Source organism: Dipodomys spectabilis, unplaced genomic scaffold (assembly GCF_019054845.1).
Source record: "Dipodomys spectabilis isolate Male_0828 unplaced genomic scaffold, ASM1905484v1 ptg000499l, whole genome shotgun sequence".
In the NCBI taxonomy this organism is placed as follows: domain Eukaryota; kingdom Metazoa; phylum Chordata; class Mammalia; order Rodentia; family Heteromyidae; genus Dipodomys; species Dipodomys spectabilis.
In genome coordinates, this window is record NW_024871176.1 from 373634 (window position 1) to 515559 (window position 141926).

Consider the following 141926-nt stretch of genomic DNA (forward strand, 5'->3'; position numbering starts at 1 on the left):
AGCTCCTCTGGGTGTTAAGCGCCACCTTGCCAACCAGCCTCGCTGGACAACAGGGCCTGGCTCCCGACTCTCCCTGATTAATGCCAAGGCAACAGCAGCCAATAGGCCCGCTTGCCGCCGTCTCTGGCAAACAGCCTGGCATACAGCAGCCAAATATTTAGACATTTTTTTTCAGTTATTGGTGAAAATAGTACTTTGGTTTTTTTTAGGCAGCACAGAGAGGGAGGCACCGCCCTGTCCTTGGGTCTGCCCAGGCAGGGTGACATTAATGGTAACCCTGTGCCTGCCACAGGACCGTTTATCTGGTGCACAGCCTAATGCCAAAGTGTGCCACCAGGTGGCGCGCTCCTGGGGAAACATTGCATATCCCGGTCTTAGTCTCTGTGACTCTTGTCTGACCTGGGTCTAGTTTCCTCTGATTGCCAGAGCCATTCTCTAGGACAGCCAGGCAGAATGGGTGTGGGACGGAGGCCTGGCTGGGCTGATTGGGTTGAGAGCAAGCAGGCAGGAGGCCACATGGAGCCTGATATACTTTGGTATATCTATGCAGTCAGTCCATGCAGGGTTTGGGGCACCTGAGCAGCTCATTGTACGTAGCTGCTTTCAGGGAAGGGGAGATAGGAAAGAATCCAGAGGTAGGTAAAGCCTTCTTCCTTCCCATCAAGCTGGTCTCCACTCATAATGTGAATCAAAAAAATCTGCTGAGCCAGGCGCTGGTGGCTTACGCCTGTAATCCTAGCTACTCAGGAGACTGAGATCTGAGGATTGCAGTTCAAAGCCATGTGGGGCACAAAAGCCAGTGAGACTCTGATCTTCAATTAACCACCAGAAAATCAGCAGTGGCGCTGTGGCTCAAAGTGGTCGAGAGCGCGCCTTGAACTGGGGAGATCAAGGGCAGAGTACAGGCCCAGAGTTCAAGCACCATTGACAGACAAAAAAATAAAATAAAATAAATCTGCTAGTGTTATTCAAGCAGAGGAATGTATCTTAGTCGATGGAAGCAGGCTGAGTAGCCCCAAGGCTCTGAATAGAATGTTCTGGAATGCATAGAAGGTTCTAGAATGTGATTCCATGTCTGGTCTCTTCTTTTTTTTGGGGGGGGGGGTCTGGTCGTGGGGCCTGAACTCTGGGCCTGGGCACTGACCCTCAGCTCTTCAGCTCAAGGCTAGTGCTCTACCACTTGAGCCACAGTGCCACTTCCGGCTTTTTTCTTTTTGCTTATGTGGTGCTGAGGAATCAAACCCAGGGCCTTGAGCATGCAAGGCAAGTGCTCTACCACTGAGCCACCTTCCCAGCCCCTGGTCTCTTTTTATGTACACAGGATCTGGTCCTGCCTATTAGAACAAGCTCTGCTGTACAGATCTGATTTCCAGACAGCGCTGGCCATACACCTCAGGAAGACCACCAAGGACAGGTGTCCCTGCATAGGTGTTTCTGAGTGATGTCTCCACACAAGGAAGGATGTACTGAGTGCAGTAGACCAGGAGCCAGATACCAGCAGCCCCGATAGCCCTTTCAGTCCTTTGTCACATTGCATGCAGAGGAGTGCATGGGCCAGCCATTTTTGGGTGGGTGAGCACAGCTTCTATAGGAGTTTGCAAAGGGGGTGGTGGTTGGCAGGTGAGATGCCTGGAAATCCCACACAGCTTGTGTGTGTGTGTGTGTGTGTGTGTGTGTGTGTGACCAATAAAGTGATTTTTTTTGTGTGTGCTGGTCCTGCGGCTTGAACTCAGGGCTTGGGTGCTGTCGCTGAGCTTCAAGCTCAAAGCTAGCGCTCTATCACTTGAGCCACAGCTTCACTTCGGGCTTTTTGGTGGGTTCTCCTGCCCGGGCTGTTCTTTGAGTCGCAATCCTCAGATCGCAGCCTTCTGAATAGGGAGGATGACAGGCGGGGGCCACCAGCAGCTGGCGGCATCTGGGATTTTTTAGCTCTCCAGATGGTATTCGTGTGTCGCCGTGCTGGAGAGCCATTGGCTGACAGTCTCCTCCTCTGTCCTATCGCCTTGATTTCTACCTTCATCCCGGCCAGGCGCGGCGACAGCCGCTTTCTTCTCCATCCTTCGGTTGGCGGCGATTGTGGTCGCTCCCCCTCCCACCACGAGGGGGCGCCACAGGACAAACCCGCAATGGTTTTCTTCTCGCGTCCACCATCGCGTTGGAGGTATTTTTGGCTCTCGCGGTGCTCCGTCGTCCGGGCCTCCGTTGCCCGGGCAACGAACGAGGAAACGGCCCGCCGCGGGTGCAGCGCGGGCTGGGAGACTTTCGAGCGGGACGAGCGGAGTCCGGTCGCGGGCATGCGGCAGTCCGAGCTCGGCGACTCTTGGGACACTCCAGGCGCAGAGAATCGTGAGTTGAGCGACTGAGCTCGGCCGGGAGAGCCAGCGCCGCCCCCCCGGCCCCGCACCGCGTCCGGGGTGCGCCGGGCCCTGCCAGCGGCGGCCGGGGGCCCGGCCTCCCTCGGCCCGCCCCGCCCCGCCCCGCGCCCCGCGGATGGGAGGGCCTGGAGGCCGAAGGGTTTGCAGCCTGGCTCGGAGGGCGATCGGGTCGGAATCTCGAAGCTTTTAGCTTGCTGGTGGCAGTGATGTCTCCCGCGGGCGACCCTCCAGTCTGGAGACGCGGGTGTCACCTTTGGCAGAGGCGGTGGCTTGACGATCCGGGGACCGGAGCCGCGGCGGGTCCCGGGCAGAGGCCGCCCCCAGGCCGCGCTCCGCCCCCGGGGCTGTGGGAGCCCCGCCGGGCCCGCGCGCTGCTCCCCGCGCGCACCGCGCCGAGGCCGGGCTCGGGTCTCCGGCGGCCGTCCTTTAAGCTCCCACCTCTTCTTCATTTCCTCTTGATGCCGAGCTCTGGGATGTTGGACGATTCTATTCCCGGCTTCCAACTTGAACTTCCTCATCTGAGCAGTAATGGAGGTGCTTGGCAAGGATGGAAAAGGTCATGTCAAAGGCTGGGCACATCCTTGATGTCTCCTGTGGGTTGTTTTTGTTTCTTAAACTACATTTTTAGGGGCTGGGAAGGTGGCTCCGTGGTAGAGTGCTTGTCTTGCATGCATGAGGCCCTGGGTTCGATTCCTCAGCACCACATAAATAGAAAAAAACAGAAGTGGTGCTATGGCTCAAGTGGTAGAGCGCTAGCCTTGAGCTGAAGAGCTGAGGGACAGCGCCCAGGCCCAGAGTTCAGGCCCCATGACTATCTCTCTCTCTCTATTTGTATATATATACACACACACACATATATGCACATATATGTATGCATTTTTATAATATATATTTGTAACAGCTTTACAAATAAAGACAATGACTTCTTTTTTTTGGCCAGTTTTGGGGCTTGAACTCAGGGCCTGGGCACTTGTTCCTGAGCTCCTTTTGCTCAAGGCTAGCACTCTACCACTTGAGCCACAGCACTACCTCTGGCTTTTTCTGTGTATGTGGTACTGAGGAATCGAATCCAGGGCTTCATGCATCCCAGGCAAGCACTCCACCACTAAGTCACATTCCCAGCCCAGCAATTTTTTTTTTTAAGCCAAATCGGTTTAATGCAAAAGTTGAAGTATCATTGTTTTGAAAATTCATAATTATGGGGAGTTTTTCAGAGTAGAATCATTTATTTCACCTAGTGGCTCTTAGAATTGTTTGCTCTCGTGTGTTGTGTTTGTTGGTCTCAAAACATATGCCATTTGTACAAGGGCTCGTAATTCATTGATAAGAACTCGGTAACACACTCCTTGAATGATGGTGCCCTGAAGTGACTTTTTTTTTAACCAAAAATAAAAACAGGAAAGTGAAATAGTTAAAACACGATAAGCAATTAAGCATAGTGCATTTTTGAAAAGCTGGTGTAGAGCTGGCTGGGCAAATCTAAAAGAGACTAGAGCAAAAATAAAATTTCTTTGAAGGAGAGAGAATCCTATTTAGCAGTCAGGACACTTGATGAGCTGTTGGGCACAAGGATTTAGCCTCAGAAAGGAGCTAGCATGGCTAAAGCTTAGTTAGGCCTTCAAGAGGCTTAGCTTGCTTAAAAGCTTAAGAATTTAAAACTAAGTCTAGCTATGCAAGAAAAGTTGTAACTTTTTTTGTTTTTATTAATTTATTTTTTTCTGTCCCTGGAGCTTGAACTCAACACCTAGGCATAGTCCCTGAACTTTTGTGCTCAAGGTTAGTGCTCTACCACTTTGAGCCACAGCTCCATTTCCAGCTTTTTGGGTGGTTAATTGGAGATACGTGTCTCATGGACTTCCCTGCCCTGGCTGGCTTTGAACTGCTATCTTCAGATCTGAGCTTCTGAGCAATTAGGATTATATTTGCACACTGCCATGCCTTGCTTGTCTTTGTTACTTTACGCAGAGCATGGAAGTCCCCTGTGTGTATGGACCAGCACTTCCAAGACAATCCCTGTCTGGTCTGCTACTGGGCACAATTCAGGTTCATTTAAATTGATGATTTGAAGCTTTAGTGTCAGATCATTTGACAAAATGGTGCCTGGGCCACAGTCTGGGGTTCTTATTATTCTGTTGATCTGTACTGGAGCCCGGTCTTGATGCTTTATCGGGTGATTTCTTGGTGCAGCAAATAAGGGGCAGGGGCGGGCCACTCATTACAGAGAGGAGGGTTTCTGGTCTTTACCTACCTCTGCTGTCCCCCTCAGATGGCACTGCCCACGCTGCCTTCTTACTGGTGCAGTCGGAGGCTCCTGAATCAGCAGGTCGTGCGCCAGCGCCAGCGCGAGCAGGAGGCCCAGCTTCGGCAGCAGTGGGAACTGAACCACCGTTATTTCAAGATGTCTGACGTCTGCAGCTCCAAACAGGCAGAATGGAGTTCCAAGACCTCCTACCAGCGGAGGTAAGTGTGGTGACTGCCTGTTTGATGGAAGTGGGGGCCACTTAGTGGTCAGGGGATGTGGCCTAGGGTGTGTTGAAGTAGTACATTCTCCTAGAAAAAGATAAAATGACAGAAGAGCACTGGTGAGAGCTAGAATCCTCCTCGTAAGCTTCTACCTCAAAGAACCATGGTTCACGGTGGGCTTCCTCCCATTTATGTTTACGTATACAGAAACAAAAAAACCAACTGGTTCTTTTGGTGTTGGTACAGGGACTTGAACTCAAGCCCTAAGTGCTATCCTTTAGCTTTTTCACTCAAGGCTGGCATTCTCCCACTTGAATCACAGCTCTACTTTGGCTTTTTGCTGGTTAGAGATAAGACTCTCACAGACTTACATGTATGAGCTGTTCCTGGCGAAAAAATAGTTTTTATAGAAATACATGTACAGTCATGGAGGCCAGTACTATAATCTGGAAAGGTAGACAGACCTAGAAAGAAATCCTGGCACACGACTTGTGCACGCATAAGCCTCAGTGTCCTCATCAGTAAGGGCCAAACCCAGTCTACTTCATAGGACTTATGTGACAAGTAATACAAAACCTTCCTTGTATATCTGACCTGGCACAGAGTAATTGCCCAAACAACTAGCTACTACTACTGTCTGCACATGCATGTAAGCCTGTTGTTTTTGTTTGAGAAAACAAGGTGTTCTAATATGCATTGTGTGCTGTGACATCCTCTCTTCACTCTGGCTGGGGACTCCAGTCACATCCCTGTTGTGTCTGCCTCAGCCTTTTACCCACATGGAGGTGCATAGCTTGCATACCACTTGTGTCTGTAGTGTAAAGGATATTGTGGTGGGCTCCTTACCCAGCATGCACGCCTACCAGCGGGAAAAGATGAAGGAGGAGAAGAGGAAGAGTCTGGAGGCCCGACGTGACAAGCTCAGGCAGCTTATCCTGGAGGAGCAGGACCTGCTGGCCAGGGAGCTGGAGGAGCTGAGGCTGAGCATGAGCTTGCGGGAAAGAAGAATCCGGGAGCAGCACAGGAATCTAAAATCAGCTCGAGAGGAGCAAAGGAAACTGGTATGTGGCCTAGCACTCAGGAGACATCGCAGCCTTTCAGTGGTCACGCCTGTGGCTTCATCTCTGACTGCTCTGCTCGAGCAGAGTGTGTTTTGTGTGACTCAGCTATCTTCTCTTCAGTCTTGTGGCCCACAAAGGCCTGGGATGGGCATGTTTTGTCCTCCAAAGCAGTTGTGTGAAAAGTGAGCCTCAGTCTGCTTATTATTAGAAAGGACCCACCTGGGTCGTCAGTGTGGCCCCTTCCGTCACCACTGCAAGAGCCAGCTGTGTCAGCCATTGTGCTCAGATGCTCTGCTCCCAGAGCTGTGAAGCTGCGGGTGCACAACAAGCAGATGTGCACAGAGCAGGCAGCGATAACGCGCAACCGGAGCAGCTAAGGGCCCGAGCTGATGTCCCTTGAGCTTCATCCAAACTGTGAATGGCTTTGGAAAGCCATAGCAAGCTTCCTTTCCTGTGTTTTCTTGACAGATTGCAGAGCAACTTCTGTATGAACACTGGAAAAAGAACAACTCAAAACTAAGAGAGGTAAAAAAAAAAATCAAGAACCTGCCACTGATTTGCCTGAGTAGATGAAATCATGTTTGCAGATTTTTCATATGTGCCTTTGCTGTGCTAGACAAGAGGCTCCAGCCACCAGGCAGATCTGGTGGACATGGGCCTGAGCCGTTTATCAAATTCACAAGCATTCGTGAACATTGCTGCATGCCTACTGTGAGGGGGCACTCCCCTTGCTGGTAAGGAGCTCACTACCCAAGGGGAGCCACTGGGCCCCTTGTTCCTGTGCAGGGTGCAGGGCTTTGGACAGTGGTGTTGAGGAGGCATTCTATAGGAAAGGAAGAGTTTGGAAGGACTGGAGGTTTTAACTTGAGTGAGGTGACAGAAATCTAGATGGGGTGGCTTTTCCAGTCATCTCATGCCGCTGCGCACATGAGAACAGAGTAAGTCCTGGGCGCCCAGGACGGGCACCCTAAAAGATGAGGCTCAAGGCAGACATGCCAGATCTTGGATGACTCTGGTCTTTCTGGAGGCACCTGGACTGCCTTTCACAAAGGTACAGGGACCCTGGCAGGAGTCTGCTAGGAGGCTGCTGGAAGAAGTAATGCCAGTTGAGGGGATTGAGGGATAGGGAAGGCTTGAACTTGGGTAGCAGGAGACAGGAGGATGGATGTAAGAGGAGGCTGGCTTCTTGGCTTGGTGGCACCAACAGCAGAGACTGCTCTTACTAGAATCTTCATTTAGTTCAACTTAAGTGTTTGTACACATTGGTGCTGTTTATTCATAGTTATATTTAGAATGGTTGGTTACTCAGACATGGAGTATTGTGTGGTCAGTGCTCTCTCCCTGGCCATCTCTCAGCCTACGTGGCTCCTCTGAAGTTATTTATCCGGAGACATTTATTCAGATCATTCAAATTAGTTCACATTTGCTAGTGGGGAGAGGAATTTTTAAACTTTTTTTTTTGGCCAGTCCTGGGGCTTGAACCCAGGGCCTGGGCACTGTTCCTGAGCTTTTGCTCAAGTCTACCACTTGAGCTACAGCACTACTTCTGGCTTTTTCTGTTTATGTGGTACTGAGAAACTCAGGGCTGCATGCATGTTAGGCAGTAAGCCACATTCCCAGCCCATTTGAAACTTTTTAAACAATTTTCCAAACCAAAGCTTTTGGATAGGATTGTCATTGAGCTTGTGATTTAGAAGGTTCTCTGAGCCCATATCTGTTACCCTAACCGCAGATACGTTGCAGCTGCTGTAATGTCATTTGTCACCAAGAGCAACATTCTCGCAGCTGCTGCTCCAGAGGATGGTTCTGGAAGCCAACCTCAGGGGAAACTGGTGTCTAATCCAGCAGTTTCTCTGGATCAGGGGCCTGGCACTTTACACCAATCAGAGGCACCTTTGAAACTGCATCTCCAGTTCAGTGTCTGCTGACACATGCTGCTCATCCCAGGGCACTGTTACTTAGTTCCAGCACGCAAGCTTGACTTTAAATTTTTGTTGGCTCCCATTTAGACCGTAATTGTTGGAGCATCTCTGTATCTGTGGCCACTCTGGTAGGCGGCACGGAGGGTAGCATGCCTTCAGTGTGTCTCATGAACAGTATGTCTCAGTATGTCTTATAAACTGGTGAGGGAATCATTCTCCCTTCTCTTCCTGAGATTGAGTCGGACCTTCACAAGAAGCATGTGATAAGCTCTTGGGAAACGCAGAAAGAAGAGAAGAAACAGGTTGGTTTGTGACTCTGGAACTGGTTCCACATAACTTTAAGTTTGTCTTGTTTTGGGTACGATGGGAGTCCAGCCCCTTTCTCAGTTTACTTGCCATGTGTTAAGTTGCGTGCTTGTTCATACACATCTGAAGATCCCAGGCCACCATTCCTCAGATACAGTGAGGCCAGGTGAGCAGGACTGGTAGATGGAACGTTTTTTGATGTATTTTATTTATTTATTTTTGGTTGGTCATGGGGCTTGAACTCTGGGCTTGGGCGCTGTCCCTGCACTCTTCAGCTCAAGGCGAGTGCTCTACCGCTTGAGCCACAGGGCCACTTCCAGTTTTCTAGTGGTTTTTTATTGGAGATAAGAGTCTCACAGAGTTTCCTGCCCGGGCTGGCTTTGAACCGCGATCCTCAGATCTCAGCCTCCTGAGTAGCTAGGATTACAGGCATGAGCCACTGGTGCCCGGCTTGTTTTTTATTTTTTTTAATTGGTCTTGGGGCTTAAACTCAGGGCCTGGGTGCTGTCCCTGAGCTTTTTCTCTCAAGGCTAGCACTCTTACCACTTTGAGTCCAGTGCCATTTCCAGTTTTCTGGTGGTTAATTGATGAGTCTCTCAGACTTTACTGCCTGGGCTGGCTACAAACTGCAGTCCTCAGATCTCAGCCTCTTGAATAGCTAGGATTATAGGTGTGAGCCACTGGTTCCTTGTTGGGCATGTGTCTTTAAGGGCGTTTTTGGTCGATGGCCTCAGCACTCAGCCTTGCTGTGGTGGCGGCTCTGGGGCAAGTGTCCACACCGTTGCTTTGCCTCCAGGTTCATTTTGCAAGGTGCTTGCTGACTCGTGGCGGGGGGAGGAAACCTGGGATTTCTGAATCCCTCCCTTTGCTCCTTGCTTGGGTTGCAAAGATAGGGCAGAGCCCGTGAGGGCCCTGTGGCCTGCTCTGGCAGCAGGGAGTTGGGTCTCTGCTGGCTGCACTGAACTCCCAGGTTCACTTGGCCTCTTGTAGCAAGAAGCTGCAGAAGAGGAGGAAAACAAGCGGCATGAAAATGAATATGAAACAGCCCGAAGGGAAGCGCTGGAGCGGATGAAAGCGGAGGAGGAGAGGCGGCGGCGGGAGGATAAGCTGCAGGCTGAGGTGCTGCGCCAGCAGATGGAAGAGCTGAAGCTGAAGGAGATGGAAGTGAGTGCTCCCAGCAGGGGCCTCTGCACTGCTGTGCGCATGGGGGTGAAGCTCATCTGGAGATCAGAGCCGGCCTGGCATCTCTCTTCTCTCCGTGTTCTCTCCCATGGTTCTCCCATTGTGCACCTACATTCTAGAACATGAACATTCTAGAAGTGATTCCTGACCTCTTAGATGGCCTGTGAGACCTTTTAAGAGGCTTCTCAGAAGAATGTGGATTTTCAGGTGCATCAAGCAGCCAGGAGAGTGGGAGGGGGGGGCAGTGCACCACCCATGGGTCTCAGGACATAAACCACAAGAGTTCTGGGCCCAGTGGTGTCTGTTGGGAACTATGCTCAGTTTCCCTGAGATGGCTGGGTCTTCCTTCTCAGATGAAGGGAGTCCCTTCCTTTCCCCTGACCTGCAGGTGCCATTTACTAGACAGTGCTTACCACTGAGTCTGCATGCTAGAGGTAGAGCTTGGGCAAGGTCCTCATTCCAGGTGGCACCATGGCTGCTGCGTCAGCAGAGGGAGACGGAGCTAAGTTAAAGGAAGTGTGGACCAGTGAAGGAAGTGCACAGGGCTGGGAGAGCTCTCACAGAAGGGGTTCAGCTGGGGTTGTACAACTAGGCTACTTAAACTGGGCCAAGGGGCTCAGGCCCCAGGCAAAGTGGAAGGGGTCACGAGCAGCAGGGTGGCCAGGCTTGTGTGGTACCTGCCACAGTTGCGGGGAGTGGGGGAGGGCGGGACGGAAGGCCTGGTAGCCAGTCTCACTGGGTTGTGTGACCACAGGCCAGCAAACTGAAGAAGGAGCAAGAGAATCTGTTAAGGCAGCAGTGTGAGCTGGAGAGGCTGGAGGAGGAGAGAAGGCAGACAGCGTCCTTCCTGCGCAAGGCAGAGCTCGGGTGTGTGGGAGCCTCCAGGGGAGGACTTGGACCGGGTTCCTGAACTACAGGGGATGTAGCCTGGAGTGGGCCATCGTCTCACTTTATGCACCTTTTAGGCGCTTTTTGAAGCATCAGTATAATGCACAACTTAACAGACGTGCCCAGCAGATCCAAGAGGAACTGGTGAGTCTGAATCCCCCACTTTGGCAGCTCTGTCACCCTCCTTGAAAAAAGTTATTTTCATTGCTTAGACGTGGGTGCCTTCTCTTTTAAAAAAGAATGAAAACTGAATGCTGGGGAAATAGGCGATGTAGGTCCAAGTTGTAAGATGAAGTCTACAGATGTAAAGTACACGTGGGGTTACAGACAACAGTGCTGTTGTGTTTGCAATGCAGGGGCTGGAGCGGGGCTCTGTGCTGGAATACACTTAACGAGCATGGGGCGCTGGGCTCAATCCCCAGCCTCACATGCAAACTTCCTAAAACTAAGTAGTCTGTCTTTACCACAAATACAAGTGACTATGGCTAGGTATGATAGTACATGCCTGTAATCCCAGCACTTGGGAGGTAGATGCAGGAGGATCGTTGTTTGAAGTCAGCCTTGGCTGCATAGGGAGACTGTCTCAAAAAGAAAATGTGACTATGAAGTGTACAGTTAGCTTGACCGTAATAAAGCTGTACAGACACACTGTACGTAGCAGGTCATTCTCCATCTGTGGGTTGTGTCTGGTTTTCCGTTTATATTAAGGCTGAAATGAGCCATTTGCGCATATCTTTGTGTGGCTGCTAGATTGTGTGATAGGATGGGTCTGTGGTAGCAGGGCTCTCTCTTCTTCAGTCAGAAGCTCCCGGGCCTGTGCAGCCTCTGAGCCATACTTGCATGCTTCTCAGCCCAGCATCTATCTTTCTCCATCTTGAGAACACGGAGGAGCCCACATGTCTGTATGTGACTTGTTTGGGGGGTAAGGTGGGCAGGAACGGCACCACAGCTCTGACAGCCCACCCACTGGCCACCCCCCTGCCTGCAGGAGGCAGACAGGCGGATCCTGCAGGCACTACTGGAGAAGGAAGATGAGGCCCAGCGCGCGCAACTGGCCAAGCGGGAGCAGGCCTTGGCTGATGCGGCTTGGATGAAGCAGGTCATCGAGAAGCAGCTGCAGCTGGAGAGGGCAAGGGAGGAAGAGCTGCAGGTGCTGTTGAGGTGAGGTGGCTGCTGCCTGGGCAGGGCAGGGCATCCACCAAGAGGACACTGTTGACTGAGGTATCTGCTGGAATAACTTACCTGCTATTCTCTCATGTCTTTGCTCCTGGATTGGCTTGTGGGGGTGTTTACCTTAGGTTATTTGGAGTTTGTGGCAATGATCCATTTATCGACCATCTTAGAAGCCTATAAGAATACAAATTAGGGAAATGGTGAATGCTTCTTGGGTCTATAAAAATGAGTCTGGGGCCTAATTCTGTTTTGAGTTGGGAGTCTTGTTAAGTTGTCTAGGCTAGTCCCCAATTCCTGGGCTTAAGTGATCCTCCTGTCTCAGCCTCTCGAGTAGCTGGAACTGCAGGTCTGTGCCACTGGACCTAGCTTTGGGTATAAAAGGTAAACTGTCTGGCTGAAATAATTAAGCAATTGGCAAATGCGGTGTCTTGCAGTTCTCCCATTACTATATACTGACCACCAAGCTCCTCCTGGAGATTCTAGGTCACTTGCTTGCTCAAGGGTGGGCTAGCAGTCACCCCAGTTGGTGGGGACACACTCAGACACAGGCAGTGCCTCCCTAAGTCTCGATGGTTTCATTCAGTGTTAGATGGCTGTGCCGCAGGTTGGCACAAGTGCCTAAAAGGAGATGAGATACAAATAACTTCAAGATGCTTATAACAATGCTTTCTGTGAATGTTGTGCTTAATTGTAATCTTTGAAGTCTATGTGGTGAGTTTACTTGATGCTTGGCCCGATGTGTGCTGCTCAGACCATGTGTTCTGTGGCACCATCTCTGCCATTAGTGCTGGATGGAAAGTGTCATTGCTTTTTGTTTGCCAGGGAGGAAGCCAAGGAGATGTGGGAGAAGAGAGAGGCAGAGTGGGCTCGCGAGCGGATGGCGAGGGACAGACTGATGAGCGAGGTAACCCCAGCTGTGGGATGGATGCTGCTAGCCATTGGTCCTGGGTGGATGGCTGGACTGACATTCCGATCCTGTCACATGTTCTGGAAACCATCTGTGTTGGTTATTTTGTGGGGTTTAAAAGCATTGTAGAGCCGGGCACTGGTGGCTCACGCCTGTAATCCTAGCTACTTAGGAGGCTGAGATCCGAGGATTGTGGTTTGAAGCCAGTCCAGGCATGAAAGTCTGTGAGACTCTTATTGCCAATTAATCACAGAATAAGCTGAAAGTGGCACTGTTGCTCAAGGGCTAGAGTGTTAGACTGGAGCAAAAAAAGAGCCCGAGCTGGGCACCAGTGGCTCACACCTGTAATCCTAGCTACTCAGGAGGCTGAGAGCTGAGGATCACGGTTTAAAGCCAGCCCGGGCAGGAAAGTCTGTGAGACTCTAATTTCCAATAAACCACTAGAAAACCAGAAGTGGCGCTGTGGCTCAAACGGTAGAGCGCTCACCTTGAGCCGAAGAGCTCAAGGACAGCGCCAAGCTCAGAGTTCAAGCCCACGACAGACCAAAAAAAAAAAGCCCGGGGGCAGTGTCCAGGCCCAGAGGTCAAGTCCTAGGACCAGCAAAAACTAAAAGCATTATAGAAGTAATATAAACTCATTAGAAATTCAGGCGTATAGGATGTTCACATGAAAAAGTCGCCCAGAGTCCTGTCAACCACAGGCACTGCTCCTTCTTCTACTGGGTCTATGCGTGCCATCTTTCCTATGTAGCTTACACTGTGCTATTTGATCTCAAGCATCCTTGTATGGTACTGCAGGGAACATCTGGTATGGGAGGGTCCTCTAGCACAGGATAACAACCAGAAATGGACCAGTATGTGTGTAAAAGATACGGCCCAGCCCTGGGGGAACCTGCTGGAGAAAGTCTTGGTCATCCCTGCATTGAAAAGTGATTTTAAAGTGGTTTAGAAAGAGAAATTATTCTACATTTTGAAATTGGTGATTTCTTTCTTTTGTGAATACCAAATATTCCCCAGTGATTTTTGATTTTCTGATTTCCTTTTAAATTTCCCATGTGGCAAGCAGGCTGTTGGGTGTTGTCTGATGGCTTCCTGAGTCCTGCTGACTTCTAGACCAGTGATGGAATGTCACAGTGCTCTTGGGCCAGGACCCAGACAGCAGGTTTCTGAGGCACGGAGCAAACAAGCTAGACTTCCTCTGTGTGGCTTGTGGGTTTTCCTTGTCTGAAGCCACTGGTAGAATGAGTCTTACCTTGTTCCATAAGGCTTCTCTGTCCTAGGGGAGGGGTCGGTCTCATACAGCCACATCTGTGTGGGAGAGAGTGGCAGATGTGGCCCACATGGGCTGGACTAGCCCTATGTGCCTGTGCGCTAAGGCTGCAGCCTGTCCAGGCTTACACTAAAAGGAGGACCTTCCCTTTCCTGTTGTTGAGGACAGGTTCTAACAGGAAGGCAACAACAAATACGAGAGAAAATTGAACAGAACCGGCGTGCACAGGAAGAGTCCCTAAAACACAGGGAGCAGCTCATTCAGAGTCTAGAGGAGGCAAGGGAGTCGGCTCGGCGTGCTAAGGAGGAGAGTGAAGAACTAAAGTTGGCCAGGAAGCAGGAGCTGGAAGCCCAGGTAAAGCTGAGCTCAGAGGCAGAGATGGCTTCTGCAGGGAGACAAGGACCAGCGGGCAGCGGGCTTTTTTTTTTTGTAGAACAGGGTTCAAAGGCCCCCAGCTCATTCCAGTGCCTGCTCATGGCTGAGTGTGGTGTATCCCTTTTAGATCCACTCCAGATCCATGGCTTGTGCTAGTCTATTGTTGTCTTTTCCTGCCATCAGCCTCTGCCAGCAGCTGCTTTATATATTCATTTTAGAACCTGCTGTATAACAGAGAATGTTCTCCCAGGCACGGTCACATGCAGAACTGACAATGCCCACAGCCCCACTCCCATGGCCTTTTCCACTCTGCAGCTTCCCTTTCTGTTTGCTGGCACTTACCATTACTGTTCTTTATTGATCCTCCAGCCCAGCCAGGATCTAGTCGTCCTTGCTCAGAGACAGGATCTGCCCCTGTGCTTCCTGTCTCAGGTGACTTTGTTCTTGATACCCAGGTTGCAGAGCGCCAGCTGCAGGCCTGGGAAGCAGACCAGCAGGCGAAGGAAGAAGAGGAGGCGGCCAGGCAGGCAGAGCAGCTCTCCGATGCTTGGCTGCAGCAGGAGATGAAGACCATGACCCAGCAAGGCTACCGGCCCAAGGTAAGAGTCTGCAAGGTGCCAGGCACTGCAGTCCTGAGCTTGGCTCTGCTCTCCGTCAGTCCCAAGTTCTTCCTGCTTCTCTTTCCTTGGATGCAACCTGAAGCAGAGTTTGTTGCTGACCCTCAAGTAGTCTGACTGCTGAGCGGTGTGGTTGTCCACTGGTGCTGGGGACAAAGCACAATATAAGAGCAGTGGCCGCAGTGACATTGGGCCTAGGTCCTGATGGCTTACCTGCCTCTCATTGTTTCCCTTCTTTGCATCATTCTGTAATAGCTCTTAAGTATGAATGATCCCTCAGGAGGATACTGTGGGCAACACAGAGACAGAAAGAAAGGCTGTTACCCTGAAGCCCCTGGAGCTGACTGAAGGTCTCTGCTTGCCAGGGCCACCTGGGCTTCTGGTACTCTAAGGTGCACCCCCACGACCTGTGCCACCCAGCAGGAGGGTTGGCTGCTTCTAGTCAGATAGCTAGGGAATGGAGGGGAGCAAGGTTAGAGTATTCTGATTTCCTGGAGAATTTTAATGCCCTAACGTGCAGAGGGCATTCCTTAGGAGTGCAGGGAAACAGCATTTCCACCTCCTGCCTCCACAGCACGGAATTAATGAGTACAGCAGGATCTGCGTTCACAGAACACACAGGAGCATGTTTCTTTTTTCTTTTTTGCCAATCCTGGGGCTTGAACTCAGGGCCTGGGGACTGTCCCTAAACTGCTTTTTGCTTAAGGCTAGTACCACTAGGCCACATTTCCAGCCCAGGAGCATGTTTGTCAGGGCAGGTGCTTCATCCAAGGCTAAGGGTCAAGGCTTTCTTAGCTATATACGAAAGCTGTCGTTCATGCTGTGTTTTTAGCTCTTAAGTGTGGAGTTAATTCCCAGTGTTCCAAAGCCTGCTCATCTCATTAATCTTATGCTTGTTTTCTTTTCTCAGCCTTATGGACATCCCAAAGTGGCGTGGAACTGAGCTCATTGGTGCCATCAGCACAGGGAAGGGCACCAAGTCTGTCATGCGCAGCTGCCAGGCAGCTGTACAGTGCTTGGTTCAGGTCGGGCTTCAGAGCACTGTTGGGTAGTCCAGCCACACTTGCTCAGGTACATGAGGCCTGGCCAGACATTGTGGTGCTGGGGGTATGCCCCACCGAGATACTTCCTTGCTTTTCTCCTCCAAGACAGGTCTCAACAAGTTCACACAGCGCTGCCAAGTCTTAGGTTTATAATGTAAGATCCTAGAAGGATACTAAGAGCTACCTGCTGTTCTCCATGGCAAGATAGGTTTCTTCTAACCCGTAACTGTCAACCATCAATGAAGACTGAAGACAAAGTTTTCTCTTTTTAAAATTTCCATTTACATTTAATTATTGCCTTGAAAACAGAGATCTTGGTGCAGTGTATGTTGAGGTTTATTAACTTAGTGGTCCCAAAGGAAGAAAAGTAATATGAACTAATGACCCCTCCCCAACAGTGTGGTGGGCAGTCCCTGGATGCTTTGTTCAAAGGTGGCGAGAAGCAAGTCTGCCCTTCCTCAGGCAGTGTCTTGTCAGAATTTCTGTAGAAGGACTGCAGGGTGGGCGGGAGCTCAGTAGCAGAGTGCTTGCCTAGCAGATGCAAGGCTCAGTACCATAAGAAAAAATTTCCAGAGCATCGTGCTCAAGGGTCCTCACCTGACCAACTAGGCAGGGGCAAGATACTAGGGAGCTCTAGGGCCTACTGGGGGTTATATACGTAGAGGATCTGTCCAAGACAGAACCACAGACATCCCCATCTCTCCTCTGTTCCATCAGTGTGACACAGTTCTTAGTTTGTTGCTTCAAATAGCTACAGCTCCTTGCAGCCATTGTTTTTATGATCTGTATTTTCCCATACTCTTTCTCTGAGGTTTCAATTTTCATTATGTTGTGCTCAAGTCTAGCTCAGTAAATTACAGCTAATTATGGGCATTTTCCTGTGGTTACTAGAAACCAGGGTTTATTAAAAAGTCCTGTTTAAGGGCTGTATTACCTTTTTCCTATTGTGCTATAAAAACAAATTGTGTTGCAAACTGTGTCATGACTCATTCTTTCCTTTTCCTGTCTTGAAGTTCTTGTGCTGGGACCCCTGAGCACCACTCTTCTCATGTCATGTATATTTCTGCATTTTGGATGTTCATTAATTGTGCAATAAAGTTCTGATCTGGTGGTATCACGTGTACTCTTTGTTACTGTTGCTGCAGTGTGGGTTGCCATAGGTAGCTTTTTACTGCTTTGTCCACATCTATAGGTCTGGGTTGTTTCCATGACTGCCACATAGTGAGTTACATTCATCTGGATCAAATGATGCCCCTTCCACTCATTTCCCCATAAGAAACAGAATTTATTAGGAGTCATACCCTGAACTCCAGTACAGAAGCAGTGGGGACAGAAGCCTGGCAGAAATCTTCCTTATTAGCATTAAAATTATGTCACTTTGTATCTCTATTATATCTAAACATAGCCTCCATACCTCTTGTTTTTTCAGACCAGGTCTCACTGGACCTAGAACTTTCTATGTAGCCCAGGCTGGCCTCCAGCTCAAGATCCCTCTGTCTTAGCCTCTTAAATTCTAGGAATGCAAATACATATCACCACACCTGGCCCACATTTCTTCTTAAAAGTTAACCAGAATAATTTCTGAATATAGAGCGATCACTTTCTTACTGTTCTTATTGGAACTCACATACCTCTTGAATGTGGATTTTGTTTTGTAGTTAGACATATAGTCACTGTCCAATAACAGGGATGCTTTTCCAGCAATGTGTAATTGCAACATTCTGAAAACAGTTTACTTAAACATACTTAGATGTTATAGCTTATTTCATCCATATGCTATATGGTATATATCCTGGAATAAGTGGTCCTCCATTGACCAAGACATTACACAGTGCATAACTGTTATATTGGTTTTATTGTTTCTAAGTACATTTTTCTACTCAAATGGTTTCTAGATTTTCTTTTTCAGCAGATTCTCTAAAAGGTCAATTCACACAGCCAGCAACACCTCCTAAGAGGCTGGTGAGGCAGACATTAGTATCTTAGCTTCACAGGAGTGAAGGAGAAGGAAGACGCCTGAGTCTCCACTCCCACCTGTACCTCTGCCAGGTTGAAGAACCACAACCTCTTCACCCTCTTCTGGCTCCTGTTCTGTGCTCATGTTGGATGAATGGATGCTTGCTCATGTCTGAAGCACCTTGTGGTTGAGAGAACACCCCATGCTCTGAACTGCCCCAGCTCGACTTGGGCACTGGAGGCAGAGCCTCAGCTTCCTTATTTGCAAAGAGGGTAACTGGCTACAAGATGTATGGGCTGGCTGGAAGACAGGAACAGTAAAACAGCACAAGGCCTCATATGTGCACACAGCAAGACCAAATTAGATTGCAAAAGGTCATTGTCTTGAAGGTGTTCTGGGAGAGAGAAGGGCTTACAGGACTGTGACAAATGGAAAAGGCCTTAGCAAAGTGAGCAGTAATCACCTGGGCTTTGGAAAGAGAAGTGTTAGGGAGCTGAGAGGACCAGAGGGGAAGGGGAGGAGGAGTTCAAGGAAGGAAGGGCTAAGAGGGATTTTGGAGAGGAAGATGGCCTAAAGTCCTTGGGGAGATACTGCATTTTAGAAGGGAAATGGGGCCAAGTTTTGAGCAAGCTGAACCTGTGTTCAGGGACCTAGAAAGCAGGGACTAGTGTGGAGAAAAGTTGGGGGTTCACTGGGGACTGAAGCAGTGCTTCATACCCACCTCATCTCCAGGTAGCCCTGCCCTTGGGGACCTGCTTTCCTGTGTACATATACCTGTAAAGAAGATGGTGTGATCTATAGTTTGGCTCCAGAATGGTTCAGGCTTCCAGCCGAGGTCTGCTGGCAGAGGTAACCTTGGCATGTCGACCACAGGGACTGGCTTCTGGTTCTTGTGTGCTCAGCTCCCTTCTTAAGCAGTCAGCAAGCTGTCTCTATGGGAAGTGCCCTTTGTGAAGCCCACAGATGGACGCTGCTCTGGTGATTTGAGCCAATGGGCAAAAGAGCCGAGCATCCTTTCAGTCAGACCCTCATTGGGCACTGGTTGGGTCCAGCTGCCAGGGACTCAAGGGGGAGCTAGACTCAGCACAAGAACCCCAGGCTTTGGGGCACAGGTTGACAGGGCTGTGAAAGCTGTTTACACAGGAGCAGTTGCTCACCTGCCCCTGCAAGATTTGAGAGGGTCGTGGACTTTGAGGCCATTGTGATGCCACCTGCTATCATGGCAACCAGCTTCCTGACCTTCTGAGGCCACTTTATCAGAGAGCCTTTGTTATGTGACTTCCTGATAGTGACTGAGACAAACTACAGCAACAGCAACTGAGACTCACCTTCCCTGAGTCAGGATGTCACGTCTTCATATGTCTAATTCCTCACCTGTCAGATGGAAGTAAACAATTCTTCACAGGATCCTGTGTGCTTGGCACAGAGTAAATGATTATTTCATGTTTCAAAACCATGTTTAAAAGCAGAGTACAAAAGTACATGTGAGGTCCTTGACCTACAGCATTGGGTCCAGGAATAGTGTGGGGAAGTTAGAAATGGTGGTTCCAGGCCCATCGGAGCTGTGAAGTCAGCAGCCCTGCAAGGATCCTTGGAAGCCCTGCCCAGGAGGCTGCCTTGGAGTAAGCTGCTGGTTCTGGGCCCCAGACAAGCTGGACCACACAGGAAAGATGCTCTACTTTCTCCAGACTACTTGCTCAGAAAAGGCCCTGAGATTGTCGGGTCCTTAACCCCACCCTTTCCATCTGGAAGAAGAGAGCCAAAGCCATCAGTCTCCAGAAGAAGACTGCTGGTGCCTGTGGGTGGCCCTGACAAGCCCAGATCTACACATCCATCTGTATAACAAGACCTTCTCTAAAAGTGAAAATAGACTCAAGGGTCTTAACAGATGGAACTAATTCTATGACTTCCTTACTTGCTGGGAAAGGGGTAAGGGCACATATACTGGACTGGCTTGGGATAGAGATCCAAGGCAAAAGCCTGGCGCTGGTGACTCACGCCTCTAATCCTAGCTACTCAAGAGGCTGAGATCTGAAGATTGTGGTTCAAAGTCAGACCAGGCAGGAAAATCCATGAGCTCATCTCCAATTAACCACCAGAAAACTGGAAATGGTGCTGTGGCTCAAGTGGTATAGTGCTCACCTTGAGCTGAAGAGTTGAGGAACAGCACCCAGGCCCAGAGTTCAAGCCCCATGACCGACAAAAACAAACAAAAAAACCCAAGGCAAAGAACTAGTATCCCAATGCAGGACTTCCTGCAATCCTAGCACTCTGGAGATGGAGGCAAGAATTCAAGGCTGGGGGAAGGGGGAGAAGCACTGGGGGAGGGGGGGAGGGGGGGAGGGATTGTAAGGGGAAACAGAGGAAGCAACAATGCTTGAATGCTTGCTTATGTAATTGTAACACCTCTGTATGGTATTTTCACAATTAAAAAAAAAAAAGAATTCAAGACCAACCTGGACTAACACAAAGTGAGACTCTGTCCAAAAAATCCCCCTACATGTCAAGCATAAAGGAATAGAAAGCTGGGAGCTCCAAAGGAGAGGAAAGTTAGACACTATCTAATTAAAGATGGTGTGATACAGGCTGGAGATGTGGTTCAAGTGGTAGAACACCTGCTTACCAAGTACAAGGCCCTCAATTCAATCCCAGTACCTCCAGACAAAAAGGAAGAAAAAAGATGAGGTTATGTGAGAGTTCCTCCCACACTTCCACTCAGTACTGGAAACGTCTCTACCAGCTGGCAAGAGGCACATGACCACAATGACACTTACAGAGCCTGTTTATTGCATAACTAGGAGGCATAAATTCCAAAACGATTTTACAACACAGGGTACAATAGTTACAGGAATAGGATGTACAATAAAAATGAGAGATAAGTACAGAATAATGAGTGACACAGATAAACACGTTTGAATAAAAGGCATCTCATTTTTTCCTATGCAGCATTTTCTTTTGTAAGAACAAGGATTGCCTTCAACCAGGACAAGGAAGAAAAGGAAGACTGGTGTCAAGGATGAAAACATGCTAGTTCCGCTCTCAGTTCTGTGAGTGAAGCTGCTGACTTGTGCGTTTACAGTTCCAATTGCATAAATACTATACTTGATCTTTGGGCCCAATCCACTGTTCTTTGGCAAATTAGAACTATCTGTATTCCGAGATGGAAGATGATTTTGGGGAAAGGAGCGTGGGGCCCAGTGTCAGTTCATAAAGTGCACCTCTGTCCTATCAGCTTAGAGAGCAAGTCATGTGGCAGGAATGGAGAATCAAGAATAAAGTGTTTTAAAAAATCTGACAGGATGTAGAGCTGGCTTGTACAAGGCTATGGAATCCCTGTGCAAGGGTGGCCAAGACAAATGTTCAGACAAGTTCTGAGCCCAGCTTCAGAATATGCTACAGAACCATGCAGGGCCCAAAGGACTCTCACCCCTCTTGCCACTGCTTGTCACTCCACATGGGAACTTCGGCCTGGGGTTTGGACTTGTGAGTTAACCAAGAAAACTGTATTCTCATGCTGGAAAGTCTGTGATCCCTATGTGCTTTGATTTTTTTCTCAGGGCACAATGACATACTGTAGCAGGTTCTAGTGTTCAGGAAAGACTGCTTTACCTTTTCCCAGAAGCCTCTTCCTCCCCTAGAGGCTAGGATTGCCCCTGGGCTTTCCCCAGGAACCCCAACGAGCCTGATAGAAAGCAAAGCAGGTTCATGAAGCATGCAGAAAAGGTTATCAGATAGTGCTTGAGCTTAAGGTAGGACACCCTTGTAGAAAGCATCTTCTAGGAGTGATGTGGCACTTGGGGCTGTGAGGACAGGTAAGTGGACAAGACTTCAGGGGATATGGGACTTTCCCACACTACCTCCCGTGTAGCCAAACTGGCAGGAGTATCCATACACCACAACTCAATAAACTCGACACCACAGTTTGGTGCTACTTTCACAACAGCAGTTAAGCTATAGGAGTGTTTTACAAGTCAGTTTTGTGAAAAAAAAAAAAGGCTCATTTGCATACAGTGAGGTGACAAGTACTCCTCACTTTGACTTCTTCACAAAGACTAAAATCTATAGGTAAAGAGAGAGCTGACAGTAACTTCAGAGGAAGCCAGGCCCTGGTACTGACCAGCTTATGTAGGCCACAACAGAGGCTGTGAGGCCCACAGGCCATGGCTTACCTGTGCCTGTTCTATGGCCATATCCAGACTGGCTGCAAACATTTCTAACTAAAAAGATAACACCAAAAGTGTCCAGATTACTGCTGTCATTTGGGAAGAAAAAAACAACAACAACAGAACAACAAAAAACAAAGCACTGGCAACCCCAGAGACGTTTTTCTACCAATGAAAGGAGTGGGGGAGTTGCTGCACTGCTTTCTGTGCCTGTGCTATGTGTTTGGCTCACTTCATTTCTGCACATTATCTGGTCAACCAGGTCAGGGACTGAGTTATAGCTATACAAAGCTACTGCAATAAGCAGGGACAGGAATGTGCCTAACATTCAGAACAAGAAAGGGCCTTTGGCTAAATTAAATAAGTCTGCACACAGTCAACCTCTGCTCTTTCACAGTTTACCTACCCCTAACCATTTTTTTTTTTTATTTTCCTGCAGTGTTGGGGATGGAACCCACGGCTTTATGCATGCTACACACACACCATTAGGGCATTCCAGGAATTCTTGAAAGTTGATGTGTAATTCCTAAGTACCAGAAGGGTATGGGAAGGAATAGGGGGAAGAAGGAGATAAAGTTAGATAAAGATAAACTCAGATGACTGTCTCTTACCTTGGAAGAGGTCCTTACAGATGAGGAGACAAGCAAAAAGCAGCTCACATGAGGAAGCTGTAAGTGGTCAAAGGTGTTTGGATGAAAGGTACAATACAATGTCAGTTTATGGCAGTAGTATGTGAATGAATGGGTAATAGAGATCTGCTATGGATAGACTGACGGAATTGTCCGGTTTGGGGCAGACAGTGGGCAGAACCCTTGACAGTGGATAGATGGGTTGTGCTCCTGCCCTGAATACGGTCAAATGGGACATGATGTGACAAAAGCTTTACAGACTCTAGGGAAATTTCAGGAAAAGGGTAAAATATGAACAGATAGAAAAACCAAGATTTTTTAAAAAGTTAAATAATAGAACACTTAACATGATACAAAATGGAACAATTCCTTGTTTCCTCTCGAGAGGTGGTTATACTATTTTTAGAAAGTGGCAAAGTCCTTTCTCTACATACATGCTTGGAGATACCCCAAACTTAAAGAGATTTTGCAGTAGGTTGGAAAATTCACTTATTGCACGATGCTTGTTAGAGAAAAGATAATGTTGTTTTTTTTTAAATCCAACTTTGTCAAGAAAATGTTTAGTAAAAATCCCACTTATAGTTTTACACATACACTGGAAGTTTTAAGGGATGGGAAAGTTTAACAAACTCTGAGCGATGGAACTATTTCTGAATGTATATGCTCATGATCTCAACACTTGCTGACAATACAACTCCAGGAACTTAACTGGAAAACAGGCACAAAATAAGGCAAGTGGGTTAAATTAATAGTTGAAAATTTGTTAGAAAACATGCAAAAATAATACTGAGTTTTCTCTTAAAAAGTTTTCTTAAATTGTCATTAAATGCTTGTTCTTGTAAAAATCTGAAGAGTTCCATGTTGAAATTTGAAGTCGGACTTAAAAAAGCCTAGAAAATAGAAGGGACAGCACCCCGGTGTTCAGCTGTTGCTCTCTTTGGTGGTGATGGTGACCAGCTGTTTGGCCGCCTTGGCAATGTCGTATGCACACTGGATGACCTGCTGGGTGACCAGCTGCACGTCTGTGGGTGAGCCAGATTCCCCTGGGAGGGCCTTCTTGCACTCTGACTGGAGCCGGTAGGCACTGGATGTCAGTAAACGAAGGGAAGTCCTCACCGTGTCAGATTTGGGTTTCTAAACAGAAAAACACAGTCATTTACCATAGTCTGCAGGGTAGACATCTGGCAGCAAGGGAAGCCTACTCCTGAAAATAACTCAAGTTGTTCCCTACAAAGAGGCAATCTTGCAGTACACGTTTTTTTTCAGGGGGAAGGGGGCTTGAACTCAGGGCCTGGGTGCTGTCCTTGAGCTCTTCTGCTCAAGACCAGCGCTCTACCACTTTAAGCCACAGCGCCACTTCCAGTTTTCTGGTGGTTAGAGACTCATGGACTTTCCTAACCAGACTGGCTTTGAACCACCATCCTCAGATCTCAACCTCCAGAGTAGTTAGTATTACAGGCGTAAGCCACTAGTGCCTGGCTGCACTCTTTCAATAGAGATGTTTGAAAGACTGCTAGCTTGGTAGCCCACAGTATGAGAGATGAAGAAATAAGCTGACTCAAAGGCCAAAGTATACTCTGGTAACCACTACTGCATGCTATTTTGAGCAAGTTTTTAAAAACTAACTTTGTAGACGACATATTCCAAATTATTTTTTTTTACTCTATTCATGCTTTCTTTGCCTTTTGTATTTGACTGGTACATCCTTATTTTAATCAATATTCATGTAGAATAAAGCTCTAAATAGTACTATTTGCATATTAAAAACCTATGTACTATAGAAAGGGTAATATCAAAGACCATAAAAACATTTCTTGCAGTTTTCTTAAAGGCTCTAGAGTGAGCGAGTGAGTAGGAAGCAACTTACTTTGGGGAACAAGACTGCCATTTCTGTAACAGCGCCATGTATCCTCTCAGAGCAGGGAGTATAGCTGCAAAGTATCAGAGAGATCACTCAAAGACAGAACGATGTGGAGGCAGAGTTCTCAGGGGCTGCCACACATTCCTCTTATGTTCCTTTATTGTACAGGAATGTATGAAGTCCAGGATGCTGAGGCAGGGACCTGACTGCGTGGTGTCCCACACCTACAGAAGGTACACATTTCAAAGCAAGGTCCTCATCCTTTCATGGAAGTTCCTTCAACCTGATAAAACAGTCTCCAAAGATGAAATGTGGCAGTTTACAGCATTAGCCAGGTGAAGCCACAAAATGGTCCATAAAGGCATTCATACCTTAAATTGGTCATTTATTTCTCACATTTCATCTTCCTAATTTCTAGAAATAGAAAAAAAATAGCCAAGGACTTCAATGCCAAAGACCACAAACACGAAAAAAAGACTAAAGAAATTTTTCTCTTGTAAGTGGAGCCGACCTTCAATACCCATGTGCTATTTAACTAATGGCCACTTGTAAATTCCTTTCATTCAAAGATATCTAAGTTGCTAGGGATGAAAATCTTTACCTCCTGGAAAGGGAGAACATTGAGGTCTGCTTCACATATTTGTGACACTTATCTATGGTCCCCAAGAGCGCCATCAGCATATATTGACAAGCTCTAAAAAACTGACTGGCCTCATGCTTCCTTCCACACAAGCCTGGTCCTCCAGGGACCAGACCCCCTGTAACATCCCCACAGTCCTGTGAGGTCGGATCACTCTCATACTCACTTTTTTTCAAATAAGAAAACTGAAACTCAGAGAGGAGAAAATGCCCTAGACACACAGAAGTGAGAAAAGGGCTCAGCTCTAGCCTGGTGACAGTGCTGGAGCCTGGCTCCTCACAGCAGTGATACACAAGGCTCACATCTCCCTTTATAGCCAGCCTCTTTCTACTCATGCCTGGTGATCTGACTTGGGCTGAGAAAAGAACTGAGATTTTACTTTCATCTGCCAAGCAGCAGATGGGGCTAATTTTCTGCACCTTCAAGATCTAGGCTTTCGTACAACATGAAGTTGTAAATGACAGCATCTCGGATCTATAAGTAACCAGAGATTTTTAACACAACTTGAGCAAGTTATAGGATATAAATTCTCTAGATCATGGGCTGGGAAGGTGGCTCAGAGGTAGAGCACTTGCCTTGCATGCCTGAGGCCCTGGGTTTGATTCCTCAGCACCACATAAGCAAAGAGAAAAAAAGCCGGAAGTGGCGCTGTGGCTCAAGTGGTAGAGCGCTAGCCTTGAGCTGAAGAGCTGAGGGACAGCGCCCAGGCCCAGAGTTCAGGCCCCACGACCGGACCCCCCCCCCCCCCCAAAAAAAAATTTTCTAGATCAATCCTGGTTTTAAAACCATAATTTTGAACCGAGCACTATAACCTTAGGGGAAATATACATATATTTCAGAGTGGATACAATGTATGCTAAGCACCTTTTTAGTTTGAAACAGCAGCACAGCAATTCTGAAACTGTGGACAATCAAAAGAACACACTGTGAAGTGGGGAGTACTTGAGAAGGAGTCATTCATGGCCCGACCACTTTAACACCGTCCTATTTACACTGCAGAAAGCTGTGAACAGTGAGTGACACTGTGCCTGGGTGAGTAACTGTTTTCTCAGACCCAATGGGACGATGTTTTTGTCCAGATCCACTGTGGAAAGCTAGAATGCCATGCAGATCAGTTCACAACTTAGCAGAATTCTTGGAGAACAAAAGGATCCATCAGAGCAGGGGTCAGTCCTTCCTTATGGGAAGGCAGGGAGCCTTCCAAATCTTCATGTCCACACCATACCCAAGGGAACCAGATAGGAAGAGATAAGGCTCCTTTCATGACTCAGTCTGTCTCAGCAACCCATCCCTCGCTGAGGGCAACCCTTGAGAATTAGGGTTCTTTCTGTCCTCAATACACAGAGAATTGCTTATCTAGATCTACCATCTAGATGTATTTCTAGATGCACCTATTTTCTGAGCTTCATAAAATGAAAACAAAAATACCATGTAAAAAATCCAAACAAGGGGCTGGGAAGGTGGCTCAGTGGTAGAGTGCTTGCCTTGCATGCGTGAGGCTCTGGGTTCAATTCCCCGGCACCACACAAGCAGAAAAAGTGGCACTGTGGCTCAAGTTGTAGAGTGCTAGTCTTGAGCTGAAGAGCTGAGGGACAGTGCCCAGGCCCAAAGTTCAGGGCCCATACTGACAAAAAATCCAAACAAATAAAAGCAAGCTTACATATTTGTTAAGTTTTCATGTGCCTCAAAGCCAGCAAATTGAAAGTAATCCCCATTCAGAACTTGAGCAGCACCCCTTTTGAAGCAGAAATGCACTTTTCCCGGGCCAGGACTGTAGCCCCTCACCTGTCATGCTTGTTTTCCTGGGCTGCTCTTAGGAGCTCCTGTATGTTTTTGGTGATCTGTTCAGTTTTCCGGATGACATCTTCAGTGCTGGGGAGCATGGGGCTTATATGGGGTTCTGCCAAGTCTGGCACTGAGCAATCACCTGGCCATACCATGCTCCGTTGCCTTCCCTTCCGGCTTGACCTGTGAACGGTAAAGAGGTGTACCTCAGTTTTAAGGCGCTCATCTTTTCCATTGGCCATTTTTCCAATAGGCCATTTTTATTGTTTATCTTGTCTAGCAGCAAGCTCAAAAGGCCTTACTTCACCAACTAGCAGCTACAACTCACTTGCGTAGGACAAAGAGGGGAAAATGGAGAGCAAGTAGAGTAGGGAGGGTATGTTATTATATAATAATTCATCTGCAGTTGAGCCCATTTGGGGGGGGCATCAATGTACAATGTAAACTGATGTCAGCAATGCAGTATTCTGGGCAATGGTGGCTCACACCAGTAATCCTACTCAGGAGGCTGAGATTTGAAGACTGAGGTTCAAAGCCAGTGGAGGCAGGAAATTCCTTGGGACTCTTATCTCCAATTAACTAGCAAAAAGCAGAAGTGAAAGTGTAGCTCAGTGGTAGAGCACTAGCCTTGAACAAAAAAGCTCAGGAACAGCAACCATGCCCTGAGTTCAAGCCCCAGTACTGGCACAAAACAAACAATACAGTACTGTCTTTTGAGTACACTAGGTATCTAGAGACAGTTCTAGTATCCCAATAAAAGGACACAAAGGCCAGGCGCTCATGCCTGTAATCCTAGCTACGCAGGAGGCTGAGATCTGAGGACTGCGGTTTAAAGCCAGCCCCGGAAGGAATTCATGAAACTCTTATCTCCAATAACCACCAGAAAACTGGAAGTGGGGCTGTGGTTCAAGTGGTAGAGCTCTAGCCTTAAGCTGAAGAGCTGAGCGACAGTGCCCAGGCCCATAATTCAAGCCAACAACAACAATAACAACAACAAAAGGACACAAAGCCCCTGTGGCAATAATGAACAGTGAAAGGACCTAAACTATAAATATACATTTGAGTAGTCTGAAAATAGGGACCAAGGGTATGGGTGGCCAAGGCCTGGCAGGTGTCTGGCACTCCACAGCCTGTTCTCAAGCACACTTTCCCTGCTATACCCCATGTCATCTGGCTCCAGGTCATTGGGAGTGTTGTCATAGTCACTTTCAGGTGTGCTGTTCTGCTTCTCCAGCCTGGAAGCCTACAAGAAAGAGAAGGGACCCCCGTGAGTTTAGAACATGAGACACTTCAGAATTGTCCCAGAGCAGCATTCCCTGTGAGGTTACATGACCTTCATACCCAGAGTTCACTTGGAAACCCTTTTCACTCTTAGATCAGAGGTTAATCTATCAACAGATCCTCGGTACAAACTAATAAACTGACACAGGCATGCAAGGCTGTCTCCTTTAGTTCTGAAAGGAATATAGAGTTTATAACACAATGAGATGCAGTTAATAAGCAAACATACTAGTACTTAGCTGACCACAGACCTTCAGAGATCAAAGTTACCTGCAGATAATCTGGATTATCCCCAGGTAAGAAAGGAAGGACCACAAAAACTGGCTGGCCATGGAAGACACAAAGCCAGCGGAATAAGAGCCTATTCAAAGATTTCAATATTCAGTGCCCAAGGCTCAGGTGATTGCCACTATTTGTTTGTTTGTTTATTTATTTATGTCAGTCATGGGGCCTGAACTCTGGGCATGGGCACTGTCCCCCAGCTCTTCAGTTCAAGACTAGAGCTCTACCACTTGAGCCTCAGTGCCACTTTCAGCTTTTTCTGTGTACGTGGTGCTGAGGAATGGAACCTAGGGCCTCATGCATGCTAGGCAAGCACTCTACCACTGAGCCACCTTCCCAGACCTACTGCCACTATTTAAAACACAAAGAACATGTGTAGAGACAGTTTTGGGGAGGTATCAAGAAAACTGGCACTTGGGTTATAGTGTTTATAAGCCAGAATGGATGATCCCATTATACTTGAGTATAACTCACTTTTATCTGTGTCCAAAAATACCCCTTAACACAGTGTTCAAAACAACTGTACAGGTTCAAAAATGGGATATAGATTTAAAGGCAACATTTTAAAAATGTTTTGGACAAATGATAGCACTACTACCAATGAAGTGTGAAAGGGAACACATTTTGCTGAAGGGAACTGTTTTAGTTCTATAGTGTTTAGTGAAAACTCTTTTCCCTCAGCATTCATTTTAGCTATGTTTGAGTTTGTTTTCAACTAGAAAAGAAACTGGTATAAGCTGACTCAAAACTTAGAAGTGATTACCTTGCAAAGTACAAGTATGAGCTACTTTTCAGCTCTATACTTTAAATTTAATCCCAGTTAATCAAAATGTGCAGACATCATAGTAAAATAGAGCTAAGGCTCTATGAGAGAAGAGCTTTGTTCAAGCACTTGGAAAAACAAGGGGTCTCATCCAGAGGCCATGGGAGGAACTCAGTTTCAGAAAGTCTACAGATATAGAAGGTCTGACTTTTTGTTCTTAAGTGATAATGCATTCTGGCTTTCTCAAAGTCCTATGGGTACTGGCCAGCCCCAGCCCACATTCTACTTCCTCTTCCTATCATCTCTCTTTTCCTCCCAGGGCAGAGACTCATTCTTTCTGCTGAGGCTTTTCATGCATCCTGGAGATGTTCTACTTAATCCCCATCCACATTATAGAGGACACACTAAAATTTAATGTGAATTCTCTAACTGCTCAAATTTACCTGGCAAATGATTAAAAGTTTTGTCTTAAGAGACAGATGAGGAGTTTACAAAGCTAAATCCTGTAACCAGTTCTACTTCACTAGTTGCCTGATTTTGATCTGGCTTTATAGGTGAGTCAGGGGGCTGCTAGCTATTGAGGCTTGAATGAAAGAGCACAAGGTCACATGTCCATGGTCCATCAGTTCATGGTCCATGGTTCAGTACAGGGATGGTGAGACGAGGGTCTTCTGGACATAGTCTCAGACCCCTACCCCCAAACCCTCTTACCTTTCAAATTTATTTTAAAATTGCACTTAAATAAACTGTAAAAGTGACTCAGAGCTGTTCCAGCAGGAGGGAATCTAGAAAATAGAATTAACTGCCCTCAAATTCCACCTTTCTTTTTTTTTTTTTTTTGGTCTGTTTTTGGTGCCAATCCTGGGGATTGAACTCAGGGGCCTGGATGCTGTCCCTGAGCTTCTTTTGCTCACGGCAAGTGGCTCTACCACTTGAGCCACAGCTCTACTTCAGGCTTTTTGGTAGTTAGAGCTAAGAGTCTCATGGACTTTCCTGTCCAGGCTGGCTTCAAACCATGATCCTCAGATCTCAGCCTTCTGCGTAGCTAGTATTTCAGGTGTGTGCCAACAGCAGCTGTGTTTTTTTTGTTTTTTGGCCGTTGTGGGGTTTGAACTCTGGGCCTGGACGCTGTCCTTGAGCTCTTCAGCTCAAGGCTAGCACTCTACACTTGAGCCACAGAGCCACTTCCAGTTTTCTGAGTGGTTTATTGGAGAAAAGAATGTCACAGGCCGGGCGCTGGTGGCTCAAGCCTGTAATCCTAGCTACTCAGGAGGCTGAGATCTGAGGATCATGGTTCAAAGCCAGCCTGGGCAGGAGAGACCGTGAGACTCCAATCTCCAATAAACCACCAGAAAACCGGAAGTGGCGCTGTAGCTCAAGTGGTAGAGCGCTCGCCTTGAGCTGAAGAGCTGAGGGACAGTGCCCAGGCCCAGAGTTCAAGCCCCACGACCGACAAAAAAAAAAAAAAAAAGAATGTCACAGACTTTCCTGCCCAGGCTGGCTTTGAACTGCAATCCTCATATCTCAACCTCCTGAGGAGCTAGGATTATAAGCATGAGCCACTGGTGCCCTACTTTTTTGTTTTTAAGACCAGACTGAAGTCAGGACCTTGAGAGGCAAGTGCTCTTCCACTGAGTTAAATCTCCAACCCCATTGTTTGGAGTTTTTGAGACAAGGTGTTACTATATATAGTCTAGACTGGCCTTCAACTAGTAAATATTTAAGCCTCAGCCTCATGAAGTTCCCAATTTTTATAGTGGATATTTTTACTTTCCTTGATAGAGATTTGATAATTGCAGATGAAACACATTATTCACAATGATTAAAAGTACCAAATTTCATTTAAACATTTTAAAAGAGTAACAACTTGTGTACCAACTGAAAGTACTCAGGAAATACTCCTCAAGCACAGAAAACAACTGCCCAGGAAATTAGTTACTTACATGCGAAGTCTTTCATCGTTGTCAACAAATGCATTCAGGATTTCAGTGTAGCCAGCATTGAGTTTTATGAAAATTATTGTGAACATGCAGAGCCAGGAGCTACTTGTTAAAAGTACTGCTCTCTCAAAGCTGTTAATGGAAAAGTTACCTCATAGGCTGGTGCTGGTTCGGTTTATTTAATAAACTTGCAGTTTGTTTTGAATACAAGACATGCCATAAAAATCTGAACCTGTGATGAAGATGTCAGGAACAACACAACTGATCTGTTTAAATGACTGTTTTTGTTTATGTAAAGTCATCTCAGCAAACAGGCCTGGCAAGATTTTTCTCCCATATTGGGGTTTGAACTTTTTTGAAATTACCAAAAAATAAAAATAAATTTAAATACCACAAAATTTCAGTGGACAAAGGTTTGCTCAACTTTCATTAACAAAATTTCAAATGAGATACTTTGTTAGTATTATTCTGTCTTTTTGGGTTTTTTGGTGCCAATACCAGGGCTAGCATTCTATCACTTGAGCCATACCTCCAGTCTAGTTCTTTAGCTGTCTCCAATTCACACTTCTTTGCTCAAGCTGGCAGAGAACAGCTGGCTTTGAACAGTGATCCTCTGATCTTAGACTCCTGAAAACCTATGGTTAGAGGTGTAAGCCACTGGCACCTAGCTATAGTTCAGTTCCAAGGCTATGAGGACTACTACATCAAGATTTTTTGTTGTTGTTGTTGGTCATGGGGGCTTGAACTCTAGGCTTGGGTGCTATTCCTGCGCTCTTCAGCTCAAGGTGAGCGCTCTACCGCTTGAGCCATAGTACCACTTCTGTTTTCTGGTGGTTAATTGGAGATAAGAGTCTCACAGACTTTTCTGCCCCAGCTGGCTTTGAACTGTGATCCTCAGATCTCAGCCTCCTCAGTAGCTAGGGTTACAGGTGTGAGCCATCGGTGCCTGGCCAAGATTTTTTTTTTCAGTACTGGATTTTGATCTTGGGATCTTATGCCACTAGCATGGTTGTTGTGCTGGTTGTTTCTGAGACAGAGTAAGGCATGCACCTGCTCCCTGATCCACGTATTTTAGTTTCCTGGTCATAGCTGATAGCTGTAGATAACTATAATGTGCCATCATACCCAGTTCTCAGTTGAGAAAGGGTCTAGTGAAATTTTCTGCTTGGCCTGGCCTCAAATCTCAACCCTCCCAATCTCTGGCTCCCAAGTAGCCAGGATTACAGATGTAAGCTACCCCAGTACCTGGCTAAAAATTATTTTCAATAGACTACTTCAAAGTACAGTTAGATATCTCCAAAGGGTCTTGTTACATGCCATTGGCAATGGATCACTGCTAGGTGTGGAGGGAATGGCCAAAAGTACAGTGCAAATCCCACCTTGTCTGTAAAGGTGGCCCCAGCCACCTTCCCTCCTCTCTGCTTTAACTTCCCATCATTAAAAACACCTTATGCTGGCACCTGAATGCAAGTCTTCAAAGCTTGGTCTCTTTCTATAGCTTTCCCAGGTAAATACATGCAGACATGTTCTCTTTGTACATGAAAGCATTCTAAAAAACAAAACCCAACTACCTTTATGAAGAGGGACTGTGCCACTTAAATCCTTAGGACCCTTTACAGGACTTAGTAAAGGTAGGCAGGAGAAGCTGCTTAATAAGCTTGTGGTACTTCCTCCTCTCAAGACGCTTAGTGGGTCACATATCCAGCAGGCCCCAGCAGGCCAGGTCTACCCAATCAATCCAAGTCAAGTCTGATGCTCACAGCTGCCAGCACTCTTTCACTATGGTTAAGTGTGCCAATTCCGGTTCCGGTTCCGGAGTTTAGCAGCTAGCAGTTAAAAAAAAATTTTTTTTAAGTTTTTTTTTTTTTTTTTTTTGGTGCCGGTCGTGGGGCTTGATCTCAGCCTCCTCAGGAGCTAGGATTACAGGCATGAGCCACCAGCACCTGGCAAAAAGTATGTTTTTGTGTTAGCCCAAATACAACAATATTAATGTTAACTCTAGCTCTGAATAAATTGGACAGATATTTCCTATGACAAGTATGTAACCAGCAGCCAGCTAATTTTTTGATTAAGACATTATGCTCAGAATTAATGGTATGAGATGATTTACAACCTTTTGTTAAATATGTGAAAATCAGCAGTGTGAGGTTAGAAGTGATGCTGTCTCTCTACACGTATGCGTGCGTGTGTGCATGAGTGCGTGCCCGCTGTGCTGTGAGAAACCAGGAGGGAAGCTCTGCCTCATGCAGGACAGAGGGCAGTTAGCAAGGGACAGGGACAGGAGGGTCAGCACCCAAGCACAAAGCGCCCAGGAGCTCTGCCCCTCCTCCAGAGCAGACCATTCAGAGTGTACTTAACCCTTCGGGCGCTCTCATCCCTCGACCAGGAAAGTGTGGAGGGGAAGGAAGGCAGAGACGAAGAGGAGGTCACAAGTGCACTCCTCCCAATCTAGAAGGGGAAAGAGAAACAGGCTCGGGAAAATACAAAACCAACAAACCCCTGAATACCTACCCTGGCTGCAGGAAAAGAACCCAAGGAAACAACATACTACAACTCGGGAAGCCATGATGTTCAGACAACACAGGCTTTGAGGTGTTTAATCCCTTGGGGAAATTGTTCACAATTTAACAGGCTTACCTTTCCTCAAAGGAAACAGTATCACCTAGCACCTTCCTTACAATCACTGGTATTTTTTTTTTAATGGCTAGCATAAATTGCTATTTCTTTTTTCAACCAGAACCAATATGAAGCAAGAAACCATACAAGTGATTACTAACTGGCATATGCTATCATTGTAATCTTTAGAGGTGACAGAACTTTGAAATGACACCCTTATATTCTAAGTGCTTATGAAATAGAGTGTGGAGCTAAGGAAAGTGGCTTTTCCTAAGCTGCTTTCAGTTATACCAAAGAAAGGTCATTTTCACTTAGTTCAAAGGCTCTCACTACACTAAATGCATCAAAACAATTGCCTTCCAAGCTAAACCCCAACAATCTCAAGAGCTCAAACTATGCAATCCCAGTTACATACAACAGTACTATAATTCCACTACTCTTAAGTCTGACAAAATTAAGCTAGGCTTAATTTACTAGATCATATATATACTTTACTCTGCATTTACTCTGATAATTTTTGAAATGCATACAATAGCTGTTGACACTCAAGCTGTTGACACTCTGAAGAAAGCATTTAAAAAGTTTAAAATTTCTGTAACATTTTGCCAAAAATACATTTTTATAATAAATTCATCCTGAAGAAATATGATTTGAAAACATCAGAACATGACACTCATTGTAAAATAAGATGGTTGAGACTTTGCTTCAGAATGGTTTTTGGAGTTTCACACTTGAAAGGTGGATCCAGAGCCCTTATACCTCATCGTTATGAGATGACGAAGCCACACTTCCTCCAGGAAGAGCAGGCCAAGGATGTGGAGCCTAACCCAGCAGGTGTGGACAAGTTGTAAGGCCTGGAGCTTTCAGGATGTGCCTTAGCATGCCAAACCACAGGGACCATCTGCTCGTGAAGTATGTGAAAAGACACTCTGCATTCTAAAGGGAGCAGTTTGTAAAGAGGAAGACACTCTACTAGTGGCCTTTATTATTATTTTATTTTTTTGGTCAATTGTGGGGCTTGAACTCTGGGCCTGGGTGCTGTCCCTCAGCTCTTCAGCTCAAGGCTAGCACTCTACCACTTGAGCCACAGCGCCACTTCCGGCTTTTTCTGTTTATGTAGTGCTGAGGAATCGAACCCAGGGCCTCATGCATGCGAGAGGCAAGCACTCTACTACTGAGCCACCTTCCCAGCCCCTGGCCTTTATAATATAGCAAATACAAGAGCAACACTTAGAGCCCAGTTTGGCAAAGCAGAGGCACAAGCTTCTGCAAGTTCAGTAGAGGGAACAGAGTAGTGAGGTTGCACATAGTAAACATGGAAAAGCTAGTGGTATTACTTACGTGTGCAGGGAAGGGCTGGAGTCTTGTCCTGCTTTCCTCAGGATGGTTTGCTTCTCCTATTGGGAGATATGGTTTCTGACCTGATCCCGTCTCATACATGGACATGGGCCTACTGCCCCGGGCAGATGGACGTCGCTTTAAGGAGGAGTGGTTGGAAGTGTCTGGGTACTCAGAACCAGTCTGCACTTGATAGACATTGGTTGTGGCCTGTTTCCTGAGGCTCGAGTTCTCACTCTGGAGTGTTTGAAGCTGAAAGAAATGTTTGGCAGTGGGACTGTTTTTCCATAGCAAGCAGACAAAACAAACAGCAAGTAAACAAACACAACTACCAGCTTAAAACAGAACAATAACAGCTGGGTTGAAGGTAAAGAAGCAACTATAAACAAGAACTCTTTCTGGAATAAATAAAATGCACTCTACTCACTTTACCATACAGGCTAATTAGTTTCATTTCTGAATGTGGGAAGAGTTGTAGTTTGGGAATTTGAAAAACTAAATGTCTAACCACTTAACATTTTGTCATGGTGGGGCAGGGAAACATTTGCAGGCAAGCTGTATTCTAGATTGTTCTAAGGCTGTCTCAGGCAAGGGCCTGAGACCATTAAAACATCACTGAAGTGCTTTTCAAATGAACCCTAAGCAATTTGCAAATGCCAAGAGTGACAGCACACACCATGGAAGCAGCAGGAAGATAAGTAGGATTGCTCTGCAAAGCAAGAAAGACAATGAGTTCAGCTATGATAAATCAGATCACCTACTGCTTTCCAAAGAGCCAACAAGAAAAATTATGATCAGCAAGTTTTTATTACATAATACTCTTGGTATTCCAAACAATTCAGTGCTTTCTAAAAAATAAGAGGGAAAACTGAATCATGGTAAGTTTGCTATATTAATAGATCACAAAGAAAACTGGAAACCTATGGAACTGCGTTAGTATCTTCACATGAAGGAAATGTTCCACGTAGCACACTTGCTTCCCTCTGGTGATCCTTTTTTTTTTTGGCAGGGCTGGAGTATGTGGCCTGTCTCTCCTTAGGTTTTGTCACCCAAAAACCATGAATATGGTGGTGTCAGCTTTAGCAGTTTAATCTGCTTGATACCCCATCCCCATTTTAGTTAAGACACTGTCATTTGGAGGCCCTGAATGTTCTTTCCATTCCTCACATGAAGGCTGCTTCACAGTTAAGGGATCAGCAAGACTTTGTAGGGCTTGTTATCATCCAGCAATTTAAACACAAGTAGCTATGTCCATCTGCACAGGTCTGTCTCCACTGCTGCACCTTCATCTTCCATGCCATTGTGGTTTGAGTTCAGCTGTCTACTCTTAGAGAAAGAGATTGTAAACTCTGACCAATTCCCCTCCGGACCAAGGTTTAAATCCACAGGCAATCATATCTGCACCAGGAGATCCTCACTTCCCAATAGCAAACTCATGCAGTATTAACGGTCACTTTCAATTTTTATTTATAAAGCATGACCAGTGAAAAATGCACCAATACTGGCTGGTCCTCTTCATTAAATAGCATCCTTTCCAAGCAACTGTTGAATGTGAAAGATCAGAGATAAATCATGCCACGTTGTCAACTTCATTGAAAATTGTATGTAATTTTGAAATAATAACATCTTTGCTATGTACGCAAATTCCTTTTTTTTTGCCAGTCCTGGGGCTTGGACTCAAGGCCTGGGCCCTGTCCCTGAGCTTCTTTTGCTCAAGGTTAGCACTCTACCACTTGAGCTACTTCCAGCTTATTCTGAAGAGTTTATTGGAGATAAGAGTCTCAGATTTTCCTGCCTGGGCTGGCTTCAAACCGTGATCCTCAGATCTCAGCTTCTTGAGTAGCTAGGATTACAGTGAGCCACCAATGCCTGAAATGAATTCCATATCTTTACTAGTGCTAAAATTATGTGGAAGTGTAGTTTCCTGCCTCTTGTATAGAAAGAGTTCTTCCTCTGGCTTCTTGAAGGGTAAGCCATGAGAGAATGATTGACTGCTTCTACTTCACCAAGGCTTTCGAGGGTGCAATGTGTATCTGTAACCTCCTCTCATAAAGAGAAACATATGCAACACGATGACAGCTTGGGAGAAATCCCTGCATTCCAGGATACAGACAGGCAGGAGATGCATGTCAAAATGATGTGTTGGGAACCTGAAGCCTTAATGAAATGGTCAAGGTCCAAAGAATGAAAAGCCTAAGTGATCTGAGTCTCTCTGCAGAAGACTTAAGTGTACATGTGTTTAGAAAAAGCCTCTGTTCAGACCCAGGCACTAAAGTCAGAAACTACCCCAACATAGTGCATGATTCTGAAGCATAGTGGTTTATGATTTCTGCTTGGATTTTCTGGAATGAGCTATAGGATGGAACCGAGATTCTGGTTTTAGTTTTTAAAAAGCTTAGCACTCTGTATTTATAGAGGTGTCCTTGGATAAATTTTGATGATGCATATATGTAATGCATGATATATAACACATATATCATATTATATATGTATATACGCCTGTAATTTTTTTTGGTTGGTTGTGGGCTTGAACTCAGGAAATATGTGCTGTCTCTCAGCTTTTTTGCTCAAGGCTAGTGGTCTACCACTTTGAGCCACAGCTCCATTTCCAGTTTTTGAGTGGTTAATTGGAGAAAAGAGTCTCACAAGAACTTTTCTACCTGGGCTGGCTTCAAACTATGACCCTCAGATGTCAGCCTCATTACAGGCATTAGCCACCAGTGACTGGCAATGATGCTTATCTTAATAAGAACCAGACTAAACTCTGTTTGGAAGGAGTATGACAGAAAATAAGTTATGGATAATTCAATAGTTTTGGAAACCAAATGTATTTCGAAGAAATGAAGAGATAATTCATGAACAATGGTAAGTTATTTCACTCTGAAATATTTTTTTTTTTCCTTTTTGCCAGTCTTGGGGCTTTAACTCAGGGCCTGGGCACTGTCCCTGAACTTCTTTTTGCTCAAGGCTAGCACTCTACCACTTGAGCCAGAGTGCCACTTCCGGCTTTTTCCGTTTATGTGGTACTGAGGAATTGAACCCAGGGATTCATACATTCTAGACAAGCACTCTATCACTAAGCATATTCCCAGCCTGAAATATTCTTTATCGTGTTTTTGGTACTGAGGTCTGAATTCAAAGCTTCAAGCTTGCCTAGCAAGTGCTTTACCACTTGAGCCATACCCCTAGCCCATTTTGCTTTCACGATTTTTCAGATAAGGTAACCTAGAGCTGGTCTCAGACTACAATCTTGTTTCCTACCTACCAGGAATTTGACTTTTAACTGGGTTGGTGTTGAATTGTGATCCTCCTCACCTCTGTCTCCCAAGTAGCTGAGATTATGAGCATGAACAACCACAGTTAACCTATCACTCTGCTTTTTTTCCCTGGGTGCCAGTACTCAGAATTGAACTCAGGGTCTTGAGCTCTTGCTTGGATTTTTCACTCATAGCTGGAACTCCACCACTTAAACTGTACCTCTAGTCAGGTTTTCTTGTTTATTGTTTTGCTGGTTAATTGGAGATAAAGAGTCTTGCAGGAAATGGCACTGTGGTTCAATGTGATAGAGCACTAGCCTTGAGTGAAAAGGCTCAAGGAAAGTACCCAGGCCCTGAGTTCAAGCCCCACAACTGACCAAAAAAAAAAAAAAAAGAAAAGAAAAGTCTTGCAGACTTCTCTGCCAGGCTGGCTTTGAATCTCAATCCTCAGATCTCAGTTTTTCAAGCAGCTAAGATTACAGGTATGAGTTACCAATGACTGGGCACTCTTCAGAGATACAGGGTTATTATTGCTGGTGATTTCTATGAATACTGAAAGAAGCATTATAGAATAAAAAAGATAACCCTTGATAGATTAAAACATGTCAGCATGTTTCAGAAAAAAGTCAACTAAAAGTTTTTAGTCTGATTTACGAGACAAACTATAATCCATTAAGCAAAAATCTATTCCAGAAAAGGAGGGAAAGCTAGGCCCCAGTGGTTCATGCCTATAATCCTACCTGCTCAAGAGGTTGAGATCTGAGGATCATGGTTTGAAGCCAGCCACAGCAGCAGAGTACTAGAGATTCCATCTCCAATCAAGCAGTGGAAAAGCTGGACTGGAGGTGTGGCTCAAGTGGTAGAGTGCCAGTTGTAAACAAAAAAGCGAGAGAAAGAGCCAAGTGAGAGCATGTAGCCCTGAGCTCAAGCTCTAGTACCAGCACCAAAAAAAAAGGAAAGGAAAGGGCAGAGGAAATGCAAGTCTTGTATGTTACAACAAAGGGGCTGGTCACAGTGGCATACCAGTCTTAAATCAAATCCCAGGTGAAGGTCTACTTTCTTCTCTAGTGAGTACAGTTTAGTTCTTTGGATTTTCTAAGGAAGCAGAATTAAAATGAACCTCATGCCTAAGTCTTGAAAAAGTGTCAATGACAGCATAAAGACACGGGTTACAGACTGTTTCTGCTTAAGGGAAACATCTCTCTCTCTTCTCTCTCTCTCTGTCTCTCTCTCTCTCTCTCAATCTCTATCTGCAACTCTGGGAACTGAACTTAAGGCCTCATGCATACCAGGTAAATACTCTACCACTTTACTCACCTCACACCTCAAAAAAATCTCATTTCTGAAGGGAACTGAAATATGGGAGCAGTACCCACAAAGTCTTGGGTAATATTTGGCATTTTTCAGCTTCTCTTTCTCTGCCTTCTCAGGAAGAAGTAAACATACATGATCTCCCTTAAATGTATGCTTTGCTAATACTTGCCACACTCCTTTTAGAGACTAAGATAGTCATACAATTCTGATTCTCTCAAAGGGGAATGAATGACAAAATGCTCAATGTCTAGGACTATCTCTCGTTGGTATTTCTTCTTGCTAGTACAAATGGGATTCTCTTACTTACTGAGAATCTACCCTGTAGTAGGGCCTGCTCTAGGCTCTTGGAATACCACAGATAAGTGGTTAAGTCCTAGTGACAAGCAAGTGGGGATTAGGGATGGGCTGTCAGGGTAAGAGTGGGTAAGAGCTGAGTGACCATTAGCAAAAAAAGCACGCCTGCACGGCTGGGCTAGGGCTTACGTGCTAATGGGTACACACGCCTGCTGCCCAATCTTATGCATGATGTGATTATTCTTTACAATTAGCAACAGGAAGAATTACATCCTTGCCATGACATCCAGATCCTCAGGAAGCATACATGTACTTGGGTTATTGACTCTGGATGCATTTTTCTTTTTCTTTTTTTTAAGTGTTGGAGACTGACCCCAGGGCTTTGAGCTCATATGCTCTGTATCACTGAACTATATCCATGTAAATACTATATCTCTTTTCTTTATTTGTGGTTCTGGGGATAAAACCCAAGACCTTGAGAATGGAGGCAACCACTTTACCACTGAGCTACATCCCTACCCCTACTCTGGATACATTTGTAAACAAACCTATTTTATATCCAATATCCACACACAATCTGCTTCCAGAAAGACACTTTGGCCCCAAGATGTCTAAAGCTATAACAGTAACTATTTTTCTTCCCTCTGACCATTAACATAGTGCCTGGGATTGACTTCCTTATACTATGGGATCAAAGAATCAACCGTCCTGGCATTCATTAACATGTTACCTTTTTCTGCATAATTCTCAGCTCGTCACTCAAGTTGTTATTCACCTTCATTAGCTGTTGTATCTTGGCCTCAGAAGCCACTAGGGCGTTTTTGACCTCCATAAATTCCTGCACAGTGACTGGTCCATCTGATAAATCTGAATCTAGGCTCTAAAAATAAATTGGGGAAAATGTTCACAATCTGAGATGATAATGTTAAAGTCTAATAGCTAAAGAATTTCCATTTCTGGCTGTGCCAGCTGAATCACAAGTTAAACCAAATCAAGGCTTCTGAGAGTAATGTAAAACTGAAACATAAAAGTAGGGTCCCTATGTTTAAAGTCAATATACTCTGTTGGAGCAGGCAAGCAGGGCTACAAATCTACACTGCTAATGACTATCTGAGGAAGTCTGTCCTATCTTCACGCCTTTTCTTGCTTATTTTCTTTTCTTACTCACTCTTCCATTAATTCACTCATTCCAACATTATTGCACATTAGGCAGTTTCCAGGTGTGTGGGATGTATCAGAAAATAGGTTCCTGCTTCCATGGTGTTTTCATCCCAGCAGCATTAGGAGAAACATAAAAATAATTAAATATACAATGTGAGCAAAAAGTGATTAGAGCTTTGGAAACATACAGGGAAGGGGGCACAAGAGCTAAAGGAAGAGTATAGGTGGGAGTGCATGTTAGGGAGAGCTGGGGTGAGCCTTGATTAGAGGCTACAGAGGTGAAGGGATCAGTCAGATGGTGCCCAGAGGAGGAACATTCCAGCAGACTGCAGAGCTCAGCTAGAGGAAGTAGATGTGAAGACAGGAGGAGGGAGACTGATCAGTCAATGGAGGGAAACTGGCTTCCACTCTGGCAGTCTTGGCAGGGGTTATCTCCTCAATCTGCCAATGGCAGCACGATTCTCACAGTCATGTGAGGCACCTCTAAATCCATCTCCCACTTCATACCTCTACATCTCTCTACCTTCCAGTTCTTCCATTCTCAGAATCCATCAAGCACTTTGCAGGCTACTCCTAGGTATCCACAGCAGATGGGCCCTGGAAAACCCTGCTTCCTCCATGGTGCCTCAGGCTTTCCCACTGGGCTCCTCCAAGCCCAGACCCTGAGGTAGCTCATTCCAGCCCACTTGGACCATATAGGAACATCCTAACCAGGTCCCTCCTTTCACATCTGACCTTTGTCCTCTTGCCTCACCTAAAGCTCCTGGGCTCTCACAGCTTCTGACTAAAGCCATAGTTGTTCATTCTCATGTTACATTCTTCCTGTTATAGCTTTGTGTTCTCACCCCCTCTCCCTGTCTCCCCCCCCCCCCCCCCCACCGCTTTTTTTTGGCTATTCATAACCATCCTTCTATCCTTCTCCCAACAGCCTTGGCTTTTCTTTCTTTCTTCTCAGACTGCCCTGTCCAGTCGTCTTCACAAGCCCAAAGTCCATATAACCTTTCAGGCCTCTCTTATGACCCAGCCATCTACCAAGCTTCCTTAGGTGCTCCCAGGCACTAAGTTCTCTCCTCTCACTCCCCCAGCTTCTGCTTGTGCTTTGTACCTTCCACCATGGTCATCGTTCCTCTCCCAGGCAATGGCCTCATTTGGGAAAGCGTTACCCAAGAAGTTACTTAGCAAATATTTTTTGAGTGACTAGAACCTTTCAGTCATGTCTCACAATCTTAACAGAGGCATGACAGCAGTGGGCTGTGACTGCAACTGTCTCAGAGACAAAAGTCTCTATTTTCAAAACATTTTATCTCTTTTCACTGTTCTTTGGCCAGAACTAACAGTAAGCCCAACTTTACCCTCTTAGTAGCTGTTGCAGGGCTACCCCTTGAGAGACTGATAGGGTAACTCTACAGGGGAAAGAGTTCTGAGAGAAACATGTCTGCCCTTCTGTGTGAGATGTGTTCTCTCACCTTTTGTCTGTTTGCCTTGCTTGCTGTGCTCTCCAAATCGGTGTCTTCATCTGATGCCACACTGTCATAGTCCGGCTGGTCATTATCTTGACTCTCAATACTGTGCTGGTTATTGATTGTTTTCAGTATGAGCTCCACATTGTCTGTCAGTAGAATCAAGTAACTTACTTCAGGCTTAAAATATTTTTCCTTCCAAAAACCTACTGGCATGACTTTTTGGTTACATTTGATACCAATAGAGGGGTAGTAGAAATATAGAGAAATTTGCCTAGAGAAATATAAGCAAATGAAGATGATTCAGAAAGGAGCTGCTTATTAGATTGAGGCGGCAGGTTCCCAGGCTTGCATACGTAGAGCATAGATCCAGATCATGAAGATGTATCAGTACCATTTGATCCTTGTGACATACTTATAAGAAAATGTCAAAACAGAAAGCAAATTAGGACACTGGACCCTTGAAAGTAGGTGCTCAAAGAATAGGGACACTGACATTTAGTTCCTGAATACAAATGAGAATGAGAGAAGAGAAGGTAGAGGAGAAGACGGGGAAAGGCACGGAAAGGAGGAGTAATCCAATGGACATAGAAGTTCTGTTATTAACAGTATGTATTCCATATAGGGCAAGGATGGTTTTACAGGCTCTGACATGCTTGGAATAAAAAAGTTCATAAACTACCCAGGACTATCCAATTTCAGGCAGCTAAAGCTAACCACCAATTCCTAATACTGTTTTCCAGATGGCTTGATAACCGATATCTGAGTAATAAATCGTGGCTTTTTAAAAGGACTATTTGAATTTTTTAAAATATTTAAAACATTTGATGTGATTATAGAAGTAATAAAGTTTTAATATAAAGAATTTGGAAACTAACGAGCCAAGGAAGACAAAAATCATTGCTTCTTTAATGTTTAAACTAATTTTCTTTTTCTTTTTTGTCGGTCATGGGGCTTTCTGGGCCTGAGTGCTGTCCCTCAGCTCTTTAGCTCAAGGCGAGCTCTCTACCACTTGAGCTACAGAGCCACTTCCAGTTTTCTGGTGGTTTATTGGAGATAAGAGTCTCACAGACTTTCCTGCCTGGGCTGGCTTGAACCAAGAGCTCAATAGGATAACAGGCGTGAGCCACTGGTGCCCGGCTTAAACTAATTTTTTTGTTTTAACAGCCTTTTATTTTACAATTAGTATATGCTCATTACCAAAACTCTGGAAAATAAAAAAGAAAGTATATTCTTTAAAAAAAAACTCAGTATTATGAACTTCAAGGTTATTAAATATGTCAAGAAAACTCTGGATTGTGCTTTGATATTTTAGATTGTGCTTTGATATTTTCGATCATGGCTGTCCAATCAGTAGCATAGTGCTAGACACTTACATTGTTAGCATTTTTTTTATTATACAGTGCTACAATGAATGTCCAAATTTAAACTAATTTTTTAATGTTCTTTTTCTTTCAATTTTATTTCTTCTTTTTTTTCTGCCAGTCCTGGGGCTTGAACTCAGGACCTGGGCACTGTTCCTGAGCTTCTTTTGCTCAAGGTAGCACTCTACCACTTTGAACTACTGCGCCACTCCTAGTTTTCTGGTAGTGAATTGGAGATAAGAGTGTCATGGACTTCCCTGTCTGGGCTGGCTTTGAACCATGATCCTCAGATCTCAACCCCCTGAGTAACTAGGATTACAGATGTGAGCCACTGGTGCCAGCCAATTTTTGTCATTCTTAATAGTGATTTTCTAAAGGGATGCTGTGAGCCATAGGTATGTACCCAGCTGGGTACATACCTATGGCTCACACAGACTTTTGGGTTAATTTTGGGGTACAATTTTATAAGGAGAATAAGAATGGGGGAAGGGGAATCATATGTAAGATAAATTTGAATAATAGTTACCAGTTTTGAAATACTTCTAATTTAGCTCAGCTGCAACAGGTAACATTTTGTCAAATTACTAATAAATCATAGGAATGTAAGCTGTTGTTGTCAATGACTGCTATAAATTTAATAGTTAAGACTTAGAAAGCCCAAAGAAGGTGGCTCAGTGGTAGAGCGCTTGCCTTGCATGCATGAGGACCTGGGTTCGATTCCTCAGCACCACATAAGCAAAAAGAAAAAAGCCAGAAGTGGCGCTGTGGCTTAAGCGATAGAGCGCTAGCCTTGAGCTGAAGAGCTGAGGGGCAGCGCCCAGGCCCAGAGTTCAAGCCCCATGACCGGACCCCCCCTCCAAAAAAAAAAGAAATCCCAAAGAAGTACACACTTGGAGCTAGATACTTGCCTTTTGAACTGGAGAGAGGACTGCCCTGCTGTCTCCTCTTGGCGTCACTGAGGATGTCGATGACCAGCGTAGCAAACTCATGGGCATTAAATCGAGCTAATTTCTGTCTGCCCTAAGGGTGAGAATTGGAAATGCAAAAATAAAAACATGCAAAGGTATTTCAATATCACAGCAAACATTAATTTGTTTTCCATGAGAACTATTTGAAAGCATTTATATAAGAAATCTTCTTAACATTTAAATGCTCATAATCTGTGTTTCTTTTTGTTCATACGGATAGAATGGCTCTGGCTCTGGCTGGGAATGTAGCTCAGTGGTAAAGTGCTTGCCTAGTATGCAAGTGGCTCTGGGGTCTATCCTTTTTTTTTTTTTGGCCTGGGTTCTGTTCCCAAGCCTCTCTGTGCCCAAGGCCTACACTCTACTACTTGAGCCATAGCACCAGTTCTGGCTTTTTCTGCTTATGTGGTACTGAGGAATCGAACTCAAATGTATGCTAGGCAAGCACTTTACTACTAAGCCACATTCCCAGCCCTGGGGTCTATTCTTAACACCACCAAAGTAAGTACATAAACAATATGGTTCTCCTTACTGCTTTCCTTCTATTAATGATTTAGTTCTGAAGTAGACTCAGTAATAAAAAAAATTGGAGATAAATTTCTAACTTTCAGGATAAAGTAATAATCCAGATGTTGAGATTCTTAACAGTCTATATAGCCATTAGTCATAAAAACAAAAATTCCAGCCATGTGCCAGTGGCTCATGCTGCAATCCTAGCTACTCAGGCAGGAAAGTCCGTGAGACTCGTATCTCCAATAAACTACTCAAAATTTTAAAAAATTTTTTAAAAAAGGCCAGAAGTGGCACTGTGGTTCAAGTGGTAGAGTGCTAGCCTTGAGTAAAAGAAGCTCAGGGATAGTTCAAGCCCTAGGACCTGCAAAAACAAAATAAAATTTCTTCCTCATCTACTCACCACTTCTTCTCCTGATGGATCTGAAGCTGAACTTCTTTATTTTGCTATACTAGGGATTGAACTCAGGGGCTTTTGTTTATTAGGCAAGCAATATACCAACTTGAGCCTAACCATCTCCCATACCTATACCTAGCTGAAGTTGTTGTTTTGCCAGTCCTGGCGCTTGAACTCTGGGCCTGCTGTCCTTGAGCTTTTATGCACAAAGCTAGCCTTCTACCACTTAAGCCACAACTCCACTTCCATCTTTTTTTTTTTTTTTTTTTGTAGTGGAGAGTCTCAGAGACTTTCCTGCCCAGGCTTGCTCTGAAGCCTGATCCTCAGCTCTCAGCCTCCTGAGTAGCTGTGATTTTACAGGTGTGAGCCAGGAAGCTAAGGATGTTTTATATGCTCTGTTATTATGTACTTTGCTCTGTATGTAAATCTATTTCAGTTTTATTAGAATATATTCTCAGGGGCTGGGAATGTGGCTTAGTGTTAGAGTGCTTGCCTAGCATGCATGAAACTCTGGGTTTAATTCCTCAGTACCACATAAACAGAAAAGCTGGAAGTGGGGCTGTGGTTCAAGTGGTAGAATGCTAGCCTTGAGCAAAAGTAGTTCAGGGACAGTGCCCTGGCCCTGAGTTCAAGCCCCAGGACTGGAAAAAAAATGTGTGTGTGTGTGTATGTATATGCATATGTATATATATACACACACATATATATACACACACACACATTCTCATACAAGGAACTGGGCAAAAAATATGCTTAATTTGGAAGCTTCAAGAGTGTATATTTATATGCATATGTATATATATACACACGTACATATATATATACATATGCATACATACACACACACACACACACACACACACACACACACACACACACACACACACACTCTTCTTTTCTTTGTGTCTCCTTTTATTGGTAGCTTTAGGGCTTAAACTCAGGATCTTGCATGTGCCAGACAGGTATACTCCGCCACTTAAGCCACTACTCCATTAGCTTTTTCCTTTTTAAATGGTTGTTGTTTTTTTGAAAACAGAATTCTCAAAATAATTTGTCCTGCCTTACCAACTCCCCCATCCTCCCTCTACCACCCACCATCCTGGGATAACATGTATATGCAGCATCAAATGCTTTTCTAAAGCATTCTAGAAACTTAACATCTTTTCTGTAGCAGGAGAAAGCCCATCCTGCTCATCATTAGCTTGGAGCTAATGTCAATTTTCCTTCCAGTTGCTTTCTTTGATTACTGGTCAGGTCAAACGTTTCTTGCCATCTGTAAGTCATTTATATTTCTTCTATGAATTGTTTTATATTCATTTTCAGTCATTTGCTCCCATCCACCTCTTTTCTTATCATTTTTTGAGCTGCATGTATGTTTATGTATATACAAGATAGTAGATTTTAATCAATTGAAACACAATACTCATTTTGGAAAAGGGAAATACCATGACATCAACTACTCCTCAAATATCACTACTTAGTTTTCAAATTAAGCCACTTGCCTGGTTTCGTGTTGATGAGTACTCAGGATTGACCGGAAGAAAGGGGACGACGGTTGTCTCAGTTACCAGGGTGCTGTGGTTTTGCGTGGCAAGCCAGACTAGCCAGAGGAAAGAGCCAGAGATAGAATCTCATCACATCTGGGGTGCCACGGCTCCGCTGGGAGGCACAGCTCACACGTTACTAGGGAGACTTGGGGAAGCACACTCTTGAAGCCAACATACGCAAAAGTATATGTTGATACACGCATTAGGAGGACAGGAGAAATTGGGCAAGTAAAACACTGAGGCTGGCAGCTAGACACTGCCTAGTGATAACAGAAGCTTAGGAAAGCCACATGGTAAGTCACCTGCATCAGTCTCTCGCCTGTCAACTTCATCGTAAACATCCATGGCAAGTTCTTCAAACAAATGATTATTTAGCTGAAAGGAAAAAAATATCAGGGATACAAGGGACAATGATTAACACCAGAAGAGGGGACTATGGCTTATTCACCATTTTACCTCCAATGTCTATTCAAAGCTAGTGCCTGGTAAATACCCACTATTAAGCAGATAATATTTCCTCTAGAAACATCTGCCCCCCTCAGCAACATTACTGCTCTGTAACACACAAACAGGGTTGCTGCTACTGAAAAGGCATGGAGTAACTAACACGTCACCTAAAGGCAGGCTCATCCTCTGCTCTCTTTTGACAGTACTCTGTCTCTTCTGCCCTTCAGAGCATTTGTCAAGCCCCCCCAAAAGTAGGCAATCCCAAGTCCTGGTAGGACAAAGTAATGAAAATGTGCTGACAGAGTGGATAAAAAGCACTCAGGCCCCTGTCTGTCTCAGCAGCAGTCCTCCTAGCAAATCATAACCTGACTAACCAGCATGTTGTATGGTGTCAGCTCATGACACAAACAACACACAGACAGAAGGGGCTAACTGACAGCAGCCAGGGACAGGGATGGGATGGGGGAGATCTCTTCCCAACTCAGACAAGTACAAGCCCCTGCCAAGACAGCTCCAGCTGTATCCTTTCCACCTCATGAAACTCATCCTGACACTTGCACTTGTTAATGTTCCCTGCTCTGTGAGGGCAGATGCTGAGTTTGTTATACTTCCCACTATATAGCTCCCATCTGCAAACAGTACCTGCAACTAAGGAAATATTCACTCAGGCTGATCTGAATATCTTTTATGCAGCCATTTAAAATGTTGGTTACAGAGCTAGACATGAGGGGATATAACTACAACCCCAGAACTTAGCAGACTGAACCAGGAAAATCACAAGTTCCAGGCCAGTCTGGATTACATAAGTAGGAAGCCAGCCTGGGCTACAGTGAGACTTGTTCTCAAAAACCAAAACAATTGGGCTGGAAAGGTAGCTCAGTGGTAGTGTTTGCCTTGCATGCATGAGGTCCTGGGTTCAATTCCTCAGCACCACATAAGCAGAAAATGCTAGAAGTGGTGCTGTGGCTCAAGTGGTAGAGCACTAGCCTTGAGCTGAAGAGCTGAGGGACAGTACGCAGGCCCAGAGTTCAGGCCCCACGACCAACTAAAAAAAAAAAAAACAATTTAAATATAAAATTCCTATAACTATATGGTGTTATAAATATAAAACAGGTACAAAACAATCTGTTTTGAAAAAACAACTAAAAAAAACCCTCCATAACACTGAGTCTGAGTTGATTAAGAACTAGTAATTGAGGATCATTCCAGCATCTTTGATTTTTAATTACATTTTTAATTAAAAATGTAAAAGTCTGTTTCTAGACAAGATAATAAGGTTGGGAACTTGAACGTGCTTGGGAAATACCTTCTTTCTCTAAGGAACAACAAACTGATGTTATTGGAAATACCTTGTTTCTTTCTCTAAGGAACAACAAACTGATGTTATTATCACTTAACAATGACAACAGCCAACATTGACTAGGGGTTTACATCTGAGTTATTATGTTAACATCATCATATTTAATACAACCACTTCTATGAAGATAGGATTTACCACTGTTCCACTGCACATACAAGAACACTAAGGCATAGAAGTTAGTAGGTAGCTCAAAGCCACAAAGCTAATTAGCGAAGAAACTAAGATTCAGGTTTAAGCCTCATAAAATGTTAACATTTACTAAGTCATATATACATTGATCTCTGTTATAGTTCTCTTATTAGGGAGAAAGGAGAAAAGAGAGGGAGAGATGGATGCAGGGAGGGAAGGTAGAGGGAAAGAGGAAGAAAGAAAGGGAGGAAGGGAGGTGAGGAGGGAAGAGAGGAGAGGAGGAAGATAATGTAGAATGAATGCTGTTCTGGCATTGTTTAAGTAGCTACCTTCAAGGAAACCACCAAGTCATAACAGCTGATAAAGGCAGCTCCCCCTTATCTAGTAGTTCTAGTCTGATAGGGTATTCTAATTTAATAGTGCTGTTGGTCTAAGGATGCCCTACCTTTCTGCCTGTTCCAGGGGACACCACCAACTTACAGGGTTGGATAAGGTGCTTTGCAGGGCCAAGGGGTACACCTGATTAATCTGACCCACACCCTGAGTTCTTGAGAACCATATCAAACTCTGACCAAGGTATTTAATGCTTGCTGCATGCTAGATACTATAGACATCACCTCAGCTTTCATGGTTTCTAACCTAGCAAATGCCAGAAGAGTCAAAGAGAATCTGGATTTTATCAAGGTAAGTTATATGTAAGTTTATGAGCAATTAAAATGAAACCACACTGGGAGCTTGTTGCTCACACTAGTAATCCTTGCTACTCAGAAAATTGAGACCTGAGGATCGTGGTTTGAAGCCAGCTGGGCAGTAAAAGTCCAAGAGATTTTTCTCCAATTAACCATGAAAAAGCTGGTAGTGGAGCTGCAGCTCACATGGTAGAGCATTACTTTAAGCAAAAAAACTCAAGGACAGCACCCAGGCCTTGAGTTAAGCCCAGGACTAACAGGAAGGAAAAAAAAAAGGAAACCATGTGATATTTTGTGCTTCCAAAGTATATTATCTTAATCATCTTTATACTACATGAGCTCCTAATTTAAGAAAGGCAATAAAACACAGACACACAAAACCATATATATATAGAACAAAGAGACACCAGACAAATTACATAAAACACATTTATTTCATAATACAGTTAAATACTAATAAGGGCAAGTTAATTTTATGTTATTTAACATATGAGGTTTCTAAGAAGGATCTTTTGTGAAAGGAGGAATGAGCAGAAAGTCACAAAATAGGGAAGCTGCCATTTCAGAGTAGGGCTCTGGGTGAGCTGCTCCCTACACTATAGAGAATGCTAAAAGTTATGTTAGCTGAGTAAGGCAAATGTGCAGACAGAATAAGATTCCTGGAAAAGGATTTAAAGACAACAGCTCTTGGTCTCAGAAAGTGTTAACCGATCAACATATAGAGACACATACAGAACCAGATGGAAAAGTAAGACAAGCTCTGAAAGGTGAGAGTTGGATGGCATTCCTTTAAAGGTCACAGAAAGAAGCTATAAATCTTGGATCTGATCCACAAAACAATGAGGACAATCTGGTGGCTACAGTGGCCAGGAAGCACCCTTTGAGGTTTCACGTGAAGGTGTGGACAAAGGGAAATTGTTCTTGGAGTAGTCAGTTTTCTGGGGCTGAGGCTGAAGTGGGAAGTTTGTAAAGACACAGATAAAAATGACTTTCAGATATATATGTGAGTCTGGACCTAAGGTCACGACCAGCTTTTAAAAAGTTTGGATCAATGGTAGAGATGGGCAATGAGAGTTACACCATGGCATAAGTGAATATAGAACTCATCACCTTGCCAGCATCAACTTTTATCATTCCCCAGCATCCTATGTGGCTACCAGAAGTAATTCCAGGGAAAGAAACAGGGAACTCTCCTGAGGGAAACCAACTTCCTAATAACATAGGTGCAGGTTTCACTCTTAACATGACAGAAAAATGGGCGTATTTGAGGCAGAGCCAGTGAATTAGATATGCTAAAGTTAATAGTGCTTTTGGACTTGTTACATATAACAGTGAACTCAACAGTCTGTTTCTAATTTAACATCACCTCAAAACATGAAATAAAGTCATCTAATATAATGGGTAACTTGGACTGACAATAGGTACCACTGGATACATGAATTCCCGTAATAGAGTCCACCAGTAAAGAGATACTCACAGACTGAAGTTTCTTCTTAGCAGCTTTTGCCAATTCAGACAAATCCAGGCTGCTAAGAAAATGTACAAAACAAGTAAGCAAAGAAATAGAACCACATTTGTGAAGTCTGTAGAAGATTAAGATACTCAGGTTATGAAAATATTATTACAGTTAATGAACACTGTCCAACTCAAGCATTCTATAGCCAAAGAGATAAGTAAGGAAATGGAAATAATCTGGCCAAAGTAACTCCTTCTAGAAATACAATAGTTATATAAAATGGTAGAGAAAAAAAAATTGCCCACCAAATCAATGACAAAACAACTGCTAGCTTAATCTTTAGGCCCTTATGTAAGGAGACACAATTTTTCAAGTATTAAAGAAAAGAGCTGTGGATGTGACTCAGTGGTATAATTTCTGCCTATCATGCATGACGTCCTGAGTTCCATTCACAGCACCATCAGAAAAAATAAAAAGAAGAAACTGTGAAAAACTGGAATGGCAAGATTGCATCTAGAATAGCAGGTAATCATTTCATAAACCCTTGACAGTATTTGTACAAAGCCTAAATAGGATTTAAGGTTCATTCCTGTAACCATGACCTCATCTGATTTCACACAGCAAAATTGGCCTTGTATCTGTTCAGCCTATCAGCTAAGAATTGCTTTTATATTTTTAAATGGTTGGGGAAGAGAAAGAATAACAGTTCATAAAATGTGAAAGTTTAATGAAATTCAAGAGTCAGTATCCAGAAATAAAATTTTACTGGAACAGACATGCCCATTTTTACTCAGTGCCCAATTTTTGCTCAATGCTTTTGTCTATAATGGTAGAGCTGAATAGCTACCATAGGCTGTATGGCTCAGAGCCTAAAATACTCATCTGGGCCCTAGATGAAAGAGGTTTACTGATCGCTTATTATGGACAAAGAACAGAAACTCCATGACCCAGAAATATTTGTAAATATAATCTATTGATACAATGTACTATCATAATTGGTTAAAACTGTGGTTATTATTACTGACTCCAATTTCCTTATTAATAAACTCGTTACTTGTGTGCTTTCAAACTTAAGTTTTATATGGTGGTTTACTTACAGCAGTCTTATTTCCACATTGCATAGCCATAAAAGAGAAAAATGTATGGGCTTTGTTAAAACACAAATAAAATATACTGCTCAAGCACTATATCACCAGGGAAATATTGAGGGTGGGGGGCAAATAAAATTGACTGGTATCCAATTGCCTTACCTGTCTGCCATTTGAGGTATTATAAAGTGCTGTCCATTTTTGTGATCTGAAACAGAAACCAAAGTTTTATTCATAGAAATACTAATATAAGGTCTGTAAAAGAACATGCTCATTATTTTCTCAATTTAAATTTTACAGTTAATATTTCCTGTAACTATGAATTTAGGGTAACAGTAGTTGCCAGATTAGCTACAAATCCCTGAAAAACTGTGCAGAATCAAGAATCACCTCCTCTTTTGTTTTTTGTTGGTCCTTTGGCTTGAACTCTGAGCCTGGGCACTGTCACTCAGTTCTTCAGCTCAAGAATAGTGCTCTACCACTTGAGCCACAGCACCACTTCCGGTTTTCTGGTAAAGGCAGGAGCCTTCACCTCCTCTTTTGTTAGACATCATTCAGTAGAAAACCGAAGCTCAGGGCTGGGAAGGTGGCTCAGTGGTAAAGCGCTTGCCTTGCATGCTTGAGGCCATGGGTTCGATTCCTCAGCACCCATAAGCAAAAAAAAAAAAACAAAAAACCATGTTTGTGTTAACAAGCCGGGTGCTGGTGGCTCACACCTGTAATCCTAGCTACTCAGGAGGCTGAGATCTGAGGATCGTGGTTCAAAGCCAGCCTGGCAGGAGAGACCGTGAGACTCCTATCTCCAATAAACCACCAGAAAACCGGAAGTGGCGCTGTAGCTCAAGTCGTAGAGCGCTTGCCTTGAGCTGGAGCTGAGCAACAGTGCCCAGGCCCAGAGTTCAAGCCCCAAGTGGTAGAGCACTCGCCTTGAGCTGGAGCTGAGCGACAGCGCCCAGGCCCAGAGTTCAAGCCCCACGACCGACAAAAAAAAAAAAAAAGAAAAAGAAAACCGAAGCTCAGCCAAAACTTGTAAGTGCACCCCCAAGATAACAGATGATCTTTAGCCATGGAAAAATGTTGAGGGAGATGAATTAACTCCTGAGTAGCTAGGATTACAGGCACGAGCAATCCATGCCCAGCAATATTAAATTTCCTAATAATATTAAAAATAAAGCCGGGCACTCGTGGTTCACACCTGTAATCTTAGCTACTCAGGAGGCTGAGATCTGAGGATTGCAGTTCAAAGCCAGCCTGGGCAGGAAAGTCTGTGAGACTCTTATCTCTAATAAGCCACTAGAAAACCGGAAGTGGTGCTGTGGCTCAAGTGGTAGAGCGCTTGCCTTGAGCTGAAGAGCTGAGGGACAGCGCCCAGGCCCAGAGTTCAAGCCCCATGACCAACCAAATTAAAAAAAAAAAAAAAAAGAACTTTAATATTAAGTACTTTAATTCAAGATCGCAAAGACTCTCCCCAATATTTTGTTCTAAAAGTTTTATAGTTTTAGGTTAAATATTTAAGCCAATGACCCAGTTTAGTTATTGTGTATGTGTGTGTGTACTGACACCCGAAGTTAGGGTCTCATGCTTTCTTAGTGTTTTTTTTTTTGTTCAAGGCTGCACTTTACCCTTTGAACCACAGTTCTACTTTGGCTTTTCTACTTGGAAGTTAATTAAGTCTCTCAAATGTGTATGGCTTGGCTTTGAACCTCTAACTTCAGTAGATAGGATTAAAGGCATGAGCCAAAAGCCTCCAGTATTAATTACTGTTTTTTGGCCTCACTCTATTGTTTTTCAAATTGGTGATACTGGATTTAAACTTAGGACCTTGTGCTTGCTACACAGATACTCTATTGACAAATGATTCCTCCAAAGCTTTATTAAACTAATTATTTTTATCTTTCTTCCTGACTGGACATGAATCTAGACTTCAATCCTCCTATTTTCCACTTCCTCCTGGTATAAGAGTTGCATGTCACCATGCCCTGCCTGCTTCTTTCACTGAAATGAAGTCTTGTGGACTTTTCTTCTTGGGCTGGCCTGGAATCACAGTCCTCCTGACCTCAGCCACCCATGCAATTAGGACCCAAGCATGCTCCACCATGCCCAGCAATAAATTGAGAAAGGGTTCCTGGACTGACCTCAAATCATAATCCTTCCAATCTCAGCCTCTCAAGTAGTTAGAACTACAACTATGAGACAAAGGCACTGGGCTTGTGCTAATGTTTATATAAAGCTTAAGATTTTGGATTGAAAAGTTTATTCTCTTGCCACGGAGTCCAGTTGTTCCAATATGGTCCATTCTGCTGAATTACCTTTGCACTTTGGTCAAAAACATTTATGAACTTATAATTTTATAACCGATATGTCTTTTTCTGAATTCCCTATTGACCCATGTGTTTACTACTTCAATACCATTGTGTCTTACATACTATAGAGTTTTCTGTAATTCTTAGAATTTAGTGTCTCATGTAACTGTAACCCCTCTGTACAGTATTTTCACAATAAAAACTTATTTAAAAAAAAGTAGTGTGCTTCTTTCCACAATATCCTTTTGTTAAACGGTCTTGACTAGTCTAATTCCTTTGACTTCCTGTTTTAGAATCAGAATATCTGTATCCAAGAAAACTCTTGAATAGAACTTATATCCTATATCATGGAGAACTGACACATTGGATATATTGAATTTACCAATCTGTAAACACTGCATGTGTCTCCGTGCATGTGCATATGTACATACATACAAAATTTTCAATCCAAAAATTTTGAGGGGAGGTAAGGTATATACCTAAGTATTGGGAACTATTATAAATAGTTTTTCCAGTTTCAGTTTCCAACTGTTCACTGCTAGTCTAAAACATAAGATTTTGGGCTGCAGACTTTGTATTCTGTAATCCTATTAAATACGATAGTCTTAAGCATTTTCATATAGGTTCCTTGGGATTTTCTACATAGAAATTATGTTATTACAGGTAGAAGAGTTTTATTTTTTCCTCTTCAATGTCTTTTATCTACTTTTCTTGCCTTCACATGGCAGTAATCAGGATTTCTAGTGTGATATTGAGTAGGAGTAGTGAGATTGGACATACCAGCATGATCTGTTCCTAGTTTGATAAGATTTTTTAAAAATCATGAATGACGTCAATTTTGGCTGAATGTCTTTTTCTATATCAACTGATGATTGCATAATTTTTCTTTTATTCTGCTAAGGCGATGTGGATTAGCTGATTTCCAAATAATGTATGAATCAGGCTTCCATATGGGAAATTCCTCTTGGTTTTATATTTATACATATATATTTTGGTTGTAATGGAGTTCGAACTTCAGGCCCTGTGTTCATTCAGCTTGTTTGCTTGGCTGGCATTCTATCAATTGAGCCATGTTTCCAGTCAAGCTTTTTGCTATATATTTTGTAGATGAATGTCTCAGACTTTTCTGCCTGGGCCATGAACAGATTTCTCTCTCACTCAGCCTCCTGAGTAGCTATAATGATAGAAGCAAGCCACCATTGACTTGTATTTTTCTTTTTATATATTGTTGGATTTAATCTGCTAAGACTTGGTAAGGATTTTTTTTCTATGTTCATGAAGCTTAGTTTTTTGTACTGACTGCAGTAATCATACTACCTCTCAACTCATATGAGAGGTATTCTTTCTCCTATGTTTGTGGGCCTTGGATTTATATTTTATATTTGTATTTTAAAATACAAAACCAAATTCTTTGAAATAAGGATTTATTGGGCTGGGAATATAGCTCAGGGGTAGACGCTTAAATTAGCATGTAGGTTTAATTCCTAGCACCATAAAAAGAAAAACAATATATCATAATTAGATTATCTCCTTTTCGGATAGGTATTGGTAGTCTGTGGCTTTCAAGGAATTAGTTCATTTTATCTAAGCTGTCCCAATTATGCAATTATTTGCAGTGACAGGGATTAAACCCAGGGATTTAGATATGCTAAGCAAGTGCTTTTCCATTGAACTACATTCAAAGCTATTTTTTAGCCAGGTGCTGGTGGCTAATGCCTGTAATCCTAGCTACTCAGGAGGCTGAGATCTGAGGATCAAGGTTTGAGGCCAGCTTGAGCAGGAAAGTCCATGAAACTCTAATCTCCAATAAACTACTCAGAAATGCCAGAAGTAGGGCTGTGGCTCAAATGGTAGAGAGCTAGCCTTGAACACAAAGCAGCTTAGGAACAGCACCAGGGTCCAGAGTTCAAGCCCTAGGACCAGCAAAAAAAAAAAAAAGCTATTTTTTGTTATCCTTTAAAGTTATTTTCCCCTCTTGGGTGGTGTTTAAGTGATTTCTCCATCTTTGTACTCTTTCCTTTTTAAAAAAAGCAGTATGACAAGACATCTGTCAATCTTATTGGTCTTTATAAATAATCTGTTTTTGGTCTCATTGTCTTTTATCTATTTTCCTCTTCCAATTTCATTGATTTCCACTCTATTATTTCCTGTTTTCTGTGTGTTTTGTGTTTGTTTTTTCCTTTTTCAGTTTCTTTGGAGGAAGCTTGATTTTCAACTTTTTTCCCTAGTTAAATCATTTAATGATATAAATTTCCCTACACCATTATGTTAGCTACAATTTGATACTTTCATTTAGTTGAATATATTTTCTAATTTTCCTAATTCTCTTTGAAACTTCCTTTTGGACCCATGGAAGTGTGTTGTTTGATTTCTAAGCAGTTGAATACTTTAAAGTCGATTTCTAGCTTTATTCCAGTATGGTCAGATAATAAAATGCTTTGCGGGCACCTAATTCCTTTAGATTTTCTATGGTCATTTTAAGCACCAGCATATGGCTTACCTGTTCAAGAGCATATGTATTCTGATAGATAGAATATTCTATATCACCCAGATCCAGTTGATTTGGGGTTTGATTATAACTCCATCTTTAGTCTACCCTATTATTATATTTTCAAAAAGATACATGTTGAATCAGGCTGGTGTCTTAGTCCTGTAATCCTTGCTACTTAGAATACTGAGATCATGGTTCAAAGCCAACCTAGGCACAAAAGCCCATGAGACTCTTATCTCCAGTGAACCAGCACCCAGTCAAGTTCCCTTCTTGATCAAGCAAGCATTCACTCTTAGCCTCCTTGGGGTTTCGGCTCCATTCAGCACAACAGGCAGATGGCATATGCTTACTCTACCTTGCTCCAAATGGAGCCACACTAGAGATTGTTAATTCTGTTGTACAGCCAAGGTGGAAAATCTCTGTAAATATGTATGTGGACATTATACATCAGGGGTTGGCAAACTTTTTATATATGTGACCACACAGTAAATATTTTAGGCTTTGTAGCAAGCTGCCACAACACGCAATCTATTTAATTCTGCTGCTGCTGTTTGAAAATAGCCATAAATAGGAATAAGTAGGCAGGTATGGTTAGCTTATAATAATTTCATTTAATAAAATAAGTATCAGGCTGGAGTTGGTTCACAAAACATAGTTTGCTCCCTTGTTGCATATTACAAATATGCAGCAAGGCTGGTTAAATGGCAGTTTATTTCTGGATTTTTGTCCATCTTTAGATGGAAGAATCCAAATAACAAAGGTTACTGCTTTGCTTTTTCATTGCTAGTCCCATGATGTTTAAGAACTGTATACACATTCAGCTTTGATTTGGTTATGTTCTTTGATTTTTCAGTCTCTTCTCTAGAGCTACAACGAAGTTTTAACAACTAGAAATTCAAGGAAATGATCAATTTTACATTAAACTGGAAAAAACTGCAGAGAAAAAGCTGGGCTTGGTGGCTTATACAGATAATCCTACACCTGTGAGGTGGAAGCAGGAGGTTTCTGAAGTCAGGGCCAATTGGGTTGCATGGTAAGACTCTATCATGAAACAAAACAAAACAATTCTACAGCTCTCTTATCCTTTCAAAAAGAAAAAAAACTTTATTAACCATTTTCTTTAGGATATGTTAATACAGAGGTTATTAAAAAAATAGTTACCCAACTTGTTTTTCCAGAATGTTCTAGACTTGGAGATGTGGTAAGGTTGTTGTCCTTTTACTCACCTGGTTTCCTGCCACAGAGATAGAAGGCCAGTCTGTCAGTCAGCTCATACTGTATTTCTACAAGGCGCTCTGCCAGTTCATGGTGCCCTCCTTGCCTACCAAAAAAAATCCACAAAGATGCATTGAAACTGCACTAGTCACTGACTTTTGAGTATAACAGTACAAAGACATCCCAAGACACCTGAGCACTTTATAAAACATGACGTTTTAGAATAATCAACCTTTGTCTGTAAGGTAGATTGTTAAGATCTACTTTGAGTTCCACCTTTACAAACTGGGTTGTTGGTTTTGTTTTCTTTTTCCACCCTTAGTATCCTCTTTCCTTCATTCTATTCCAAATAGAATACTTAATAAATTTAAGGACTATAAGAGGGATAAAGACAAACCTCATTTAAGTGAGAAAATAAAATTAATGGTTGAGGGTAGAGATTCCCAAAAGTTAATCAGTGTTTCCAGAAAGATACAACGTCCAGGCCTCATCCCTCTGGAAAGCTGAGGATATGGCCCAGTAGTAGAGCACTTGCCTAACATGCACAAAGCCTAGCACTATAAAAATTAGACATACACCCAAAAGGTGTCACCTTACTCCTTGGAAATTCTCAATCAGGATTAAATGGGCCCAGGCAGCAAGATTTTGAATGCTCCTTCCCCCAGGTAATTCTGGTGTGCCCAGTCAAGTCTCGGTGACAGTCTAGAAACCTCTTCAAGGACTAATTCAGGAAGAAATAGGCCAACCTACTGAAGAATTCATATATGCAACTACTTTTACTTCCTTATCTTCAATATCCATGACAAAAAATATTGTCCTTTCTCACTCATGAAATAAATATTTGACTGTCTCCCCCCCCCCCCCCCCCCCCCCCCCCGCTTTTTTTGGTGCTAGTATCTGGACTTGGAATTCAGGGCTTGGAGTTCTCATTTGGCTTTCATTTTTCTTTCTTTTTTTTTGGTCGGTCGTGGGGCTTAAACTGGGCTTGGGCGCTGTCCCTGCACTCTTTAGCTCAAGGCCAGTGCTCTACTGCTTGAGCCACAGCGCCACATCTGGTTTTCTAATGGTTTATTGGAGATAAGAGTCTTATGGAGGAAGTGGCGCTGTGGCTCAAGTGGTAGAGCACTTGCCTTGAGCTGGAGAGCTGAGGGATAGGGCCCAAACCCAGAGTTCAAACCCCACGATCCACAAAAAAAAAAACAAAACAAAAAAAGAGTCTTTTGGACTTTCCTGCCCGGGCTAGCTTTGAACTACGATCTTCAGATCTCAGCCTCCTGAGTAGCTAGGATTACAGGCCTGAGACACCGGTTCCTGGTTCATTTGGCTTTCTTGCTCACAGCTCTCTACCACTTGAACCATATCTCCAGCCCTCCAAATATTTATGTCTCTCAGGATCTTTTAGTAACATAGCATATAAATTATTATAAGAGACTACCATGGGCTTTCTTCTTCAAAGACCAAATCTACTTTCAGTTAGTTTCTCTTCTCACCATTCAAGGCACTGCAGACTACCTTCCAATTTAGTGCACATCTTTTTAACATACACATGGTGTTTTCTTTCTTTCTCTCTCTCTCTGCAATACTGATGTTTGAACTCAGGGCCTCAGGCTTTCCGGGGAGGTAGCTCTATCACTTGAGCCATGCTCTAAGCCTTTTTTGCTTGTGTTATTTTTACAGGTAGTCTTGAGTTTTTAGTCTGGGGACAACCTCAGACTTCAATATGTTTATTTACAGCCTCCCTCAAATAGCTGGTACCACAGATAAATACCACCACCATGACCAGGTTATTGGCTGAAATAGGGTCTGACTAATCTATTGCTCAGTCTGGCTTCCAGTTGTAACCCTCTAGATCTCCATCTCCTAAGATAGCTGAGATTACATGTATGAACCATCTCACACAGCAGGTTTTTTTGCTTTTGTTTTTTACATTTGTACATCATGACTCCATCTCACAAACAAAAACACATACCGTAATGAAAGAGGTGATATCGATCAAGACGCATTGTACTTATAAAATGATTTGTTGAATGATAACCCCTTTGTACAATTATTTTTTTGTTGTTGTTGTCAGTTGTGGGGCTTGAACTCAGGACTTGAGTGCTGTCCTTGGGCTTCTTTGTGCTCAAGGCTAGCTCCACTTCCAGTTTTTGAGGGGTTAACTGGAGATAATAGTCTCATGGGGACTTTTCTGCCTGGGCCGGCTTTGAACCATGATCCTAAGATCTCAGTCTCCTGAGTAGTTAGGATTATAGGTGTGAGCCACCAGCACCCAGCTGTATAACTACTTAAATATAATAAAATATAAACAAATTTTCAAAAAATTTAAAGAACTGTACAGACAGTATCCATTATGTTTGCCATAAAAAATTTATAGTTAACCAGGTGCTGGTGGCTCACGCCTGTAATCCTAACTACTCAGGAGGCTGAGATCTGAGGATCATGATTTGAAGCCAGCCCAGGCAGGAAAGTCTGTGAAACTGGAAGTGGAGCTATGGTACAAAGTTGTAGAGCACTAGCCCTGAGAAGAAAGGCTCAGAGACAGTGCCCAGGCCCCCAGTTCAAGCCCCATGACTGCAAAAATAAATAAATAATTACCGTTTACCTTTTAGTACACTAAGCACATCTATCCATACCAATGACTAATTTAAAATTTACTTCATTTAAAAAAATGATAACTAGGGCTGGTGCCATCGCACACCTGTAAGCTGAGAGCTCAGGATTACAGTTTGAAGTCCACTACAGCAGGAAAGTCTATGAGACTTTTATCTCCAACTAACCTCAAAAAAGCCATTATTGGTGCTGTGGCTCAAGGGCTTGAGCAATAGTCTTGAGCACAAAATCTCAGGGATGTTGCCTAGGCCCTGAGTTGAAGCCCCAGGACCAACAAGCATGGGTGCGCACATGTGTGTGTATACGTGCGTACGCGCACGCGCACACACACACACACACACACACACACACACAAAGAAATTTGGGCTAGGTGTGGTGGTCCACCCTGTAATCACAGCTAGTCAGAAGTCAGTGATCAGGAGGACAGAAATTGGAGCCAGCTCAAAGCAAAATGTTAGCAAGATCCCATCTCAACCAATAAGTCAATGTGGTGGTGCACACTAATGGTCTCAGCTAGGCAGGATTTAAGTAGGTGGATCACTTTTGTGGCAAAACCACAAAACTCTATCAGAAAGATAAAGAAAAACAGATGGTGATATGACTAAAGTAATAGATCAAGAAGTAGAATAAACATGTGGCATTGAATTCAAACCCTGTTGCCACACACAAAAAAAAGAGTAGGTATTGTTTTTTGCAGCATTAGGGCTGGAAGCCAAAGCCTTATGTATGCTAGCCAAACACTTACCATTGATCTTACACCACCAGACCTGTGTAATTCTTGATAACTGACTTATACTCCAACTACAAATCAAACACCATTGTGCCATACAGGATCAAATAAAAAAATGGGAAGCTAAACACAATGGTTTATGATTCTACCCTTCTGTGACTCTGCCAGGCAAACCTTAATAATTTGAAATGTCTTCATTTGCAAAATAAAATATAAATCTTTAGCTGGGCGCTGGTGGCTCACGCCTGTAATCCTAGCTACTCAGGAGGCTGAGATCTGAGTATCGCGGTTCAAAGCCAACCTGGGCAGGAGAGACTGTGAGACTCCTATCTCCAATAAACCACCAGAAAACCGGAAGTGGTGCTGTAGCTCAAGTGGTAGAGCGCTCGCCTTGAGCTGAAGAGCTGAGGGACAGCGCCCAGGCCCAGAATTCAAGCCCCATGACCGACCAAAAAATATATATATATATAAATCTTTAAAGGGGTTAAATATTAATCAATCACAATTTCATGACTTAGCAGTAAGTTATATCCACTGTAAAAGAGAGAAGTGGCAAGAATATTGGCCTCCTACCTTGCATAATCAACAGGAGTTTTCCCACTAGAATCCTGGGTGCCTGGGTCAGCGCCATATACTGCCAACAACTCAGCTTGTAAAATCTGTCCTGCTTTTGAAGCGACATGGAGTGGGGTGTTTCCTTTTTCCTAAGGATCATTAATTGAAAGTCAAAATTAAAAGGCAACCCTTCTGTACAGTATTTTCACAATAAAAATATATTTAAAAAAATTAAAAGGCAAATCACACAATCCGGGAGCTGGTGGCTCATGTTTATAATCCTAGATCTTCAGGAGGCTGAGATCTAAGGATTGCGGTTCCAAGCTTGCCCTGGCAGGAATGATTGTGAGCCTCTTTTCTCCAATTACCAAAAACTGAAAGTAGATCCGTGGTTCAAAGTGGTAGAGCACTAGCCTGAGCAGAAAAGCTCAGGGACAGTTCCCAGGCCCTGAGTTCAAGTCCCATGACCGACAAAAATAAATAAATAACAAATTACGTAAACTAAAATCTACAAACACTACTCAGTTTCAATTTATTATCAGAATCAATAGGTATTTTCTTACAGGATGAAAGAAGTTGGCCTGGGCTCCTAAAGATAGCAGTCTCAGACAGGTTTCAAGATTCCCTGTTCTCACGCTTGAATGAAGTTGCTAAAATATACACAAAAAACAAACAAACAAGAGTATTTGTTAAAAGCATCAGGAATTATGTACCAGAACAGCTGGCAGCCTATTTTAATATGTTACATTAGTAACACATAATCTTTATTCGGCTAAGTATAATAGATGGAACACCCTCTCTCTTGAGCACCAGGTCTTTACTACTGATAAGGAAACCAGAGCTTTGAAACTAGAGCTAATCTGCTAAAAGGCAGGACTCAGTCAAGAAAGTAGCACCATTAGAACCTAAGGGAAAAGCAGTATGAGCAACTACTAGTAACTACTCTTGAGGGACGTGAATTTTCAAACCCTATCCTCTTCAAGTTTTGTGATCTCGAGAAAGTTCTTTTTTTTTTTTTCCCCCAGGGCTGAGGACCGAACCCAGGGCCTTGCGTGCACTGAGCGGGCGCCCTTCCACTGGGCTAAACCCCCAGCCCCTCGAGAAAGTTCTTTAAGTTGATGAAACCTCAGTTTCCTTATCTCTAAAGTGGTGATAAAGGGCTGGGAATGTGGCTTAGTGGTAGAGTGCTTGCCTGGCATGCATGAAGCCCTGGGTTCGATTCCTCAGTACCACATACAAAGAAAAAGCCAGAAGTGGCTCTGTGACTTTAGTAGAGTGCTAGCCTTGAGCGAAAGAAGCTCAGGGACAGTGCCCAGGCCCTGAGTTTAAGCCCCAGGACTGGGAAAAATAAAAAATCTTCAAAGTAGTGATAAAAAAAAATCTATCAACAGGGCTATTGTAAGAATTCAATAATAAAGAGCCTACCATTGAGCCTAGTACATAGAAAATGCTCAGTGAGGGCTGGGAAGGTGGCTCAGTGGTAGAGCGCTTGCCTTGCATGCCTAAGGCCCTGGGTTTGATTCCTCAGCACCACATAAGCAAAAAGAAAAAAGCCGGAAGTGGCACTGTGGCTCAAGTGGTAGAGCACTAGCCTTGAGCTGAAGAGCTAAGGGACAGCACCCAGGCCCAGATTTCAGGCCCCACGACCGGACCACCCCCGCCCCCAAAAAGAAAAAAAAGAAAATGCTCAGTGAACTCAGATGCTGTTATAATTAGCTGCTTTCATTGTTATTGAGCCTAGGGCTTTAAATTGTACACTATGTCAACTACAGGTCTCTGCCTCACACCATATCATCATAGAAAAGCTCAACCTTTCAAAACATGAATCTCCTTCCTTCACATCTACCTGGGATTAGCCAAGATATAATAACCTTCATTATAGGAATAATAATAACTACTCTAACACCTACACATAAGTTGGTTTTTTTTTCCTTGGATGTTTTTGTTTTGGTAAAGAGTATTCTGAACTGTGAGTGCCCAAGCTCTGCGAACATATGTCAAAAGCACTGCTTCAAATAAAAAAGATACATCTTTTTTCATAGCATCTCTCAAAAACATTCTAAGACCCACATAAAGAATACCATCTGGGGATGGGAATGTGGCTTAGTGGTAGAGTGCTTGCCTAGCATGCATGGAGCACTGGGTTCGATTCCTCAGCACCACATAAACAGAAAAAACTGGAAGTAGCACTGGAAGTGGCTCAAGTGGTAGATTGCTAGCCTTGAGCTAAAGAAGCTCAGGGACAGTGCTCAGGCCCTGAGTTCAAGCAACACGACTGGCAAAAACAAACAAACAAAAGGAGAATACCATCTGCTTAGTTTACAAATACAATAAACCATCTTGTATAGCATAGCTTTCAGTTGTAGCCTACTTTCTGAAAACTCTTCTCACTATGCGACCTAGAACTCTGAAGAACTCAGCCCTCTTCCTTTGCTATTTCATTCTCTAGTCCTTTTCAGAAACAATCAATCATCCTGTAAACTTTCTAGTCTCTTCTAGAAACAAACGTGGCTTCTATTTCCAAATTAAACACAATATAATTTAAAAACCATGTAGGAAAAAAGAAAAGGTTTCTAGACACTTGTTTTCTCTTTGCTCTGTACCTCTATCTGGAGGAATGGCTGCCGTTTAACTTAAGATTAAAGACAAAAATGATTACAAAAAAAGCTGGTATTAAGTGTACAAAAATGAAATTTTTTTCTTCTGTATTCCTTCTATTTTTTCAAGTCACCATACAGCTTGTTTAGAGACGGTATTTTAAATGCGACCCACCTTACTAAGGTCTTTGGCAGTCACACTATCATCATCACGGCAGGGCAAGCGGTGGACAAATGCTAACATCTGATACTTGGCTCTGATGAATTCTGCTTTATTGGGACTGGTTCAAAAACAAAACAAAACAAAACAACAACAAAAACAGTTCACTTGCAGTTCAGATTCAGCATTTCCCATTCTTTGTATTGTAAGAAGAGGAAGTAACCCACATCCCCCACCCCCTACTCGAGAATAAAACGAACAAAGATGGAATAGGTTTCAGCAGTGTTGAAGGCCTGAAGTCTGAAAACATACATTAGTCATTATAATGGTGGGTCTGCAGAATAACTGCTTTTTATAGCATGCCTCTTCTCTGTGTAATTTTCTTAATTCACTGTAAACTTAGGAGGAAGTGGCAGTTAGTTCCATCTTACAGGTGAGGAATCAGGCGGAATGGTGTTCCAAACTAGCTTTCCCCTTCTTTTTAAGTCTGATTACAAGCAAGTCTTGGCCCCCAAGTGGTGAGATCACTAACTCATGTCAGGTAGCCATGGAGAAGTGGAAGGGTCCTGCCTGCTTCAGTCCAAGCTTCCAGCAGCTGCCCCGCCCTGCCTCCCCTTGTGGAGGCTGATCAAAAATAGCTGCACTTTCAGCACACCCCATTTGTTGTGAAGAAATAGAAGTATTTATAAACATTCCACTCACTGTACTTTATCCTGTGGATTAGCTTTACGTCTTCCACTCATAATAGAGGCAGGGTCCAGCAAAGAATGCTCCCATATAGAGTTAGCACCATTGTTATACAAGGTCTCAACCATCTAAAATGAAGCAGTATGAAATTATGTATCTTAAATTCTTTCCACAAATATTTGAAGGGAATCAGTGACAGAAATTATAAATACTAACATGTTTGGCATACCATTCATATCATTGTTTTCTGATTTTAGAGTGTAGAAGACCCTATGCAGGATTCAATTCCAACAAGCAGGATAGCTAAATCCATAAATGGGTTCGGTTGTACTGTACACATACAAACATAGAAGTAGATAAAAGAAGTATAAACTTTGACACCAGTAATGTTTTCCAAGCCTGAACAAATACTGTTTTACTCACATACCCTGAGTACTATTCACTTACTTTTCTTAAAATATACACATTTTAAAGAACTTTTATTAACAACTATGGTCTGATGTACCAGTAGTTTTGTATGCAACCATTAAAGCAAATATTGAGTATAGTATGCATCTTGAGTAACACTGCTGGCTTATGGGTCTTAGGATTTTTTTTTTTTTTTTTTGGTCTGTCATGGGGCTTGAACTCAGGAACAAGGTACTGTCCCTGAGCTTTTTTACTCAAGGCTAGCACTCTACCACTTTTGGCTACAGCTCCACTTTTGGCTTTTTGGTGGTTAGTTGGAGATAAGAGTATCATGGACTTTGCTGTTCAGGCTGGCTTTGAACTACAATCCTCAGATCCTCAGCCTCCTGAGTTGGAAGGATTACAGGCTTGAGCCATAGTGCCTGGCCAGTGTGGCTTTTTAAATAGACCTAAGAGCAATGCATTCCTATTCACATGAGACTAGGATATTGGAAGTGTCTAAACAAAATATCTAAGCAAACAACATCTCAATTTCATTTCAAAGAATGACACTTAAATGACCCCATCTGCTTTTCACATTTATATCAGAGATCCAAACCCATGTGCACTGGTCCCTGGTTCATTCAGGCAAGCTAAAAGGAAATGGTATGCAGCTGTCACAGAAGACAAATAAAGCAAAACACATTTAATCAATTTCCAAGAGAACTTGAATACATATCCAACATAGGAGTACAAGTGATGCGACATCAGAACTGAAATAAGAGTCCACTCAACAAAGTATTAGGCATGCCATCAAAACACGTAACCTTCATTTGGTCTTTGACTAGTTAATGACAGCTTTAAGAAAATTTAAGTAAAATGTTTCAGAAATTTCACTGGAATTCTGGTCCAACTAAGTAGAAAAAAAAAGTTTTTAAAAGTATTAGCAGGTATTCAGGAACAAAATATTAGTAAGAAGTTTCTCAGGATACTGGTGGCTCACTCCTGTAATCCTAGCTACTCACAAGGCTGAGATCCAAGGATCACAATTCAAAGCCAGCCTAGGCACAAAGTCTGTGAAACGCTTATCTCTAAATTAACCACCCAAAACTGGAAGTGTAACTGTAGCTCAAAGTGGTAGAGTGCTAGCGTTGAGCAAAAAGCTCAGCGACAGTGCCCCAGGCCGTGAGTTCAAGCCCCAGGACTAACAAAAAACATTAAAATAAATAAAATTTCTCAGGAAGCAGTGTTCAGAACACTGAGCACACAGTATGTGGGAAGATTGACTATAAACTATTTCTAGTAACAGTTTAGAAAGTCAGCAGAAAAATACTATTGAAAATTCTACTTGCATATTTTAAATGTTAGATTTCTATTTATTTACCTCTGCATAAAACTGAACCTTTGGGTTGGGAATATGGCTTAGCAGTAGAGTGCTTGCCTAGCAAGCATGAAGCCGTTGGTTTGATTCCTCAGTACCATATACACAGAAAAAGCCAAAAGTGGCACTGTGGCCCAAGTGATAGATTGCTAGCTTTGAGCAAAAAGAAGCTCAGAGACAGTGCCCAGGCCCTGAGTTCAAGCCCCAGAACTGGCAAAAAAAAAAAGAAAAGAAAAGAAAAAAAGAACCTTTGGTACAAGATTTATGTCAGGAGAGAAAAAAGTCCTAAATGAGGAATTCAGTACTGGAAAATATTTATACTATATGTAGAATTAATGGGCAAAGCACTTCTATTCAATTATGATGCAAATAGTTTATGAGACCTAAGAAGTACATGAAGAGAAATCTTATTTGTTAACAAAAAAGGGTTCAAACATAAATTATGAATTGTAAGAACTCTTATCCTTTACCTGAAGCAGTGTTGGAGGCCACGGCGTGTGTTTAAGATGCCTTACTTGGGAGATATGACGCCCTAGACTCCGATGAACGCTGCAACACTCGTCACATATAAAAGTTCCCCTATTTACTGATGCCCAGGAAGGATCTGGAAGAGAATGAAATCTCATTGGCAAGGATCCCAGTGCTACTATATTTCAAGAAGGCAAAAGATGACTTAGGTTTTTTCCTGTGTGTTTCCCCGACCCCAACCCCCCCACCCCAGAAAAACAAGGCATTTTGTTTGGTATACTCACTAACATATCAAGCTGGAGATCTTGTCTGCTGATACCACCTACCTTGGCTGACCAGGTAAATTGTTAGCTGAAACTAACAGCCCCAAATAAGCAGCTACTTTCTTTCTGGTTTAGGGGTACCTGATTGTGGATCTACAATCTCAGATGTATGTACTTTCATTTTATGTCAGAGAAGCAAACTGAGAGAATACAGATGAATCATTCTGGCTTCATCTCCACATAGAGCAAAACAATATAATTTTGATTATCCACCTAGTGGTGTCTACAGTAAACAGAGAAACAACTGCTGCCCCAACCCACGGGAAGAAGTCAACACATCTATCTGCTAACAGAAAGCTGTGAGTAACAGAACTATAAAACCACTCAGCTGCCATGGTCTGAGGGCAGGGAAATATGGCCCCCTCCACTAGGCAATGCTCTTTGATTACCACTGTTTTAAGCAAACTTCAGAGTCTAAGCTTACAACTGATCTGGGGGGGGAGGGGGAAGGAGTAAAAAAAATTTTTTTTTGTCGTGGTGGGGCTTGAACTCTGGGTCTATGCACTAACCCTCAGCTCTTCAGCTCAAGGCAAGCATGCTACCACTTGAGCCACAGCTCCACTTCCAGTTTTCTGAGTGGTTTATTAGAGATAGAGTCTCATGGACTTCCTTGCCCGGGCTGGCTTTGAACCATGATCCTCAGATCTCAGCCTCCTGAGAAGCTAGGATTACAGGCATGAGCCACCATCGCCCAGCTGCATACAGTACTTACTTATCCTTTCAAATCCCACAGAATTTCATTAGACCTTCTTTCAAACAAGGAATAATTTGTATCAGGCGAACAGGGGGAATCTGAGCACTTAGAAGCCAAATATTTACAGACAAGCCTTGCACACTTCATCAGATTCACAGAGGGGTGATAGTAGGTGCCACTCAAACTGCCTAGTCTAAGGGTTATATTTTAAAATTCTTCAATTGTCCACAAAAATCTCTAAAATGCATTCACATCATCTTTACCATTTTTTGGTAACTGTTTATCCAAACCCTTTCATGAACCATATAATGAAAAGTTATGGGATTTCAATCAGATAAATCGTAGGAGCCAGAAAGTGTAGTGGTAAAGAGGCTGGATCTGGGGCCAGGAAGGTGGTTCAACAGTAGAGCGCTTTCTTCGCATGCATGAGGCCCTGGTTCAATTCCTCAGCACCACATAAACAGAAAAAAAGGCTGGAAGTGGCACTGTGGCTCAAGTGGTAGCATACTAGCCTTGAGCTGAAGAGCTCAGGGACAGTGCCCAGCCCCATAACTGACCAAAAAGAAAAAAAGAGGCTGGATCTGGAGACAAGCAGTCCATGCTTTGAATCCCAACTCGGACACTTATTGCACAGTAATCTCAGGCAAGTTACTATTTTGAGTATATTCCCTGTATGTTAAATAAGTATAAAACACATCACAGGGAGATGACAATATAAAGAGCAAGTAAATGGCCTCTATACATCAATATTCAGTAATGTTAGCGGTTATAGCTTTTGTGAATTATTTTCTAAAAAGCTAAAATGATCATTGGAGAAAGTTTATGGTTGGAAATACTTAAAATATTGAATATTTCATGTGAACACCATACAATTCCAGTGGAAATATTAGTGGAGTTTCCAGGTAATTCCAAGTTTGTTATACTTGAATAAATTTAAAACATAAACATATAGGTAGGCACTGGCAGCTCCTTAGGAGGCCAAGATCTGAGGTCCAAAGCCAGTCTTGGCAGAAAAATTATGAGACTCTTATCTCCAACTAACTACTAAAAAGCTGGAAATAAGAGCTGTGGCTCAAGTAGTAGAGCACTAGCCCTTAATGGGGGGGGTGGGGGGGAGGGAAGCGCTAAGGGATAGCCTGGGTTCTAGCTAGGTTCTGGCAAACACACGCACATACACAAACACAATCAGGAACGTGGCTCACCATTTGCCAAGCTTTTGTGAGGACTGTCCCCAGGACACAGACACACTTATAAATAAACTAAATTAAAAAAAAAAACTGCTGGACATGGTGGTGTACAGCACTCAGGAGGCTAAGACAAGAGCATCTGGAATTTGAGCCTCCCTGGGCTCCATGATGAGACCTTGATTCAAAAGAGAAAAAGAAATGTACCAGGCACTGGTGGCTCGTATGTGTAATCCTAGCTACTCAGGAGGCTAAGATCTCAGGATGTCTGTTCAAAGCCAGCTAGAACAGAGAAGTCCAAAAGACTGTCTCCAATTAACCAGCAAAAAAGCTGCACTGAAGGGGTGGCTCAAGTGGTAGAGCATCAGCCAAGAGCAGAAAAAGCTCAATGAGAGTACAAGGTCTGAGATGAAGCTCCAGTACTGGCACACTCACATGTGTGTGTTGGCACACACACACTCACACACACACAAATTAGTCAATTAGATCTTAAAAGTAAATAAGACATCATAGTTAAATGCTTCCATAAATCATTCAGTGACATAACCGTGAATACTCCGATGTCATCCTTAAGTTACCCTTTTTTCCCCTTAGATAGGAAACATTAAGATGAAGAATCCCTTATAAAGACACATAAAAACATGGAACTAGAGGCATGGTAAAGCTCCAGCCATGAACAAAAAAAAACAGCAAGAGCTTGAGGCTGAGTTCAAGCCTCAGTATCAGCAGACACATACATACAAACACACACACACACACACACACACACACACACACACACACACACACACACACACAGAGGCACACATATACATCTTAGGCAAGAACATAATTTTTTACAGGTAGTACTACTGACAAGATTGAAAACGGGGCTGGGAAGGTGGCTCAGTGGTAGAGCGCTTGCCTTGTATGCCTGAGGCCCTGGGTTCGATTCCTCAGCACCACATAAGCAAAATGAAAAAAGCCGGAAGTGGCACTGTGGCTCAAGTGGTAGAGTGCTAGCCTTGAGCTGAAGAGCTGAGGGACAGTGCCCAGGCCCAGAGTTCAGGCCCCACGACCGACCCCCCCCCAAAAAAAAAAAAAAGATTGAAAGCATAATTTTGCTTTGCACATAGTATTCTTGGAGAAATTAACAGGAACAAGATGATAAGGATTTAACATATATTAAATGAGGTTCTCTGTTAATCATTTAATCATCATAAATCAGAATCCACAGGAAGAATATTAACATAGAAAAAACAAAACTGAGTACATATGAGTGAGGCTGGATGAAAGCTTAGTTTACCTGGATGTTTTATGCTGAGACTATTTAATGTGGCATATACAGACACCACAAATCATTAAAAAAAAATGTGCCTTCTCAAATCTTAGGAAATTCTATATGAAAGAAAGTAGGCCCATTAGCATTTTCTGGGAGAAGACCTCAGCATTAGTATCTCAAAGGTAGCTATTTCACTAGGACAATGCAGAAAAGGCAGCATAAATTCCTAGCTACTCAGTTCACAGAGCATTTCAAGGTAGCCTCATTATATTCAAAACAGGAAGGAAGTGACTCAAGTCCCTGTAGATTAGACATTCAAGACAACTAAAACCATACAATGGAAGAGAAACTCTTCTGAAAAGCACAAAACACTCCAAAAGTGAAAGATAGCACTTCAGAGTGCCAATGGAGAAGCAAATTTACCTTTGCCCCAGATAATCCCTTGAGAAGTAGAAGACTATGGATCTCAAGAGGAAGTCTGACATTAGACACATGTGAATCCAATGCATCACAAAAAGTTCAACTGAAAACAGGCAAGAAAAGGAAGTGGAACAAAGAAAAAAAATGTTTTCTCTAAACATATCCTTCGTAGAGAACCATAGAGTTTGTATAAACTTGGTTTATAAAAACACCTCTTTCAAAAACTCCTCATCCTGTGAAGAAAACCGTTACCACCACCTGCAGTACTCAAGCCATGAAATAATCATATGAGTTATCACAGTACTATTTAAAATCAAGTCTTTCCTTCTAAATGACAAGGCGAAAATCAGAACAGCTGCAAAGGCACTGCTGTTCAATGATTTAATTAAGATGGTTTATTGGACATTGGTGTGCCAAGAAAGCCACCTGACATTTAAATCACTTCAAACTCAAATCTAATAGGTCCAAGGATGAAAAACAACATAGACCGTGCAAGATCTATCACTTTGGGCCCAACTGCTAAAACAGATCGGATCTTTAAATCCAGTTATGCTGCCTTGGAAAAAGTGGCTGTGGCTTTTCGAAGCCCCTAACATGTTTACATCACCAGTGACTGTGTTTGGTAAGTTGTAATTAATGTTGTAGCTTCGAATGAAACTCTAGCTTTATGGCACTGAAACGGAATAACATAATACGAAAGAGGACCCAAAACAAAACAAAACTTAGGTGGCTCCTAAGAGTATCCATTGAATCTTCCTAACCACTGAGCATTGTGTTCCCACTTATCCCCATCGGAAAAAATGAGGAAATCAAGGCTCTGGAGAAGAGAAGTCACGAATCCAAGGTCATCCAAAAGCAACATTTAGTGTGAACCTAGGCCCTACGGATCCACTAAACTTAAGCCATGCGTGGGCTCCTAAGTGCTGATTACTGTCCACCAGACCCCGACGCGGAGCTTCTCCCCGTGGAGAGGGGCTGCCGGGAGGTCCGGAGCAGGGCAGTCATCACCGGGGACCCTCCCTCCACAAGGGAATCCGGGAACGTCTCAGTTCAGGGTCGCCTTTCGGGGTCCGAGGGGGTGCGTCCGGTGAGTGGTGACACCTGCAGCCTGGGGGGGGGGGGGGGCGCAGCAGGGAGAACGCCCGCATTTTACTTCTGTAAATTAGCCTTCCCGTGGATTGCCCAAACCCTTCCTGTCAGGGAGCGGCTGCAAGCCCGGCCTCGGCCCCGCCGCCTCCCTGGCCAGCCTGGAACCGAGCGAGGGGCTAGACGGAGGCGGCGAGAGGGAGCAGCGGGCGGCGGCCCCCGGCCCGGCCGGCTGACAGGCCCGGGACCAGTCCCGTCCCAAGGCCACCCCGGGGCTCCACTAACTAGAACCCCGGCCTCGGAGCGCGGGGCTCGGCGGCAGGACCCACCCGGCCCGAGGGGGCGGCCCCGGGGTGTGGGGGTCCGGGCCGGGAGAGCAAGAAGGGAGCGGGCCCGGCTGCTGAGACTCACCCGGCCCACTGCAGTCAGCACACACGTCGCTGCTCCGGAGCCGCTTCGACATGGCTCCAGCCTCCACCTGCCGGGACCCAGGGACCCCAGGACAGCGAAGGCAACTGCGGCTGAGGCGGCGGCAGCGCTTCCGCTCTAACGGGTCGCGGCGGCAGCGCTGGCAGCGGCGCCTCTCCCCTCAGCGCCTCACAAGCCGCAGCGCAACGCGCACGCGCGGGGCGGGGCCTGCCTGCGATTGGCAGGCCATGTGACCGGAAAGGGCATGCTTCCTGATCGCCATCTTGAGTGAGGGCAGGTGCCTGATCCAGCATCCTCTGTGAAGGCTGCATGTATTTGGATCTTCCTTGCTAGAAGAGGTTCTCCTGCTCCCAGCTCGGATTCCTAACAGAGGAAGCAGCACTATCTTATGACAGACCAGTACCACAGTATCACAAAGACAAGTTCACTTAGTCTTTCCTTTAATCAACAAATACTTGAGTACTTAATATATTCTACACACTGTTCCAGGCGCTGGCCAAACAGCAGAGAGCTTATATTCTATTGAGGTAGATCTACAATAGAATAAGTAAAATACTTCATGGCTAAGGAGAAATGGAGTAAGTTATGAGAAAATGAGGTATGTTTGCTCCATGGTAAAGCCTTCAATTAATCATAGCTCCTATTATTCTCCATATTATCCTTGTTTCATAATTTCTACTTGGGATTCAAGAATTAGAATAGCTAACCTAGAATGATTAACCAGATGCTATGAGTAAAATACAATAAAATGAGATTAGTGGGAAAATAGGTGAGCCTAACTAGTGAATAGTTATTATGTTACCTTTTGTTTCTTTGCTTCTGTTGGTATTGGGATTTGAACCCAGGAAGGGACTCTACCATTTGAGCCACACACACAGCACTGCATGCATTACATGTAAACACAACTATGACCTTTGTTCAGCAAATACTGGATGCTTCCTGCAGGTCAGCTACTGTTTTGGTTTTAGGTAAGTCAAATAGATGTGGCCACTGCCATTGTGGTGTTTCAGACTAATGATACTTTAGCAGTATTGATTAAGCATGGGATGTTGAAAAGAAATGAATAAGTATCGTAAGACTTTTGAAAGAATGAGATGTCCCAAGAAGAGGCTTCAGCAGTGTTAGTGTAGAGTTCGTCTCTCCAGTGATAAGTGTGTATGTAATATAGAAATAAACATGTAATTTCCACACTTTCCACAGTTAGAGCCTCTGGGTGTCATCCAAATGTTCCTGTACCCTGTTTTAGCTCAACTCACAAATCTTCTGGGCTCCAATCCACACGGATGGAAAATGGATTAGAACAGGATTCTTCGACAGCTGTTGCAGTCATCTGAAAAGCTTAATGGAAATAATGCAGAAAAGGCAAGAGGAATGTTTTCAGGATGCATGGAATAATTTTACTCAGCTATGTGGTCTAGTTATAGACAGCTGGACAGAAGAAGGACTTGGTTTTCATTGAGTCAAAGATGAATTTGAAGTTTTGCAAACTGGGTTAGTCCTTTGAGTCATAACCCCAAATCCAATTTTGGCTAGCTTAAAAATGGTACTCATGTGTGCTGATGGCTCACACCTGTAATCCTGGTTACTTGGGAGGTTGAGATCTGAGGATCACAGTTTGAGGCCAGCCTGGCCAGGAAAGTCTGTGAAACTCTTATTATCAATTAACCATCAAAAAGCCAGAAGTGCCCTCTGAACAGTATTTTCACACACACACACACAAAAGCCAGAAGCGGAGCTGTGATTCAAATGGTTGAGCACAAGACTTGAGTGAAAAGGCTAAGGGACCAGTGTCTAGCGTCTGAGTTCATGCCCCAGGCTAGGCATGCATGCATGCCCTCCTCACACACACACTGGTACACATGTGGAATAAACCACCCCTGGAGGTAACTAAATCATAACTTTGGAATATAGAACAGTGTTTCTCTGGAAATTTCTGGAGTTGTGTTTTGAGGATAGGGAGGCTAGGGCTGTTCATTATCCTACGAAGCATTGGATAACTTGCACATGAAGCCAGTCAGGGCTAGAAAAATTTGTGAGACTCTTTCCTACACTAAACTACCAAAAAACCCGGAAGGGAAGCTGTGGCTCACGAACTAGAACACTAGCCCTCAGCAAAAAAGGCCTGGGACAGCACCCAGGCCCTGAGTTCAAGCCCTAGGACCAGCACCAAAAAAATAAATAAAAATGTTCCAAGGCTGAGAAATATAAAAAGGTAGATCTATTATTATTCAGCTACCTGAAGCCACTTCCCTAGGGTTTTAAAGATCCACCCTTGAAAATTATTTGGTGTTGCCCACTTCCAAAATGGCTCCTGACCAGTCATGGAAGGATCTGCACTGGTCCAAAAAGCTGGCAAGGATGCCAGTAGCCAGAATGGTTTGGTCCAAGCCGCTGTTGTCATCTTCCCCCCCACCCTCCACTGCAGAGTCAATGGAAGAGGCCCAGTTGTGGAGCGAACCAACTCAGGTGCCTCGAGCAGGAGGGTTATTTCCTCGTGACGGGTAAAACTGAGCTTTCCTCCTTGAGATCTCGAGCCAACTCCGGGAACTGAAGATCTGCCTCGTGCTTTCATTACGATTCGTGGTGTTGGATTGGCGATGGGTGGGATCGGGTGGGTCTGGGACCCGTTGCAGGTCCTTGTTCCCCCCTCACTGCGGTGCGCAGTGGTTCGCTCTCCGTACTTCCCAGTTTGGGGCAGTTCGGGTCGCAGAAGTCGGTTCCGGAGCTGTCAGCGAGGGCGCGAGCGCGTCGGGGCGCGGGGTGGGCGCGGCCGACCCGGTCCCCGACCCGGCCCGCGACCCTTGGCCTTTCGCGCGCCCCGCACCCGCTTGCCAGGCGGCGGACGGAGTATCGCTCTCTTCGTCCGTCCGCTTGCCGGAGTTCTCTAGATCGGCAGCCGCCGGACGGACGAACAGACAGGCAGGCGCCGGAGACCCCTCCCGGGTTGAGGCTCGTGGGCCGGCCGGCCATCCGGGCCGCGGCATCCTCGCCATGTCCTCGGCCCGCGACGCCCGCGGTCAGTTTCCCCTGCACCTCCTGGTCTGGAACAACGACTACCGGCAGCTGGAGAAGGAGCTGCGGGACCAGGTGAGGTGGGGGGCGGAGGGAGCCGGGGGGTTTCCAGCCTTCAGTGCCGAGGGGTCTCGCCCTCGCCTTGGGCTTTGCGATCGCGGGACAGTAATCACAGTAGGGCATGTACCGGGCGCTTGCTGTATGCCAGGCCCTGTGCCGAGGGCTTTTCTTCTTCTCCTCTTTTGTCATTATCCTTGTAACCTTGCCAAGAACGCCAGGGGGTGGGTGGGTAGGTAGGTAGGTAGGTAGGTAGGTCGGTCGGTGAGAGGTGTTGGTATTATTCTAGCTGACTGGGAAGGAAACTGAGGCTCCCAGAGGTTAGTTGCTGCCGCTCTGTTCATTAATACCAAGTCGGCATTTTATCTCAGGGCGGCTAGCTGCAGAATGCAATCTTAACCAACTGACTCAAAAGACTTAGGAACTACACACACACTCACACACACACCGTATTCCACCCATTCTTCCGAGAAAGAGCTTGGTTCTTGTCTTTTCTTTTCTTTTCTTTTCTTTTTTTAAGACCAGGTTCTAACTTGCCCTGTGACCTTGGCCATGGCTTTTTTTTTTTTTTTTTTTTTTATTGTGAGGCCCGTAATAACAGATTTTTAGAATGAGGAAGTTGATGGGGATGTATGCAAACTCAGTACTGGACTCTATTATTGATGATTCGAGGGGGGAGGGGGGAGGGGGAGGCTTAGCAATAAGTAATTAACAATCTTTCAGGGAGGCTGGTCCATGGGAAAGTTTGAGAATCATTGGTGCTCAGGGTCCTTTAAAATCCCTTCCTGTTCTAACATGTTTTGATTCTTTATCTTTTATTTATTGCCATCTTTCTAAAGAAGTGGTTTTCAGTTGGAGGCGATTTTGACACAGAGAGGGGGGGGAGGAAGGGAGGAAGAGGGAGGGAGGGAGAGAGAGAGAGAGAGAGAGAGCGCCCCACCTCTCACCCTGACATTTGGTAATGTATGGAGACATTTTTGGTGGTACCTGAGGAGGAGGAGCTGCTGTACTGGTATCTTAGTTGAGTCAAGGCCAGGGATGCTGCTAGTCCCACAATGCACTAGGCAGCCACCCTCAGCAGGGAATTAATCTGTTCTGAATGTCATAGTACCTTGGAGAAACCTTGTTTTAAAGGCCAGCAACTCCAGTAGGTGTTGGTGCCCTCTAGTTACAAACTAACAAATTCAGGAAGTAGGATAAGGATTTGTAACTGCTCCTGAGATTAAGTATAATTCTTTTTTTTTTGGGTCCAGTCGTGGGGCCTGAACTCTGGGCCTGGGCGCTGCCCTTCAGCTCTTCAGCTCAAGGCTAGCGTTCTACCACTTGAGCCATAGCTCCACTTCCGGCTTTTTCTTTTTGCTTATGTGGTGCTGGGGAATCGAACCCAGGGCCTCAGGCATGCAAGGCAAGCTCTCTACCACTGAGCCACCTTCCCAGCCCCTTAAGTATAATTTTTATCTTTAGCTCCATTCATTTTATCCAGAGTGTTAAAGACTTGTTTTTGAATGGCTTCAAATTGACCCTGTAATAATTGTCATGAACTTTTAGAGGAAAGGGAGCCTTGGTTCTCTTCAGGTTGGTAAAAAATTGTGCAAGGTCAACGTCACCCCATTTGACCCATTATTGCTAAGTGCGTGCTTGCAGCCTGCCATGTTTATTTAAAGTTGGTTAAGCATCTGCTGGATGTCAAAAAGTCATTTTTTTCATCTAAAAAAGAATTCCACACTGGGCAATGGAGCTACCTGCCTATGATCCAGACAACTCTGGAGCCTGAGGCAGGAAGATGTACCTTGGAGGCTCACCTGGACACTTTAGCAAGACTCTGTCTTAGAAAAAAAAAATAGCAGAGCAAGGGTTTATAAGAGTCACTGTAATCAATTAGATGACACAGTAACTATTTAATTGTTAAGGTGATATGGCACATGCCCCTAGACAAAATGACTCACCATTAGGTATCCCAGTATACCTGATGATTTAATTCTTATTCTATTTCTAGACACGGCCCAGAGCCAGGGCAGTCTCCAAGATTTTTTTTTACTTTTCCCCCCCTCACTGCCCCTATCTTCAGGCTTGAACTCGAGGTCTGGGCACTGTTCCTCAGCTCTTCAGCTCAAGGCAAGCACTCTACCACTTGAGCCACAATGCCACTTCCCATTTTCTGGTGGTTTATTGGAGATAAGAGTCTCATGGGTTTTCCTGCCCAGACTGGCTTTGAACTGCAATTCTCAGATCTCAGCCTCCTGAGTAGCTAGGATTACAGGCGTGAACCACTGGCACCTGGCTTACTCTTACATCTGTGTCTCACCATTTCTATCCTGGTGCATGCCTATGATCTCAGCTTCACTTGAAGCTGACATGGGAGAAACACAAGCTTGAGGCCAGCCTGGCAACATACAAGGAGTGTTAGGTGCAGCTTAGTGGTAGACACTTGCCTAACAATCCAAAGAGGGAAGGAAACAACCCCAGTAGTTCTGGTTTTTAGGGGACAGAAATTGTTATCTGTACCTTTCATTATTGTAGCTGCCCCGCTTATGCAATATTAAAAAAATGAGAGAATTAAAGTCCTATTGAATAAAAAAAGTTTCATTATCATTAAACCACACTTTTTTTTTTTTAAACTGGTGCTGGTACTGGAGCTTGAACTCAAGACCTCTTGTTCTCACTTAAGCCAAACTATACTCTTTCAATCCTGATTGCTGAAAACAGCAGGCTTTTTACAATCCTTGGAGGTGAAGTTAAGAGCTAAATGTTCATTAAAACAAGAACAAAGTCTTGGTTTATAATCTAAAGTGTGACATAGTAATCTTTCTGCCTGTAAAATGTGATAAAAGTAGCTATTGAAAATTCCCTGCACTTTTTTTTTCTTTGTATGTCAGTCCTGGGGCTTGAACTCAGGGCCTGGGCGCTGTCCCTGAGCTTTTTTGCTCAAGGCTGTGCCAATTGAGCCCAGCTTAACTGAGATAAAAGTCTCACAGACTTTACTACGTGGGCTGGCTTCAAACCATGATCTTCAGATCTCAGGCTCTGAAGTAGCTAGGATTATAAGCATGAGCCACTATCCCCTGGCTCTCTGTGCAAACTTTAAGGACATTTGTATTGAAATTTGGGAATTAAAATCTTTAAGATGACTTTCCTAGAGTAAACTTTATGTTCTTAATGCCCTTATGTAAGGTTGAGGAAGAATATTCATACTTGCTAAGTTTTTTTGGTTTGGTTTAGTGTGCTTTTTCCTCTAGTTCTGGGTATAGAATTCAGGACACTACCACTAGATCTCCCAATCCTTTTGCTTTTGTTTTGTTTTGTGTTTTTCAACTAGAGTCTTTTGATTTGGCCTGGGCTGGCTTCAGACTGTGACCCTTTTACCTCCACCTTCTGAGTAGCTGGGTTTATAAGTGAATGCCATCATGCTTGGCTAGGTGGTTTAATGTTGTTATCAGCTATTATTATGGGACATCTCATAGTCTAGCAGTTTCTTCTAGGGAGGAGACACTGACGTGCACATCTTGATGGGGAAGCTTGACTGTCATAACCCCTCATCTTCGCCATCAAAGGGGCTCAGACAGGGAAGTTGCACAGGCCCTTCATGACTGGTTGAATGTTCTGCTCGCACCACCTGGAAATTCTTAACTATTTGAGTCTGAGTTTGGTACTTAATCTTTTTTTTTTTTTTGTCAGTCATTGGGCCTGGGCACTGTCCCTCAGGTCTTCAGCTGAAGGCTAGCGCTCTACTGCTTGAGCCACAGCACTACTTCTGGCTTTTACCATCTATGTGGTGCTGAAGAATCGAACCCAGGGCCTCATGCATGCAAGGCAAGCACTCTACCACTGAGCCATCTTCCTAGCCCCGGTATTTAATCTTGTAAAGATGAGGAGAGTGACCCTGGAAGCTAACTCTTGCAGTGCTGTGCTGCAGTGTTGTTGGTGGTGGTGAGGGTGGTGGTGGTAGTAGTAGTGGTGTGTGTGTGTGTGTGTGTGTGTGTGTGTGCGCGTGCGCGCGTGCGTGCGTGTGTGCACACACGCACATGTGTAGTTATGAATTTATTTTGGACACTAGCCTTCTGTGGCGAGACTCCTCTGAGTCCCATATTCGAGATGGGAAGAGAGGCTCAGGTACATACTTCACTGTCTGAGTCAGAATTTAAACCTAGGAAGTTGAACTTATTCTAAATCCACCATTCTTTTTTTTTTTTTTTTTTTTTTTGGTGCCAGTTCTAGCTGGACCTTTACACTGCTCTACATCTGGCTTTTGGGTGGTTAATTGTAGTTATGAGTCTTAACATGCTTTCCTGCCTGGGATGGCTTTGAACCACAATCCTCAGATCTCTTCTTCCTGAGTAGATAGGATTATAGGCATGAGCTACTGGCCCCCAGCATTGAGATGGATTCTTTTTTTTTGGTTGTGGGGCCTGAACTCTGGGCCTGGCATTATCCCTCAGCTCTTCAGCTCAAGGCTATTTTTCTACCACTTGAGCCACAGCTCCACTTCTGGCTTTTTCTGCTTATGTAGAGCCCAGGGCCTCATGCATGCAAGGCAAGCACTCTACCACTGAGCCACCTTCCCAGCCCCAAGATGGATTCTTAATATGTAGCCTAGGCTGGCTTTTACTTGAGCTCTTCTACCTCCGCCTCCTGAATGTTGGAATTATAGGTATGTTCCATCATGACAGACTGTTGGAGAGTTATTCATTTATATTCATATAAGAGATAATAGTACCACAGTTTTCCTATGATACATTCATCATCAGGGTAATACTGGGCTCATACAGTAAGCTAGTAAGTTTTCCTTTCCCTTCTTCATTTAATTGAACTTGAAGGTTTAGTTTATACGATAGAGATATAGGAAGATAATGAATCCAATAATTATTTCTTTCCTGCTTTGTTCATAGCTCCTAAGTTTATAACCCTGTTATTTTTTTCAGGAAAATAGTTACTGAATGCAAGTTAGAGAATCATGTAGCAGAGCTCTGCCTTTTGGAGTTCTCAATTTCTTTGGTGTGATAGATAAGCCATTCTCTTGGGAAAAGGTGCTGTGACCCCCACTGTGTCAGGAGACACAATGCTACAGTAGTCTCCCCTTTGCCAGACATCACTTTTTGAGATCTCATGTATCTGTGGCCGATCACAGTCTGAAAATAGGAAATATAAAATTGCAGAAATAAACAGTGCTTCTTTTTTTTTTGGGGGGGGGGGTCCAGTCGTGGGGCCTGAACTCTGGGCCTGGGCACTGTCCCTCAGCTCTTCAGCTCAAGGCTAGCGCTCTACCACTTGAGCCACAGCGCCACTTCCGGCTTTTTTCATTTTGCTTATGTGGTGCTGAGGAATCGAACCCAGGGCCTCAGGCATGCAAGGCAAGCTCTCTACCACTGAGCCACCTTCCCAGCCCACAGTGCTTCTTTTAATTGCATGCTGTGAGTAGCATGTTGGAATCTCCAGTCATCCTGTTCCATCCTGCCGGAGATGTGATTTGTCCCTTTGTGGAGCGAACCAACACTTCATCTGCTGTCCACCCCTCAGTCACGGTACCACTTTCACTATCAGATTCACCATTGTGGTGATAGCTCAGTATCTGATTTTTCTCCACAAGGGCCCCAAAGCACACAAGAATCCTGATACCAGAGAGATGCTGAAAACTGCTTCCTTCAAGTGCCGAGGGGAAATTGTTCATTTATCCCACACATGTGTGCGCAGGAAAAATGCCATGTACACATAGAAGCTGGTCCTAGGCTTTATTTTAGGCATCCACTGGGACTTCTGGAATATATGGCATATGTGTCTCCGCCGTTCTCCCCCTCCACGCACCCCCCAGCTCTGGAAAAGGGGCTTACTGTATTTCAGCACCTGGGAGAGCACTAAGACCTGGGACTGGTCCAGAAGGCCTGGTTCTCAGCTAGCAGCGCTTTCAACCACTTTTCCTATTCCTTGAGTGACATAATTTTAGTAAAACAGAAGAGTTGTCTACTCAGAGTCCCACTTGCTTCCTAAGTGGCACGTTGTATGTCTTTGGAGACTTTAGTGAGTGCCCTGGGGCATCCAGCCTTTTCAAACAAGATAAAGCACATTCCCTAAGAAGTGCTGTGACACTTAAAAATGGCTTAGGACTGCCAAAACTGCTGTGGAGCAGTTCTTCGTGTCCTTGGAAGAACTTTCAGAGCCTTACTGCAGGCAGTGCGTCAGAGAATCTGCAGCTTGCCTTTGTAGCTCCCACATGGCACTGAAAGAAGGGCCGAATAGCAGAATTGGGATGAAGAGCTAAAGGCCAGATTTGTATGTCTAGCTCCAGGAAAGATGTCCAGGATGGATGAAGTGACATGTGTCATCTGCAGATGTGCCTGGCAGACCACACAGCACACCCATAATCAGGGGGACCCACAATGCCCCTGGAGGTCATGCACTACTCCAGGGTACTTAGAACTCAGTACACATCCATGAAAGAAGATTTTTGTGTGAATCTATCTACAGGATATAATTTTATTCTGACATGGATTATCGTCTGTGTTTTGAGTTTTGAGTATGTCCTGTACTTTGGTGCTCTGTGTAGTAGCTGACTGTACTTTGTGAGAGCCTCTAACCTTTCTTAGATTTGAGTGCTAACAAGAGATTTAGGTTGTAGTAGATGATGTAAGGCTAAAAGTCATGTGTAACTATTAAGCTTTTATACAAAGAGAAACTCATCGCTTAAATAAAGGTTTTAAGGGGCTGGGAAGGTGGCTCAGTGGTAGAGTACTTACCTTGCATGCATGAGGCCCTGGGCTCGATTTCTCAGCACCACATAAGCAGAAAAAGCCAGAAGTGGCGCTGTGGCTCAAGTGGTAGAGCACTAGCCTTGAGTTGAAGAGCTGAGTGACAGTGCCCAGGCCCAGAGTTCAAGCCCAGGACCAGCAAAAAAAAAAAAAAGTTTTAAAAAGAGACAGTAATTATCTTTATTTATAGTCCCTAAACTCATATTTCAAATGTGCCTTAACATATTGCTGTAATTAGTGTGTAAATACCATTTTCTCCTCTTTGTACTTAAGGCAGCTCTCAAGCATGTTATATTCTTAAGTATCTAGGTGTATTTAGTGCCAGTGTTTTATTTTACAGAATGTGGAGGCTCTGGATCCTCGAGGTCGAACATTATTGCACCTTGCAGTTTCTTTGGGACATTTGGAATCTGCTCGGGTCTTGCTCCGACATAAAGCAGATGTGACCAAAGAAAATGGCCAGGGATGGACAGGTAAGTATACTTCAAAAAGTAATTTCAAGTCATTCATTTTACTTCCTCTTTCTGAAAAAGACTAGTTTCAATCATGATTTTCTTCCAAGTCAGTTGAACTTTTTTTTTTTTTTTTTGGTTGGTCGGTCATGGGGCTTGAACTCAGGGCCTAAGCACTGTCCTTGAGCTTCTTTTGCTCAAGGTCAGCACTCTCCCACTTGAGCCACAGCACCATTTCCAGCTTTTTCTGTTTATGTGGTACTGAGGAATTGAACCTAGGCTTCATGCATGCTAGGCAAGCACTCTACCACTAACCCACATTCTCAGTACTCAGTTGACCTTTTCTAGGGTCAGGGTTAGGGGCAAGGCGATGAGAACGGGGCTGCTGCCAGGCAGGGCTGACAGGTCTATAGCACAGTGACCTGATCCCTTGGTAAAGGGTGATGGCTCTTGTAGAAAGCTCTCATGCAAACTTGTCCCATTATACATGAATTCTGAAGCCAATTTTAACCTGAAAATATGGTCAGATCCCCACTGAGTCCATCAGAGTAGGCAAAAATAAAAAAGAGCCAGGTGCCCATAGCTCACACCTGTAATCCTAGCTACTCAGGAGGCTGAGATCTGAGGATCTCGGTTCAAAGCTAGCCCGAGCAGGAAAGTCTGTGAGACTCTTATCTCCAATAAACCACTCAGGAAACCAGAAGTGGCGCTGTGGCTCAAGTGGTAGAGTACTAGTCTTGAGCTGAAGGGCTGAGGGACAGTGCCAAGGTCCAGAGTTCAAGCCCCACGACCAACAAAAATAAATAAAGAAAAAAGAAATCATTGTTAGAGACAGTCTCTTCTGAGTCTGTGAAATCTTGGCATTTTGTCATTTTTTTTCAAGCTCTATTACTATTAGCCAAGCAAGGATATACTCATAAGTAAGTGCAGTTCTACCTAATTAACTACAAGTAATCTCAGTGTGTGAGCACATAGTGAGGGTTTGCTGACAGGGTTTCCCCTGTCAGGGCTTCAGAACCAGCAGTGAAAAGGGAGCTAGGATCTGGAGGCTATGGGTGCCTGTTTGCTTTTACATAGCTGTGAGCTAGCAATCAGAAGTCAGGGTCCAGCTGCATGCAGCCTTTGTCCCTCTTTGAGGCAAATATTGGTCTTCAATCTGTACAGATAGCTTTTCAGACTGGCTTTTTGGAATTGATTGGAAAGTATGAGAAGACTTAGAATTGATCAGCATGTATGAGAAGACTTGGCCATTAACGTCCCCCTTTTATTTTCCAGTCTTACATGAGGCTGTGAGCACTGGCGATCCTGAGATGGTATACACAGTTCTTCAACATCGAGACTACCATAACACATCTATGGCCCTTGAAGGAGTTCCTGAGCTGCTACATAAAATTCTTGAGGTAGCCAGAAACCTGGGCTTGAACTAAATGCTGCCATAATAGCTGGAGACATCCATATTCATCTCCTTGAAAGATTCATGAACAGTGAATATGGTATTTTGATGGCCACTTAGCACCAGTCCTGCCTGTTCACCTTGTCAAAGCGTGGGGCCTCTCACAAATTATGTTTCAAGGTCACCAGGCTTGCCATTTTAAGTGCTACTTAAAATGATCACTTAACTGGACACAAAACAGTTTGTCCAGGCACCTATTTTCTTAAAAGCAGTATCTAGAACGGAGGTTACCTTGAGAAAATGGTGGCTAGCACAGTGATGGGTCCAGGCATTTTCAGGGCCTGCCAAGGCTCCAGGGTCTGTGTGTGGCTTCTCCTTGCCCTTCTCGTCACTTCGAGCCATTTATTTTTTGTCACTTTTAGCCCATTTCCTTAACTTATTTATACTTAAAGCTTTGGGGAAAGTTTATCTAATCTTGAGAAGTAAAATATAAGCACTCTGTGACCCCCAGTGACCTTTCATGGATGGTTTGGAATGATGCTGCCTCATTAGGATAATCGGTTGTGAAGCCTGAACTCTGGGCCTGGGTACTGTCCCTCTTCAGCTCAAGTCTAGCACTCTACTACTTGATCCACAGCGCCGCTTCCAGCTTTTTCTGCTTATGTGGTGCTGAGGGATCAAACCCAGGGCCGCATGCATGCAAGGCAAGCACTCTACCACTGAGCCACCTTCCTGGCCCTGGGATAATCTTTATTACTTGAAAGAACCATCTTATCAGTCAGCCATGTGTAATATTCCCAGGGTAGCAGCAGACAAGAAAGCAGCAGTGACTCAGTTTTCAGTGTTGTTTATTCTCATCTTAAGTACAAAAGTAAGTTTCTTGCAATAGCTCCTAAGATATCTACTAGTTAAATCAGCTTTATCACTTTAGTTAAAGTACATCTCTTTAGAAAAATCAATAGCCCTATCAAGAAGAGTAACAACTTCATTATGAGATGATTGTTGTGTGTTAATTGAGCATTCTTTAAATTTTTTTCTAAGCCATAACTAAGATACTCCTTTACTAGGTGGCAGAATGCAATTTCCCATAAAATATGAAATAGTTCATGCACTATTTTCAAAACAGATACATGTTTACGATTGTGCAAAGGTCACATGGGTTTATTGTTTTCTTATCTAGCTTACTGTAGGAGGAACTAAAAACATCATACATTTGGTGGGGCAGCAAGTGACTTATTTAACATGAGGTCACACTTCATTTAAAAATACAGTGTAAATTTTTTTTTGCCAGTCTTGGGCCTTGACTCAGGGCTTGGGCACTGTTTCTGAGCTTCTTTTGCTCAAGGCTAGCACTCTACCACTTGAGCTACAGCACTACTTCTGGCCTTTTCTGTTTATATGGTACTGAGAAATTAAAACCTAGGCTTCATGCATGCTAGGCAAGCACTCTACCACTAAGCCACGTTCCTAGTCCATGAAAGATTTTCTTTTTTTACCTGTATTGATCTATAGGAGTAGACTACACTGATTTGTACTCTGAGGCTCTGGACAGCCATTAAATGACTTGTGTGTTTAGTGGTACCAGAGACTATTGTTGACATGGTGTTTTTCAGCAGAATCTCCTTATAAAATATGCTGACATTTCTAATCAGCTACCTCCATCAGCTGGTTTAGCTCCAAGTAGATTCCTGGCCCTCCTACCTAGTGCTTCTGTAAAAACCCCAAAAAACCTCGGGGGACAAGAAAACACCTGGAAACTGGGTGCTGGTGGCTCACGCCTGTAATCCTAGCTGCTCCGGAGGCTGAGATCTGAGAGTCATAGTTCAAAACCAGCCTGGGTAGGAAAGTCCATGAGATTTTCATCTCTAGTTAACCACCAGAAAGCCGGAAGTGGCTCTGTGGCTCAAAGTAGAGTTCTAACTTAGGGGAAAAAAGCTCAGGGACAACACTCAGGCCCTGAATTCAAGTCATACAACTGACCAAAAAAAAAAAAAAAAAAAAGAGGAAAAGAAAAAAACATCTGGAATCTCTGAATTTGTCTTCTTGAATGGTAGCTGTTAGATTTCTTTTCTTTTTTTCTTTTTTTTGGTCGTTCATGGGGCTTGAACTCTGGGCTTGGGCGCTATTCCTGCGCTCTCCAGCTCAAGGCTAGCGTTCTACCACTTGAGCCACAGCACCACTTCCGGTTTTCTAGTGGTTTATTCAAGATAAGAGTCTCATGGACTTTCCTGCCCCGGCTGGCTTTGAACCGCTATCCTCAGATATCAGCCTCCTGAGTAGCTAGGATTACAGGCGTGAGCCACTGGTACCCGGCTGTTGGATTTCTTAGTAGCTCTTCAAGATCCTTCTAAAGATATTAATGATGTATAAAAAAAATAATCCTAAAGAAGACTGCTCTAGTAGTATAAAACTGCTGAAAGCCAAATACTGAAAGTTTAAGAGGACATTGGGGCACAATCTTTTAAGGTACCAGAGAGAAAAATCACTTCAGGAAGTGATGTCTAGCAGCCTCCTGTTTTAGATTCCCAAGGCAGTCCAGTAAATCTGAAGTACTTTCTAGTCAAGTTCCCCATAGAGCTGACAACTGAGTTCCTCCTCTTTTTTGAGGCTAGACTGTGGCCCACAGCGTATGGCGATACTTAAGCTCATCTTCCTGTTACTGTTAGGAACCTGACTGAATCCCCTTTTATTCCCTTCCAACCTTGTCACTTTCTGTTAATTTCTTTACTCTCTAGATATATATAATATCAAAGTAAAACAACAGCTTTAATATAACTTTTCATTTCAATGGGTTTGCACTTGATTTTTATTCTCTGTTCTCCTTTTTCCCCTCCTCTAAAACCCTATTAATCCTTGCTATGCTTGTATTTAGCTAATGGCATGAACGATCATGTATTTAAAAATCTTCATCTTGGGCTGGGAAGGTGGATCAGTGGTCGAGTGCTTGCCTTGCATGCATGAGGCCCTGGGTTCCATTCCTCAGCACCACATAAAGCAGAAAAAGCTGGAAGTGGCACTGTAGCTCAAGTGGAAGAGCAGTAGCCTTGAGCTGAAGAGCTGAAGGACAGCGCCCAGGCCCATAGTTTAGGCCCCATGACCGACCAAAAAACAAAGAACCTGACCTACTTCGTCTCTCCTTCAGGCGCCAGATTTCTATGTACAGATGAAGTGGGAATTTACCAGCTGGGGTGAGTAGCAGTAGGCTTGAATTTATTTCTGGGATTTCTCCTTTTCTATGCTGGCTTGAACTCCTTAACCATTCTCCTGCCTCTAACTCCTGAGTGTTTCATTAGGTGTGCACCACTATGCCTGTCCATCTTACGAGTTTCCTTTTTTTTTTTTTCTTTTTGTCAGTCATGGGGCTTGAACTCTGGGCCTGAGCGCTGTCCCTGAGCTCTTCAGCTCAAGGCAAGCACTCTACCACTTGAGCCATGATGCCACTCTGGTTTTCTGGTGGTTAATTAGAGATAAGAATCTCACGGATTTTCCTGCCTGGGCTAGCTTTGAACTGCAATCCTGAGAACTCAGGATTATAGGCGTGAGCCACCTGCACCCAGCCTTTTTTTTTTTCTTCTTTTGCTTAAGAGCATACAGTAGTTATACAGGGAAAATTTCATGTTCTAGACCATACATGCTTACCATGTTTCCTAGTCATTCTTTTCCCTATTTTTCCCTGTCCTCCCTGCCCAAAACATTTCAACAGATTTCATTGTTGTTTTCGCAGTTGCAAACAATCTGCTTTGGCCAGAATAAAATATCACTTTAAATTATGAAAATTTTAGTAACCAGACTTCCATGATTTCGCTTGATTCTGTCAGACTTCCTGTTCTGGGGAAGAAAGTGAGATCAATGTTAGAACAAGCAAGTGAGAGTGTGTGTATGTGTGCACATGTGTGAGCATATGTGTGCTGGTGCTGGGCTTGAGCTCAGGGCCTTGCACTCTGGCTTGGCTTTTTCACTCAATGTTGGCACTCTCCCACTTACGCCACACCTCTGCTTCTGGTTTTTGCTGGTAAATTGGAGAAAAGAGTCTGTTGAGTTTTTATCTGCCTGGACTGGCTTCAAGGCTCGGTCCTTGGATCTCAGCCATCTGAGTAGCTAGGATTACGTGTATGAGCCACCAATGCTCCGCAATGATAACATTTTAAAATATGTTCCACTTCTGTTGGTTGCTTCGTTAATAATGACACTTCATTAGCAAGATTTCAATCACTTTCATTTCCAGACTTCTCTTTCAGGCAAGAAGACATACTTGTATTGAAGCAGTTAAACGCAATGAGAAGTTTCTAGAACAGAACCTTAGCCTGGTTTGGGAAACTTAGGAGTTCTTCAGGTGTTGTTGAGAAGTGGCATATTTTAGACATCTGCTTTGTGAATGGTGGATGTGGTCATGTAGAAGGCTGGAGCCATATGGCAAGAATAGCACATGTGAATGACAAAGGCCAGATGGATATACTCCGAGTCCTGGAGGGGGTTAGTAAGTAGGGTTCGTCTCAGGACTGAGAAAACTCGTGTTTGTTTAGAGTTTCTCTGACAAGTGGAACAGAAGGTCCTTTGTATTCTTAATTTTTATTTTTTGATGCTAGGGATTGAATTCAGAGTGTGATGCTAAGCAGATGTTATACCACTGAGCTACAGACCTAGCCCCTCCATTTTTGTTTATTTATTTGATTAAGCTTTTTTCCCCCTCTTGAATAGATGTCTGTCTGCTGAGCAAAGTCCCCAGGCCCCCATTTTTGAGACAGGGTTGAAACTAGCCTCAAATTTACAATCCTCCTGCCTCAACCTCCAAAGTGTTGGGATCACAGCATGCACATTGGCTTCCATGTTTTTTTTTTGTTTTGTGCAGGTCCTGGGGCTTGAACTCAGCATCTGGACACTCTCCTTGAGTTTTTGTGCTCAAAGCTAGTGCTACCACTTTGAGCCACAGCTTCATTTCCAGCTTTTTGGTAGTTAATTGAACGTAAGAATCTCACAGACTTTCCTATCCAGGCTGGATTTGAATCATGATCCACACAGCTCAGCCTCCTAGGTAGTAGGAGTAGCTAGGATTACAGCCACCAGTGCCCAGCTTTCTGTGTTATTTTTAAGGTTAACTTCTTACATAATAAGTTGGGAGCCAAGAAGTCTAGTTCTCTTTGGCAGTCAGAATCTTGTACTTCCCTTCTTTTGCTAAAATCATCCTGAGTTTGGCCCTTGGAGTTTTCTCAGTAGTACATTTTTTCTTCAGTACCCTTGGTTTCCAGAATATGCCCAAACGATGTCTGTCGTATATGGAAAAGTGGTGCCAAACTACGTGTTGATATCACATTGCTGGGATTTGAGAACATGAGCTGGATAAGAGGGAGACGTAGTTTTATATTTAAAGGAGAAGGTAAGTGGTTCCGTTATAGTAATCATTGCACAAGCTAAATACAGAGTCATTTAAAATTATTATGACTATTATTAATATTATTACTTTGTAGTATAGGACTTCTTGCTTGCTAGGCGGGCACTTTACTGCTGAGCCACGCTTCAGCCCTTTAGTAAGAGTGATTTTGAACCACTAGCACCCGTTCACAGTCATGGATGTGGTTTATTTTTCTGATACTATGGAGCTTTGTTGTTGTTTTTCTTATCAGTCATTCAGCTCTCTATCCCTTCTGTCTGGGCTAGTTGTCTTGCCCATGTCATTTATCACACAACACTTAGCTTTGTGACACGAGACAGCTTGCTTTCCTGGGCATTTGAGTACAAGCTTTCTGTCTTGCATCTCTGTTTTCCTCCATAATTAAACATGATCCTCCCCATGAAGGCTAAAAAATGGCATTGCTCACCTACTGTAGTTGGCAAATTTATATTAATTAATTCTACAGTAGTATGTTTTATAAGGGTCATAGATGAAATGTGTTGCTAAAGAAAGAATGCAAAGTATTTTTTTTTAATCTGTGTCTTTGGGGCAGAATATTTCAGGGCTTTCTATGTGTAAGTGTTTAGAAAGCTGGCCACATAATCCCAGTGCTAAGAGTTAATCAAGAATCAGTATTCTATTTTTTTTTTTTTTTTGGTTGGTTGTGGGCCTGAGTTTTGGGCCTGAGTACTGTCCCTCAGCTCTTCAGCTCAGGCTAGCACTCTACCACTTGAGCCACAGCACCACTTCTGGCTTTTTCTGCTTATGTGGTGCTGAGGAATCGAACCCAGGGCCTCATGCATGCAAGGCAAGCGCTCTACCACGGAGCCACCTTCCCAGCCCCAAGAATCAGTATTCTTGAGGCTTTACCAGACAACACTTGAAAAAAGAGTAACCGTGTGAAAGATGGTATGTTTTAGCATGTGAGACTTAACATGATTTTGCGTCTTTCTAGAGCCGAGCTTCCTTATGCTCTTGACTCTTTTAACAGACAACTGGGCAGAGTTGATGGAAGTCAACCACGATGACAAAGTGGTCACCACTGAACACTTTGATCTTTCCCAAGAGATGGAGCGTCTCACTCTGGACTTGATGAAGCCGAAAAGCAGGGAAGTTGAAAGGCGGCTCACAAGTCCAGTTATCAATACCAGCCTTGATACTAAAAACATTGCTTTTGAAAGGTACGGAGTTGGACCCTAGATTTTAATGCCTATTCCATGTCTCTCTGTATTCATTGGAAATTATGGGTTAATTGGGCTCTTTTCCTAATATGACCTGCTAAACACTAGCAAGTTTCAAGAATGATCTCTAGTCCAACCAAATAGAAACCATAGCTTACCTCCAGTATTCCCTATCCTTTTTATAGTACATTGGTTAAGTGTTAGAGAAATAACTTCATATTCATCTATGGACCTTTTCTAGTGGATATTATTTGGATCTTATTTTTGTTTTGGTATTTTGAATCTGCAACAACATCCCTAGTCCTAAACCATAGAGCTGTGAGTTTCTGGCAGCTAACATTAACCTAGTATTGAATTCAATTGTACTGATATTAGTCCAATTTGCTCTTACTATAACAGCAAAATATGTCTTTTTTCCCCCCATGTATATGAAGCAATAGTTTAGAACAAGAATCTAGAAGGAGTTTGGTTTTGTTGCACACTCTATGAGGAGAATTTTCCAGAGAGGTGTGTTCCTGGGTTGATCCAGATGAGAATACCACTCCTGATTATCCACCTACGAGAGGAGGCGGGAGGCCTTTGAGTATAGGGGAAGCAGTAGCTGTCACCTGTCTACCGTGGGTCACACCGATCAAGGAGTCCCTATGAGCCCTTAGTGTTTGCCTAGTATGTCAGATCCAACTCTTTGGAACCAGAGTAGCATAACCTGAACTAAAAGGGGCACTCAGTAGCATAACCTGAACTAAAAGGGGCACTCACCCTGGCTTCAGACATCCTTTCCTCTTTGCAAATATGCTAACTGTCCTCTTTTGAAGTTATTCTTTTCTTCTATGATTCTGGTGTAAAATTGCCTCATAAAACTGAGAGATTTTTAGGCAAACCTAAAAACTTGTGCTTTTTTCCTTCCAACTTAGATCAGACAGTAGGACTAGGGTATCTGTTGGAGCAGAAGGAAAAGCCAGAACAACACAGCTTGTGTGATGTCCCCAGGTTTTGTTCTGATGGGAGCCATAAGCATCCCCTGAGATAGGGATGTCTTCCTGCCAACACTGAGGACAGCAGAGTTGAGGGACTGAACTGTGGATCTACCTGGAAGTATCTCCAGGTTTCCCATGCTCCTCTGCAGGCAGGGAGCATACCTTCAGTTTAGGACTCTGTTTATAACCCCAGGAGTTCAAGGCTGCCCTCATTCCCACAGCCCATCAGTAGAGATGAGAGGGGAAAGACTGAATGCTATCAGTAGGGCCACATGGTTCAGGGCAAGGGGCTTGATCTCTCCAGTTTTCCATTTCCTTAGCTAAGAGAGACAGAGACAGAGACAGACAGAGACAGTGAGAGACAGAGAGAGAGAGAGCGAGCATGTGTGTTTCAAGATGATGTCTTAGAAGTCTATGACGCTAAGATGTCATAAGAAAAGAGATTGTTCCCTATATAGCTCATCAGCACAGTTGCAAGAGTCATTGCTTGTGCCTTATAAAAGGAGTGAAGCAGTAAATGATTTTATTCCGCCAGTGCAGATAGAAAATGAGTATTGAGGAAGAAGGCATGTTTTGTATTTATATGGTCACAGGGTTTCAAATGGTTCTAGCTGACTCTCCATTTGCAGCTGACAGTTGGCTGCTGAGCAAGAATTTCTGGGACAGCTGAGCTGCTTTACAGACCTCATAATTAAATATGTGATCAGCGAGCTTCTCATGCATCAAGGAAGGATTTTAGCCACTCTTGACTGTGAGGTTTGCACAGAGGTGCAAGTGTTTATTTGGCTAAATGTGATTCTTTCCCATTTTATGTGGAAGGTATAGCTCTCTCCCACTTTCTTGGAGTCTGTCAATCAGTTTTTCATGCTTGCAAATTACTGTATGTCCCTGATGGATTTTTGGTCTGCAGTGTGTACTATTTGATCGTACTTTGGATTTTCCTTTCTCTGAAAGATTATGCCATGCCCACCTCAAATAAAACATTCCCTGTCACTTAGGGCTTTTCTCTAAATTGTGTTTGGTGTCTGATCTCAGGGAAGACAGGCGGAGGCGAAAAGGATGTTAGAGCAAAGCCAGGCTGTCATTTGAATACCTATACATGCAGTTATCCCAGGGCCAAGGCCACTAGCATCATGGTTTTAAAATGGGTTGCCTCTGAGTTCACTAATTATACTGCAGTGTTAGAAGTCACTAGAAGCCAGGATTGATATGGAGCCGTTATAGACAGCCAAAGAGCTTGGTGGGCCCTTGGGGAATGGCGTAGTTTCATCCCTCGGCCAATGTGAACAATGACGTGGAACAGATGCCATCACCTCTCAGTCCCCAAGGAGACCATGTCCCAGCTTAAACACGAAGTGACTCAAGCAATGACCAGAAACTGAGGATTGAATTTGTTAATTGATATCCACTTAGAGATGGCCATGAGATTGTGGTTTATTTGTTACACTTGTGATCTCCACACATCTGCCTTCTAACACTTATTTTGTTTCTGGAATGTAAGTTCTGAGTGGCGAGAGCTAGCATTTGATGTAATCCTGTTCAGAGTCCTGCCTGCTCCTGCATGGGTTATGTTGCACTAATTGTAGGCAACTCAGAGGAAATGGAAAGCCCTGGTCTCTTCTTTCTAGAATGGTGTAAAACAGACCAAAACCTCATGATGCCCCATCCAGACCCATGTCATTACCAACTTCCACTGGAAGGAAAGGAAACTAGAAACGGAAAAGATGAATAAATGCATTGGTTTTGATGACTTGGTTAACCTGCTAGTGTTCCCAAAGCTGCTCTCCAGCTTCCCCTCACTCACCCGGGAGAGCAGCAGGCAGGCTTTTGCCCTACACAGGGCCAAATAAAGCTAGCATGTGCTATCCTAGACCAAGGGCAGGGCTGGGCAGGGGTCCCTTCTGAGTGGTAGTGTTTTAGTCTGCTTAAGAAACAGCCAGTCATCTGAGTTCAAGCCCCAAGACTGGCAAAACAAAAAACAAAACAAACAAACAAAAAAAAAAAACAAAAGAAGAAGAAGAAAGGAAGGGAAAGAAGGAAAGAAGTGAGAGAAAAGGGAGAAAAAAAAAACCCCAAAACCAGAGCTGAGTGTGGTGGTCCATGCCTATATCTCTACACCTCTAAATCTCAACACTCAGAAGGTTGAAGTAGGAGGACTGAGAGTTTGGGGTCAGCCTGGGCTATGTAGTGAGATGGTATAAAAAAGAAAAAAGGAAAGAATGAGAATCAGAATTAAAACCTCTTGGCTGTCCTTGGTTCTGAATGTATTTCTTGTCAGGAGTATATAGAGTTGACTCATTGGGTTTCTGGGCCCATTGCAATGCTTACAGCTACTGTTGCTGTTGGAATCCAAAAACAATGCTGAAAAACTGCTTGTGTTCCTCTCTCCCGTACTGCTGTGGACCTGCTAGAGCGGTGATTCACAAACTACCAGCTTTCCTAGCCTCTTCTAGTGCAGTGAGGAGTTCGTGCCCCACCCACCATCTTCCAGTCCAGTGGGCACTCTTCCATTGTTCTAAGATTCCTCCATGGAGATGTGGCCGCTTATCTGTGGCTGTAGTTAAGATGACCCAGATAAAGGGTGACCCACATACTTTTCCTTGCGGTGAGACTTTGGACGCTGGTCATCTTCATTCTCTTCGTTAGGACAGCTGTCCAATCAATGTCCCCACCTTTGTCCTTTACACTGGCAGTTTTTGTAAAGAAGCCAAGAATGGAAGCTTTCTACGTGTGGAGTGAGGCAAATTGATTAATAACAGTGGGAGGCGGGCGGGGGATGTTTAAACCATCTGTCATCGATAGCATCCTTTTGTGGCCATCAGGACCATGATTTCCAAATGTCCTTCGCTAACTTAAGCTGGGGGAGAAAACTGTAAAGGCTTCAGGGATGAATCTGAATGGCATATTGTACATGTAGAAATTTGTGGTGTTCACTTTTTATCAGAACTAAATCCGGATTCTGGGGCTGGAGGACAGATAAAGCAGAAGTTGTTAATGGTTACGAAGCAAAGGTAAAAGGAAACTCTTAAAGTAAGATTTAATATAGCTATTTAGCTTCTATGCAAATGGGGAGTCTGTTCAGAATTTTTGTTTCATGCATCTGTGCCAGAAGGTCCTTGGGGAAATAAGTTCTGTCTAATGCCTCTCTCTCTCTCTCTCCCTCTCTCTCTCCCTCTCTCTCCCTCTCCCCCCTCTTTCTCTCCCTCTCTCCCCCTTCCTTCCTCCCTCCTTTCCTCTCACTCCCTCCCTCCCTCTTCCTCCCCCCCTCAGATGTTTTATCTTATTTGACATTCAGAGAATGGGATAGTGTGTCCTGAGGAGGTCTTTAGAGATAGAGGGAGATTAGACCTGTCATCTTTTAAAAATATTACACAGTAATTTTTGTTCATTTCTATTACTTCAAAAAAATTATTTCTCTAGCTGACTCTAAGGCTCTTATTTTAAAAAAAATTAGCCTCATTGTAACCAGTGGGCTCATGGTGCATTTACATGACGTCAGGGAATTGAAAACCTTGAAGTCGTGGAAGCCGTGCTCTGTCAGGTCATCTGGCGTTTGATTTTGTCCATTGGCCAGCTGCCAGCTGGCCTTTGCTTGGTCTCGCAATGCGTCAGGGATTGATGGCTTATGGATGGAGCCAGGTGCTGCAGGATCCTCTGGTGGCTCTGAGTGAGCAGAGAAATCTTACGTCATGCTCAGTGAGATGCATTCAGAAACAGTCCTGAGTGTTATTTTCTGCAGCTTTCAGCTTTGGGAATCCACATATGGCACAGACAGTTAATTCTTTGTTAACTGTGACCCTTGATTTTTCACACCACCATATTCCTTAGTCACCCCTGGGAGCATTTTCTCTGGAGGAATATAGATAGATAGATAGATAGATAGATAGATAGATAGATAGATAGATAGATAGATAGATAGATAGATAGATAGATATAGATATATAGTAATTTTTTTTGTCACTAGGTAGAATGTCTTCACTAGTATTTTGCAGGATTTCTCTGAATCTGCCAGGTCTAGAGAACCTCACCCTTTTCCTTCTGCCCAGCCCTGCAGATGGCTGCCTAAGACAGCACTGTTAGAAGATTACCAGAGCAGTGGAGGAGTGGGAAGCAGGCTTGGGTGCAGTGGGAACTCGGTTGGGAAACCTAAGTCCAAGACATGGAGGCTGTTTAGCAAAAGGCAGGGCAAGTGGGAAGATGCAGCCTGTCAAATTAGCCCCTCCGTGACCAGCTATGAAGGATAACTGTGGATGCATTTCCAGATGAATAGCTTGTGTATTTTGAAAGGATCCTAATGATTGTTAACCATTTCTCATTTTAATTTGGCTAGATTGTTTTGGTTTCTTTTGCTTCAGCATTCTTGCTCTTAAGATGTTTTCTTTTCTGAGTTTTGATGTTCTGTGTCACTGTTTTCTTTTGTGCACATCTCTCAAGGTTTACACAGTAAATAATGTGAGTGTGATAACCAAAATACGCACAGAGCATTTGACAGAAGAAGAAAAAAAGAGATATAAAGGTAATCTTCCCCTTGCTTTTTTTTTTTTTTTTGTTGGTTGTGGGGCCTGAACTCTGGGCCTGGGCACTGTCCCTCAGCTCTTCAGCTCAAGGCAAGTGCTCTACCACTTGAGCTTCAGTGCTCTTCTGGTTTTCTGAGTGTTTATTGGAGATATGAGTTTCATGGACTTTCCTGCCCGGGCTGACTATGAACCGCGATCCTCAGATTTCAGCCTCCTGAGTAGCTAGGATTACAGGCGTGAGCCACCGGCGCCTGGCTCCCCTTGCTTTTTTAATTCTTTTGTTTATTCTTTTTAGTTTAGCGAGAGCCTTTGTTGGCTCTATTACATTTGGGGTTCATGTTATTGGGGCATGCTAACCTTTTTATAAAAGTTTCCACAGACTGACTCACTCTTGGAGTTTTTCCATAGTTGCTTTCAGCTGTAATTAAAACCATTCATGAGGCTTCTTTCTGAATTATGACAATTGTTAGATTTATCCAAAGAAGTAGATAAAGAATATTAGAGAATGTTTATCAATGAGTGATGTCATCTAACCTCTTATAAGGAAAGATTTGGATAAAACATGGGCTCTGAACTAGCGCACCACCAAGAAGTGGTGTTGCTATTTCTTGTGAAACTGCATATCCCCTGTGTCTCAGATTCCTCAGCAGCAAAAAGGAGGTGATACTGACCCTCTTAGTTGTTAAGAGACTTGGATGAGTTCCCACATACAACACTTTAGCATTGTGCCTGAAGTATATAGTAATTGCTTAAGCACCAGTACCACTAGCACTTTTCCACTGCTCCATTGTGACAGATGAAGGAATTGAGCCCCAGAGCACACAGCAGTGAATGGCCAAGGTGGGATCAGAACCCATATCTGGCTCATTCCTAAATCCAAGTTCCATCCAATATTCTGCTTTAACTCAGTTTTCTTCTATTAACATATATTAATTGCATAAAGCAATGGATTTCAGGAGCCAGGCATTGGTGGCTCATGCCTATAATCCTAGCTATTCAGGAGGCTGAGATCTGAGGATCATGGTTCAAAGCCAGCGCGGGCAGCAAAGTCCATGAGACTCTTATCTCCAATTAACCACCAGAAAACCAGAAGTGGTGCTGTGGCTTAAGTGGGAGAGTGCTAGCCTTGAGCTGAAGAACTCTGGGACAGCGCCTAGGCCAAGTTCAAGCCCCACAACCAAAAAGCAATCAAACAAACAATTCTTGTAATGCTCTAGTTTAAAGATCTTAATTAGTATGCTATAAAGAATAAAGTTGTTTTTGTGGATGATTTTTATCAGCCTGACTATAAATGGATTTCCTAATGCCAGGTAGCTTAGCTCAGAAACTTTAAAATGTGATGAAGATATTTTTTTCTACAGGCACGAGTGAGATATAATATTAAGCATTAAACTATTCTTCCTTTGTAGCGGACAGGAACCCTTTAGAATCCCTGCTGGGTACTGTGGAACATCAGTTTGGTGCTCAAGGGGTGAGTTTTTCATTTAGTGCAGTTTAATGAAAAGTGAAATCAGCTCATCAGTGCTTGTGATGGTATTTTCTGCATCCTGAGTAGGCTACTTTGTGTAAAAAGATTAAAAAGAATTCCCAAGTTTGAGTAAGAGGCTCTCTTTTGAAAGAGAATTAAGATGAATGAGTCTTTGAAAACAAAGCTTTTGAAGGAATGGTATGATTACAGAAATTAGGCATGTTTTCTCTCATCTGTTATAAATAAGGCACCTCTATACGACATAACACTGTTTCTATTGTGACAGCACAATAATATTTTCTTACTTGATTCCCCCAAATCACTATATGTAACTAGCACAGTGGATATCACTGAGGATCAGAAAAATGAAATTTCCTTTCCAGTGTCACAGAGCTGGAACTTAAACTCCAAGATTCAAATCTTACATTCTTTGAAAAAAATATGTATGTGTGTGTTGGGGTTACTGCAGTTTGAACTCAGAACTGCACACCTGCTATAAATGGATTTCCTAATGCAGGAACCTTAGCTCAGAAACCTGAACCATGCCTCCAACCCAACTTTAAAGTGTTTTCGTCAATTTCTTTTCAATAAAAATGGAAGAGAGAGTACAGGAACATTTTTAGATGAGGAAATCCATTGGATTTGCCATGTAGCTTGCTAACAGAGTTTTTGATTGGCATGTTCCATTAAATAGTTTAAAAAAACAAAACTAGTGACTAGAATTTCCTGATGGTAGCTGGTTAACATGTCTGCCTCATAGACTTGAGTGCTGTAGGCCATTACTTGTAAGCATCATTTGCACTTCTGATTCTGAGTTCTGGCTCAGCAGGACCTCACTACAGAGTGTGCCACCGCAAACAACCCCACGGCCATCACACCTGACCAGTACTTTGATGAAGACTTTGATCTGAAAGACAGGGACATCGGAAGGCCAAAAGAGCTGACTATTAGAACTCAAAAGTAAGAGCCATTTTCAATTTACAGATGGAGTCAGAAGTTGTACTGTTTTATAGTGTAAGGGTCCTTCATGCCTCTGGCCCTTTCACTTTTAAGTTACTTTATCTGGGAAAAGTAATAGTAGACTGCCTTTCTCATTAGCTTTTTTCAAGTGGGATAATAAATGAAAGTATTTTTTTTTTTTTGTGCCAGTCCTGGGGCTTGAACTCAGGGTCTAGGCACTGTCCCTGAGCTTTTGTGCTCAAGGCTAGTGCTCTACCACCTGAGCCACAACTCTACTTCTGACCTTTTTTAGTGATTAATTGAAGAGTCTCACACACTTTCCTTCCCAGACTGGCTTTGAACTACAATCCTCAGATCTCAGCCACCTGAGTGGCTAAGATTATAGGCATGAGCCACCAGTGCCTGGATCTTTTATCCCCCCATTGGCTGCTCCAATGAAATGATTTCCATCAGCTATCAATTTCTCCATGCTTTTTGTTAATTAAGGTTATTGCAGGAGTAGGTTGGAATGTAAGGCCTCTTCTGATCACAAGAATTCTGGGTGATGTAAATTCCTCATGGTTCCAGGCCTGAGTGGTTCTGAATTTAAGAGATAACTCAGTAGCATGTGGAGTGAGAAGCTGTTGTTCTAACTCACCGTGCTGTACTGATATGCTCTCCCCATCTGAGAGCATCTGTCTTTTTCCATCAAATCCTGCAGGTTTAAAGCTACACTGTGGATGTGTGAAGAGTTTCCCCTCTCCCTTGTGGAGCAAGTCATTCCCATTATTGACCTCATGGCTCGAACTAGCGCTCATTTTGCAAGACTAAGAGATTTCATCAAATTGGAATTCCCGCCTGGATTTCCTGTCAAAATAGGTACCATTCAGCTCAGGCACAAGTGTGAGATTTACTCATTTTTGTGGATGATATGATGTTTCATGGAATTGGAGGTACCAGGTAGCCTATGATAAATATAATAGAGGAGGTAACAGAATTATGCTCTGTTTTAAGAAGCGTTACAATCTGGTTCATTTTGCATATGAGAATTAGGAGATCTCTAGCCATTTGGTTCCATTGACAAAGATGTAAAAAGCCATCAAAATATAACATTGTTTTAAAGTCAAACCTTAAGTGAAACTTTAAACTTTACTCAAATGAAATTTCAGATTAGGTAATTATTTAGAGAATACAACTCTCATTAAGAACCTTTGATAGGTAACTATGATTTAGGGCCTAACCTAGTATGCAGAATGCTATATATAGTATATAAATACAATGGCTCATACCTGTAACTTTATCTACTTAAAAGACTAAAATCAAGGGCTGGGAAAGTGGCTCAGTGGTAGAGCGCTTGCCTTGCATGCATGAGGCCCTGGGTTCGATTCCTCAGCACCACATAAGCAAAAAGTAAAAAGCTGGAAGTGGCACTGTGGCTCAAATGGTAGAGTGCTAGCCTTGAGCTGAAGAGCTGAGGGACAGTACCCAGAGTTCAGGCCCCACGACCAGACCCCCCCCCCAAAAAAAAAAAACAACAAAAAAAACCAACTAAAATCAGAGAGGATTATGGTTGGAAGCCAGCCCAGACAGAAAAGTCCAAAAAATTCTATCTCTATTTAGCCAGAAAAATGGCAGACTGAGGCATGGCTCAAGTGGTAGAGTGCTAGCTATGAATAAGAAAGCTGATGAATTTTAGTTTGAGTTGGTTGTGTATTCATGACATATGAATTCTAGCTCAGTCACTTAATCACATGCTTAATCTGAATCTGAACCTCAGTTTTCCATCTTGATATTAAGGATGTTATTGAGGATAAAGTGAAATCATACTGAGAAAGAAGTGCTGAGCATAGTACCAGCTTAGTAAGCATTCAGTCAATGATGGCTGTTATTATTTTCAGTAAAGTTTATTTATAAAAGCTTTTGTTTTGTTAGAAATTCCCTTATTTCATGTCTTAAATGCACGGATTACATTTGGAAATGTTAATGGCTGCAGCACTGCTGAAGAAAGTCAAAATGTGGAAGGGACCCAGGCTGATTCAGGTAAAAAAAAAAATTCAGTTTGTGATTTTAAAAGCAACATATATTCATTATTGATATATTACAATATATTATTGATATAGTATAACATATTAATGCATTATATCAATAATTCATATGTTAATGATTAACATTAATTGATTTATTGATTACTAATCATTTTGATACTCAGGTATCTATATGAAATAGATCTGTGTTGGATAAATGGAACCTTTTAGATTTCCTTCAGAGTAAATGAAAAGAAAAAATTTGGAGGATATTTTATTAGCCAGTTTTCATCACTGATTAACAAGAGTGAAGCAAAACGAGGAAAGACTTACTTTGGGCTCATGATTTCATAGGTTATAGGCTGTGTTCTGCTGGCTCCTTTGTTTCTGGCTCTGTGGGTGAATATAATGGCAAAGGGTGTGGTAAGGCAGAACTGCTTACTTCATGGCAGCCAGGAAGGTGGGGGGGAGGGGTGTGCCTGAGACTATCCCTAGGCAAAAGAACAAGGTACTAACTGAAAAATACCTAAAACAAAAAAGGCTGGAGGCATGGCTCAAGAAGTCAAGCACAAGGCCTTGAGTTCAGTTGCCTGCATTGCCCCTAGCCGGGAAGACAGCTTTTCTTAAAAATCAGCTTTATTGAAGATGTAGCAATGAACAGGGTCCCCTGTATAATTGATATGTTAATTTTAAAAATCTAAAGAAAATCATCTATAATGAGTTTAATATGCATAGTCAAAGGGTCTCACTTTAGTGTGACAATTCCATGCATTTGAACAGATCTATGCATTCTGTGTAAACACCAATACAGTTAAGACAGCATTTATAGATGTTTCCAAATTCCCTCATGTTTTCTTGCATTCGATCCAATTTTTTTTCTTTTGGAAAAATACACAGCTACACATATTAGACTTAGTCCTCAAAGGATACACAAGTAAACCCTTCCTCTGTCTAGAATCTGGAAATAGAACTAGAGTTGAAAGAGAAATCTTCACTTTTTATATAATAGTTTTCAGTATTTTTATGATTATGCATTAATGTTTCCACTTACAAGATCAAAGCATAAAGAAAAACTGTACTGCAATACATTTTACTGTTTTACTAGTCTTAAAAATCCTTCATGTAATAGTAATTATCATTACTGTGATCCTTTTTTTAAAATCTTTAAAGCTGTGTATTGTGGCTCATTCCTGTAGTCTCAGCTATTTGAGAGGCTGAGGCAGGAAGATCTCTTGTGGTTAGGAATTCAAGGCCAGCCAGGGCAACACAGCAAGACCCTATCTCCAAACAAACAAAAAAAAGTCTGAATGTTGGACAAGTTGGTATGTGTCTGACTTCCTAGCTCAAAGCAGGACCATAAGCTTGAGGCCAGCCTGGGCTAAGCAGTGAGGTTGAGGTCACCTTAAACTATACATTGAGATCCTGTCTGGAAATAAGAAAGGTCAAAATTTATGGTAATGAGCTCAGACACTGGATTGTTTCCTTTTGTGTTTTAGCTTCCCAGGTTACAAACTTTGAGGTTGATCAATCTGTATTTGAAATTCCTGAATCTTATCATGTTCAAGACAATGGCAGAAATGTGCACTTACAAGACGAAGATTATGAAATCATGCAGTTTGCCATTCAACAGAGCTTGCTGGAGTCCAGCAGGAGCCAGGTTTGTTGGCATTAGTGGCACTTACCTAAATAACCAGTTTGACTCATGATATTTATAGATTATTTTAAGCTTTACATACCCTGTCTTTTATGAAAGCTGACCATCTGCAAACCCTACTTCGCATTGCTGACAGTGTTTTCAGAGTCTTTCCTATTCCTCATGCTTAAAATGTAGTTAAAATTGAGGTGTTTTGTTTTGTTTTTGTTGGTTATAGGGCTTGAATTCTGTGCCTAGGCACTCTCAGCACTTCAGCTCAAGGCTAGCACTCTACCACTTGAGCCACAGTGCCACTTCCGGTTTTCAGTTGGTTTAGTGGAGATGAGTATCACAGATTTTCCTGCCTGAGCTGGCTTTGAACTGTGATCCTCTACTCTTGCCCTAAAAGAGTGATGTCTTTGGCCATGTAAATGTAGCCTAAGGGTATCATGTGTAATCTAGGAGAAGGTGGCAGCCCAATCAGCATGGCTTCTGACACCCTTCAAAATCTTGTAGGATCTTTGAGGTAACCCCAATCTCCATTAGTATTTCACACAGCATTATCAATAATAGGCATGGAAAATATTTTGTTTCTATAGCTCTTATTTCCTTGTCAAGGTGGCAGCTATTCCTTCTCAGAGTTGTTCACGTCCATCGTATTTGTATTTGTAGGAACTTTCAGGACCAGCTTCAAATGGAGGGATCAGCCCAACACACAGCTATGAGGCCCAGTATGAGAGGTGATAAATAATAACTTTTTTTTGTTAGTATTGAGTTTTGAACTCAGGCTTCCTTACCCACTGCTGGCACTCTACCACTTGAGCCACGTCTCCAGCTCAGCCTTCTGATTGCTGTTTTGGAGATGAAAGTCTCGTGGACTTTGGTCTGGGATCCTGTGGATCTCAGCTTCCTGAGTAGCTAGGATGACTGCCATGAGCTCCTACTTTTGGCTTGGCATGACTCTTGACCATGTGGCTCTTGTCAAACTGAGGTTGACACAGGCCCTTGCTGCTTTGGCAAATGTGTGGCTGTGCATATTACTCTTTTCTTTATGGCAAAACTACTCATTAAATTAGCTCTCTACATGTCTGATAGCTCCTTTCCAGGAAGGAGTGGTAGAAGGGCTGACAGGGCACAGGTCAATGCTACTGACAGAAAAGAGAGAAAATGTTTTCTGGTCTATTCGGTCTGTGATGTCTCTAGTGAGAAGTTTATACCATTTTAAAGACAGTGACATGGGGAATAATTACAGAGATGTTAGCTCTTTTTAAGAAAAAAAAAGAAAACTGTAATGATGCATTTTCAAGGCACTTTTTTCTGTAAGTTAGGTATAAGCCAGAGTTGTAAACAACCTGGTTTTGCTGTAAAACAGACTCAAGTTCAATTCCCAGCACCATCACATAGTAGCTGGGTGATCTTGGGCAGGGTCTCCTCTTCTGAGTAGCAGCTTTCTGGCACCCATGCTCCCATGCACAGTTATATGCACATAGAAAAGCACCTGGCACAGTGTCCTTGCTGCCACTGCCACGATGTAGTAGCTGACTGCCTTTTCTTCTTTCTCTTCAACCCAGGGCCATCCAGGAGAGCCTCCTCACCAACATGGAAGGCCTGTGCCCAGGTGCCCTGAATGAGTCCAGCCGTTTTGACAGCGACTTGCAGTTGGCCATGGAGCTCTCTGCCAAAGAGCTGGAAGAGCGGGAACTCCGTCTCCAGGAGGAGGAGGCTGAGCTCCAGCAAGTCTTACAGCTGTCACTCACTGAGAAATAGATCTTTCTGTCTGCACGGGCCATGCACCAAGGCTCTGGGCTGCACATGAGTGCTGTGTCCGCTGCCAGGCCCCAGGCCTGAGGGCCTCCACTTCATGTAGATGGCAGCTGCCCCTTCTTTCCACAGAGGTGCAGGACCAGTGACTCCCCGGCCCTGTAGGTGCCCCTGGAGTGGAAAGAGGGCCTGGCAGCCCAGCTCCAGGCCACGAGGAGGACAGCACCGCCACTTTCCATTAGCTGTATTGGCTTGCAGGTCACATTTTTACTACCAGCTTTAGACAAAACCCCAATTCGTGCAGGGTTCTAGATACATTTCTACCCCAGAGTGATAACATTATTGCTAAGTCAGGGTGCTTTTATATAGGAGAGCAGCAGCCTTTGTAGAGTGGCTTATGAGAATTGGACACCTTCTTTAGTGTTCACCAAAGAAATGGGTTGTGCCGATCTACTCTTTATTTTTACCTTTCTATAGGGTTTCTAGGAAGTTGCCATCATTCCTCTCCATTTCCACCTTGTTCCATACCTTCCAGCCCCCACCCCTTCTACCCCCTCCTCACACCCTAGCTAAAGTTAAAGAGGAGATATGTACAGGATCTATTTTAGATTATGCTTAACTATTTGCATCAAATGAAGATGAATGACCACGGATGTTGCCTTAGCCTTAAAACTTACTAATAGTTTCAAACCACCTCACTCCATGTGTTGAGGGATCTGGATTGTCTTTGAGAAGGCAGCTCCTTTGAGAGCAGGTTCCTCCAGACAAAACCCAAGGCAGCTAATCCTGTCCCTGGCGGGATAGAGAGGGGAACCCAGGGCTGTTGCCAACACAAATGTGTTGCCTGTTCCAGGGAGGCCTAGGAGGCACCAGCTGCAAATCCGACTTGCAATTTGGCAGGAAAGGATGGGTTTGAGATGAGATGTGAACACGGAGCATGATGGCTCCTCAAAAGGGAAAGTGATGATTCCACATTGCTTTTGAGAGTTCAAAACAACATCTTTCTGGATAAATCTATTTTTTAACAGAATCTTTTTATTATTTTTAAAGATAAAAATGACTACTCCCATCAGTAGCAATACAAGGTTATACATTTTAACCAGATTTTTCTCAGGCCTCTTTTGGATACTTTTAGTAGTTAACTATTTTGTCTAGCTCTCCTGTAAATATCCATCACATAACACACAGACCCTGGGGAATACCGGCCGACCATTCTCCCAGGCTGCACTGAAATCACCCGGTAAACTGTATCCTCCTTTGTTTTGCGTCTGTTTCCTATTGCGCTTCTTTTGGGATAGGAAGAGAAACACAAACTCCTATTCTAGTTGATGTCTGAATCATACAGTGAACGTTGCCAGTTATGTTCCTAGACACAAAGAATTGTGCTTTTAATGCCCGATAGCCATCTGCCTTTTTTGTCATGCTCTGACCAAAAACTTTGCACACAAGGCCAGTAGAGGTGACATCACACTCATTCCTTACACAGCGGCGTTTACAATGAGCCAAGTTCTTGGGAATGACTGCAGTTATTTTACGTGTTGTTTACTCACTAAGGCAAATCATAGGGAATTTCTATGTTTGCATTCCATTGCTCTGCTTCCTGACTTTGACTTTGTCCCCAAGGAGTCACTTAAAAAGGGACTGAGCATTGTGTCAACCTGTTTTTCATGTTCCCTCAAAATGCAAATAAAGCTTGCTTCCCTAGAGGGTGCTCATACACTGGAGTCCAAGTGGTCTGTTTTCTAGTTACTGGATGCACCCCACTCACTTCCCACCCACATCACATTGCCACATGGGCAACTCCCAACTTGGGAGTCTCTTCCAAGGCTGCCTTCTGGGAGACCAGGGCTTGCTGCTTCTCAAGTCAGTGCTCAAATGATAATCAGTGCCTCCAGACTCACCTTATACCTAAGTGTGAGGCTGCTTTACTTTTAGGGGGCACCACCAGTACTTTGAGCCACACAGCACCATGTAGAAAACTCTTCAGTTCAATAAGCCTCTAATGGCTCAATATCCACCAAAATGACTGAACAGTGGCTCCCAACACTCTATGGCAATCAGGTAGAAGAAAGTTTCTAAGACAGTCTGTTCTGCAAACAAGCTTGTCACAACACACAGCAGCAAAGTACATGATGACAGGAAAGGGAAATAAGGGAAATGATGCTACCGGTTTAGTCCCTATCTCCTGACCATGATGTCAGGAAAGATGAAGTAGATAGGAAGGTTCAAGTGACTGTGATCCAGTAAGTGATGGGGTTCAAAGTCTGCCTAGACCACTGTCTAGAAATATCTTAGTTGGCCAGTCTTTGATGGCTACAAGTATTCACTATAATTCTGTCCCAAAATTGGTGCTTTTGTCTTTACACATCTCTTTGCAATAAGCCTCTTTTGAAGAGGAATACTTATTTTACTATAGTACGTTTGTGTGTGTGTGAGGAAGAGAGAGAGAGACTACCAGAGCCTTGAACTTTAGGCCTTTTGTGCACTAGCTCAGCCTTTTTGTTCATGCTGGCATCCTAACACTTGAATGTCTCTAGTCTGGTTTTTGTGTTGTGGTTTGTTGGTTTTTTGTTTTGTTTTGTGTTTTGCTGTTTATTTGGAGATGGAGTCTTTTGAACTTTTCTGTCTAGGCTGGCATTGAACCTTAATACTCATATCTCAGCCTTCTGAACAGCTAGGATTAAAGGTGGGAGCCATTGGGCTCCTGACTAGCTGGAATTCTTTTTTTTTTTTTTTGTCGGTCGTGAGGCTTGAACTCTGGGTCTTGGGCACTGTCCCTCAGCTCTTCAGCTCAAGGTGAGTGCTTTACCACTTGAGCCACTGCGCCACATCCACAGCTGGAATTCTGGTGTCGAACAAAATGATAAGAAAACTGAAACAAAGACACAGAGTGCGTTTTGGATTTGTGTGTGAAATAACTTTGTATGGGTTTTGGATTCATGTGTGAAGTAACATTTTAAGTTCCCCAACTCAGACAACTAAAAAATAACCAATTACCTGATTGTATTTCTTTTTTTTTGGGGGGGGGGGGGGAGTCCAGTTGTGGGGCCTGAACTCTGGGCCTGGGTGCTGTCCCTCAGCTCTTCAGCTTAAGGCTAGCGCTCTACCACTTGAGCCACAGCGCCACTTCCAGCTTTTTTCTTTTTGCTTATGTGGTGCTGAGGAATCGAACCCAGGGCCTCAGGCATGCAAGGCAAGCGCTCTACCACTGAGCCACCTTCCCAGCCCCAAATTACCTGATTGTATTTCTAAAGCAAAAAGTACGTTACAAAAGATTACGAGCTTTGCAAGTTTTTACTATTTCCTTTTAAAAATCTATTTATGGGCTGGGAAGGTGGCTCAGTAGTAGAGTGCTTGCCTTGCATGCCTGAGGCCCTGGGTTCGATTCCTCAGCACCACATAAGCAAAAATAAAAAAGCCAGAAGTGGTGCTGTGGCTCAAGTGGTAGAGCGCTAGCCTTGAGCTGAAGAGCTGAGGGACAGTGCCCACACCCAGAGTTCAGGCCCACAATCGGACCCCCCCCCCCCAAAAAATAAAAATCTATTTACATATGGGAAAACTGAGGCTCTAGAGAAGTTGTTACAACTGGATATAGGGCAAGAAGCCAGGCTTCTACCTTAGGCCCAGCCTGACTGTTTATGGCTCAGTTTTCTGAGAGAATTAGTATTTTGCCTATGACAATGGTGCTATCTCACATACAAGTTTAAAGTTTTGCAGCACTCCTTTAAAAAATAACATCAGATTCACACACACACACACACACACACACACACACACACACACACAGTTTAAATACTTCAGAAATAATCACTAGGAGTAAAATGGCATATAAGGTTTCATCTTTATTTTAATTGACATTTTGCTCAAAAGCAGACAATGCTGAACATTTGAGTGACTTCATGTTACAAGGTTCTGACCAAAATCCTGACATCAGGCAGGTACAACATCTCTCATGGGTTATTTCACATTAAGTGCAGGTTATTTCACATCAGTGCTGTGCTTAAGTGGAGCACAAGGTAAGCATTACAGATTTATAAGAACACTAAATCTAGCACCTTTCAATAAATACTAATAACCACCTTTTCAGTATGAAGGTGTCATTTCAGTAGGGGAAAAATGATCCAGTTTACCAGCAGTGCAAACAGCAGCAGCATTTTCAAGGTTGAGATTAAATTTGTAAACACCTTCTGGCACAGCATACGTGCCCTTCTCAGCCAAGCCCTCCACTCAGGCTGAGTGTCAGCTCCTACACACGTTTAGGCGGTAGGTGGTAGGCTACAGTGACAGCATATAGTACAGGGAGATGAAGGTAATCTGAGTAGGATGGGACTTTTTCTAATGGGTCAACTGTAGCATTTCTAGTCCAACTCGGCCTTCAAGGCCAAGACAGCACTCCATACCACCACCTGGTAAGTTCCTGACTTCAGTGGGGGCATCTGAGTACAGAGCAGATGGGGTGAGGGAATACTGGTGGAGGAGGGAGGGGAATAAGGGAGAGGGGATGCAAACTGCACTGTGCACATATATAGAATGCACAATGAAACTTCCTCCTGTTACAAATGTGTGTTAATTCACAAAGAAAACAAAAGCAGAGGATGCCTTGCTTCCCTCTTGCTATTTCAAGATTAATGGTTAGTCCTTTCCAGTGTGGGTCTCCAGACATTCGTGGGTCACATGCTTTCTCATGAACACTCAACTTTACTCAAAGCTTGCGACTTTGGGTCTTACTCTTAAGAACATCCGGGCATAAAAAAAACAACACTGAGTATACTCAGCAGCCAATAATTAATATAGAGGGGAAAAAAAATCATTGCTAGTAAATGTTTTGGTTTTTTTTCTACATTGCTTAGCTTAGCATTCATCAACTGTCCAGACCAAAGGTCTTTCCTAAGTAGAAAAGTTCTGATTCCAAATCTCCACTGGCCCATGTGCAACACAACTTATCCTGTTCCCCAAAACTTGCAGCGGAAGTTGCTCTGCTGTCACCGACGACGAATGGGCTTGTAGACACAAAATGCCATAAGGACGATGGTCACCAGCAGGATGCTGAAAATGGTTCCCATCAACACTGCAAAGGGAAAACAGGTTACCTCCAAATGGAAACTTCAGATCCTCACTTCCTGCAACATGATTTACCAAATGTACTTTGTGCTGGATGTGGGGAAGCAGTAGTAAACAAAAGCATCCTTAATTTAAGTAATCCCATGAAACAAACAAGGAAGAGCCTTTCACATAGCTTGAGATGCCATAAAGAATAAGTGATTAGCCAGGTGCCAGTGGCTCATGCCTGTAATCCTAGCTACTCAGGAGGCTGAGATTTGAGGATTGCAATTCAAAGCCAGCCCAGGCAGCAAAGTCTGTGAGACTCTTATCTCCAATTAACTGCTCAGAAAAACCGGAAGTGGCGCTGTGGCTCAAGTGGTACAATGCTAGCCTTGAGCTGAAGAGCTGAGGGACAGAGCCCAGGCCCAGAGTTCAAGCCCCATGATCAATTAAAAAAAAAGAAAAAAGAATGGGTGATTGAGGGTGACGTGGGACTAGGAAGCCAAGTGACTGAGGGGGCATCTGAAGTGAGACACAAGCTGAGCCCTTAAGTGGTCATGCACAGCTCCAAAAGGAGAGCTCTGCAGTCCCAAGGATCCTTGAGGCCAGAGCAAGCCCAGCATGTCCAGTGAACAGAAAGGAGGCAGGCATGAAAGAAGGGAGAAAGGGCTAAGATGGGCACAGGACATGAGACAGGAAGGCAGAAGCCAGTTTATGCAGGGACAAGAGATCCCTCTGAGCCAGCAGCAACAGTTCACACCCATAAGCCTACTTAGGAGACTGAGATCTGGGGAGCATGGTTCAAAGCCAGCCCGACTGTTTTCTCCAATTAAGCACCAAAAAGCTGGGAAAATGGAGCTATGGCTCAAGTAACAGCACTAGCCTTGAGTTGTGGACAGTGCCCAGGTCCTGAGTTCAAAGCCCCGGGAGAAGTACCACCTCCCTCCCCTCCCCCTGCAAAAATAAAAAAGACTTAGCTGGCTGACTCTAGAAAACTATTGACAAGGGCAATAAAGCAACAACTAATTTTACAAACCCATTATGTTTTTCAAGATTCTCAAGTGAGGACTAATTATTTAGGCTGAGCCTTGTGGTACAAGATGTTAAGGATCTGGGTTTTAAACTACTAACCTAACCAGCCACCTGTCAGGTTATTCAACAGCAACAGTGCCTGGGGCTATCTCAGAGGTACTGGGAAACATTCAAAATTCTGTCCCCTTCACTAAGCAAATGTACATTTATATGTGTATGTGAGCCCATCCCAGGTTCCAGCTGGAACCCAGTAACCATGGTTACTATTCCTCTAAGAAAACCAGTTTTCTTTAAGTCAGTAATTTCAGAGTATCTATGATCTCCCTCTACACCCCACACAAGTCCCATCATCCACCCTGAACCCAGTTATTATATGGAAAGATCATCTTTTTTGGTGAAGGGAAGACACAAAGACAATGCAATAATTCCAAAAAGCCCAAAGTAATTTTAAGGATTTGGTTAAAACCAACACCTTACATGAGCTCAATGTCATCTGTTAACTAAACACCTGCCCTAATTTTTGAAAGTTTTGAATTCTAAAATTCTATTGTTCTAACTATAATTGGACTTGAAACGATTGTCTCTCATTGTGGAGGGGCTGCTAAAATAATTTTAAAGCAAAGTCTGGAGACTGGAATGAATTTTATAAAGAAAAAAGAAAAAGCAGCTTAAAATAATGTGTCGTTAGAGGCACAATATTCATTTGGGGCTCGATACATTCTTCTACACTTGGTGTTTCTACCTCTCCCGGTATTTTGCTTGCAGCATCATCTGTCTGACCAGCAGCCCTGTAAGAAGCCTTTTTAGTCCATCTTTACTGGACACTTCCCATCACTGAGCCTTGTATTCTTTTTTTTTTTGGGTCCGGTCGTGGGGCCTGAACTCTGGGCCTGGGCGCTGTCCCTCAGCTCTTCAGCTCAAGGCTAGCGCTCTACCACTTGAGCCACAGCGCCACTTCCAGCTTTTTTCTTTTTGCTTATGTGGTGCTGAGGAATTGAACCCAGGGCCTCATACATGCAAGGCAAGCACTCTACCACTGAGCCACCTTCCCTGCCCTGAGCCTTGTATTCTCTATTCATTAAATGGGACAAAGGAAATCCATTCAGTAGAGATTTCTTTACTCAAGAAGTTGAGATGTGAAGATGACAGTTCAAAGCTAGCTGGGGCAGGAAAGTCTGTGAGACTCTTATGTTGTTAACCACCAGAAAGCCAGAAGTGGGACTGAGTAGTTCAAGTGGTAGAGAACCAATCTTGGGCAAAAAAGCTAAAGGACAGTGGCCATATCCTACATTCAAGCCCCAGTATAGGCATATCCCCTCTCCCCTCTCCTTGTCTTTGCAGATCACTCTCTGAGCAGTGCTATTTTATAGCAGTGGTCACAGCAATGGAGACGTTAACTCAGCACTGGCAATGTCTACAGACATTTTAATCCTCCTGGCTGTAGGTGGCATCTAGAAAATTGATAGGGTTGCTACTGAACATTCTAGTGTTCAGGATAGTCCCGCACACAACCCTGAAAAAGAATCATTTGATCCATTGTATCAGTAGGTTCTAAAGAATTAAGGATGTTAATGTGTGCAAACTACTTAGCAGAGAGATAAGTGGTCAGCACATGGCAGAGATTGAGTTAGGGAGTCAAGACAATGAAGTATATACCACGTGGCCACTTATGTAGCTATATAGATGTACGACTGAAATACAAAAGGAAAGGAAAACTATAAGGACCAGGCCGATTGACTGTGAAGCTCTAAGTCCCAGGGTTCTTTTAAAGCCATGTACGTGTATATGCACGTGTGCCTGGTTGAAGAGATTTCCTCCCACCTCTCCCCCAAGAATTGAAAGTTCCACAAAGCCCAGGTTCTAGCACTGGCCTCCATGACTTCCCGGGTAAACCTCGGTAGTAAAAGTTCACGACTGAGCTTCATTTTCCTTCTCTGTAAAATACAGCTGAAAGATGACTTTTCTCAAGCTGCTGTGTATGGCACAACACCAACCGTAATCGACCCCATCAATGACCCTTCTGTTACTGGCCCCTCTAAAGAAAGGGGTAGGTGGGGTACATCAACAGGAGATGATTTAAAACGAGAGGCCCCCTTCCCAGCCCCTCCCGCCCCGTCACGCCACACCCCAGGCAGGCGCGGCGCGCGCCCCGCGCGCGGGCCCGCCCAGGCCTCCGCCACCCGGAATGGCAGCAGTCCAGAAACCGACCCCGCCCACCTGCGACCACTCACCCAGGTTCTGCCCGCGCAGCACCGCATACGGCCGGCTCCGCTCTGGGGGCTCCTCTGGGCTCGGGGCCTCGGCCTGGGCCACCAGGACGCAGCACAGACACCACCACCGCCACACGAGACGCCGCATCTTCACCTGCTCGGGGAAGCCGAGAAGCCACTTCCGCCTTAAGCCCCACCCATTCCGTCCCATCCGCACACGCCCTTCCGCTGCCTCCGCCCACGAGGAGGGGGAGGGCGGGAGGTGCGTCGTTGCCTTGGTAACCGTATACTTCGTCCAAAGTTCCGCCTCTACGTCGGTTTGTTCCTGATTACTCTTCCGCCCGGCCAACTTTCCGCTCCTGTCGGTGGCCCTGTGGAGAAACGTTCCGGACATCTCGCGATGATGACAAATGGACACTGGCGGCTTTTGGCTGCCTGGGATTTGTTCCTCCTTGAGTTATAGCTGGTGCCCAGTGGCAACGCACACCTCCCTCCCCGCCTGTGAGAGGACCTCAGGCCCTCGCTCCAGGAGTGGACACATGACCCGAACCTGGCCAATGAGCATGATCCATCCCATGAACCTCAGGGACTGGAGAAGACCTACTGTGTGACTGAGTTAGACCAATCAGAGATGTGTCTAGACCGCCACAGAAGTAAGGGGATCTGGGGAATCAGAGAAATGGAACAAAATATGATGTCACTGGGCCTCCTGAGCCAGCCTCCATAGTCACTTAAACCAACGACTTTTCTCTTGTGTGCTTTCCTTCCCTCCTCCCTCTCCTTCCTTCCTTCCCTCTCCCTCTCCCTCTCCCTCTTTCTTCCTTTCTTCCCTCCCTCCCTCCCTCCCTCTCTCTCCTCTCTTCTTTCTTTTCTCTTTCTTTCTTTTTGTTTTAACATACTTGTTGAGTTTGGTGCCATGAATCTGTAGAAACTTGAATAGGAAATACCCCCAAGTAATTTAGCAAAGGAAATAGTTGGCTCAATTATTGCCCTTTCCCTTTAGTTGAAATAAAGCACAACCATCTTCATCCTCTCCTCCTTCCCCTTGTGGTCTTAATTTACCTATCTACATATAGGTATTCCTTCTGCATCCATGCAGCCTTTTTATGTCTTTATCCCCATTTTTTCTGAAACACTTTATAATTTTATTGTTACGATTAAGGTGAAGAGTTACAATTCCATAAGTTAGGTAATGAGTACAGTTCTTCTTGGACAAAGTCACTCCTTCTCTTTCTCCCAGGTTCCCCTTCCTGTCCCTGCCCACAACTTGCGTGGTTCATTTTTTTAGATAGTGTACACTGAATACCGTGACTGCATTTGTTCACCTTTCCCCCCTCAATTTCTGTGCCCACTTTTTGCGTCCTCCTAAAATGACAAAACAATAAAACCCATTTTTCTTATTTAGGAAGTTGAGATTACTGTTTTCAAAGGTTAAAACCCTAGACTAGGAGCTAGTGGCTCACACCTATAATCTCAACTACTCAAGAGGCTGAGTTCTGAGGATCATGATTTGAACCCAGCCTGGGCAGAAAACTACAAGTGACTCACCTCCAATTAACCACTAAAAAAGCCAGAAGTGGTGCTGAGGCTTCTTGTGGTAGAGTACTAGCCTTAAGGGTAAAAAGCTAAGGGATTTCAAGCCCCGATACAGACACACACACGCACACGCACACACACATTCACACAAACTCCAAAAGTGTCCAGGGATGTCAGAAGACGATTTCAAAAAAAAAGTTCTACATTTAAAATCACAGATACACATTTAGAACAGAGTAACAGTAATCTTTTTCAACACCATTCTCTCTCTCTCTCTCTCTCTCTCTCTCTCTCTCGGCAATGAGGTTGCCTTTTTCTATTTTCTCAAATATTTATGGCCCAAGACAGTCACATTTAGTTACATCAACATTCTCATTTTTCTCATTTTAAAAGCATCAACTCAGCAACTCTTGCCCTAAGTCAACTTGAGTGCATCTAGTTTGAGCACTTCAAAAATTACACATTTCGACAGTACTAAGTTACAACTCTATTCTAGAACTGAAGTCCTTTGTCAAAGACTGCTGCACATCTCTTCTACTTTCATGATCTTTCAAAGCTTGTGTCAAGACTCAAGAATTTTCCAGCCATGGTAGCTGGCACGATGGTTGTAACGCCAGCTATCCAAGAGACTGAGATGAGTGGATAAAGATTCAAGGCCAGCCTGGACCAAAAAATTAGCAAGATCCCACGTTGTCATGCTGTCTGTGGTGGCAGACCTATGCACAGGAGGCACTGTGCCTGTTCCTACACTCTTTTTTCAGTTTTTGCCAGTCCTAGGACTTGAACTCAGGGCCTGGGCACTGTCCCTGAGCCTCTCTCTGCACAAGGCTAGCACTAGATTCTGGTGGCTCACACCTGTAATCCTAGCTGCTCAGAGACTGAGATCTGAGAATTGTGGTTCAAAGCCAGCCCTGGCAGGAAATGCTGTGAGATTCTTATTTCCTATTAACTACCAAAAAGCTGGAAGTAGAGTTGTGACTGATGTGACAGAATACCAGCCTTCCTGGAAAAGCTAAGGGGGCATCTCATAGGCCCCGAGTTCAAACCCCACTATCACAGCCATCTCCTCCCCTCCCACCTCCCAAATAAAAGGAAAATTTCTCAATTTCTGTTCCTTGACTGTAAAGTACAATCTCTTGTCCTGCGTGGGCTTCTGTGAGGTGACAGGAAAGAAGAGACTGTCTCCTTGAGCTTGGTGATACACATCAGAGGATGAAGAGTAGAATCCATCGTCCAGTTTGCAGAAGCCACCTCTTTGTCCAGTTACCACCAGGGCCTAGCTGATGCTTCCTGATATTTAATGAATGGACACATGAGAGCACAACCGATACACCTGTCTCCTTAACACATTGTGTTTAAACACGTTTATCCTATAACCTAAAAAAATTCAACAGATTGTGACCATCTCCACAAAGTTGAGCAGGGAAGTCTGTTGAACTCTCCCACGTGTGCAACAGCTTCTAAGTAGGATTTGAACCCAGTCCTCGCAGCCCAGCTCAGTGCTCTTGCTCCCTTACTCTGACTTTATAAGTCATCCCGGTAAACATTCACCTGCCACCATAAGCAACAATACATCAGAGTTCATTTCTATGGTCCTCTTGTGACATCACTTCCTTTACCGCTGGTAACTACAGTGCTGCTCCTATCTCCTATAAGAACCAATCCCTTTCTGAAGGTCAACATGGCAGAAACCTCCTCTCATCACCCAGCTGTGGGAAGCCTGCTGAAGAGTCAGATGATGTTTCGGGGGAAACCATCAAGAATGACTAGATTATTGAGTGCCCCGCATTGTAGAGAAAACTGTCAACGTGCAAAACCATACTCTTCTATATTTGATGCATGCAAATTTATATATTAATCATGACTCCTATGATTTCAGAAGCAAAGATTCACTTGCAACATAAAGTTTTCTGTACTTTAATAGTAATTGTCTCCAGTGAAGGTTTACACATTTGCCATGGGATTAGATGTTATCTGAAAAAGCTCTCCTCTTACAACACGCTTGCCAGATTTATAAAATTAACAGATATCTAGGGCAATTTTCAGTGAACATCAAAATTGAAAGGACAGCATGGAAAGTTTTCAAACGCATTCCTGTTTTTCCCTGCCCTTCTCAAAAGAACAACTCGGTGTGATACATTTGTGTTACCAAAACTAAACCAATACTAATGCATTATTACCAACCATCCAGAGTTGCATTAAGGTTCACTCAGTGTTACCATTTCTATGGGGTCTGGCAATCGCCTAACATTGTGAATCACCATTGCAAAATAGTTTCTCAGTCCGAATCATCCCCTCTGCTTTATTAATTAATCCCTCCATAGATAAACCTCTTGGAGTTGTCTTTCTGAGTTGGCTCTGAACCTCAGTCCTCAGATCTCAATCTCCTAAGTCGCTAGGATTATAGGTAAGAGCCACCTGTGCCTTGGTTTCTGTGGATTTTTCTATCAAAGGGATCTCACACAGAATCACCAGCACACAGGGTTTTGCAGTCTGATTTACTTCACTTTGGAGATGCACATTGAAGATGACTTTTCTATTTCTCTGTAACTTTGGAGGCTCAGTGGTTCTTATCACAAATACTGATGCCCTGGATAGAAGCATTGTCCCATCAGACTATCAAATTTGGGGTAGAGAGCTATTAAATGTATTCTTTTAATATCCACCCAATAAATCCAGGCATCAGTGGCTCATGCCTGTAGTCCTAGCTATTCAGGAGGCCGAGATCTGAGGACTGAAGTTTGAAGCTAGCTAGGCAGGAAAGTCTATGACTCTTATCTCCAATTAACCTGCAAAAAGCCAGAGGTAGAGGTAGGGTTCAAGTGGTAGAGCACCAGCCTGGAGCTGGAACAATGATCTCGGCGCTGAGTTTAAGTCCCAGTACCAACACACACAAATAACATCCATCTAATAATCACCGACTCCACAGTGACAATTCTTCTTCCATTTGTGGCATTGGCTCATTGTGTCTTCTCCCTTTTCTTTGAGGCTAGCCAGGCTAGAGGCTTGCCAATTCTGTCATCATTTTGGAGAAATTAGATTTTGTGTTGCTTTTTCTCTGTTGATTTTCCTTTTTCTTCATATTAGTTTCTGCAACAAAGGCTACTTTTTCTTCTTCTTTTTTTTGGTCGGTCATGGGGCTTGAACTCTGGGCCTGGGCACTGTCCCTCAGCTCTTCAGCTCAAGGCAAACGTTCTACCACTTGAGCTACAGCGCCACTTCCAGTTGTCTAGTGGTTTATTGGAGATAGGAGTCTCATGGTCTTTCCTGCCTGGGCTGGCTTTGAACCGAGATCCTCAGATCTCAGCTTCCTGAGTAGCTAGGATTACAGGCGTGAGCCACCGGCGCCCGGCTGAAGGCTACTTTTTCTTTCCTTGTGTCTGTTTAAATTACACTTATCTTTTATTTCTAAGTACAGCAAACTTAAGATTGTTGAATGTAGACCTTTTGCTTTTCTATAATATTTCATTCAGCGTCACAGATTATGATCAATGAGCAACACTTTCATGCCACTCATTTTGCAAGGTCTATTTTCTTTTTTTCTATTTTCTTTTCTTTTCTTTTTTTTGGGTCCGGTCATGGGGCCTGAACTCTGGGCCTGGGCGCTGTCCCTCAGCTCTTCAGCTCAAGGCTAGCGCTCTACCACTTGAGCCACAGCGCCACTTCCGGCTTTTTTGTTTTTGCTTATGTGGTACTGAGGAATCGAACCCAGGGCCTCAGGCATGCAAGGCAAGCACTCTACCACTGAGCCACCTTCCCAGCCCTGCAAGGTCTACTTTCATTTCCTTTTGTTACAACATTTAAAATTTGGGATGAAGCCTTCATCTTTGGTCAATGTGTTTTGTAGTGTATAGTTGAAGTTCAAGTTCAAAATATTAAGAGCTTTCCTGGTCTCCTTCTGTTGTTGAGCCCTAATTTACTTTGTGAGCATTTTTGTAAGATTTGTATTCTTTACTTTCTTTCTAACTTTCTTCGTTCAGTGGTCCTGGGGTTTGAATTCAGGGCCTGGTGCTTGCTAGGCAGACAATCTACCACTTGAATCATACCTCCCGCCCCCAATTTGTATTCTTTTAAATGTGTCAACGAAATGTTTTATGGATTTAAAAAAATGAGTCATTTGACCTTGAGAAGCAACCTCATCCTCTTATTGTCCAATAAAGAGTGGTACAAATGCTGATTCGCTGAAAGGTAGTGTGTTCATTAGTTTGGATGTACGCCCATGATCAACAAGCAGATTGGTTGGCTTGAAGGGGAATTGTATGTCTCAGAGCTCAGAAGGCAAGATAACCTAAAAATCCAGGTATAGGCAAGACCATACTTTCTTGAAATCTGTAGGGGAAGCATCTTTCCTTGGTTCTTCCGCCTTCTTTGGATTTCTTGGTTTTGTACCTGCAGCACCTCCCTCTGCCTTCAGAATTATATGACACTCTCTCCTCTTGAGGCTGTGCCAGACATAATCATATTAGATAAAGGGTGCACACTACTGTGGCATTCAATCGTCTTAACTGGATGCATCTGCAATGGCTCCATTTCCAAATAAGGCCAGATGTAGAGGTTCTGGTGTTATGAGGTATTGAAGGAGACTTATTTGATCCATAACATAGCTGTGCAGTTAAGACTCTAGACTTTTTTCTTCCTGTTGAATCTGTCAAATGCTGACAAGGTGGCGTTCAAATCTTCCACTGTAATAGTGGATTCATCCATTTCCCCTTGCCATTTTATCTATCCTTGTCTCTACTCTTTATTATTTCCTTATTTTGTATTTCCTTCCTTCATCCACTAAGGAGCTTATTCCAGATGCTAGAAAGTCTGTGTCAGTTGGCCACCTCCATCCATCCAAGCCTTGAAAATTCCTTCCATCATTCTGCAGGAATACCAGTGTTTCCCACTTGACTCCATGGGGGTCATAGTGGTGGCAGCTCCTGTGTGAATGCACATAGGAGAAAGACCCATGTCCTACACCAAGGCAAAGCTGTCCCGTATCTGAGGTACAAATGTTGCTTACTTGGCTTCTTTTTTTTTTACTTCCAATAACTTGAAATATCAGACTCTTCTTCTGTACATCCAGGAAGGCTTTCACAACTCCCTCTGTGGAACAATGCCAAAAGCAGGTCTATGGTCAAGTGCTGGTGGATTCAAGATGGCACACAGATGAAATCGCAGCAATTACAAGCTAAGTATATAGTTAGCACTTTCCTCAGAGTCACTTTGCTAGGGTGGTAAAAGCACTTTGCACATGCCACCCAATGCACTTGAGACTGCAGGCTAAACTTAAGCTTTTTCCACATACACCCTCTTCTGCCTGGTTCTGATGCCATGACTTCAGCCAATATTTACCAAGCAGTTTTCTTTTCCTGACTTTCAGGAGTTTGAACTCACAACTTCACCTTTCCTAAGGAAGCATCCCTTGCTTAGACCACATTCCCAGCACCTTTTGCTCCAGCTTGTTTTTCAGATAAGGTCTAGACTGGGACTTGGTCACAGCGTGACCCTTAGAGGTCTTCCCCCTCCCTCCCTCCCCTGCTGCTGTTATAAATGGGCTGTTTGATATTGATTTGATTCCTTTAGCTGGTAAGCTAAAAAGAGGAGCTGTTATTTCTCTCCTGGCCTTCTGCTTGGCTTTGTATTCTTGACCATATCCCAGGAACAAATGTTTCTGAGTAACCCAAAGCATAACTATCATTTTACTGAAAGTTCGTCTGCTCCTTCCTAGCTCTATTCTCTTCCTTGTCACAAGGCACGTGAAGAGTGACACCTGAATGCTGAAGCAAGTTCACCCATCTTTGTGTGAGATATAGCACAATGTATTACACTATGACAACATGAAAATGTGTGCATTACAGGTAGCCTGCTTTCCTGGATTGGAGGAATATTAACTGAGTTCTTATTCCAGATATCATTAAAAAACTGACCCCAAGCAGAACACTGGTGGTTCATACCTGTAATCCTAGCTGTTCAGAGGCTAAGACTTCGAGGATTGCAGTTTGAAGTCAGAAAGGTGTGTGTATTGGGGCAGGAGCAGGGGAAGGGAGTCTATGAGACTTCCTATGCAGTTAGCCAGCAAAAAATGTACCAGACAGGGCAAACCAATGCAGCAGTGGTACTCACTAGACACTATGTTGAAGATGAAGTATACAACTTGTGGGTGGAGAGGGAAAAACTGTGAGAGAACAAGGAAAGGGTGTAAAAAGAAATGTACTCATTACCTGACTTGTGTAACTGTAACCCCTCTGCACATCACCTTTATAACAATCAAAAACTAAGTGAGCTGGGCATTGATGGCTCAAGCCAGTAATCCTAGCTATTTAGGAGTCTGAGATCTGAGATTCAGTCTGAAGCCAGCCTGGACAGAAAAGTCCCTGTGAGACTTTTATCTCCAATTAACCATGCAGAAACTGGAAATAAGGCTGTGTCTCAAAATGATAGAGCTCTAGCCTTGAACAAAAAGATCTCAGGATCAGTGCCCAGGCTCTGAGTTCAAGCCCCACAACTGACCAAAAAAAAAAAAAAATTTAAGCACAATCATAGTGAATTTTATTCTGAGCAGCATTTGTTTCCTCCTTGGAAAAGAACTTTTTAATTGCCAAAAATAAATAAATAAATAAAATTGAGACCTGCATATGCCAGCAAGGGCTGTCTTTAGGCAGCAGTTGATTTGCTCTGTGCCCATAACCTCACTGGTTTCGCATCTGATTTCTCATGTCACAGAGTGATCAGAGGACTTGTGCCTGCACCTGGGATGGCCTGGCCTTCACGGCGGCTCCTTTCCTGACATTACAGGTTGATGCAAGAACAACTGAAAAGCCAGGCTTCAGTGAACCACGCCTGTAATCCTAGCTACTCAGGAGGCTGAGATCTATCACGGTTCAAAGCCAGCCTGGGCAGGAAAGCCCATGAGACTCTTATCTCCAATAAACCATCAGAACACCAAGTCAGGCTGGAAAGGTGACTCAGTGGTGGAGCACTTGCCTTGCATGCATGAGAGACTCTGGGTTCGATTCCTTAGCACCACATACACAGAAAAAAGCTGGAAGTGGTGCTGTGGCTCAAGTGGTAGAGTGAGTGCTAGCTTTGAGCAAAAGCAGCTCAGGGACAGAGCTCAGGACATGAGTTCAAACCCCAGGACTGGCAAAAGAAAAGAAAAGAAAACCAGAAGTGGCGCTATGGCTCAAGTTGTAACCTCACGACTGACAAAAAACAAACAAACAAACAAAAAAAAACAAAGACCAACCGAAAATGGATCCACTGTGGAATCACTTGCCTGCAGGTGGCTAATCTAGATGGGGAGGGGGGTGGTCTCTTTAGTGTGGACAGTCTGCCCGGTCCTGGGTACTGCTGATTTGAGGACTAAGGTGCAGGGGTATGAATTGATCTGCAGATACAGAATGACTCTATGAATTCCTTCCAAATATCAGCTTTGTAGGAGAAGGATGTGGTTAGGCCACAGGTAAACATGTGGAGGGTGCTGTGCGTGACTTCTGTTTTGTGTGTGTGTGTGTGTGTGTGTGTGTGTGTGTGTGTGTGCGTGACTTCTTGTGTGTGTTTCTACATTCATATTCCACTTGCTATCAGTGTCATTATTCTCAATTAAATACCATCACCATTTAGCTATTGTTATACATGTATGTAAATTAATCAGATTGGGACTGGAGACATGGCTCAACTGTTTGAGCATTTGCCTAGCAAGTGAAGAGGCTCCAAGTTTCAGTTCTAGTATCATCAAAAAAAAGCAAATAGCCGGGCGCTGGTGGCTCACGCCTGTAATCCTAGCTACTCAGGAGGCTGAGATCTGAGGATCTCGGTTCAAAGCCAGCCCGGGCAGGAGAGACCGTGAGACTCCTATCTCCAATAAAACCACCAGAAAACCGGAAGTGGCGCTGTAGCTCAAGTGGTAGAGCACTCACCTGGAGCTGAAGAGCTGAGGGACAGTGCCCAGGCCCAGAGTTCAAGCCCCACGACCGACAAAAAAAAAAAAAGCAAATAACAGCATCAGCAAAAAAAATCATATGTTTAAGAAACAAAAATCTTTTGAGAAAATGTAATAAATCAAATGCAAAAAAATAATCACTTAGTGTCAAGTAAATCTCAATGAATCAAGAAAATTTATCCTAGCCCAATCCAGGACAATATTACCAGCGGCTAACAAGAACAATGTGTGTTTCATAATCTCTACTGATGGACCAGTAGTATCTCAATCAGAAGACTCACCTGACATACGCTCTCTGTATTTCCACATGGCATTGGACAGGCCAACATCCTGCACCTTTACACTGTGTGAGTGTCCAGGTCTTCTGTGTGAAAGGCCTAAGGTTCCATCTCTTAGCAACATCCTCTGCACAGAGTGGAGGGCAGGGCCTTCTATGCACTGCTGTAGCTGCAGGCCATGCAGGCTATGCCTAGTTGTTCCTCCTGACCATAGCCTGAGCCAGGCATCTCTACAGACTCTGAACCAGGGGTGCAGGGTGAGGGTGCCTCCTGAAGACAGCAGCTTCCCACGGATCCTTTTGCTCTCATGGCATCTAGACAAGAAGTCCAGGCCCTGCTGGTCCCACTGCTCTCATGGCTTCTAGACAAGACGTCCAGGCCCTGCTGGTCCCACTGCTCTCATGGCGTCTAGACAAGACATCCAGGCCCTGCTGGTCCCACTGCTCTCATGGCATCTAGACAAGACGTCCAGGCCCTGCTGGTCCCACTGCTCTCTGGCATCTATATAGGACATCCAGGCACTGCTGGTCCCACTGCTCTCATGGCTTTAGACAGGATGTCCAGGCCCCGTTGATCCTGCTGCTCTCATGGCGTCTGGACAGGACATCCAGGCCCTATTGATCCTGCTGCTCTCGTGATGTCTAGACAGGATGTTCAGTCCAGGCACTGCTAGATATCCAGGAAGGCCTGGACAATGACCTCACTGACTTGGGGTCCCCAGGTCCTCATGCGGTACTTGACTCTTGTGCCTGTGGACGGGGAGGATTAGAAGAGTGATTGGATCGGGCCCCAGACTACTCTGCAAGGACATATCCTGGGAGTGGAGACCAGGTCTCCTTGACCAGTATGATAGTAAATACCATGTCTGTACCAACCCAATTATCATTAACTTAATAAAGCGGAACTTGCACAGCCTCAGCCAACTAGCTATATTTCACATCTCTAAGCTGGCATGTGTGTCTAATATGGAGAACACAGTCCCATCCCCTCTTGGGCTACCGCCATGAAGACTGCCCAACTTTTCATGGAACCCATAAACTCAACGTGCATATGTCAGACTTAGGATTCCAGCTTGGTGAGAATAGAGGTGTGAGCTTAATGTGTCCAGAGAAAAGGGAATTGAAAGGTGATTCCTTCAGGACAGAAATCACTTGAAGGCACTTGCTGCAGGTATTTACAGTGCCTTTCTTTCTTTTCTTTTTTGAAGGATTCTGGGTCTAAAGTGCCCGGGAAAGATCTGAGAACCCAGAGGAGAGACCAGAGCAATCTTGTGTAATTGACTGTGTTAGTTTTTTCTATGCCATCTCACACAATGCCTGAGGCTCAGTACTTTATATAGAGAGTTGTGTTTAACTCACAGTTTTGAGAGTTCAAGAGCCACCTCGCCCCCCAGACCTGGAACCTTCCTGGCTGTCCTGATGACCCCCTTGGCTCATGAAAACATGTATGTGTTCATGTGAGAGGGAGAGTATCAAGTGAGAGAATGCCCAAGATATTTGGAGGCCTGGTTTGTATTTAAAACACAAAACTCCGGGGAAATTAAGCAGGCCTGGGAACACAACATTATTCTCTTCTTTAGAGTGATTTTTCTTAATGGCCAATTACTTTCTAGAGGCCCCACCCTCTGCACATCTGCACCATCTCTCAACAATGTCATATTCAGGACCAAGCCTCCATCATATAGATGTTTGCCATCAAACAACATCTAAATCCTATGTAGGACCGAACATAAACTCAACTGATTAGAAGGAATGGGTGAGGTGCTCATTATAACAATTTGTTTTCTCAATGTCTGTGACTCCAAAGGCTAGAATATGGACACTGATATGATTCCAATAATGAAGACAAAGATTGTGCAAGTAGAGAGACCCCTGGGCCAAGCCCCCATGGAAAGAAAAGGTTCTCGGATTGAGACACACACCCCCACTGCCCCCCCACTCTGGGCCGGGCCCCCAGAAGGGTTCCTGGGCAGCAGGAACAGGTTGCACTTCTGCTCTGGAGAGGGAAGCAGGGGGCACAGGATACAAACAACAAGGAGCATGTGCTTTCTTCCTACTTCAGTAACCTGGGGAGAAGTAGAGAAGGATGGCAGGCCTCCAGCATCCAGTCTCACCTGCTTTGCTAGTTCAAAACAATGCTCCCCACACACCTGGTGCTTCCCGCTTCTGCCTCCGGCACACATCTCAGTTTGCGTACCAGGCATTTGTAGTGGGGCCTTGGGCGCTGGAACTCATGGACAGGCTCTCAGAGAACAGGCCTGGATCTCAAGTGTTGTGCCTCAGGGAACCTGGACACAGATTCTCCCCTCACCTGTGCCAAGAGGTGGAGGAGAAGCCAAACCTTCTGCTTGGAACTCTCAGGGCCTAGTGGCAGCAATTCAGTTCTGCCTTATTTATCCAGTATTGGCGGAGGGTGTGGTGAGTTACAGAATATATCTAGAGGCTACCTAATCCACACTTCTCGGTCATTCTGGAGAAGCCTGATGAGCAGCATTTCCTCCATCAGTCATTTCCCAAATCCTAGGGCTCATAGAAAACCCTGAAGTTACTTCCATTTGAGCTGCTTGTGTACAGCTGTACCTTGAGCCCCTCCAGGTCAAGGCAAAGAGTCATTGAAGCTGGGGTGAAGGGAATGGCAGCATACACTGGCCCTCACCATTCAACTGGCTGCCTCTCTTCTCCTAGCATTGATGGAATCAGGATGGAGCCTCTGGGGAAGAAGGTCCAGGAGACCCCTGCCTCTCTCACTCAACTACTTACTCCAACAAAAGATCCCACCAAGAGCCCCTACCCTCGCCCTTAAGTTGTCCCAGAGGGAAATGGAAGCGTTGCTGGTTCCGTACAATTTCCATCATAAAGTCACCTGGACATGAGATTCCCTTGGCCGGTTTAGGGTTGCAGGGAGGATGTGGACAAACCATCTCACCTCTGAACTAGTCAGGGCACAATATCTCTCAGACTCCTCAAGCTTACCCCATATTCCAAAATCTCATTCAACATGGTGGTTGGATCCAGTTTCCTCCTCCAGGTGACAACAGGGCCCCAAAGCTTCTCTTGGGAATTAGGATGGTCTGGTTATGTGATGAGTAGTAAGGAAAGGGGAAGTGGTGATCCTTGACCTTCCCACCAGTTTTTCCCCACAGTGGAGAACCTTTTAAAGATGGAGGTTGACCAGGAGAAGGAAAATTGGCAGAAATGAGGAGAGAGAGAGAGAGAGAGATGGAGCTTAAGGAGGGAGGGAGGGAGAGATGGAGGGAAGTCAGGATTAAGCAAAGGTCCCAGACACAGTGGTTTTCCTCTTAAAGAAACTGGACATGAGTACCACCCTTTGGGACAGTGGTGGAATCTGCTCTGGAAAGGAGCCCTGGAAGTAAGGCATCCTGCCCTGTGGGCCTCAGGTGACTGAGGCTCCGAGACAGGAGCACAGGCGGGAGAGTGCAGTCCTGAGGGTGGGACGCACGGTCCTAGGAGGAGACAGGAATCCACCTTCTCCTCTGGCATTTCTCAAGGTCACTCCATCACTGTCACTGCCCTTGTGCATACAGAAGCCTACTTCAGTGGTTCTGAGGGAGAGGGAGGGAAAGGAGGAGAGAGGGAGAGAGACAGAGATAGAGAGCAGCAGAGTGCATGTCATTCAATTCCTATTTCCATCTCTTTTGTGTCTGATTTCTTACCTATCAGCTCCATCTTTGGAGCTCTTTCCCATGTCCCTCTTTTCTGTCTCTTATGAATTTTGCTGTAGGCTGTGGTCTCATGAAGATACTTGAGACCCTTGGATCTTCAGTGTTTGTTCAACCTATTGCTTTGCCTATGGATTCTTTTTTCTTTTTCTTTTGGCGTATGTCTGCAAGGACTCTACCACGGAGATTACAGCATTCCAATGCTTTTAATAGAAGAGTATGGGCCAGATGCTCTGATGGTATTCCATAAGGAATAAGCATAGACAGAGAAAAGCACTCTGGGAAACCAATCATGTTTTGCTTAAGAGACTTATGGGCCATGGCAGGACCATGGCTCCATCCTGTGCTTTGTTTTTTTCTCGTTCTGGCAACTCCGTCACTCAGCCGTCCCATTTCTTGTGGTTATCTTCCACGGCTGGTATTTCTCTCCAATCTCTGACAGTCTTTTGCACCATTTTCTCTTCAAATATTGCTCTCTCTTTTGCATTCCTTCCCTGTGAGGCTCAATCAACCTCTGCCTTGAGTTTCTCCTAGTTTCACTGCTAAAGAGATTTCAGTGTTTGCTTATTCTCTCCTGATCCTGTCCCTTCACTTCTGAACTTCTCTCATTCCATTCAGTGATGCTTTTTCATGCTACGCACCATTTTCCATAATGGCTTTTTCCTTATTTTGGAAAAAAAATGACATTATCCAGTACATAAATCCCATCAATACTGAGATCCTTCGTGTTTGGTGGTGCCATTACTTCATACTGATTCATGGTTTCCCCAACATTCCATTGGGTGGAACTGGCATCAGTGCTTCTCTTGCTTATTTTGACCTGAAATTTATCGTGTAAGCCTCAGGATTCACCAGAGCTTTTCCAAACTCATCACATGCCTTGTACCTGTCCTGCCATGATCCTCCCCCATGATCCCTTCATAATTGCTTCTCCATGTCAGGCCTTTCTTTAAGGAGACAACTGCTATCATAAGACAAAGTCGGCAGTCCTTCTCTGTAAGGAGCATTCATTTCCTGAATTGTGTTGCCAACTCAGTTATCAACTGCTATACACCTAAGAACTTTATCCTTCCTTCCGTTTTATTTTACTCTTCCTACTGCTTAGTATTACAGCCTAAGCGATCACGGACTTTTCCTTTCTTTTGCTTTATTTCAGTCCTAGGATTCCTCTTTCTTCAAACATTTTTGAGTCGTTTCATTGTAGAGCATTACTTGTCACTTTGTATCTTTGGCTTTTCACTGGGAGAAAAACGTATTGTTACAGAAGGGCTGTTAGGTAGTTTGAATCCTTTGGATTTCCAGACATGGATGTACAGGATTGTAGCTAACATGGCCCACAATGTGATCTGATTGGCAAATGATTTTTGGTTAGGTTCACAAACACATAGCAGTTTGTATCTTGGATGATTTATCAAGGTCACAGCGGTGCCAAGCATTTTTCTCGACATTTCTCTATGGTCTGCTTTTAAAGGCAGCCTACTAGAAAAAAATACCTTGTAAAGAAAAAGCTCTTTGATTTTCTTGAGTTTTAAAAACTATGGTTATATGTGTATATGGTTATATACACAAATGTGTTTCAGCCTTAATTTAAAAAAAAAAAAAAAAAAGGAATCCTGTCACTGGTGACAATTTTTATGAACCTTCAAGGGCATTGTATACTGATGGGATCATCAGACATGGGAAGAAACTATCTCACTTCGATATGGAGATTCACTTTGCTGTGGGATCCAAGCTGTTGAACTCATGGAGGCAGAGAGCAGAACAGTGGGGGCCCAGGAGCTCTGGATTAGGAGCTGTTTGAGCAAAGTAAAGGCTTCAGAAGTGATGCAAGAAAAGCAACAGGTAAAGGCCCCTACAAAACACGATACTGTACTGTGTACTTAAAATTTCCTGAGAGTGGATCTTAAGCCTTTTACCCCCCCATAGAGAAGGTGGGGTCTGTGCCTGGTGGTGTGTGAATTCCTTCCATGTAATAATTGTGTCACCATGTAAATGTACATGAAGACAATTTTTGTGCTCTAATAAAGTTTTTAAAAAAGCTTAAAAAATGAAGCCTAGACTCCTGTGATTTTTTTTTGGGGGGGGGATGGGAAGTTGAAGACTACACAGCTATAGGTATAATGACATCTATATTTATAATAATCAGATTTATCCGGTTTTGCTACAGCATACCAAAGACCTTTAACCACTTTCCTGTCAGTCAAAACAACCTATAGTTGGTTTTCCAACTTGTGAATCATGGAGTCTGTCACTTGAGCCCAGGAATCACTGCTGTTGTGAAGTGTCATTGTCTTATCTTCATTAACAAATTTATGTTTTTCAGCCAAGAAAAAGTCCGTATGATTTGTCGAGAAATAATAGCGACCAAGTGCTACTTTGGTACTACAAAAAGGATGCCACTGGAAGTGTTAGTTGCAATAGCAAATTTGTGTTCTTCCTCTTGTATTTTTATCATTTGTATCCCATATAAAGAATGACACAATGAAAAGAGCCGGGCATTGGTGGCTCCCAAGTGTAACCCTAGCTATTCAGGAGCTGAGATATGAAGATCATGGCCCAAAGCCAGCCCAGGCAGGAAAGTCCATGTGACCCCTATCTCCAATAAACTACCAAAGAGCCAGAAGTAGAGCTGTGGTTCAAGTGGTAGAGCACGAGCCTTGAGGTTAAAAAAAAAAAAAAAAAGCTGTGTAGTGGGTAAAGAAAATAAATTTCGACTTGGTGTGGTGTTGTGAGCCTCTTACTTAATCCCAGATTCTCTGGAGGTAGAATTCAGGGGGATTGGTTCAAAGCCAGTAAGGACAAAAAAGTTAGTGAGATTCCCATCTCAACAAAGAGGCTGGGTGTGGTAGTTCATGTCTGTAAAAGAGATAAGCAGGGAGCATAGGTAGGAAGATTATGGTTTGAGGTTGTTCCCAGGCACAAGTGAGACCCTGCCTGAAAAAATAGCTAGCTAAAGCAAAAAGGGCTGGGGTGTATGATTCGGGTAGTAGAGTGCTTTGCTGTGAGGCTCTGAGTTCAAACCCAGTCTTGTCAAAAAAAAAAAAAAAAAAAAAGGAGGTAATAAAGGAAGGAGGGAAAATGGAAAGAAAAACATCTAAAATGAGTGGAGAGTGTCTTATGGACTCCTTAGTAAACTAAAGAATCACTGAACTTGAAGATACATCGAAGGAAATTTCTCAAAGGAAATTTCTCAAGTTACAAATACAAAAAAAAATGCTGAAGAAAAACATAATAATTTAGTGTAGCCAGAGATTGATAGAGAGGCATAAGAAGCATGTAAAATGACAGTGGATGGTAACTTTTTTTTGAGACACACCAAACCACAGGTCCAGAAATCTCAGAGAAAACCAGGCAGGATAAATACCAGCAACACTGAAAAGTCGGTGTATCCTATTTAAACGTCTGGAAAATCAAAGACAAGGGGAAAAACTTTGAAAGAAGCCCCAGGAGGAGAAGTCATCTTCCTTGATGAAGAAATGAAGTAGAACTTACATTAAACTTCAGAAATCATGTAAGCAATGGAAAGAAAGAGTTAAATGCTAAGAGGAAAAAAAAAAAAAAAGAATCTGACCTACTGTGGAGCTTCATGTCCATTGAAATGATCCAAGGCAAAGGGAGAAAAAAAATTAATGAAGAGTTTCTAAGATAAAAATGGAGTTTTTGCTTATAGATCTGCCTTGTGAGGACATTAAAGGAAGTTCCCAGTGAATTAGTGCTATCTCTATGAAAATTAATATGGCAGTCCCCCCCCCAAAAAAAACAAACAAAACCAATCTAAGAATAGATCTGACCTTATGAGCCCACCTTACCACTCATGGGGAATATATCTAATGGAGTGCCTATCAATATACCAAGAGAGATATCTGCATATCTGTGTTTATTGCAGCCTTGTTCACAATAGTCAAAATTGTGGAAATAGCCAGGGAGCCTCACAATTAGCAAATATAGATGGCATATATATGTATATATATATATATATACATGTATACAATATGTACATAAATACGGAATGTTTCTCTACCATAAAGAAAAATGAAGATATATCATTTGCAGGAAAATGGAACTGGAAATTATGTCAAGAAAGGTAAGCCAAGCTCCAAAAAGCCAGCCGTGGAATGTTCTCACTCATTTGTGGAATCTAGACCTAAAATGAAGAGGGGGAGGAGAACTACAATAATCACAATCGGATTTAAGTGTAAACAGAATAGTCCAGGGATGAAGCACCAGCCACCCTACATCTCTGACTGAATCCTCGCTTTTCTCCTCTGCGAAATACTCACCACCTCAAACCTGCGTGCCCCTGGCCCTCTGCCATCTGTGGAACTTTCTGTAATGATGGGCATGGCCTTCAGCCTCTCCCCTAGGGGAGACTCATGATTTCCGTTTTGATAGCCTAGCTCTAGAGGGAGACGCTGGTTCCCCCAGAGAGTTTGCAGCCTCCCCCAGCCTCCCCAGTGCCCTTCAGGGTCAAGTCCAGGTTCCTGACAATGACCTTTACAAAGACTCTCCATACTTATTGGTGCCCACCCACCAGCCTGGCCTGGCTTTTAACCCGTTGCTGGCTGCTTGAGAGTTTGTGGAAACCAGAGCTTTCCTCTCCATCTCCAGAGCAGAACGCAGAGACATTCTTCAGCTCCTCATCCAATCCCAATGTCCTCACGGCGCTTTGATCTCCCCGCTCCCACCCACAAGTTGTGGGATCTCTCCTGGACTTCGGTGAGAAGGGTTTTTGCATCAAGTTTGGGAAATCCTGGCCACCTGGGTTACCTGCACACAAGAAATGCTTCCCAGAGACCCCCAAAGGGAATTAAGGGAGAAGGGAGGCGGAATCTCCAGGGAGCTGAGGGGTGGAGACCACCCTAGGTGGGAGGGGGAGCAGGGGAAGGGGCGAACTGTGTTCTTCCTTCTCCTTGGTATAGTCTCTTGTTTTTGAAATCGGTAAAAACAGGACAAACCCCAGCCTCTCTGTTGGGAGGGTGACTACGGAACATAGATATGGGGGAGCCCCAAGGGGCTGGTCCATGTGGCTGGAGAGGACAAGAGTGCTTGTAAGGACCTGCTGGGGCTGGCATGGCGCAGGTGAATCCCCCCCCCCCTTTTCCCACCCATGGACACAAAATCTGAGCCTGGAGGAGAGGGAGGGTCAGGAAGGACCAGCATGTCCCCCTAAGCCCCCAAGGCCAATAGGCAGCAGTATTGACAAAGTAAGTCAGTAGGAGATGTGCACCGGGTTGGAGCATCCAATGAGGGGCCAGTAAGGCCAAGTTGGGACTGGCTGAAAGTTGGAGTGGAGGCTGCGGTCCAGTGTGGGTACTGTGGGCACCGGCCACAGGAGGGCACCTAGTTCCTGGACATCTGGACACCTCTGTAGTAAAGGCTCACAGGAAAAGCTTCTGCTACCCCAAGATAAAGGTGAGGTTTGACCCCTCACTTTTGCAAGGTCAGGAGGTAGATGTGTGCCTCCCTCCAGGACCAGCTTCAGGTCTCCTTAGACCTGGGGGGGAGAGAGGCAGGGCAGAGGGGTGTCTGAGGTCTCCCCTCCCCCACCCCTCCATCTTGGGTAACTCACTTCATCTCTCTGAGCCTCAGTTTCTCTGTGCGTACAGCCGGAGAGGAGAGTGCTACAACCCCACTCCCCCCGGACTTCCAGGATTGAATGAGAAAAGCAGCAAAGCCCTTGGTACACAGGCACCCCTCAACAATGGGGGCTGGCAAGGGAGAAGCTGCCTCCCCATCTCTCCTCTGCCCACCCACCCGCAGCCCAGGGGGACTGGACTGCCCCAAGCCCAGCTCTGCCCTGCCTGGTGCTTTGGAGCTGGACAGGAGAATGGAGCCAGCAAGAGACAGGCTCTGAGACCTTGGAGAAGTCTCTGCCCGCTCTGGGCCTCAGTCTCCCCTGAGTGGAAGACAGATGCTCCGTGTAAGGTCCGCTCCTGGATGGTCACATCTGGATTCGATGTGGCCACACCTTTCCCCGCCCCTACCCTAGAGGGCCAGACGCTCTCTTTCCCAGTCCCGTGGAGTGCCAACCTGGCCTGGTGCCAGCCGGAACGATGAATAAACCTACCCCTTACCACGTGTGTGGTGTTGTTCTTACTCGGCCTCTTCTTTAAAAACCTAACACTCTGACGCCACTATTCTGAAGGAATGTAATGACAGGTGCATTTATGGAGCACTTACTGTATGCTCCAAGCGTCCCTCTTTCCAGCAACCCTATGCATCCCCCAGCCCCACTGTTGCTCAGAGAGGTGGAGGGACCAGTCCAGGGTCACACAGCTAGAAGAGGTGTTGGGGGCTTCTCCTCCCCTCCTACTCCCTTCCCAGCTTGTGCTGGGGGGGGGGGGCTGGCCTGGAGGAGCCCCTGCCACCCGCCTCCACCCCACAGCACATAAGCCACAGCAGGGGCTGTTGCCCCACACACAAAAAAATGGGTCAACACCAGGTTCTGCCGTGTGGTGGAGGAGTCGGGGGAGGGGGGGGCCAGGGACGCTTCCTGCCCTCCCCAGCTGACTGCTGGGGTCAGCTCCCACCACCACTACAACCCACCAGTCCAGGCTGGGCGAGGCGCTGGCAAAGGGAGGCCCAGAGCGGGGAGGGGCTGTCTGAGGTCTCCAGCCTGCCCTGCTGGCCGAGGGTCAGAATCCTCCTCTTTTGAACAGCTTGTTGGGCGTTGCATGTTTGTCTGGACCCGCGTTCAGGAGTGTCTGCTGGAGTTGGTCCCGTGTCTATTCTTAGTTGCTCCGTGTGGAATTCAGCAGCACGCTAAATTCACTGGAAATGGAGAATACCCAGCATGGTGGTACCTCACTGCCCACCAGTCGGGAACCGTGGGCCCTGCTGGGCCTTCCTTCCTGCTGGCCCTCTCAGAGTGTGCTTCCATCCAGACGTGGACGGTGCCCGGCTCCTTGGCTCATTTGCCAACGTTTGCCGCACCTTCTGACACCTCAAATTAACAGCTCAGAGCATTCTCCCTCCCTGTCCTTAATGACCTGGGGACCTGGGCGGGGAGGGGGGGAGAAGGGGAGATCTCTTTATTCTGTTGGCTGTAGTTTGGGTCTGCAGTGTCCCCCAGGAATCTACATGTCAAAGATCATGTCAGCAGCTTGTGGCCCTTGGGGAAATGACAGAGCCAGGAAATAGGCCTCCTAGGAGGAAGTGACATCTCTCTCCTGTTTCCTAATGGTTCCAGGTATTTATCTTTCCCTGTGCTTTTCTTGTTTCATGTTATTGTTTTTTGCTGTTGTTGTTTTTTTTTTTTTTTCTTGAGACAGAGTCTTGCTATGTAGCCCAACCAGGCCTCAAACTCCAGATTCTCCTTCCTCAGTTTCCCCAGTGCTACTTATTCCATAGCCAGCCGGCTATCGTGGTTTTCTTCAACTGCAAATGTAATTTTTGGTTTTGGTTTTTTGTTTATTCATACTCTGTTTTTTTCACCCTGAGCAGTTCTACTTTACTCAAACCCAAGAAATGGGTTGGGTGTTGTGACTGCAAATGTGGTCTCCCCTATGCTTTCCTTGCAAGAAAATAAGATGATCAGAACTTCTATTTCCGTATTTCATGTTATTTAACCTGTTTGAGTGTTCTCTTTCTTTGGATGTCTGAGTGGAGCAAATATAAAGGCTCCAACTTCCATTTCTCAACCCGGCCCTCATCGCTTGGTCTAACTCATTACATGAAATGTGTTCTGTATTTACTTTTTTTTCCTCATAGTTCTTTTTTATGATAGGTGTACTGGCTTGTTTTTGTGGTCCTATGGATCAAACTTGGAACTTTATACATGCTAAGCCTTACCTACAAATCTTACCACTCAACTATACCCTCAGTGCCTCCAGTAATTCTCAATCATTTCTTCTTGCAATCTGTTTGATGTTTGATAGTCTATAATTCTCTACAGATTCTACCTTTAACTAAAATCTGTGATGATGCTATTAGTAAATATAAGAGGTGCTTCTGAGCTTTAGAGCTCAGAGAATTCCTAACAACTTGAAAATCCATGCCACGCTATGCTGCCCATTTATCCAGGTCTTGTTATTTAATTGATGTTCACACTTATTCCTTCCTTTTACTTCTGCTGCATTACAAAACAAAATACACAAATACAACAGCACGCATATACCCATATTTGCTTTTTTTCTTTTCTACAGTGTTGATTAGCATCAATGAGTGGTATAGGGGAGGGGGTGTCTTGGCCATATACACATATAAATTTACCTGATCAGACTCACCCCACCTCAGTCCCTCACCCCACAGCCTTCCTCTTCCCTTCCCAAGCCAGTCTCAACACCAGCTCCATTGATTGTGTTTGTTTTCTTGTTTTGTGGTACTAGGGATTTTGAACTCTCTGCTCACACGTGAACATGTTTAGAGAGAGAAGGAAAGTTAAATTATTAGCTTATGATAGCGCAAGCCAGCAAAATTAGCCATAGCTCTTAATAAATCTAGTACTATGCCAGGGTTTGGGTTAGATCAGCACACTGCTGTCCCAAAACAGCATCTTCATACTAAGGAAAGAGGGAGATGGAGGCTGGGGCAGGCGACCAGAGCCATCCCCCTCGCCCACTGCCCACTCCTCACTTTCTGTACATAGGAGGCTTCCCCAAAGGTACAGGACGCATACACCAATACGCTCAGCGCCTGTGGGTGAAGTCGCTGAAACTCAAAGGCTGGTAGGTAGATGAGAAGGGTTCACAAAGAAATAAAGGGCAGTGTCGGTTAGTAAGTTTCCGCAGGACTTCTGCCCTTCCTGAGCTCAGGGCGGCAATCGCGGGGGTCCTGAGGGTGATCAGGGCTGAGCGCTGGGCAGGGCTGTCTTGGGGTTGAGAATGGCTGTGCCCGTTGGGTGCTGCCAAGGTCACCATTCTCATGTGTCAGATCACAGCTGCTCGTGGCTTTCATTGTGAGGTGTGAGCTTCCAGAGCCCATCGGCTGCCTGTCTGTCTGCAGCCATGCTCCGGGGCTGAGCTCTGCACAGAGGGTTGCAAACACGCTTTCTTCTTCTTGCTTTACTCCCAACTGCAAAGTCAGCCTCGCCGGGCCAGAAGGAACCCGTCGGTTCTCACAAACTGCAAAAGTTAGCCTCAAACAGGCTGCAGCCCAAGGCCCAGGCCCTCCTGCCCTGCCAGGCCTCCTGGCCCAGCCCTGGGTGACACAACCCTCACAAAAGGGAAAGACAATCCCACGCCCCTGGCGTCCGCTTCTTGCCCGGCTTCCTCGCAGGTGTGGATGCACAGGGATAGGCATGGAGATGGTGGGCCGGCGTCCACGCGGCCACCGCCAGTGACAGCTGTGCGAGCTGGGGACACGTGCCTGCGTTTCTGACTTATGTCCCCCCTGGGGGTCACTGGGATGTGGGAATGCCGCTGTCCATCTAGAAGACAGGGCCTCACGAGCGCCCCGTGCAAATGTCAGCCATGAAGAGGGGCTTGGGTGCTCCAGGCCTCCCCAGCCCCGGGGGGAGCCACCGTTCTCATCTTCACCAGGCTCAAAGAAAGTGGGGGGGGGTGTCTGTGAGCCCTGCGGCCCCAGGGCGCGGGAAGGACGCCTTGGCCCTGCCTCCCCTGGCCCTGCTGGGCCGATTCCTCAGCTGCTGACCCCAAGCTGATGAGCACGGAGGGTGGAGGTCCTGGGGGTCCACAGCCTGGCCACTGGAGCCCCAGACACACCCTGCCCCGGGGCTCCCCGCCGCCAGGACCCACTGGAGAAACCTTCCACCGACGGGGAAATGAGGGCCTTCAGTCAGGGCCAAGTTGGCTGGGGGAGGCGCGCTCCCTTTTTGGTGAAAGCTGGTCTCCTTGGGGTGGGGAGGGGAGTCTGGAACGAACTGATGCACTCAAATGTGGCGGCGCCCAGCCACGGCTGCGGGAGGGGTCCTCAGTCCTCAGGGACGTTTCCCCCTGGGTGATGAACTGTGCAACCTTCCACCTTAACACGCGTGCGGCTGCACACTAGCAAGCCTCATGCCTGGGGGTGGGGGTCTCCATCACTTTTAGCCCCCTCCCCCCCCACGTCTCCACCCTCCTTACATCCTCCTCTCATTTTATCAAGCCGCCAAGAGAGCCGAACCCCAGGCCGCGTGCAAACGGCACGTGCCAAGGCCCGCTCCTCTCAGAGTCTGCAAGTAATGGCAGGGGCCTGAAGAACAAGAAACCATCTATCCGTCCTGGATCGGACTCTGGCTGTGAAAAAAGACAGATTGGTAAGAAGGACTGCTTCCCCGTTGCCAGCTTCAGGCCAGAGAGCCGCTCTGATGCCATCTTTCTGATAGCAGTGGGGACTGGGGATGCGATGAAAGAAAATGGTTTTCCGGGTGAAGCGCTGAGGCCACATGTTTATAACTGGAACTTTCCTCCTAAGAAGAGGATGCCTGGATGGCGAGTGTGTTCCTTCATATGTGAGTTGACAGGAGGTAATTCTGGTCCTCCAGCATCATATCCTTATGCAGCAAAATCATAGCATTAGCTTCCTTATGCGGAATCTCTCCTCTGCCATTTCTTTTTTTTTTTGTAAGCCCATAAGAATTCTAGCCAAGTATACCCCCAATACAGTTCTCACACTCTGCACCCCAGGCCTGGTATCACATCCCACAAGTTCAGGACAAAACAGTTCCACTAGGCTGCCCAAAGAGCAGCCACAGTTTAGGGCAGGGGCGGGGACCCCAAGCCACCTTTACTGGGGACTATCAATTTAGCATTACCATAAGCCACTCAGGTCCAGTAATTCACTAGAAATAACTCAGCGCAGGAAAACTCTCTTGGGATCTTATGTAGGAATGGGGGGAGAGGAAAAGTGGTCGCCAGGCACAGAGCATGTGATATTCTACCCTGTTAGCACAGCCATGTGTTTACCAACCAGCAAAGTCCTGCTGAGCTGTGGGTGGTCACAATTCGGAGTGGGCTTGTATTCTATCTGCATTGGCCTCATGACTGAAGTCTGCCTCCTTTCTTCCGCTCCTCTGACCTGGCAGGTCCTGCAACCCTCTAAGGACGCACAAGTCATCACCTTAGTCATCTAGGGGGCCTACGATCAGCACCTCGATCGCAAAATAAAGGCATTGCTCTGATTCAGGACATTCCCAAGGGTATTGGAAGCACCCTGCCACCAAGGAGGCATAAAAAGTGGGTTATTTTCTCTCTTACACCATAGGCCGCTGCTTGTTCCTTGATGATAGTCATGACTCCATGACCCTCCTGTTTCAGAGCAGCTACGCTTGAGCAGAATTTTCACCTCATAGGGCCACAATAGTCCCAAAGTAACTACAGGACCCCGCTAGGGACACTGTGCGGGCCGCCATTCATGGGTTCTTAATTCAAGCTCTTTGATACATTTGACTCTCCAAATTGCTTATGAGGTGGCCTGAAAAAAAAAGTTTAATCAAAAGGACACATCTCTAAAAGCCCTAGATGGTCACGAAAAATTAATACAATCTACTGTCACGTGTATGGGCAAAATGGCTCCCAGGTCATTTCTTCCTTCCACCCCCCTCCCCCTCAGGTTTTCTTTTTTTTAAAGTTTCTATTAATATTTTATACAAATGAACTACTGTGTTTTGCATTTTCTATAGGCTAACTTTACACTCCATTCTAAGTTTTTCAATAAGCAGCAAAAATAAATGAATATGTGTAAGGCAGTTCCTCATTCAGACTTGTCTCGCCCAGATTTTGTAGGCTGGACTATTCTTACACTGGACAGGGTTACAGTCTCCTAGATAAGACACAAAAGCCACCCTGCGATACATCCAGAGGGAAGCGACATCACTAGTTCATCTAAATCTTGTTCGCATCCCATTTTGTTTTCTTCCAACTTAATCGCATTTCTGCCTTTGCTCAGTTTGGTCACCTGCCTGCTTTTTCTGGACCATGGGGTTCCCTCCGTCAGTGAGTCTGAGAAACACCCCTTCTCCTGAACCATTCCACCCACTGATGTGAATAAGGGTCGGGACTTCCCCCGGGGAGGGGGATCCAGGATGCACAATGGCCCTGTGTTATTTCTGTTTGGGCTAACTCCTGTTTGACTAGGGTCCTTCCTCTCCTTCTTCCCACCTACAAGATTCCAGATTGAGTTTCTCATTTAGTAGTATTTCCCCTTGTGGCTCTTAAAGTGTTTGTCCTCATCCAGGAAAATAGAGCCGACGGATATGTTTGGGCCCTTTTAAGTTGGGGGTTGGGGGGAACAATAGGAGATCCCATCAGCACACTGTGACCACATTCTAAGGAGACCTTGTTTTACCCCCATCTATGTCAGTGCTGCATTCCTTAAAGATCATATTTAAAAAAAAATCCATTCTGCATTTAAGGGCCAATCATCTGGCTGGATAGGCTGGTGTTATCTTACTCAGTAGCCTTCCTATAGGTAAATGTCCCATCTAAGAAGACAAAGGATCTTTCTTCTATCAAGCTTTTATGTGGCCCTGCTCTTCTATGCTAGATACCTCCTCCTTCCCCTCCCCTGCAAACAAGGCTCTAAGGAGTTCCATGGGACTGAAATGAGTCTCCCTTCACTCTGCCTTTCCCTATTTCTTTTTGTTGGTTGTTTGATTACTTTTTTTTTTTTTAGCTTCTTTAAAGCCCATAATTGGAAGTCAAGGCCATAAATCCAGCTAGTCGTTTCAGACCATGGCATGATTTTGCAGTAGAAGGGAGTTACTTCCTGTTCTCTATAGCTATGGTGACATGTCATACACTTCTCTTTGTGAAAGTTGGTGAGGGGCAGAGAGAAGGGATCAGGAGCCTAGTTCTTAAGACCCCCCCAAGTGGAAGGCCAGGCCAAACATAAGAGGGGAGGCTTCTCCCAACACTAGTCTGTGAAGACCTGACGACAAGAATCACTTTCTATGTTGCTTCTGCTTCTGGAAGTCACCAGTCAACTAGCCACGTAGGTAGACCACCTGTCACCATGGGGCTATTTGGAACAAAACCACATTTAAACTTAAGGCAATGTGATGCCACCCGCCTCCTACCCCAATGCCTCCAAGGTCAGCTGCATAATATGTAGTTGCAGGAGAGAAGATGGAGGGTCCAAAGCAGAGCAAGTTCAGCAAACTGATGACAACAGTTCAGGTGGCTTCTTGGCGTACTGTTTTATGGCCAGCAGAACATCACTTTGACAGTGTATCTGACATGTCTTTGAATCATTCCTCCCAATCCTGCTTTCCCCCTTGTGGGTAGAAGAATCTTGACTCTGACTGCTCATTTTTAAGGCTGGGGACAAGGTCTTGCTCTTCAGCCTCATTTCCTGAGTTCATCCCATCTTAAATCCCAGAAATATACCCATGTGCTGGAATCAAAGGTCTGCAGGGCCTGCTGGGGACTCCTCTAGGCCTGGAATGTTGACTTGTTCATTTTAAGGTCCCCCAATCCCAGAGTACCTGGCCTTTGTACGTGTGCACCTGCCAAGAACCAGGGCATGCAACTCTTCTGCAAGGAAACATCATGGGAGGAAGGAAGTTGTGTGTTCCTCATCTTTGAACTCTAGATTCCACCCTCTACAGCACAGCAGCCCCTTACCCTTGGGTGCTGTGCTAATCAATTCCCTAAATGAACTTAATTCATCTAATTAGTGAGACATTTGCTCCTGTGGCTTTACCCACAAGAGTTCGTGCCAGTGGGAGTCTTATTGGAATATGCAGAGAAAACATTCACAGGGCACTGGTGCCCCCCGCCCTGCCTCCCCTCAGAAGCTGGCATGCAAGGCTTTCACTGAGCTCATCAAACAAAAAAAAGGGGGATGGTCATCCCTATTGGAATTTTAGGTTGAGAAGACTGTCGTTGAGAGCTATAATGAGCCAGTAAATACAGAGAAAGGGGAAAGTTTGAAAGGAGAGCTCATGTCGAGTTGAAGGGGAAAGTTTGAAAGGAGAGCTCATGTCGAGTTGAAGACCTGGGCCTCCCCCTTCCCCGCCCCCCCCCCCCCCCACTCCTGGGAGGCGCTGAAGGGCTGTGTGAACTTCACCAAGGCCTCAGCCAGCGCGGGAGCCTCGGTCTCAGGTCATTCCCTGCTCCCCGAGCTCAGGTGTGCAACGTCAAAGGTTGAGTTGTTGAAGTGTGATTCCAGTAGTAAACGCTCCAGAGATGGGATGGGCTGTCCCTGAGCAGTTTGCACCTGCTGCTTTGGGGGGGTCGGAGGAAGTCAGGAGGGGGTGTGAAATGGGAAGAGAACAGAAATCTGTGCAGTGGTCTGCTTCGCTCTTATCACGTGTCAATGACCTCCTTGTAAGGCACTCGGGGCCTCTGGCTCTGGGTCCGCTGAGCTGGGTGCATCACCATCTTTCTTTGCTCTGGTATTTAAAGAGGGTATGCACTGGGGTGGGGGCAAGGGGAGCGTAGCTCAGTGGTAAAGAACTTGCCTAGCACATGCAAAAGTCTGGGGTTTGCTCCCCCAGCCCAGCCAGAAATTACCAACAATCAAGACTATCTCTCCTGGGAAAACAACTCACGGCACCCTCTGCTGACAGGTCATGTCAAAGGCCTGGGTTATTGTATGGCAGAAATTCTTGGGAATTGAGCATCAGGGATTTGGGCTTGGGTTTTGGGTGTTGACCCACAAAGGAAGAAATGTGGTATGTCAGGGGCTCACAAGAGATTCCAGAAGATGGCTGATATAGTCCTAGGAACAGCAGGCATGGAAGCTCTCCACACTAACTCTTATCTTTCTGTCCCCTGGCATCCCAAGTGCATGTTCACAGCTGCCCATGGTGAGACCTGCAGAACAGCTACCCACAGCAGGAATCTCCCTGCTTTCTTATCTTTTTCATCTTCTCATTCTTACCTAAGAGCTGCAGTCTTTGCTCTTCCCTATCCCCTCCTCCTTTCTCTGGGAGGACTTGGTTGCATCCAAGCAGCTGAAAGTCCTGGAACCCTCATTGTCTAGAAATCTCCCTCCAAGCCTTCATCCTTCTTCTCAGCCCAGTTCCAGCCTTGCCTTCCAACTGCAGGCTAGTACCATTAATCCTGCTGAGCAACTCCTGCTCGGCCAGGCAGAGAGCTGGGCTGGGGTCCCAACAAACTGGGCTCTGCTCTGTTACAGGGAGACTCAGAGAATTATGTTTCTGCTCTGTGCATCCCATATGCAGGGGATGTCCTGTACGTGGGGTGAGGGAAGAATCTGGATATGAACCATTATTCTCTTCCTCCGGCTGTCAAGAAATTCTCTTCTTTTGGGTACTGACGCAAACAAAAAATTAGATTGACCAATAGAATAGAATAGAAGATCCAGAAATAAACACACACAGCTACAGCCATATACTTTTTGACAAAGGACTCGCCCCCCAAATACATCGGAGGAAAACCAGCTTGCTCAACAAATGGTATTGGGAATATTGAATATCCACATACAGCAGACTGAAACTGTGTCTCTATCTCTTCGCCTGTACCAAGTATCATTTCAAAGTGAATCAAAGGAAGATCAAAATGCCCGTGATCATGATC

At 44.4% G+C, this 141926-nt stretch overlaps 4 protein-coding genes and 1 long non-coding RNA gene across 17 annotated transcripts; 3 read left to right on the forward strand and 2 right to left on the reverse strand.

The window, feature by feature from the left end:
• The first annotated feature begins 2222 nt into the window (after window positions 1–2222).
• On the forward strand, window positions 2223–16700 carry LOC122099057 (trichoplein keratin filament binding). 2 transcript variants are annotated; one of them, XM_042669637.1, is made up of 13 exons: window positions 2223–2346; window positions 4642–4835; window positions 5656–5899; window positions 6368–6424; window positions 8055–8123; window positions 9118–9291; window positions 10064–10176; window positions 10275–10341; window positions 11186–11358; window positions 12193–12274; window positions 13716–13901; window positions 14378–14521; window positions 15450–16700. In XM_042669637.1, the coding sequence occupies exons 2-13, from the start codon at window positions 4642–4644 to the stop codon at window positions 15480–15482; spliced, it is 1536 nt and encodes a 511-aa protein (XP_042525571.1). In that variant the 5' UTR covers window positions 2223–2346; the 3' UTR covers window positions 15483–16700. The 2 variants fall into 2 exon arrangements, with proteins under 2 accessions (XP_042525571.1, XP_042525572.1); XM_042669638.1 differs by having other exon boundaries at window positions 5689–5899.
• A 3603-nt stretch (window positions 16701–20303) lies between these two features.
• Git2 (GIT ArfGAP 2) lies at window positions 20304–73409 on the reverse strand. Of its 10 annotated transcripts, none has more exons than XM_042669559.1 (20): window positions 73239–73409; window positions 67862–67995; window positions 65639–65751; window positions 64952–65057; window positions 62743–62829; window positions 62198–62328; window positions 58296–58390; window positions 52438–52483; window positions 51209–51257; window positions 47409–47481; window positions 47062–47159; window positions 44596–44707; window positions 42330–42472; window positions 40433–40582; window positions 34841–35089; window positions 33242–33331; window positions 27778–27860; window positions 26618–26800; window positions 24199–24262; window positions 20304–23465 (listed from the first exon to the last, which is right to left on the reverse strand). In XM_042669559.1, exons 1-20 carry the CDS (start codon window positions 73288–73290, stop codon window positions 23253–23255), a joined length of 2271 nt encoding a protein of 756 aa, XP_042525493.1. In that variant the 5' UTR covers window positions 73291–73409; the 3' UTR covers window positions 20304–23252. The 10 variants fall into 10 exon arrangements, with proteins under 10 accessions (XP_042525493.1, XP_042525494.1, XP_042525492.1 ...); XM_042669560.1 differs by having other exon boundaries at window positions 40478–40582; window positions 51209–51260; XM_042669558.1 differs by having other exon boundaries at window positions 51209–51260.
• LOC122099007 lies at window positions 36058–49839 on the forward strand. The gene is made up of 3 exons (XR_006145834.1): window positions 36058–36139; window positions 44286–44296; window positions 49827–49839. It is a non-coding gene; the product is annotated as an uncharacterized LOC122099007 (long non-coding RNA).
• Window positions 73410–75998: 2589 nt separating the features above from the next.
• Ankrd13a (ankyrin repeat domain 13A) lies at window positions 75999–106516 on the forward strand. 3 transcript variants are annotated; one of them, XM_042669572.1, is made up of 15 exons: window positions 75999–76343; window positions 83406–83538; window positions 84793–84917; window positions 88053–88098; window positions 90141–90284; window positions 91291–91480; window positions 95402–95468; window positions 96892–96973; window positions 98384–98445; window positions 99269–99402; window positions 100103–100260; window positions 101314–101421; window positions 102902–103062; window positions 103711–103778; window positions 104610–106516. In XM_042669572.1, exons 1-15 carry the CDS (start codon window positions 76248–76250, stop codon window positions 104803–104805), a joined length of 1770 nt encoding a protein of 589 aa, XP_042525506.1. In that variant the 5' UTR covers window positions 75999–76247; the 3' UTR covers window positions 104806–106516. The 3 variants fall into 3 exon arrangements, with proteins under 3 accessions (XP_042525506.1, XP_042525508.1, XP_042525507.1); XM_042669574.1 differs by having other exon boundaries at window positions 102971–103062; XM_042669573.1 differs by having other exon boundaries at window positions 99272–99402.
• A 2105-nt stretch (window positions 106517–108621) lies between these two features.
• On the reverse strand, window positions 108622–113302 carry CUNH12orf76 (chromosome unknown C12orf76 homolog). Its single transcript, XM_042669588.1, has 2 exons — window positions 113106–113302; window positions 108622–109867 (listed from the first exon to the last, which is right to left on the reverse strand). Exons 1-2 carry the CDS (start codon window positions 113293–113295, stop codon window positions 109782–109784), a joined length of 276 nt encoding a protein of 91 aa, XP_042525522.1. The 5' UTR covers window positions 113296–113302; the 3' UTR covers window positions 108622–109781.
• Window positions 113303–141926: the final 28624 nt, after the last annotated feature.

Excerpts from the sequence above, each read along its gene's own strand:
- LOC122099057 (XM_042669637.1), top strand. The coding sequence starts at position 4,642 with ATGGCACTGCCCACGCTGCCTTCTTACTGGTGCAGTCGGAGGCTCCTG. Across the intron at positions 11,359-12,192 it reads GAGCTGCAGGTGCTGTTGAG|GGAGGAAGCCAAGGAGATGT; the intron begins GTGAGGTGGCTG and ends TTTGTTTGCCAG. Across the intron at positions 13,902-14,377 it reads AGCAGGAGCTGGAAGCCCAG|GTTGCAGAGCGCCAGCTGCA; the intron begins GTAAAGCTGAGC and ends CTTGATACCCAG.
- Git2 (XM_042669558.1), bottom strand. The coding sequence starts at position 73,290 with ATGTCGAAGCGGCTCCGGAGCAGCGACGTGTGTGCTGACTGCAGTGGG. Across the intron at positions 62,329-62,742 it reads AGGCCAACTTCTTTCATCCT|GAAAAAGGAAACACCCCACT; the intron begins GTAAGAAAATAC and ends AATGATCCTTAG. Across the intron at positions 58,391-62,197 it reads ACTCCTGTTGATTATGCAAG|GCAAGGAGGGCACCATGAAC; the intron begins GTAGGAGGCCAA and ends TTTTTTTGGTAG.
- Ankrd13a (XM_042669572.1), top strand. The coding sequence starts at position 76,248 with ATGTCCTCGGCCCGCGACGCCCGCGGTCAGTTTCCCCTGCACCTCCTG. Across the intron at positions 76,344-83,405 it reads AGAAGGAGCTGCGGGACCAG|AATGTGGAGGCTCTGGATCC; the intron begins GTGAGGTGGGGG and ends TTTATTTTACAG. Across the intron at positions 101,422-102,901 it reads AGGGACCCAGGCTGATTCAG|CTTCCCAGGTTACAAACTTT; the intron begins GTAAAAAAAAAA and ends TTTGTGTTTTAG.
- CUNH12orf76 (XM_042669588.1), bottom strand. The coding sequence starts at position 113,295 with ATGGGACGGAATGGGTGGGGCTTAAGGCGGAAGTGGCTTCTCGGCTTC. Across the intron at positions 109,868-113,105 it reads GCTGCGCGGGCAGAACCTGG|TGTTGATGGGAACCATTTTC; the intron begins GTGAGTGGTCGC and ends TTCCCTTTGCAG.